Source organism: Lonchura striata, chromosome 1 (genome assembly GCF_046129695.1).
Source record: "Lonchura striata isolate bLonStr1 chromosome 1, bLonStr1.mat, whole genome shotgun sequence".
NCBI lineage: Eukaryota > Metazoa > Chordata > Aves > Passeriformes > Estrildidae > Lonchura > Lonchura striata.
Window position 1 is genome coordinate 29166773 of NC_134603.1, and position 144179 is coordinate 29310951.

The 144179-nt window shown below is 40.7% G+C and overlaps 1 protein-coding gene across 1 annotated transcript; it reads left to right on the forward strand.

The window, feature by feature from the left end:
* Positions 1–1959: 1959 nt before the first annotated feature.
* On the forward strand, positions 1960–107201 carry ZNF704 (zinc finger protein 704). Its single transcript, XM_021550571.2, has 9 exons — positions 1960–2264; positions 27175–27422; positions 68203–68306; positions 72411–72643; positions 76149–76249; positions 78554–78815; positions 83515–83619; positions 89274–89368; positions 90889–107201. Exons 1-9 carry the CDS (start codon positions 1989–1991, stop codon positions 90998–91000), a joined length of 1536 nt encoding a protein of 511 aa, XP_021406246.1. The 5' UTR covers positions 1960–1988; the 3' UTR covers positions 91001–107201.
* Positions 107202–144179: the final 36978 nt, after the last annotated feature.

Consider the following 144179-nt stretch of genomic DNA (forward strand, 5'->3'; position numbering starts at 1 on the left):
ATGGGCTGAGCGGACATTGCAATGCAGCTGGTCAGAGCACAGGCAAAATATCTGGAAAAGACACTTTTGGAAGGGTGGGTTGATGCTGCTGGAAGCCCTGATATGCCAGAATTTGGCAGCAACTTTGTTGCAGATCTTGAGCCAGATCTGTGGGAACCTTGAAATAATGAATGCAAACCACTGGTTTGTGGGTTGGGTTGAGAGAATCCAAACAACTTATAGAGTTTGACATGAAAAGTAACTTCAGTATTTCTTTAAGAAGGGGTACTGTATTATGTATAATTTCTTGCCTAAAAAATGCTGTATGCTATATTCCCGAATAAAAAACCACATTACTTTCTGAAAGGGATGAATTAACCTAGGCTGAAGCTTGGCCCCATGCTGATAATATGTGTACATTTGGCCTGTTGGCAGGTCTCTAGAACAGAATGTGCAGGGAGAAAAGTACTGAGCACTGAGAAGGGAATGACTGTAATTCACTTGTAGATGGAAAAGAATATATATATTGCTCAAAAATAACATGTAAATACAGACTTAGGACTTATAGAGGAAGAGTTTAGGAAAAACATGTGACAACCTTAAGTATAATTCAGTCTCAGGAGGCATTAATGAATGCCATAGAAGCCTGTAGCAAATTTAAATGCTGGTCACAGTAACTTCAGAATGTTTGGAAACTATTTAATTTTTTTTTAAAAAAAAAAAGCTTTTCAGGAAGGTATTTTAACACTTTAAGCACATAATTTAAACCAGAAATTATTCCCCTAACTGTCCCAGATAATTTTCTTCTCAACAGGGCATATATACCACTGCTTCAACTATTGATCTTGAATAAACCAAATTTCTTCATTTCGTTTTTTTTTTTTCTTCAAAAGTTCCATTTCCCCCCATTTATCTTTTTCAGGGGGGGACAGGTGAAATAATTTTATTTTACTGAGGCCTGAGAAATCTGGCAGCCTGTCCTGCAGATGGAGGTTGTCACAGAATCCATTAGGTTGGAAAAGACCTCTGAGATCATCGAATCCGATTTATGACTGAACACCACCGTGTCAACTAAATTACAGTATCAAGTGCCATTTCCAGTCTTTCCTTAAGCACCTCCAGGGACACGGACTCCCTCCACCACATCCCCTGGGCGCCTCAGTCCCTTGTCTAAACACCCTTTCAATGAAGGAATTCCTCCCGATGTCCAACCCAAACCTCCCCTGGCGTAGCTTAAGACTTTATCCTCTCATCCTGTCACTGCTTATCTGAGAGAGAAAGCCATCCTCTACCCGGCTACTACCTCCTGCCAGGGACTTGTAGAGAACACTAAGGTCCCTCCTGAGCCTCCTTTTCTCCAGGCTAAACAACTCCAGCTCCCTCAGCGCCTCCGCACAGGACTTGTGCTCCAGACCCTTCTCCAGCTTTGTTGCGCTTCTCTGGACACGCTGCAGCCCCGCAATGTGCTGCCGGGCGCCCCTGGCCCTCCTGCCGTGCGAGCACGGCCCGGGCGGGCCGCGCCGCTGCCCCGGCAGGGCGGCCGGGCGCGGCGGGTGGGCGGCGGGGGCCGGCCCGCCCGGCAGCGAAATCCGCCCGCGGCTCCCGGCGAAGCCAGCGCGGCCCCAGCGCCCCGCGCCTGGCGGAGCCGCGGCCGGAGGGAATCCAGTCCGGGTTTTGGCGCCGGGGACCGGCGGCGGCGAGGAAGGGCGAGCGGGAGGGGACCGCGCGCTGCGCCCGACAGCCGGGCCGGGCCGGGCCGGGCGGGCAGCCGGCGGAGAAGGAGCGCACCGGAGCAGGTGGGCGAGCGGCGGGCCGGCCACGCCGGCTGCGGGCCCGCCTGGCCGCGGTCGCGGGCCCCCATGGCCGCGGCGCGCCCGCCGCACACACCCACCGCCGCCCCCCGGTGAGCGCCGCCGCCGCCCCTTGGGCACCTCGGCGGGGCCGCTGCCCGCGGCCGCGGCTGAGCGCGGCGGGAGGCGGCCGGGCCGGGCCGGCCGGGCGGAGGCACCATGCAGGCACGGCGCTTGGCCAAGCGCTCCAGCATGGGCAGCCGGCGGCTGAGCGCGGCGGCGCCGCAGGTGGACGCGGTCCGGCCCCCCAAACCCGAGAGCGCCTGGAGGCCGCCCCGGCGGGAAGGCTCCGCTGCGGCGCTGGAAGAAGAGGACGAAGACGAGGACGTGGTGGTTGAGGTGGAGGAGGAAGAGGAGGAGGAGGAGGGCGGCCTGGGGAGCGCCCCCCCCGCGCTGGCCGGCCACGGCAAGGGCCCCCTCCGGGGGAGCCTTAAGGTGCGTCCCGGGAGGGAGCGGGCGGCGGCGGCTGAGGGCCCGGGCCGGGGCGCGGGGCCGGCCGGGAGCCTGGGGGCGGCCTGGGGCCGGCGGCGGCAGGCTGCGCGGGACTCGGGCGCCGGGCCGGCCCTCAGCGAGTCCCAGGCGGAGCGGGCGGCGGGGGCAGCTGGCTAAAAGCGGGCGGGGGGCGTGGGGAGCCACCGGCGTCTGGAGGAGTTTGAGCACTGGGAGCGGAGACTTGGCCGGGTGGAGCGCGGCTGGCGGGGGGTGAAGGATGTGAGCACGGCCGTGTGCGCAGAGGTGTTCGCAGAATTGTGCCTGCGGGGCGTGCGAACTGCCGGGGCTGGGCAGGCTCCTGTGAGCGCGGTGGCCGTGGTCAGGAGGCCCGGGTGGGCGACCTGTGGAAAGTTTGGGAATGCAGCCCTTCTGTGCAGAGGCCCGAATCAAATCCCATCGAAGCGTGCGCGGTCAGCGCGCTGAAATCGCTGCGGTTTGGAACAACCTGGTGAACACACCCACTGGCTGAGATCCCCTAGATTTAGGCTTAATGATTTTATTATGAAGCGTTTTCTGTAATTATTTTTCTCTTGGGATATACAGGGTAGTAGGATTAAGTCTATGTATAGTACTATAGAGGATTTGTGTAATAGATGTGCACTAATTATGGAAAATAAATGTGTATGAAAGTTTAAAGGGTACCCATTTGAATGGATTTTTTCCAATCTAGATAATAATTCTTACTTAATAATAATTCAGGATTGGATAATTAGGAGTGCTGTATTACCACTGGGATCTTTCCTGTATCCACAGATGGGGGGAAAAAGAAGGAAACAAATCCAAAACAAAAAACACATAAAGGAAAATAGCAGCATAAATGCAAGTTATCTGCATATTGCTTCAGAGCAGTTTTGTTACAGCACCGAGAGACTCAAGTCTGACACAGCTGGGCCATCAGACTGTAGCTCTTCACTGAGTCTATCAAATGCCATGAGTTGTGGTTATGGTGTCTGGGTCAGACCATCCATGTTGTTTCAGGCCTGACAGGCTGAAACAACTTTGTTGCTACAGAACCAGTGCTTGACACTTGAGTGGTAGCATTAGGATGAAGAGCACTATAACGGGCTTCTGGTCCAATAATTCTGCCCTTAGTAATGAAGGTTTTAAGTGGTAGAGGAGGCTTAGAGGAGCTTCCTGTGTGTACCTATAACATGGGAGTGTACTGTCCTCTTTGTCAACCCTCAACATGCTTTCAAGCAGTAGGACTGTTAGTGGTTGCTGGTATTTCTGCCTTACATCTAGGAGTACCCATACATACAAAAATATTGTGCATGTGTATTTACTTCCTTGAACAGTAAACCTACCTCATAGGCGAGATGAGTGTAGTAATGCCTGTTAGGCTACATTTAGTGTACATAGTAAACTGTCAAGTCGCCGTTGATAACCAGGTGCACATATTTACCTTCTGGAGGAATGTTTCTAACTGTCATTACCTGCTCTGTTTCTGCTTTTTCTGTTTATACTTTTGAGTATTATAAACTAGGAGGACTTAAAATTTAACATTGTAAATAAATTACCTTTGGTTTCTGTGCATTTCTTTAGAGATTGTTAGCGTGGGAGTTCTCAAAGCGTAATGGGAGGATTCTTCCAAGTAATTTTAAAGCAACAGATTAAACTTCTCTGCCTTTGGCATTGTGTTTCTGGGTGCTTTTAAGCCTGAAGTGACTGAACTGCAAGTGTGTTTCTCAAAAGTATCTCTGGCTATGTGTCCCTGAGTGTGTTGGAAGATTGTATTTCTATTAATGAGAGAAGCAGGCATAAAATGAATTCTGAGGTCCAACTGCAAAGCACTGGGAGGGTAATAGGACTGGCATGATCTGGTTGTGGTTTGTCAGCTGGAATTCCTTCCAAATGGAGAAGTGGCATGGAGTCAGCAGCATTTGACTCCCAGACATGGACTTCTGAATTGGAGACTGGGAGCCAAGTATATTGAAGGGGTGTTCACTCCTGAGAGATAGCATAAATTGTTGCATTGACCAAAACCTTCATAGTAAGAGAAATCCTAAAGAGCTTCAGAATTTATGTCGACTTTAAAGCAAAGTGGGTTTTGCAGTGTATGCTATCTGGATAATGCAATTAAGAAGCATCATATGGTGTTCTGGTGTGTATTCACATGTATACCTGATGTCTGTACCCTTGAGTGGAATGTTAGAGGTTTCAGAGGCTTGTGACAAAGTCACTTCTATGGGCTGCCTGTGATACATGGATGAAAGCATCATAGGGTCAGCAGTGGAATTAATATTTTTAAGAGGTGCCTGAGACTTTGGTCCACTAGTCAAAATCAAAGTACTGGCACTGTCAGGTCTTACAGCCAAATTCTCTGCTCCAGAAAGGAGTCCACTGTGTGGCTTCATGTTTGATAGTCTAGTTTTGACCCTCACTCTTAAGCATAGAGATAGAGAGGATGAAGTACTGTATAAAGATAAATATTATTTCTCCAGTTTCTAAAGTCGTAGAAAGAGAGAACATCTATGACAAAAAAGAGAGACTTGTGTTCATGGGGAAGATACAAAAATTGTGGTTTTATGTTGCTGTAGATGTGTAGCTGTCCAGGAGGAGAACACTGGAGAATGTTTTGGTTGCTTGTTCTTCCCTGCTATGCTACTATGCTGGAAGAGGCATGAGTATGCTGTGTGCTACTGGTGGGTAATGGCAGAATAGCCAGAGAATCTTGGAGAGCCTGTAAAGCCTTGTTGAGAAGTGCTGTGATTTCTTACTTTGTCAGACTAGTTCATTAATCTCTATATGGAAACAAATTACACCAAGGTGCTGATTATGCAGACTCATTTTGCACATGAAACCCTTTTTATGCAGCCCATATTTGCTTTGGCTGCATTTGGATTTTCAGCCATTTAAAATGAGATGAAAAAGTATTAATAGTGTAATTGCTAGTACTTTGTCTTGAAGCGTGGGTTAATTTGCAGTCCTGTTTAATTAATCTTTTGTATGCAGCCTGGTTGAGATATCACAGCCATGTTAGTACCATGCTGGGGTTAATGCAGTCTGTGGAAACTGCTGAGTTTGTTGATGAGGAAAGGAGTTTTGAAGTAGTGTCCATCAGCAGTCTCCAATGCTGACTTTATCAGATACTTAGAAGAAAACCCCACTACAAGTAGCAGAATTATGCTAATTTGTCTGTAAACCATCAGAGTGCTATGGTTGAGAATGTGGGCTAGTAGTGAACATGAGCTTGTGATAACATGCCAGCATGCTGCAATGTTTTCTCTTCTGTTATGAATAGTAAAGGTGTTGGTGCTTTATTCTGTTCAGCCCAGTTGAATTGCCAGTTTATTTCCAGCCCAATTTCTGTCACCAGGCTGAGAGTATGGCCACAGGTCATTCTTAATCCAGCTGACTATGGATGCTGTGTCTATTCCTCACCCATGGAACGACCCGTTCCAGATACAGGCTTGTTTGTGAGCACCTCTTTGTAGTTCAGAAGGATGAATTTCCCACAAGTGGATTCGATCCTGCAAATACATAGCTCCAAAATGACGGAAAATGATCAGATGAAGAGTCTGAAAACTAAAGGCCCAGAAAGCTGCACAGTAATGGCAGAGGAATACAAAAGCCCAAGCAATGTAAGCAAGACTTTAACTTCATGCTTACACTTTAACATCGGGCTCAGTTTCACCCATCTTGTGAGGTGAAATTTATGACAGGTGCAAAATAAGGAGCATGTACAAGTCTGATCCAGTGGTTTTGGAGTGAAGATGGCAGACATTGGTAGGAGTTCATGAAAACCACAGTTTTTGTGGTTTGTTATGTTTTGGGTTGATTTTTTCACCCCTTTTTTTTTTTGTTTGTTTGTGTTTTAAAGATAAAGACATCTGTGTGATATATGGGATGGGAGAAGAATCTTTAGAGCTTGTGTGGAAGAAATCAGTTGCCTTTTAGTTATATGTTGTTCAGCTGCATTGAATTCACTCACTTCTCTTTTGCTCCTTCTTTCTGAAGCCAGGTGTGAATTCATTGCTGTCCTTTAAATCAGACTTACAGCTTTGCTCTTTGAATGGGCTATATATTCATTGTGGACAAAAAAAGTGTCTTTCCTTGCTTGATTAGCAAGTGTTATTTAATTTCGCTTTCATGTGTGTGTGCAAATGTATTTTCAGAGGCAATTTGCAAAGTACAATCTTTAAATACCAGATTTGCTTAGTGGAGGAGAGACCTTGCAAGAGACATTAGGAACTTAGGAGGAAAATAAAATGTTCCCTTTCAGACTACTAATAATAATGTTATTTTTATAAATATTGCTGGTTATTAGAACACCAGAACTCATGTCCTGAACTTGGAGCCTGTTAGGCTAGGCTGTGTACAAACTCACAACAAGCATGGTCCTGGTCTACCCAATTGTACAAAGAGTAACACAAGATATGAATAGACACTGATGAACTGTGAGGAACAGCTAAAGGGTGATATGAGAGAGGCAGATAAACACCATCAGCTTAGCCATATTTTGTAAGTAGCTAAAGTTAATTAATTTTTAAATTTCAAACTTTGTTCAGCTTCTTGTTGTTCTTGAGTGAAAACCTGTTTAGTGAAGTTGGTGTGGAAAATTCATAGCTAGACTTGGGATTTTTTCTTTCCTTCCTTTTGAAAAATTGTAAAAGTTTATACATAATACAGATTACTGGAGGCAGAGCTGGGGGTGGTGAGAAAATAAGCTAGTATTTTTTGTCCACTCTCCCCTAATAAAGAATGAATGGAACTAAATTGCTGGGGACTTTGTCATGTAATTTTGTTGTTGTTTGGACACAGACCAAGGAATTGTATTAGAACACCATAACTATGTGAAAGTGAAGCCATTAACAGTTCTGATTTCCTATATTCTTTTTGGTCTAGAATGAGGTCATTTGAGAGGGATCAGTTGACAGCCTTCAGGTATTCAGTACATACGGTGGATAGAGATGCGCTGCTCAGTCTCTGTCACAAAATGTTTGAGTTGGGAGGGGACCCTTGGAGATCACCTGGCTCAATCCCCCAGCTCCAGTAGGGTCACACAGAGCTGATTGCCCAGGACCATGTCCAGATGCGTTTTGAATATCTTCAAGGAGGGAAACTCCACAGCCTGTTTTGGCAACCTGTGCCATTGCTGTGTCACCCTCACAATGAAGTGCTTCCTGATGTTCAGAGGGAACCTCTTGTATTTCAGTGTGTGACCATTGCCTCTGGTCCTGCCACTGGGCACCACTGAGAAGAGTCTGGCTCTGTGTTCCCTCCATTCAGGTGTTTCTTGACATTACTAAGATTCCCCTAAGCCCTCTCTTCTGGCTGAAGAGTCTCAGCTCTCCTCATAGGAGAGATAATCCAATCTCTTAATCACAGAATCATAGAACAGTTTGGAATGGAAAGCACCTTAAAGATCTTTTAGTTACAAGCCTCTTGTCATGGGCAGGGATGTCACTCACTCACTAGACCAGGTTGGTCAGAGCTCCATCCAACCTGGCCTTGAACACTTCAGGGATGGGGCATCCACCACTTCTCTGGGCACCTGTTCCAGTGCTTCACCACCCTCTGAGTAAAGAATTTCTTCTTAACAGTTACTCTAAACATGCCCTCTTTTCATTTTAAAATCATCGCTCTTTGTCCTGTCACTGTCTGCCCATATAAAAAGTCCCTCTCTGTCATTTGTACCTTGGAGGTACTGGAAGGCTGTAATGAGGTTTCTCCAAAGCCTCATTCTCCATGTTGGCCTTTTGCTGCACTTTCTTTGGTATGTCCATGTCTTTCCTGTATTTGGGATCCCAGAACTGAACCTGTCATTCCAGGTGTGGCCTCTCCAGTGCCTTAGTAGAGGGGGCAGGATCACCTCGTCCCCCCCTGCTGTCAGTACTTTCTCTAATGCAGTGCAGGACATGGTTCAGCTTTTTGCCACAGGGACTCACTGCTGGCTTATGTTCAATTTTGTGTCCACTGGGAACCCAGGGCCTTTTTTGCAAAGCTGTTTTCCAGCTGGGTGGCCTCCAGCACAACCTAGTGCTTGGGATTGTCCCTCCCCAGGTCCAGAACTTCACATTTTCACCTGGTTGGGTTTCTTGAGGTTCTTGTTGGCTCATTTCTTTAACCTGTCAAGGTTTCTCTGGGTGGCAACATGACTGTCAGGTGTGTCACCCACTCCTCCCAGTCTTGTGATCCCTTCCCAGGGATCAAGGTGGGGATGACCAGCCAGCCTGTAGTTCTCTGGTTCTTCCTTGGAGATAGAAGTGACATTTTTTTTCAACTGAAACCTAAGTATTGAGAAAGTGCTTTTCATGGGCTGGTAATTAACATTTGTAATGTGTCCTGTGACAAGTGCAAATACACAGACCATCTGTGCCTTTGTTGATCCTGTGCTCTTCCAAGCTTTCTTCAGACCCAAGGTTACAGAGAAGTCTAAGAATCCTGTAAATCAGCTTTGAACCCTCAAGTCCTACTCTGTTTTTCCAGCTGCTAGATTAGAAATTCCAGTGTTACAAGAGCACTGGGGAGCTCTTACTAGACTGTGGGATAAATCAGTGCCTCAAAGATGAGAGTTTGGCTGCTTGGCCAGCCAGGAGATGCTGGTCCTTGATGTGGATTTTGTAAATACTGTGTGGATTGAGCAATGATGCTTTTTTTTTTTTTTTTTTTTAATTCTCTCAGAATGAGTCCACATTGGCTTTATAATACTTTCAAGTGATTTATTGAATTGCTTATTTCTAAAAATAGTGAGCAGCTTGACTAATACTGCAGCTTAAGGCCAGCCCAAGGACTACAGAAGGACAATAGGTCAAAAGAGAAACTCTTAAGTGTTTTTGTTTATTTTCAGAAATTGAACAGGAAATAGAAGGTGAATGAAAAGAATGTTCATTAGCTCCTCTGGGAATCAGCTTTAATTTCATGAACTTGTGTTCATGGTTTTCATTGTAGCATGTTGCTGAGCAGAGCACACAGGAATTTAATGTTACCACTGCTGCTGCTGAACAATCTGTGATAGGATCACTTTCACTACTCTGGCACCTTGCCAAACTTTCCAATCTCAAATGATTATTACAGTGACATTTGTGGTATTGTATTAAAAAGTACATGTGTGGGTGGTGTTTGTTGTTTGACAACAAAACTAATGAAGACAGGAAACTGAACAACTTCTGTTGCTTGAACTTTGAATAAAAATACAGATCTTTTTACTTATGTTTTTCAAAACACACAGAGTCTAATTTCCATAAAATCCTAACCCAGCTGAAGTTGATGGAAAAGTCCTGCTACTTTAAGCATATTTGGGATTTCAGTCCAATTAATTGAACACAAGTATAAATCTACTAGTAGACTAAAACCATTTCATAATGGTCCTAATAATTGTAAAAGACTGTTATGATCACTAAACACAAAATCAGAGGGAAAGTAAAATGCCTCAGTGATCAGATACTGATGTGTGAAATTACAGTGTTTTACCATCTTTCATGTATTGTTTTAAATGGTAGAGGAAAGATTATTTGAACTTTAGATGGGCAGTGCTCTTAAAACAAGCAGTCAAGATTGGATGGTTACTTAAATTTTATTTTGTGCTTCAGCAGATAAGGTGGCTGATGCCTACATCATACTGACATAGAGAGCAAATTGTACAATCACTTTCTATAAACTGGACTTTGTAAAGCTGGCAAGATAAACATTTGAGCCAGCCTGATATTTTATGTATATATGCATATCCCTTTTAAGTGGTATAAAAAAACTCTAACTGGATCCAAAATGCTTTTTACCTCGTATTTCTCAACAATTTTCTTTCTATGATGCAGTGATGAGGAATGTGAGTACCTCCAGAAGAAAAAAATCTGATTTTTCTACTTTAAAATACTTTAAAGACAGCACTGTGATGCAGTCCTTGCTGCCTTTAGGTCTAGGTCAGTGGTAGGCCATGGAAAGCTGTTCACATTTGATTTACAGAGCTATACAAAAAAAGCAGTGAAATAAATAAGGGTGAATTGGTGGTTGCAAAGGATTTACAGTAATATTTTCCTTCAACATGTGTGACCAACACTGTTTCAGACAATTGTCCCTACTTTCTCAGAGCAGGAGAGAAATGCTTGGTCTTGCAGGAGTTTCTTTCTCCATGCTGGTAGGTTCATCTGCCGGAGCAGCAACATGGGTAGCATAGAGCACTTTGTGCCTGGGCACTGGATGTGCCACAAACTGGAGTTTATGTTTCATCAGTTCCAAAAAGGATAAAGTATTTCTTTCCTCCAGCTCCTAGTTACTCACAGGCAGTTTTGTGCTTGTGCCAGAATTTATTATGTGCTTTTGTGGGTTACTGAAACAGTGGAAAACACATGCAGCAGTGTCTGTAGACTCTATGGTGTCCTTTAGTTATGGTGGATCAAGGAAGGGCTTGCCAAGCATCTTAATAGGATAGAGGAAAAGATGGGATATCACAGCTAGGACAGGCATATGGAGGAAAGAGAAGGTTAGAAATGGAGCAAGCCTTCATCCTTTAGAAGACAGAAGCCATGTGGCAGTTGGACTGCGCTTTACTTTGGGCCTGGTGGTCCTTCAGGTTCTTTGTTGTTGCAGTGTGATTTCATGGTTTCCCGAGAACTTCAGGTTTCTCCCCTGAAGTTGTCCTACCAGGTTTGTCAATCACTCCTCCTTTCCCCACCCTGACCCCTGCCAGCACTGTCTGTCACTCCTGGCATTCCAGAAGTGCAGTCAAGTGATTGGGCAGGTTCAAAAGATGCCCTCCACTCCCGTGGGCACTGGGCCATCCTTTGTCCTTTGTCTCCTGAGACCTCCTCTCCCATACCTGGTTGGTGGCTCCCTGTCCCTTCCCCCATCCCCTCCCCCAGGTAAAAGAGAGGGGAACCACGCGGTCAGGGCAGTTCTGATGGAGCAGTGATGGGATTCAGAGTTCTGCTTGGAGCTGCTACTACACTCAGAGGCCTGTGGGCCAGAATAAAGCTCTGGATTAAACCCTCCATCAGAACCAACTCCTTTCCTTCACCGTAGCCTTAAAGTCTTCTCTAGCAAACCTGAGGAGCGGGACCTCTGCGAGGGAAGCTCCATTCCACCGCCACGTGAGCTCCGTCTGGCCTGGACTTGTTGTCCTCATGCTCCCAGCTGCAACATCCAGCCAGCCAAAGGTGTCTCTGGGGTGAAACACCACGGTTGCTGCCATTTGGTTCAGCAGCAGGGGCCAGACAAGCCAGGGTGCATCTGTTACAAATATTGGTAACTGCAATGTATTGGCACCCAATGTGGGGCTCTCGGAAGATCACAAGGCCACGGAGAGACTTTAAGGCAGCTTGGCATCCACTAGCAGAGCTTTGAAGACTGAGCTCTCCAGGAGAGACTTGGGAATTTATCCCACAGAAGGCTCACGGATGTCCTGCACCTCTGGAAAATTCAGCTCCTTTTTGATGAGCCAGACCTTCTGAGAGGAGAAAAGGGGAGTTCCTCCTGCCCCGAGGAGTCCTATTCAGGTGAAGAGAAGACCTCACTGGACCGGGACAGACTGGCCCTGATTTAGGTGAGTATCCCCACTCCACAGGGGGGTGGGAAGCTCAAAAACAGTGCCTGACGAGGGACTTGTTCTTTTTTGCTCTTATTAGAGCACAGAAAGGCTGCGCAGCCCCGCGGAGCGGGGAGTGAGCGCTCTAGGTGCGGCCACAGACCGCGTGGCTCTGCTGTGTTGAGAGCCCGCGCGGCAGCAGCAGAGGTGGCGGCGCCGGCTCAGAGGAAGCGGGGGTGCTCTGCTGGCCCCTCCCCTTCGCGTGGCGTGGCTTTTGGGTTTTCTCACAGTGCAGCGTGGGAGCAGCTCCTGAGCGTGGTGGGAAGGGACAGGCGGGAGGGTAGAGCTGCGACTCCGTCTTTGCTGCCCGCGAATGGTGCTGATCCGCGGCTCGACCACAGGCGGCAGTTTTAAGGGCAGCACAGGCTGCTGCGCTGTGCAGTGCTGAAATTTGGGTGTTTTCACTTCTTAACCACAGTTTTTGGAAATTGGTAGCGAATTCATTTTGTTTTTGGTTGTGTGAGGTCCTGCTGCGCCTTTTACATCTAAAATGGGGGCAAAGCTAAGCATGACACAAAGGAGTGTATTATCAGATTATAGGAATTTTAGTTAGTGGAAAGGTCTTGTTTTCTAAGGTAAAATTGAAACAGTTTATAAGGTGGCTTTTTCTACACTTCCCGCAAGTTTCTCCTGAGCAAGTCCAAAATACCCACTTCTGGGACAGGGTGGGTCACAAATTGGTAACATTGGGATGGTCTGGGGACACAACTTCAGCCAAATTTGTGTTTTGGAGTTTACAAGTTTGATCAGCTTTACTTAAGCAAAGGGAAGTCAAGGAAAAGCCAAATAACAAGGAATGTACCTTTGCTCTTTCTTTTTCTCCCCACCCCAGTCCTGAACCCTCTACCCCAAAACTTGGTATTTTAAGGAGAGCAGACTCTGGTCAAGCCCAGGGAAGCTGGCTCCCTGAGCATCTTAAAGTGTCCAAGTCCCACTGTCCACAAAGTCCTGGCTAGACCATGTGGAATTCTCCCCAGTCCCCTGTCTCCCCAGCTAACAAACCCCATTTCTCCCCATTGGGTCATTAGGTATCTCCCCAACAAGGGCTCTGGATAATCTAACACAAACAGGCGTAGATTTGCCAATTGTCCATTTGGCCCCTCAATTTGGACAATACTCTCTCCAACCTGGTATGCCATCCCCAGCGATGCTCCCCCAAAATTGGAATTTGGCTGTCATTGATATAAAGGATTTTTCTTTCAAATTCCCGTACACCCTGACGATGCACCACGTTTCGCATTTTGGTCCCTACTATCAACAGGGGAGCCCCGAGGAAGAGGTACCATTGGAAAGTTCTTCTTCAAGGACTGAAAGTCTTGCCATCGATCTGCCAGCGGTATGTCTCTTCTTACTGTTCCTGGTGCATGCAGCCGCAGAAAAGGCCATCACCTATCATTATATGAATGATATCCCTGTGTGTCCCCCAGTGATGATTTACTCACCCATGTGCTTGACCTAACAATCGATGCATTGATTGTTGCCAGGTTCGAGCTCCAGGAAAAGAAAATTCAAAACATGCCACCTTGGAAGTACTTGGGCTAAGAAATTGGAAAGAGGACCATTGTTCCTCAAAAATTTGAAATCAAAACAAAGATCAAGACCCTTGTGGATGTCCACAAGTTGTGTGGGTCTTTAAATTGGGTAAGGCCCTGGCTAGGTCTGACTAATGAAGATCTTGCCCCTCTTTTCAATTTATTGAAAGGAGGAGAGGACCCGAGTTCTCCTAGGGCTATTACCCCAGAGGCAAAGAAAGCTCTAGAAAAAGTTCAGGCAGCAATGTCCAGAACACAGGCCAACCAATGTTGGTCTGGCCTGCCATTCAAATTTATCATCTCAGGTAAGTTGCCACACCTCCATGAAATGATTTTCCGGTGGGAGCAGAAACAAACACCTAAGGCAAAGGAAACAGCTAAAAAGGGCCAGAGCCAGAGGGACCCTCTCTTGATCATAGAGTGAGTCTTCTTCAGTCACCAAAGGGCCAAGAGAATGACAAAACCCCAGCAGAACTGATCCAGAAAGCTAAGACAAGGATCAAGGAGCTGGCAGGATGTGACTTTGAGTGCATTCACATTCCAATTGGATTAAAATCAGGCCAAATTACTAAGGCAATGTTGGAACATTTGCTTCAGGAAAATGAAGCATTGCAGTTTGCTCTGGATTCCTACTCAGGACAAATTTCTATCCATCAGCCTGCCCACAAAATTTTCAAACAAGAAGTTCAATTCACCCTGAAATTGGGAAGTGTTCAAAGTAGGAGACCTTTAAAAAAGGTTCTGACCGTGTTTACAGACATGTCCAGGAGATCCCACAAGTCCATTATGACTTGGAAGCATCCTCAAATTTAGCAGTGGGAGACAGACTTTGCTGAGGTGGAAGGTTCACCTCAGCTTGCTGAGTTGGCTGCAGTTATTAGGGCCTTCGAGAAGTTCTCAGAACCATCCAATTTGATTACAGACTGCCTACATGGCAGGAGTAGTATCCAGGGCAGATCAAGCAATATTGCAAGAAGTGTCTATCATTGCACTTTTCTAATTGCTCTCAAAACTTGTTAAGTTAGTCTCCCACAGAGAGCAACCATTTTATGTTATGCACCAACCAACCTGCCAGGTTTTACCACTGAAGGCAACAGAAGGGCAGATGCTCTTGCTGCGCCTGCAGAGATGACCCCTCTCCCAAATGTTTTTGAACAGGCAAAAATCAGCCACGAGCTTTTCCACCAAAATACACCTGGTCTAGTTCATCAGTTTCACATCACTCAAGAACAGGCCGGAGTGATTGTGGCCACATGCCCCAATTGCCAACAACATGCACTCCCTACGATAAGTGCAGGAGCAAAGCAGAGGGGGTTGAACAGTTGTGAACTGTGGCAATTTATGTAACACACATACAATCATTCAGATGGCAGAAATATGTTCATGTCAGTGTAGATACCTTTTCTGGAGCGGTCTATGCCTCTGCCCACACGGGCAAATCATCCTCTGATGCCATAATGTACCTCCTACAGGCTTTCACTTTCATGGGCATCCCTAAGGAGTTGAAAACTGATAATGGCCAACTTACAAATCCAAGGAATTCAGTAGTTTCCTGCAGCAAACAGGAGCAGAGCACAAAAAAGGCATCCCCTACTCCCCTACAGGTCAAGCTGTAGTGGAAAGGACTCACCGTGATATCAAGAGCGTCCTGGACCAGCAGCATCAGGTCCTGAAAATGGAACCTCCCCACATCTAGTTGTCCAGAGTACTGTTCACAATTAATTTTCTGAACTGTTCTTTTGACAACCTGAGTCTGCCCGTCGTATGCCACTTTGGGGGGAGCAGTCAGATGTCCGTGAAAGAAAAGCCTCCAGTCTTAGTAAAGGACCCTGAGACTTGGAAGACAGTGGGACTTTACAAATTGGTTACATGGGGATGTGGATATGCCTGCATGTCCACCCCCTCTGGTTTAAAGTGGGTTCCATCCAAATGGTAAGGCCCTATGTCCCCAAGGTCTCAGGGAGGTCTACAGAAGCGCCCTAGGTCACTAATGGTGCCTGGAGGAGGAGACACCGCACATGTTCCCTGGAAGAAATTCCATTTACACCTCCTATCTGGAATAGTTTGTAATATATTTCTGACTTGGGTTTCCTTTTACCGGTTTAGATCCCACTGTTTGTGTGCAGTTTCAAGTCACCATGAGACCAAGCCTGCACCTCATCCTACTCATGATCATTCCACCAGCGATCCCCTGCATAGGCCCTCAGCCCAAAGCAAACATATGGAGCCATGGGCAGGTTCCCCCCTTGTCTGCTTGGAAGTCCATGCACCTTTGGCAAGCTCAGCCTGTTTACCCCAAATCGAACAAATCTAATGCATTGGCAGATAAAAAACAATGCACATAAATTTGCCATCCAAAAAGGGACCTAAGACAATTAGACCCAGACTGTAATTTGGAAGTTGTTCACTGGTCCAGATTTAAGGCCACTGCAATTAAGAGTCCTTCTGCTGTGGATCTCGGCAGAAAAAAGCATGGGAGAATTTGGCCAATTGGAATAATGGGTTGCAAAACAGGCAAACCTCACTTCTACTGCCCCGAGTGACCTCTTATCAGATGAGGAAATTACCAGGCAAGCCACCATTCAAAACAGGGCAGCCATAGACTATACACTCCTCCTGCACAACCATCACTTTGAAAAATTTGAAGGTCTCTGCTGCCTCAACCTGTCATCGAAAGCAGAGAATGCCCATGCTGTGATCAACAGCATGAAAATCATGGCGAACGACATCGAGAGAAACAGACGACTGGCTGAGTGGACTGTTCAAGGGCTGGGGACTCTTGGGCTAGTTGGGATCTATTCTAAAAACTGTGTTTTTAGTACTGTTTATTCTAGTTATTGTTATTGTAGTTGTTAGCATTGGTTTTGGGCTGATCAAGCACATGGTTTACAAGCTAATTTCAAGCTCATCTTCCCTCCTTCCAGTCTACCATTTGGAAGCCCCTTGTGCTCCAGTGGATGACCTCGAAGCCTCAGTTGAAGATAGGGATCCTCCTGAAGGAGGGGAACCAATTCACCAACCATGGTTTGGCAAGCATTCTGCCCCCCAAACCCAGTCCTCTTCATTTTAAACAAAACTAGGTGGGGGTTGCAGTGTGATTTCATGGTTTCCCCAGAACCCCAGGTTTCTACCCTGTAGTTGTCCTACCAGGTGTGTCAATCACTCCTCCTTTCCCCACCCTGACCCCTGCCAGCACTGTCTGTCACTCCTGGCATTCCAGAAGTGCAGTCAAGTGATTGGGCAGGTTCAAAAGATGCTCTCCAGCCTCGGGGGCATTGGGCCATCCTTTGTCCTTTGTCTCCTGAGACCTCCTCTCCCATACCTGGTTGGTGGCTCCCTGTCCCTTCCCCCATCCCCTCCCCCAGGTAAAAGAGAGGGGAACCACGCGGTCAGGGCAGTTCTGATGGAGCAGTGATGGGATTCAGAGTTCTGCTTGGAGCTGCTCCTACACTCAGAGGCCTGTGGGCCAGAATAAAGCTCTGGATTAAACCCTCCATCAGAACCAACTCCTTTCCTTCACCATAGCCTTAAAGTCTTCTCTAGCAAACCTGAGGAGCGGGACCTCTGCGAGGGAAGCTCCATTCCACCGCCACGTGAGCTCCGGCTGGCCTGGACTTGTCCTCATGCTCCCAGCTGCAACATCCAGCCAGCCAAAGGTGTCTCTGGGGTGAAACACCACAGTTGCCGCCATTTGGTTCAGCAGCAGGGGCCAGACAAGCCAGGGCAAGTCCAGTTCCCCATATTGGAAACTGCAATACTTTATGAAGGCTTTTCTCCCATGAGGTACTATTCCATCCCTGTAGTGGTTTGGTAGAGGGCTGTTTCCTGGAGCAGCTGGAGAAGGCCGCCTTTCGCCTCTGCATATTTTTACTGATGTTATTTTGTTGCTTTCAAGGGTAATGAGTTGTAACTCTGTGATACTGTTTATTGTGTAGTCAGACACAAAAATAAACTCCTTTTTTGGCACCTCTCCTAATCTGAACAGAAAAACTGCTACATGTTTTTATCTCAAACTCAACTCTGATTTGAGAGAATCTTCTGCTGGAGGCAGTGCTTCTTGCTTGTTCTCCTCCACTGAGGGATAGTGCTTTCTACTTCCAGCCTCAAGATCTGTTAGAGATAAGGATTTGTGCTTAATTTTTGTCTTGTAATATCTCCTCCAGGCTTTCAGCATGAGGGATCAGCACTGGCTCTTTCATTCACAGCACCTATTTCATTCAGAAGTTAAAACAGTTGCATACATCTGTGAACTCCCTTGGTTTAATTTCAATTAAATGCCATAATTTAAACCAACAAATAAAAAAGCAGAGTTCTAGGATGTAAAGTCAAATGGATTATATTTCCATACCCTCTTAAGTGATCTAACATCTGCAGTATCTCCTCTAAGCTGGCCTCTTTTAAAGTCAGACAATAACTTTTGACCTCAGAAATCTCACATCTCTATATTAATTGTAAGAGATCTTGAAAATAAAGCCAATCTGGTTTTCTTTTCACTAAAAATATCCTACTTGTTCCAGTCAAGAGGAGGAGGGTTTTCAAATGCAGATGTGACCCCCAATCAAGGGGTTTTTTTTGCTGAGGAGCAAGTGAAGCAGCATTTCCAAAACCTTCTGCTAAGTGTGGTGCCTCTGTAGTGCCTCTATAGTTTAATTTTTGTGAGCTCTTACTTACTTGATCCTGAATAAGATTATAGAAGTGGTAGTACTTCTTTGAGCTGCTGCCATCCTTACTGATCCCAGATCACCAGCAGATGAAGAGAGAAACAGGTGGAGTGTCTTGTACATCTTCAGCAATGGTCTTCATTATGTTATTTTGGATAATTTGTGCTTATAAGAAATAGATGTATAAAATATGTTACGTTGGTGAGAAATATAAGGTTTCTTAAGCACACAAGCTGGAGCTGAGAAGATTGCTTCATGGTATTTCAAAACCACAGCTGGCAGCAGAGAGAAGGACCTAATTTGCAAGCGAATGAATGTGGCTTGCACAGAGATGGGTCTTTCTCCAAGGTGATCTGAGGAACACCCAGGGGATGAATACTCAATAAATATCTGAGATTGAGATAGCCAGAGCCATCAGGAAGACACACCTCAGTGCGAGTTCCAGTAACTGGATGATGGGCATACATCGATTCTGGACATGGTTTTGTTCCGCTGGAAGCAGAGAAAAGAAACTACATGAATATGTGAGCCTCTGAAAAGAAGAAAAGAAACCCTGCCTTAGGCAGAATAGATGGAATAAGAACTGCTCGGTATAAGAACTGCTCAGACAGAACAGTTGGTGTGAACATAGGAGATCCGATGCCACAGAGGTCGGACCTGCATCTCACCCAGCACAGATCCTGGGCTTGGCACTGTTCTTTTGATTGTGGCTGTCTAAGACTGAAATAAAAAAATCTATTTTATTAATTGTTAAATTCGGCTTGATCATTTTTACTTGTAACAGTCTTGAAATAGTTCAACTAGTAAATGCCATATTGATATATCAGTAAGACAGTCCATATACAAGGCTGTATTAAGCTATATGGGCTGTTGTGTACAACTTTTTAATCTAGAAAATCAAAATTAGGGGCAGCAAAGACAGTAGATACTTTACCACTGGGTTCTAAGACCCTTTTTGCATCTCTTGCAAGTAAAATCACCATTTCATAGAAAATAGATATTCATAGGCATATCATAAAAATATACCGTGACATAAGGTTTCAGAACTCAAGTCAGTGCAGTGGGAACACCTGGTTTGATGTTGTTCACTACTTGCAGCTTATAAGTACATCTAGTAATGCAACAGAAATAAGAACAGAATTCCCACATTGGTTTTGTCTCCAGTTCTAGGGTTTTTAGCTTCCCCAGAGATGACCAGCAAGACCTGAGTGTATCCACCTCTTTTCTCTTTCTGTTCTCTTTGGCCAGCCCAAAGCACACATTTCCAGGCCCGCATCTGTTCTCTTTGTGGCCACAGGTTGCTCTGATGGCATTGGGCATTGCTTACACTGCTATCGCTGCAGGAGAGGTGAGGTGAACCTGCTGCCTGGCACTTGCTTCCTTCCCACTTCCAGGGTCAGGCACGTAGGTCCTTGTGAGAAAAAATATGTGATAATTGGTTTAGTTAATTTTAAATTCACTTTCTGTGCAACCATCAATTGGGAAGGTAATTATGACTGCCCATTCCTGGCCTGCAAGTCCTGCTTTTAGCATGGTGGAGTACCAAGTGGTGAGCATGCTTGGCAAAGATTGAAGCAACAGAATTCCTAAATAAAAAATGAACCTGTTTTTTGCAACTATGACTCTCCACTTTCCTCCTGTTTAAGACTTTCCAAGGTACTGTCAATATTTTTAGATGTTTAGAGGCAGTGTCTTAGGCACTTGTTTTATTTAAGAAAAGGAAAGCAGGGCTGGAATAGCTCTGCTGAGATCCTGCCAGTGATGATTGGCCTGGGGGCCAATGTCTAGCTGGAACCCAGGTAGTTGGGTTTGCAGGGTAGTCACTGCAGGTCACACCCCTCTGTGTACAGCATAGCCAGGACACAGAACACACAGTTATTTCTTTGAGACTTAAACATTGCAAGCAAATTTTGAAGAGGCACACTTTCAGTAATTAGTATTAAAATTTGGTAACTTACTTATTGGTGTCTGATAATGTTAGAAGTTATGCCATGTACTTTTCTGTGAGGAACTTACTATACCTGCATATGGGATGGGAAAGAAAGCTACCATACTTCCACATCTTCATTCATTTGTTGATGTGGAGGAGAGAAAAAGGCATAAATATCTCTGAATAATTTTTGTTCAGACCTGAAAATGGTGTATGGGAGGGACCATGAATTCTCAGCGTTCCTTACCGTCTTCAGTAAGACCTTTTTGTCCAGTTTTAATAACATTTATGCTTCATGTGCCAGTTAGTGCAGTAGTTCAGATGTCAGAAGTTGGTGGTAGTTTTATTTGGGGTACAACAAGTACCTGGCTGGGTACTGGATTTCAAAAGTGGGAGTGAAAGTTTCTTTCATTCATCTGGGTAGATTCTCTAGAACTCAGAAACACCTTAAACTGGTGCTGGGATATGTGGGTTTTGTAGATGAGTTATGTTTAGCCAGGTAAGTGCTGACATACACGTGATGATGGTGGGAGGGTAGAAACTTCTTGCTTACTGCAGTTCTTGCTGCATAACACTGTATTGTGAATCCAGGCAACTTAACATACTTAGAATTGTGTTTTAATACATAGAAAATAAATTCTTTGGATGGTTTTCTATGTTTGGTCAAATGAAGATAGGGATTTTTTCCTAGCCTGGTTGAAGATGAATAGTGCATTACTGTACATTAATGTGTACTGTATATTGTAAAGAACATTTACAGTGACCTTAAAATGCATTATGTTCTATATTGTTAGAGACCAACAATTTATAAATGCTTAGAGTGATTAGATTGATGTGATTTATGTGTAATGAGCAACTGCTGGTGAAGCGAGTAATTAAATGCAAAGTATACTCAAAAATATAATAATACATTGAAATTCAGGGCAGATTATTTCCAAGCATCATTACGAGAATCTGTCTTATCTCTTTGTGTTGCAGTATGAATAGGGATTTCTGGCAAAATGGAAATCTGATGCATTCTTTCCTTCCAGTGAGGACACTGTTTTTGAATGTCAAAAATTAGAGCCTTTTAACATGGAAAAAAAAACCTCTTTGTAACAGAAACCTGAAGTAGAAATATTGTATGAAGCAATTAAATGAACTAAAATTTTTGTCCTTCCAGGGATTTAATTTAAATATTTTTTTACTTGCATTTAATTTTGGTAGCAGGTTTGGTGTTTCTCATTTTTGCTTTTTGTGTTTTGTTGTGAACTTAATTCCTGGTTTCTTTCTTGTTGAGAAAAGTGGCTTATCCCTATCCCTAGAGCATTGCCTGGCTGTTCAGGGCCTGAATAGGGCCTTGCAGTTCTTGAGCTCTTGTTATTGATCTCTTATTTGGCTGAACATTTTAAATGTATGTCATCTTACATATACACATTTCATTCTTGTTTCCCATTAACATGCTAGGCTGAAATATATTGATTCCTTCTTTCACTTCCCCATTGAGCTGCCTATTTGTTTTTTAATGGATCAAAAATGTTGCTAAAGCCTTGTTTAATTAAAAAAAAATTCTGGAACTTTTGTTTTCTTGCCAGTTGGGAGTTTTATTGGCAGTCCCAAATACTTAGAATGATTACATCTATTTCAGAAAATGGAAAGAGGTGGTCAGAAAGCCAGAATCAAAAAACTGTTTATGAAAAACAGCAGTGTTATGCAGAAGGTTGGCTGGTGCTAAACCATCTCATAGCTAATCTGTCTAATCTGGTGGTTTTTTAATTGGTGTTTAATCTAAAGAGTTTTTTGATGGAATTAGATCAGTTGATTACATCGTAAATCTGATGGAAATCAAAAATCCACATCCAAAACTGTGTCTTCTTTATCACTATGTAGTGTTAATATTGTGCATAGGCCTAGGACTCGCTGTTAAAACTATTTCTCTATTAACAATGCAAGTAGCCAGAATTGGAGCAGTGAGTTGGGTGATTGCTGGTGGGGTGGGTTTTTTTGATACGTGTTTTTCAATTAGCATGTTACACCCTCCCTGATTTATCACTACCCCTCAACCCTGCCTCTCCCACTCTAGGAAACAGCCTAGTGTGGCTAGTGAGGGATCTTGTTGCTTTTGGAATGAAGTGACGCTGGAGTTGAGTCCAGTTAGAGTGGTCTGTAAGTGAGGTAAAGGAAATACAGCTTTATGGGTTGAGGGGAAAAAAAAAAGTTTGTACAAAAATGGATACAGGCAGTGCTCTGTTGAGCTGGGCAGCTGCCATGTGGAAATCAGCCCTTGAGATGTTTATAAAACTGTCAGCAAAGTAGGTATGGTATGTGGTGTGGCAATTCTTCCAATAGTTTATTTCCATCTGTCCGTGTCATCTATTACAAAGCCTGTTAAAAATTACATTTCTATTCCTGCTGTGCCCACCTGAATCCACAGGTTGTGCACCAAAAAAAAAAAAAAAAAAAAAAAAAAAAAGGAAATTTGAAAGAACGTGGGAAGGAGTCAGTTTTCACATTTGAAGATACATTTCCATACAGTTGGGTCACTAGAGGCAAATAATGCTAATATTCTTGGGAGTTTAATGCCTTCTATTGTATAGGAAACACAGACATCTTAATGCCTGTTACATGCTACTGGGTTATTTGTAAATAAATAACTCCAGTTTTTAAGCAGCAGTGTACTGTAAGCAAGGGAAGATGATAAAGTTCGATCAGGTTGTGCTAAAGGAGTGACATACATAATCTGTCAAATCCGACTCTGTTTCCATATAAATGTGATGAATCTATTTATTCTAGTTTTCGCTGATCCTTTGAATAGGCAATTCAGTGCTTGAGTTGTCTTTTTGATCAATAATTTTTTTTGCTGTTCAGGGTAAAATGCAAGCTGAAATTTAACTGAAATTGGAGGAGACTGAAGTTTGACTGCAATGTCAGCGTCTTATCAGGATGTGCTCTTGGATAGGGCAAAAATTGACTGCGCATAAGTTAAGGCCTAAACTACTGAAAAATTGCAGCCTGCACATCATTTGTAAAGGAATAGGGAAGCACTTCTTTAAATTCCTGTTTGTGTCAGTGTCAAACATGCTCATCATTTTGGACAGGACTTACATTGCAACACGTGGTCTTGATATGGAGTTCAGGACTAGCAATTTGGTTATGACAAAATACCACCAATAAAAGTTTCTATTGCCAAGTTAAGATAGGTTTTGCAATGAAAAATTAATATACTGCTGAAAATAGTAACTATGCTAATCATTTAGCTGTCACATGGATTATTAAACTTTGTCGTTTAATAATAATGAATCAAGCTTTAAAGTAAAACCCTTAACTTAAAAGTAAAACCCTCGATCTAAATATATATTATAGTCTTCATAACTTTGAAACAGAAGTTGAAAGTCTTTCTTAATAAAGTTTTTACTTAGAAACCAAAGTAAGAAATGGTTTTTAGTTTTTGCAGGATGATTACTGAAGGAGTAATGCCACATCATACCTCATCTCTGGCACTGCCCCATGCTTGCACTCCAGTGGGGAGGCTTGGGTAGTATGGTTGTTTCCAAGGAGCACAGTATCAAAAGTCTCCCTTGCCGAATAGTGATGGGAGGGAAATTGGCAAAGGCAAGTAGAGGTAACTGCAGAGAGAAACAAAACTAGTTTTTTTAATTTACAGGTGGTTTATAGCTCCTGTTTCTGTGACTGAACATCCAAGAAATGTTGGTTGCCTGAGGCCAGGTTGTAAAGAACTGTTGAAAGTAAGCTGAAGGTTTCTAATGGCTTAAGGGTGAAAATATACAGTGAACTGCATAGAAAAACAGTCTATTATCAAGTGGCTTGTATGAGCTAAAATTCATCAAGTGCATGAAGAGGACAGAAATTTTACCAGAAGTTGATACTGGAGGCAATAAGATGGCAAATTTGAAGGACAAGAAAAGCTGAACCATTTGAGAACAGCAAAGGATGGAGAAATGTGAAGTATAGGAAGTACACCAAAATAAAATGGTGTCAAAGTCTTCCATTCTAGCTGTCTGTTAGACAGGACTATACAGGTTGGACTAGATCTTCCACAGAATTTGTGCTGAAACATTCTGGACTTGAAGGACCACCACAAGACTCAAGTAGATAAAAGAATATTAAGGATATATGAAAAAAAAAATAAAGTTACTGACAATATATGGCAGAGCAGTTAACTATCTGGAAAGATATACTGGAAATTTTCTTTGTTATCTCTGAACTATGAGTGCTAGTGAAGCAGAGCTTGAAATCAGAGGCATCCTGGTCATTAATCAATGTTTGCCAGGAAGTGAGGAACCTGATAGTTCAAATGACTATGGCCCTGAGCACTCCTCACATCAATGGCTGCTTGTGTAGGTGGCTGGATTTCCAGCAAAAGACACCATCTACTTCCAGACAGGGCAGATGTCTTAAAGGGAAATGGCTTCCAGAGACGTGGACAAATTAAAGTGGAAAAACTCCATGTGGAGTAGGAGAAAGCTACTGGAGAAAGCCCACCAAGGAAAACTCTTGACTTTCTCTCATGATCACCTGCTTCTAAAGCAGAAAAGATTCTTTACATGTAGTCACTCTCAAGGGAAAGTTTAGAAAGAAGTTAGTATTTCCAAGCATCTGTTGAAAACTGAAGATGAGGAAGAGAATTAGTCTAAGCGTTGGATTTGGGCTTCTGCTTTTTCTGGCCATTGGCTGAAGAACCTGAGCTGCTTCTGTAACCTGAGTGTTTGCTCTATGATTTTTGTCTTTCCTCACTTCCATTTGCATGCATGGGGCTGACAATTAATTGGCATATTGACATATGAACTGTGTTTGAACTGGATGTGGATAAATTTGATGTGTAAGAATAGATTATCTGGTATCACAGTAAAAGTATTCTGCTATTTTTGGTTTTGGCTTTATATTACAGCTGTAGTCTGAGCTTGCAACCTTCTGTTGTCACTACATAGGTCTGTAAAGAAAACTCAGCAATGTATGGCACATTACATTTGCTGAAACTGAGTAAAATCCTACAATTTCATAAATAGAAGACAAAGATACCGTTTTTCCTTTGGTACAGACATGCACTTAGTCCATTAAAAGATTATTTAAAACCTTAATGATGAAAACTGAGTTCAGTCTGGCATTGGAGAGTAGGGAATGAGGGAGGATGTCCCTCTCCTGTGCTCTCAGCATTTTCCACACCAAAGGTTGTAGAGGGTAAGGAGGCAGCTGCTGGTGCTGCCCAGTACTTGTGCATATCAGCACCCCTGCCAGCAGAGCGTGTGGAGCTGCTCCTGCCCTGCACAGAGCCCTCCTCTGCAGCGGCTGAGCAGGGAGGAAGGGAGGTGTGGTCATGCAAGGGAAGACCATGCAGCAGTGGAGGGGATGGAAATCAAATCTTAACGTAAACCCTTATTTGATGTTACATATTTCTAGGGGCTGGATATTGGAGCTTGGGTATTTTCAGGCTTTTTTGTTACTTCAGTGCATTACTTATAAGTCAGTTTTAATGAAAATTGAAGGTAACAGCATTTCAGTGATTCTCAGGCACTCAAAAAAAGGCTAATTGTAAATCTAAGAAGTTTTTTTTTAAAAAAATCATTAAATCAGAATTCAATTTGTGTTGTTTATATGTCTTCTCCTAATTCTGTATGATCACATGCTGACTGTTTTGTCTTCCAGGCAGATTTTCTTGGTAATGTGTCATCTGTTTGTGTGTGAAGAAGTGTAAAGTTTCTAATTCTTTCTACTGTTTACGTTCATAGAATAGTAACTCTTGTTTTGTTCTTGAAGCAACTGCTAAAAGCCCCTCAGTGGAAGCACTAGAAACAATTAAATCATCAGTCCTAAATATGCATTAATGATGTGATACACTTTACAGAATACAGCAAAATTACTGTGGCAAGTATATTTCCTGTGAACTTAAAATTGCTTGCACCATTTTCGTAACTGCCAAAGTTTGACATCTACAAACAGAGATCTGTGGAGAGAGGAATATATTTTACTACATAAATATATCTATGTATAATATATTTATATATAATAAATATATCAATTAATTTTTTGGATTATGAAAAGGAGGAATAAGTTGGAAGAGTTGACATAGGAATTTCAGTTTATTGGTGCTGTTACTATCTAGGTACAATACAGCTTGGATATCTCCAATGTCAGATCAGCAATAATTTACAAGTATTTTAAAATCCAGTTTGCCAGCTCAAGAAGGCAGCTGTATTTCTCTGAGCAAGTGCATGTGATGTGGAAGTACCTGTGCTCAAGGCAGGAGAAGCTGCCACTTTGTTGGGCTGTTATTTTACTTGGCGGTTTGGGTTGTTGGATGGGTCACCTCACAAGTAGGTCTGCCCCTGTGAAACTGTAGCTGCCCAGGGAAGTGTAGCTGCCCAGAGAATGGATTTCACAAGAAAATCTAGGTCCTGTGCTTTGTTTTGCTTGCTGGGAAGGTGGAGTGGCTTGGTTCTGATGAGTGTTTGGGGTCTTCCCTCCAACCTTGCAATAGTTTGTTTAAAAAACATCAGCACATTGTATTCCAGAGTGGCAGTGTCTTTGTTAAGACACCTGTTTGCTTGGGAAGTCTTTGCTTGTGAGAAGAGGCAGACCAGAAGATATGGGAAGTGCTGGCAGAGACAACCTGGAGTTGCTCCTGGGTGTGTGTCCCTGCTCACTACTGCTGGATGGTCTCCTCGCAGAGATCCTGCTGCCATCACTTGCTCCCCTTTGCCTTCTGGCAGATGAGTTGGATCATAGCAAATTATTTTTATACTCCTGAAAAAAACGTCATTTACAAATACAGCTTTTAAAGAATCCAGCATGTGGCTGTAAGGAAGTGCTTTAGTTTTTTGGTTATGTTTAATTTGGAAAAATTCTGAATTTTTTCCCTGAAAATTTAGGAGGAAGGCAGCTAGGATTTCTTTTGCATAGCTGTGCGACACAGATGTGTGTGCATTAAAGATATGTTGTTTATAATCTGGTTTATGACATTCTAATTCAAATACCTTTTTGAATTAACATAAAGAGGTTGATAGCTTTATCAAATGGACAAAAATTGCTTATTTTCCTGGCTGGTCTTCAACATCTTCGAGAAATTAATGGCAGTTTCAGAATTTATGAAGGACAAAGAAATGGTATTCACTAATTCAAATAATTAATTAGAAGCAAATGCCTGTGTGTAGTGGGTTGTTTCCCATTTTAGGTGAATTAAAGGAAAATTTAATAATTGCTTTCAATTTTTCAGGCAGCTAACATCAAGCGTGAAATGACCTTCCATGCATTTCAACAGGAGGATGTAAAAAGTGACATCAGTCGAAAACTGCCAGACCAACAATTTCTCCTGTTCACCACAAAGGAGGAAGATTTAAAAACAGCAGAGACCAAAAAACTTAACAGAGCTCATGAGTATGAAAAAGAAAACACTCGTTCTGTTTGTCTTCTGGAACAGAAGCGCAAGGTTGTTTCTTCAAATATTGATGTGCCTCCAGCAAGGTGAGTTTGATTTTTTGGTTGTGTTTTGTTTTAAGCTTTATTTCTTTTTCTTCCCTGCCACTTTTTTTAATGGGACATTAGATTTTAAATGGACATTAGATGCAAGTTTGGTAAACAGCACTATGAACTGCTAAGACTAGAGTTTGTGCCCAGGCAGTCCGAAGTCAATCACAACCTTCCTATTTCAGGGATCTGCTAGGAAATTAAAACAGTAGTAGCAGAAAATGAGAGCATCTGCACAGTAGGGCTTGCTATTGCTTTTGCATTGTTTTTGCTTTTAAAATGTGCTGCAGCTGAGGTACTTGGAGAAGAGGATGTGTCTTAAGAGGAAGAGATTGTTGACTCAGCTTCACCCTGAGAAGTAATCTTCTAAATTAGTCACAGAATCATTTTACCTGCTAGCAATTTATTTTTCAAATTTTTTACTGTCATACTTGTAGACACTTTATACTCATTGGGTATTCTGTGTTGCAAGATGACAAGTGCTTTTTCTTTTTCTTGTTCATGTTAGCATCAGTCTGTCTGTAAATATTTCTGCTTAATCTGCCTGGTAAATTTACTTGCACATAATTCAGTAAAAGGCCTTTCAAGTTTATGATACTACTTAAAAAAATTGTAGTCAAAACAGATGTTTAGTTTTTCAGTTTGCTGGCTTTCTGAAAACCAACATTACCAGCAGGTTCTACTATATCATCCAGAACAAGATGACTTGATGTTTTTCTCTGGCTGTCATAGATGTCATTTGCACTGAGTCCATGAGCATTTTTACAGGATTTTACCCCCATATATATGTAGTAAAAAGCTATATATAATAACCTTGAAATGTTAGGATACTTATATGAGATTTTCACTAGTAATCAACCTTGTAATGTCTGAGTGCCCTTCTCATTCATCCTCTGTGTCTCAAAGCAAATAGGATCACAAGAACATATAGGTCAGGAGGGAACTCAGGAAGTCACCTAGTCTAACCTTCTGCTCAAACCATATGTTAGCACTTCCATTTAACAACTCAGGCTGCTAAGGTACAGGGTTTAAGTGCATTTTTGTGTGACTTCATGCAGATAATCTACTTGAAGAAGTAGTCAAGCCCCCATTTTCTATAGCTTCAGGATCCTCCTTCCTTGGAGGGATGGATATTTTTTCCCCAATGAGCTGGAAAAGAGGATGAATAAACATCTTTATTGCCTTCTTAAGGCTAATTATGACACTAGTTGTGAGAACAGAATACTTAAGATGATAGGAAATAAGTTCATTTACAAAGGTGTCATCTAAAGTTGTTCTTTCCATCTGCATGTATTTTATTAGGAGCATAAAAATTACTGTGTTATGTTGTTGTGTGTTTTCAGACATGCAGGTTGAGCTCCGGCATTAGCAGAATTAAAGAATGGATCAGGAAAGAAACCTGGAATTTATGTTCAGTAGCGTAATAAATATTTTGGTCATTCTTGATACATATTTCCAGTCAAATTCAAGTTTTACTTTGAAGCCGAGGTGAATTATTAGGCCATTTGTCTGCAGCTGACGGGAAGAACACTAAAACCTTTGCTTGGAGACCTTACAAAATATTTGCTGTTATAATTGAATGTTGTAATGAACCCAGCCTCTCCTCCTAGGCAGCACAGTTTCATCTCTAAGTCATGTTCTCCAAGACTCCATGCATTTCTTGCCTCTTTCTAGGCCCCTTTCCAGCTTCTGTCTTGGACTGTGCTGAGAGAGCTGCATGTTCCTCAGAGGTGAATTCCTCATTCCTTTGCCTCCTGGCAGGACTCGTTGGGTCGACTGTCCTCTCTTCTGATGAGAAAATTCACCTGCCTTTGCAGATTTGTTATACCCAGCTGTGGAATGTTGTCTTGAATTAATCAGATAATGTTTGCAATTATGTGGGACAAATAAGGGATTTAATATGGTCTTAATTTCTTATTGCTACATATACCCTCTTTACAAATAAACTCCAATTTTTTTATTTTGTAAAGAGGGTATATATAGTAATAAGTGAAAGTGAAGCTTGTTATTTATTTTGTTTTGAAACCTTAGTGGAACTGAGTGGAGCCCATTTCACTTCAGATGCTGAAGTGAAAGATAACATTACATTTTGCAGTATCCAACTAAACCCATTACAATATTTAAGTGATTTTGAGTCATTACAATATTTAAAATATTTTGAAATCAAAGCTTTGGATTCGTTATTAGCCAGGGGCATATGAGTATGTCCAAAGGAGCTCTGAAAAAGTGTTTGCAAAAGAGATATTAAGAGGTGGGTAAATTTACTTCACTTTTTCCACAAAATGAAACAAAGGCCATCCCTTCTTAGTTGTTTTAAGGATCTCATAGAATAAGAATGGAAATCTTTGTGAGGCACTGTATCTAAAATAACTAACAGTTCAGCAAAACACCAGAATAATATTTCTTGGAGGCATTCAGCTTCAGGGCTTTCATTATTGCTTATGGACTCTGAAATTTTAGAAATGTTAAAATATCTTAACTGAGTCCTAGTGTTCTGTGTGCCTGGTAGTCAGATGCATGGAAATTATAGTAAAATAAATATTTCATTGGATGCAGAATTTTTAAGTTCATTGTTTACATTTTTATTTAATCTTGTGAAAAATACTACAGACATTTCTCCCTATGTTATGTCCTGTACTAGAAGTGTCTTTTGGATTAAGACAGGAAGAGATCATGACTTTTTCATACTGATTTTTATTTTTGGAATGCAAGAAATTAAATGACAGTTAACAACATTAATTCTTTCCCTTTTCAGATTTCTTCAGCTGGTCATTTTGAACAAAAATTATCTGAGCTAAATTGTGTTCCTTCTAATGAAATGCAGATAAGCATAAATGAAACTGTTCAGCTGGAGCAAATGAATTATTTGATATAATGAGGAAATTTGAATTCTTTATTTCTTCCTTTGAATATTGAATTTATTGTCAGTTTGATGCATAAAGAACTGCAGTATTGGAAAAAGTGGTCTGGCTTTGAACTGCAGTTATCTCTGAGAATTGAGATGTTATCTGTAGAAGAGAGGAAAATACACTTTCAGTTGATCTCCAGTTCAAGCAGCAGCAATCAAACACAGCCAGATACACGGATCTGAGTAGTGAAAGGCCATTTTGTAAAAAGAGAGTGGTATCACTGTGGGACTAATCCCCTTGTCTGGTGGGCAGAAGCAAGCCCAGGTTTGCCAGTATTTCAGACATCTATGTCTGTAGAGGTCAAATGTAATCAGAGGTGATGTTCCCAGTAGACAGAGGTGCGGAAGTTAACAGGACCTTCTTGCTCATTTGTATTTTCTTCAGATACTTACGAAAGGATAGTTCCAAAGCATGTCAATAATAAAGACATGAAAGAACCTGGACTGCTGATACAGTGGGTGTGAGGATGTGAGGAGAGACCCAGTGCAGGCCACATACATAGGGAATGGCTTCTACCTTTTGGAAGAAGGGTGGGTGGTGGAGAGCAGTGGATGAAGTTTCTTTTCTTTGAGTAAAATGTGAGAATAAATGTCTGAAAATGATGGTGATGTTAAAGGCCTTTTTAGACTGAAGTGTTTTGACCAATGGTAGCTGGAATCCCTTCAGAACTTTAATGCAGTAGTGTCCGAGGAGGTCCTTTCAGGCGTTCTGAAAGGCACCAGGCATGCATCACTTCTACCCCTCTGATAGGTAGGTTGATTTGAATAAATCAGCATATTTTCTTTTGTTAGTCTTCTGCTAGATGACCTCAAAATATTGTGAAATTTGTATTATCCTCTTGATGCATCATCCTCCTTTTCCCCAGCCCACTTGTACTCTGTTATCTCTGAAGAAAAGAACAAAAGATAAATTTTCTAACTGCCTATCTTTTTCTACATAGTTTATGCTGCTAAAGGACAAGCCACTGCTAAACATCAGCTGCTTAAACACTTCCTTATAGTGTTAAAATAGTTATTGTGCAATAAACCCTAGCTGCTGTGCACTTAGGTTTCACTGCTGTTAAGCAGTGACATTTACCATGACAATAATATATTGGATTTTGCTATCTTCTGATGCTTTTATATTAAAAAAGCTGTTCTATTACTGTGAAATTAATTTTTATTCCTGTACCTATATTTTATCTACTAATTAGTTTATAATTTAATGGAAAAATATATTAAATAATTGAAATAAAGTAATTAAATATCTCTAGGAATTCTCTCCAACATTGTCTCTTTAGGTCTTTGTAGAATAGCTACAGAAAGCTGGGGCAAAATGAATTTCAGCCATGTTTCCTGACCATCATTATAAAGAAATAGTACAGATGGTGATGTATTTTCATGCAGAAATTATTTTCTTGCCTGGCCTCTCCAGGAACATAGCTCTGGGCAGCCTTCTGATTAGAGAGTGTTGTTGATCTCTAAGGCCTGCTGGGCATGATTGATTATGCACCATGCATTCCATGGAAACATTTGCATATTTTCATAGCCAAAACTCTCCAGGAGCCTGACTTAAAGATCAAAAGCAGTATCTGCTTAACTATGATAACCTCACCGGAAGGACTTCCCAATCTGCTTGTAGAGGGAAGAACCTGCTGATCAAATTGTGCTTTTCTGTTTATCTAGAGGTGGTGTTTATTCAGAGATTGTCTTCTATTATTTTTCTTCATCTGTTTTAAACTAGTCCTCAGTTTTCTTGGGGGAGTTTCTTTCCTGTATATCTCACAATTTTTGTTGAGGGGATTGATGGGGCAGCCTCAGAGGGTATCAACTATTTGTTGGCTGCTGAGGATTTTCAGCTTAATTGAGTGAAAACAAAAGGCCAAGAAATCAGGCTGTGCTTCGGAGCTACTGTGAGCTTTCGAGCCCTCTAAATTTCTATGCTACTTAGAAACTTTGATAACAGTTGTTTTTATAACTAAAACTATTCCCCGCGTCATTCCCGTATTTCAGAGCTTCTGTAAAAAAATCTGATAGTTGGCAATACCATGCATTTAAAAGCAGCTTCTCCAAACATATACACCAGTGAATTATTGAAGTAGTAATTGTTGCTTTGTTTACTACAATTGTTTAGTTAAATATGTGTGCAGCTTGATTGAATTTTACCCAACCAGTCAGTAAAACTTGATTATATTTAATATTGATGGTAGTAAACTGCTAGTCATGGTCTGCTACAAAATGGTGTGGTGCCTTCTAGGATCAAACTGATGACAGAAAAAAGTCTTATCCAAAGAGCAATCAGAGGAAGGGTCTGTGAGCATATTTTGAAATATAAACCTATGTATTTCTTGATGCTGTTTTCTGGTGCTACATTTCCTTTGCATTCTAGAAGGACTGTAGATGTCTTTTGAGCTCTGGATGCCTTTCATTTGCCTGCATTATGCAAAAGCAGGGCAGCAGAAACTTCTTTGAAAATGGTAGATTAAACTGCTAATAAAAACTAAGCACATAGTTTGACAGAGCCAAACCACAGTTCCAGAAGTCACCTTGCATATCTGGAAGGCCATCTTCAGGGCCAGTTCAATTTATTTTCATCACTTGTCTTGGATGTACTGGATGGCCTATCCAGCAGGATTTTGCCAGCATAATTTTCTAGTTAAAGCACAGATCTTGGATTAGTTAACATTTCTCTTGAGGTCTTTTTTCCAGTAATGTTTAAAGCAGAAGGGATATTAATCTCCTGAATAAAGAAACATGCTCTTGCATGTTCCTTACTTGTAATGTTTCATATTTGATAATGATTCTCACACAAAAGGGCATAATGGCAACTATGTGTGATTGTGGGTTTTGAGCCTGGCTTACCATAATTGATTCAGTGAGAGCAGGATGTGATTTAACAGGGATAGACCTAATAAGGATACAGCTGAAGCTTACTTCTCTTGGAAGAGTGACTCTCTCTTTGGTGGGACCTTTTGTATCACTTGGTCATCATTTCTGAGTTCATTGTTCCCAGATTTCCATTTTATTAATGTTAGAAGAGGGAACTTTAACACCAGCTGATGACTTTGGCCATCTAGATTTTTAGCCAGTGTTAGTTTCCATTTTTTTCCATTCACTTGCTACCCAGTGAAAAATATAATGTGTGAAAATTTGATGGTACAATTAAGTGTGGTAAAGTGAAGTTGTTCTACAGCCTGACTTGGAGTCAGTATTATTTTAAGTTAACTATTATTTTCAGATGAAGGCTTTGCTTGTGCATGTGTGTATATATATATATATATATATATATATATATATATATATATATATATGTATGTGTATAAGTAACTTTCCCATTTCTCTAGGAAATCCTATATTCAAAGCACTGCTTTGAAGATCTGTCTTCATTTGTTGAAGTATACCTACATCTCTTAAAAATCTTCTTATACTGGTAGCCAGTACCAAAGGCTAGGTAATTTTATATGTGTGATGGCAGTTGCCAACAGACAGTGATCTCATTACGAAGCAAATTTCAATGAATTCCTCAAAAGTGGCACAGAGGAAAAATGTGTCCCTAATCTGCAGCGACTGTTAGGCGCTAGTTCATGAAGAGCTGCATTCAGTCAGCACTGCTGCTCTCTGTGTTAGCCATTGATGTGAATGCACGGCTTGTTCTCAGCTCTTCAGTTCCCTTAAAAAATGGAGTGTAATTTCAAAACACTCCTCAACAGCAGGCAATATTCAATAAGAGTAATTTCTTTGTGGCTTGTGTTAGCTGTGGCACAAAAAAATTCCTCTTGAAATGCCATCTGTGCTGAGAAAAAGAAAAAAGTCAATGAGTACATGGTTTATAACTTGTGTATCTGTGAAAAACGTGCAAGAACGGGCTACTGTATATATGGTTACGCAGATTACACACATCATAGCTATGTTCATAGCTATAATTTTATTTAAATGCTGTAAAATTAAAATATTCTAGTTTCTTAAGTGGTATTTGATGTTGTATCATTGAGGTCATCAAATACACAAAGCCTCTCATTCTGAGAGTCATAGTTATTTGTAAAATATATTTTGAAGTTTTTGTCTTAACTCAATTAGCATCATATGCATAAAAACATCCATTTTACATCTTTTGAAAAAAGGAGATAGAAAGTGTTATTCTCCATTTATAGTAATATGCTTGCATTGTGTGTATGAGGAGTTATAAATATTTTGTTTATATCTCTAAGACAAATACACTACAGTGAAACTCCTATGACTCTTATATGTGGTGTGTTACCTGTATAAGTGGTTTGTATCAAGAAAGGCTATTTTAAGATCTTTTATTAATAACTATAAGAAATATTTATATTATTATTTATATGCATCAGATACCTGTTTTGCCTATTACGACTTCAGGTTTTGTGACAATAAGGGTGTTGTCAAAGAAGGGAGCACTTAGTCATTTAAAAATATCAGTATCTAAAATCAGATACGTATGTAAATTAGTTTTTTCTAAAGACCTGTTTTTATTTGAAGCAGAACACCATCTTCTTGTGGTTTTGCTAATCTGCATCATAATATAGTCTATAACTCTTTCTTCTCAAATCCCCAATCATTTTGAGAACATGGTGAAACAGAAGTGATGCTAAATACACAAGGTCTGTATAAAGCCTCTACGAGTTTTGATCTGCCGTTAGTCTTTCAAAAAAGACGCAGTCTGATCTTGTTACTGAAGCAACACTCAGTAACATGGTATTGCACCACACCTGTACTATGTGTGGAAAGCCTAGCTCCATACCTGGATAAATAGCTGCTCTTTGGAAGCTTGCAAAAGTTTAACCTGATCACAGATTTCTTAAGCCAACAATAAAAAATAGTTTCCATTCTTCAAGTATGATAGTCAAGATCAATACAAAAACAGCTTTGCAATTTTGCATGGGTCTCTATTTGAAATTCTGCCATAAGAATTCCTGCAGGTGATCTGATACTGTGACCTCAGCCCATCTATGCTTGGTACCCAGTGATAAGAACAGAGGTAGTAGCATCTTCAGAGGACTGGGGGAAACTGCTTAGAATATGAACTGCTATACTACTAGTTATCCCAGCAGAGAAGGTTCATCCCAAAGTACTTTGCTTCTTTGCTCTTCCATCAAATGAGTACAATGAAATTAGGTTAGAAATCTTGCTAAAATTATTTCACATTCCCAAGCAAATTTTTTTTTTTACACTCTGCATAAAACCAATGCATAAAACCAATGTTTAGAAACATTTGTTTGTTCTCATTTTGGGATAAAACATTTTCTCTTAGTGGCTGCCTATGTGATAGCCTCCTTGGGAAACTGAGGGGAAAAATATAGAATAAAATTGCCAAAATACAGTAGCAGAGTTTCCTTAATTATACATTATACTAAATTCTAGGTATCTGAGTGTTGTCCTTCCTTCTTTCCAGGGGGCCTACCAGAAGTCCACTTATGGCTGGACAACTGAGCTGTGTTATCCTATGGAAATAGTTGTCCTCTGCAGTATCAACACCAGCATACTGAACTGAGGCTGCTGCTCTGTTGACATATGCATTTTTTATAGTAATGGCAATATTCCAGATGGTAAATGGAGTCAACAGCCAATTGATGCTTTTAGTAAATTATTCTTATATTATAAGTTGTTGTAACTGCTGCTCCTAATTTGATTTGGTTTGTTACCCAAAACTTAATGCCATGGCTGTTTGTTTGAGGAAGAACAGAGGGTGATATTTCCTGAGTAGCAGATGTACTGTCATTATCATCAGCTTTATAATGCAGTGTAGAGCATGTGTTTAGGTAATGCTTTCCCCAGGAAAACCTCTGTTAAATACTTTGTAGTCTTAATCTTGTATGTGAAGGACATTTTTCATCCCATCCTGTGTTCCCAAGCTTACACTCCCTGCTGTGTATGTTAATTTGGACCATGTCTTTTGTTTTCGTTGTGTATGTCCAATTGGTTCCTCCCTTGAAGGCAGGCAGTGATATAAGGTGTTAAAAAAGGCACTTAGTACTTTCTTATACACACACACAGTGCCACATACTGTGCTGTTACCTGATGGCTTGGTGTGAGGAGATTCCTCACTTGGCTGGATGAGGAGGGAGATGATGATGAATAGGGTATGCTGGGCTTATTTTGAAATTTCTTTGTAATGAAAAGTGTCTGTGAAAAAAGGTTTGATGTCACTTCCTTATAAGCCTGTGCTGACACTTTAGAGAATGTTTTGGCTGCTCTTTCCTAGCTTAACTCCTCATAACTGCATGCTGAAGTCACAGACTGTTGTCAGTGCCCTCCTGGATTAAATGATTTGTTATTTTCTCTCTAATAGAAAGGCTATTAGTATGGGGAATATTTGCGTTATCTCTTGCTTTTTAGTGTTGCTTAATTTATCTTATATAATGGTAGTTGTTTTCATGGGTCCTTGGCTCCAAGATTACAGATGAGTAGTCACAGTAAGTGCAGAGTAGCTATTAAATAATACGTTTATGGATGTGTATACACACACACATTTTTTTTTTTAATTGGGGGTAAGCATTTGTTTGGTGATATACTTGTGTGCTCATCTCTAGTATCCAGAGAAATGTCTTCCTGATATTTAATCTTTTTAAATTAATGTTTCTACTTCAAGTACCTATCTAGAGTACTTTTAGATCACAGGAATAATAACAGCAGTAGTAAATATCTAATCAATGCTGAAAGCCCTTTAAAATATGTCCCATAAAAAGGCTTGTGGTTACACTTACTGTATTTTGTGGTGTATATTTGATGATAACGTTGACAGAAATCCAGGGTATTACAAAGGAAGATACACTACTCTCATGCTAATCTCTGAATAGCAGGGGAATGCACAATTGTGTCATTTTATTATGTTCTGATCTCAGTAAAAAGCTTGAAGAGAAAATCTGTGTTGAATGTGTAGTATGGGTCTTACCAAACTAGATACGTATTGCATGTATAATAAATCATTAACATTAAAGCAGTTCAAAACCAAGCTTTCACATCTTGATTTAAGACACAATAAACATGTCTTTTATTGGTCCTACAGATAGAAGCTTTGAATTACATTATGCAACAAATGTTCTTAGTTATCTTTGGTTGGGTTTTTTTTCCCCCTTTGGATTTTTTTTTGGCAACCTGTTGTGCAGACATCCAAACTGCTCACACTGTTAATTGAGTTTGCCTGTCATTATTATAGCAGAGGAATATGGGAGACAACATTTCTGCAGTGAGGAGTTGGATTTGAGAGCCAGGGAAAAATACAGTTGCTGTGAAAGAAACCATGACAACTCAGTAAATGTCCCACCTAGCAGTGCTCCCCATCTGTCTGTGGATTCCTTCTACGGGACAAGGATTGAGGTCTCAGCAGCTGCTGCCCCTCAGTCATGGTTGTAGCTTAGCCTCCAGAGCATTTGGAGCTGTTGGCCTCATTTCACCAGGGAAATGAGTTCACCTCATTTCAGCCCCCCCAAGATGGAGGGGCTGCCTGGGTACAGCTGAGGAGACTCTGGCTCCTAGGTAGTTTTTAGTATATACACCCAGTAAAATACAGCCCTTATAACAGGGCTGCAGTTCATCACAGTACTTCAGTGTCATTAGTACCCTTTAAAGTACTGTTGACCCTTGTTACTTGCCTCTCAGTGGTCTTAGAAGGATGACTTGCTTACTTACTACAAATGTATCAGAAACAGGAAATATGGAAGATAAAATCTTCAGTTGGACTTCAAAATCGAGAACAAGCTGTCCTTCAGTTCATTCCTATACTGGGGTCAAATACTTAGCCATTCTCTGTGTTTCTGCCTTTCTTACCTACTTTCTGAAATTAAAGCTTGTCTGAGCTAAATGCATCCCTTGATATCATGGGAGTTCAGAAAGCATCTGGCCTAGAGTGCCCTCTTGCTTTGTAAGATGTGGCTCACTGTGCTCTGTAGCCTCCCACCTTTTGCTGTGTATTCATTCTCCTCCTCCCACTTGCTCTGCCCAGGTTCCATCTGTGGGTATGCCTCTTCTCTAGCAATCCCTTAAGATCACCACTGACTCTGCAAACCTCACCTTCTTTGAAATACTTGACATTTTTCATGGTCACTCTTCTAAAGCATTCTCTTCAGTTCCAGTGATGAAAAAAAATTTTCTTCCACTACAAAAGATAAATTTCAAATCATCTTATGCTTTTCTGATGTATTCTATAAACCATGTATGGAAAATGTTGTATTATCCTTATTAAGGAATTAAAAAGTTCCCATATTTTGCACTAACTGTATATTTGTGTGCCTGGAAAAATATCCAAGCAACCTTCCCTTGCCTCACCACATTGTGAAGGAAGGCTTCTGAGTGCTGTGCAAGCTCATAGAGAGAAGGAAGTAGCTGGGAAAAAGCAAATCTGGCTAACTACATACATGAACCCAGTTGTAGTTTTTTTGCTACTATTTTCATGAAATAATTAACATTTGGTATATGATTATACCCAGTTTTTATTTGGGAGAGAGCAGTGAACAACAGACAAAAGTTCAAAATCTGCTTTGGTTGGTGGGAAGTGTCTTCATGTCTGTGAGCTAGCCAAAACTAACAGATTTTAATAAGCAAGGGCAGATGTGTATACATGCTAGGATATGTTTTTACACAACACTAAATCACCAACAGGATAATTAAAATTTGCTGAGTAACTCCTGTGGTGAGGCCACAAACAACATGCACATTATTTTCTTTATGTAAGCAGTGAGGCACAAATTGTTTCCCATTTCTGTAAACAGTACAACCTAAAGAAAACATTTGACTTTGAAAAAGCTTATCTTTCTAACTACAAACAAACACAACAAATATAAAAAACCAACAAACTAAAAAATGCCAAACACAAAATCCCAAAGCAAGCCCCACAAGCCAAGTGAAGGATAGACAGCCAAAACCCTGGAGAAAACCATTATGAACACATGGATAATTTCCTCTGTTCCTAAACCAGTTTTGTCAGTATATATTGCTAAGTCTAATGAGTTGGGTTTATTTACACTATACTTGAGACAAAACACACACAGTTATCTCTAGACAATGACAGGAACCTGCCAGTTCTGCACAAATGTGAGTGCATATCTGTTATGGAAATTACGTTTTATGGGCTTAAGGGTACCTTGCTTCCTCCCAGCACATAAAACTGGGTCCTTTTTGGGCTATTGGGAAATGTTGTTCATTGTAACTCACTAGGCCAGCTACCAGTGGAAGACAGGCTGGAGATGGGAATGAGCAGTGCCACGGTGTACACAAAGTGGGCTGCTCTTGCTCTGCTGAAGCAAAAGGACGCTGCTGCTGTGCAGCCTCCTTAGTTGATTTCAGTGAAAGCAAGCTGTGACTATCATCTGCAGTACTCAACTTGCAGAGAAAGGTTATGGAATTGATAAAAGACTTTACAGAAATCTAGGTGGTAATTGATAAAGATTTCCCTTGGAACATATCCATGTATATATGCATAGAGTAAACTCTTTATGCTAGAGTTTATCTTGATGGCAAAATGGATATGCTGTCGTTGCTGCAGAGCCTTGCCTTGTTGATACAGAGAATTGATGTTGTTTTAATGGAGAATATTTGAACAGATTTTAACAACCTTAAAATCATACCATGTTCTGTTTAAAAAATATGCCCAAACTCTATTGCTTAGGATATGCATGACTGCATATTTTATTTCTGGTATATTGCCATATTTCCTGTATCATCAGCTATGACAAATAATTGCTCACTTACTACACTGGTAGCTTAAATACTGTTGCCTCAGAGATGTGTTTAAAAGATATGAAAGATACTGGCATAATATAATTTATAGCATTGGAATAGAATAACCATAGGTTAAAAACCCTCCATGGGGCATATAGATCATGCAAGATAAGTTGTATTTGCCCCTTTTGATAACTGTTTTGTTAATCTGTTCTTCAAAGTCTGTACCTGTTGGTAGGTCATCATTTGGAAGGGCAGTCAGTTCCAGGATTTAAATATTTTTTGTGCTGTAATTTTTTTCTAATAACAGATAAAATCTTCATTATTTTTGCATGCATTGCCTCTTCCCCATGCCCCAGTGGGCATGGAAACAATATAACCTTCTTTATTTATTTATTTTCTCTGCCATTGTTTCACATATTGGAACTGACACCATATATCCAATTGCTATTTAATATAGATTGCATGAATAAACTTGAAAATGAGCATCCCATGAGTGATCATCCCATTTCATGGTGTCATAGACGTTCAGGCTTTGGTCTTTTGCCAAAGGCAAGGGATTGAAGTACCCTCTGGAGCACCCTCTGGGAAGCTGGGGTTCAGATTTGGGATGGGGACGAGACTGACACCAACCAGCACAGACACACAGTGGCAGAAACCCTTGAGCACAAACAGGAACCAAAGATGCCTGTGGTTGTTCACAAGGAATTTTGTTGGTCATGCCTTTTAAGCCTCTGTATTTTCTGTGGTTTCATTATTCTTTTTTCCCCCTCTGCCTCTTTTCTCCTGTTTTAACACAAAGGTAAAATAGTGGTAGAGAGGATTAGAGGAGCGCCAGCACTAGTTCAGTACCTGTGTGAGGTTAGTGAGTAGAATAACCAGGTGAGATTGATGGCATTTTAGTGTGCTGATACTAGTAACCTGTTTTGAAAACTGAATCCAGCACTTGTTTTTCCACATTGATGCATTGTATGGGCACAGCTTGGACCTGACCCAATCTGCTGTAGTTCATGTATGGTTGGAAGCCAAGAAAAGCACTTCTATCCACCAAAGAATGACATGAGAACCTAGTTTAGAGAAAGCATATTTGTTGTTCACTTGCAAAGCAGTAGTCTTATTGCTACTGCTAGCTCTGCAATTTAAACTGAAAGGTCTCATTTTTTTATAATGCTTATTATGCTTCAGCTGCGCTTTCTGCCCCCACCTCCTTGTTTCTGTGTCCCCCAAAATGTATGTAGGCCCCCAACAGCAGAGTGCTGCTGGAGTGAGGGAGGCTTGCTTTGGGGATTCAGTGCTTTGAACACAGTTTGTTTACAGCAGGTATAAAACAGAAGTATTATTTTACACTCTGGAGGAACAGGGAAGTTGGCAACCATCCATCTGTGCAGCTTTGAAACTTGATTACTATTTGTTTGAATAGTGATGCACTAGATAGGTTTTGACAAACTCCAGATTGCAGTGTTGATGAAGTATACGTTTATGTAAGCATGTATATGTGTATATAGAACTGATCAATATATATGCATACCCGTAAAGCCTTGTGAACATGAATTCAAAAAGTCCCTGATTTAGATGAGTCTCGAGGGTCACTTCTATTTTCCCTTCCCCCCATCCAAAAATACTTAGATTGTCTTCTGTGGGAATTGCATTGTAGTTAGACCTGGGAATGGTTGAGCAGATGACCCAGTGTTAAAAGTGAAGGACCATTACCCAGGTATTTTCAAGTGCATCACACAGTTGAAACTCATGTCCTCCAGGAATTAATTGCTCTGAGAATGGCTGCTTTACTAACTACATTTGCTGCAAATTGTTTCCCATTTATTTTCCCTTGTCTGTACCTGCACACAGTTATGTACTTATGTACTGCAGCACAGCTAATTCATGTGCTGTGTAATTTAGGAGAGATGATTTTTTGCTTTTTAACTGAACTTCAGACATGCATAGAGAAATGACTGTTTTAGGGAAAAAGGTCTGCTTCAGTCTGTATAGGATAGCAAGGCAGGGGCTTAAAAGTGGAGACTTCTGACAGCCAGCCCTGCTCTTGTCCTCCTCTCAACAGCCAGCCTCTCTTTCTGAATTTTATGCCCCATTTACCCTTCATTTTTAAAGTCCATTGTTCAAAATTCTGCCTCAAAGTTGACTTGAAAAATAGGGGAAAACCTCTGATCTAAACACAAAGCAAAATACCTTCTACTCCATATAAGGTCTTACATTCTTATTAAAAAAATCTGTGTCATTCTTGCCTTTATGCCAAATGACCTTGGAAAAGTCCTTGGTTTCTCTTACATGTTAAATTACTTTTTATTTTCTTGTATTTGGATTCAAATTGATGGTCAAAAGCATGTATTCTGAAAATGTCATTTATTTATTTAAAACCTTTTATCTTTGGGTGTTTAACACAAATTATGTAGTGTGGTTTTAAAGCAGCTGAACATCCAAACTTGTAGTTGTCCCAGGCATTTTGTGGTGAGACTTGTACATGAGTTTATCAAACTGAATCATCCACTTTCTGAAAATGATGGGCTAAGTGAATTATCTAGGTTTGACACAAGGGAGTTGCTAGCCTTGGCAGTACATTGTGACTGTCCTGCTGCAATTTTAGGTTATTGCCAGTCTCTCTGATCAGTCCAGACAAGGTGTTAAATAGCAAATTTTAACAGTGTCCTTGCAATGAAGAACTGAGATTTTTATGTTTTTATCTGGTTTAAAGCCCATTTGGGAGTCATACTGGTCTTCAAACAGCAGAGTAAAATTCATAGCGGTTCAAATGCAAAGAAGAATACAAGTATTCATTCTTTCATTGTAGCTTACTTTATGAAGAGCTTAGTATCTGTGACACCAACCCTTGCACCTCACTGAAATATAAAAGTAAATAGAAGAGTGTACATTTTTTGTGGAAGAAAATACATGTTCATACGTTTGATATTCTCCACAGCTCAAGCCACAGGAATGAGCTGGATGATTCCTCTGCCTCTATGAGATGGGGGGGTTCAAAGTATGTGTACTGTTCTCAGCAGTTATGCACTTACCACCTAAGATACACAAAGAATTACTAGAAGTGAGAAAGTTAAAATGGGGTGCAGAGTGTGTACGCATATTTTATAAGTATATATAAATACAGATTTCCTATATAAATAAAGAGTAGTACAGAAGAATACATGTCAGTCACAGTCACAGTGGCAGAAGTGGCTTTGTTACATCATCAGTGCTTCCTACACTGTATGTTGCTGGTCTCTTGTAGTGTTTTGCTTTTGTTCAGCAAGACTCCAAATTAAGCATCCCATCATAAGGATTGACTAGCATGAAAATACTTAAAAGACTCTTAATCTCATTAGATAAACTCATCATTTTTAGTCCACATAATGGAAGCTTCTGAGACAAAGAAAACAAAATTGTGTTTGAAATATGACTGTCTACAGTTATAGAAGAAGAAAGAAACAGGGATAAATCAGCCAAAGAAAACGTGGTAAATGACTGATGTGATGGTCTGAAGTAGTGTATTAGTGTCCTGCAGATTATCTAGCAGCAGATATTATATTAAGTTTGGAGTAATGGTGATCCCACAGAGTATTGCCTTATCTTATTGAAACTGGAAAAGCTGCATTTAACAAATAAGAACCTTCTCTTCCAGCTGTTAGGGACATGCAGAGCTTAGAAGAGCAGAGAAAGCTTTCTCCTGATTATGGTGGTGCTATTTAACTTGAGAGTAAGCATATTTAGAGCCAACAGTAACTTGAGTAACTTAAGTGTTTTACACTGAGTAGAGCTGTGCTTTGGTGAACTGGTGATTTTCCCTGTTAAACCGGGCCAGCACAAGAACTGAGCTGATTGTCTCTTTGCTCTTTTATTAGTAATATTTAATAGTGCTTCACTAGCACATTGAAGAGAAACTGTAAAGGCAGAAAAATGAAATGTCTGGTGAGAAGATGCAATTTTGGCTTTTCTGATGGTTTCTGAAATCCTACACTAGCCAGGGAGCCCTTCTGCTCTGCCCATTGGCATTTCAGCACCTCTGGTAGAGCCGGCATGTCTCTTAGAGCTTTGTCCTATAGATTGCATGTTTTTTTCCTGGGGATCTGGTCATTCCCATTTTCACATTCCTAATCCACAAGGACCTACACTAGGGTGAAAATTCTGTTCTCAGCCATGATTTTACTTCCACCTGGCACATAGCCCTTTCTCTGCTCATTATCCTTCTTTGTTGTCCACTTCTGCTTCTTTCTGGTTATTTCATCCACTAATCCTTTTCTTGCATATTCTGTATATATTTCCCTTGTACCCAGCTGTGTGTTTTCCGTGGCTTGCACAACTAGATCTTTCCAGAGATCTTTAGATATTCCTTGAAATGCCACTTCTGCCTGATGTTACACCACAGCTTTCCCTCTTCTGGTTTTGGGCATGCCTCTTTTTTGCAGCTGGTATTGATGCACCTGCCCATCTTGCATCTTAAGGATTAGATCCCTGCCTGGGAGAAACTGAAAGCAGTCCTTGGTTCTGAGCTTGTGTTATGCAGATCAAAGAAATGTAAATTAACACATCTCATTATTAAAAAAGCCACATAAGCAAGTTTTGCATGCAATTATGGTACTCTGAAAGGTTTTTTTTAAACCATCTTTTAAACCATTGTAAGTTGCATTTGCCTGTACACACTCCCCAGAAAAGATGTTTTATATTCCACAGATTTTCAGAATAACTTTTACAGAATTAGACTACTTTTAAAAGATTAATAACACGTAATGAAAGTGCAGCTATCATTTTGACTGTCCAAGTGGGTGTCATTCTGCATATCCTTTGAAAACTACAGAAATAAAAAGTCTTCTATGTCAACAGATTTTTTCCATATTGTAATTCTTCATGTATATATTTTCTACTTGAAGAGGCTTATCAAGCACTAAGGGCTAAAACTTTTTGCCATTAGTCACTAGATTGCATTAAATACTTGCTTTGTGCAGATGGGAACAAAATGCGGAAGAGCTTAGGTTAAACGTTTTTTTTCTGAATTACAAATCTAAAATTTCTTTTTTTAAGCAGAGGCATTACTGGCACATTTTGTTACTGTCTTCTGGGGCAAAGTGGTAGCACAAAGAGATCAAACAATTTGTTGTTTCATTTAAACTTTCTGAAGTTTCTCTTTAGACTTTGTCCAGGTTCCAAATGGGAGCTGAAGGCAGGGGGGAAGCTTGGAGAAAGGAGAGGTACAAGCTGTTTGACATTATGAGTAAATACAGAAGGAAAAGTATGTTTCCTCAAATGGAGGTAGAATGAAGCTACAGAATTTGGATCTGGGGGTTAACAGCCCAAGACTTTGATGCTAACATGGGAGATTGCCAATTCTTCATAATTCAGAGTCTGCTTACAAGATTCAAAATCTTCACTTGGATCAGAAGGCATGTTTTGGCTTTTTTTTCCTCTGCTGAAATATCATTTTCTGAAATCTTGAGCATATCAATGTGCAGCTGTTTACATAGGAATGCTAAGCAGGATTCTTTGGAATAGAGATGGAAGGAAGATCCTAAGCATTTGTGCAGGCACTGTTTTATGGCATTCTGTGTTTGAACATGTCCCAAAGTCTATAGCTAAAGTATGGGTTCATTAATTCATTATTATTTACTGGGTGTATGTATTTTGGGTTTCTTAATCTTGTATCTGAAAATATAATTGGGACTTGTATTAATTTGGAATAACAAGGTGGTCTGCTTGTTAATGGAAGAATTAGTTCACAATTTATTGAGCAAAGAACCTCTTCAGTTTTGTTTCTCTTGGTATCTGAAAAAGGTCCTAGTCCAGAATGACACCACTGTATTTGACACTAAAAATGCTATGCAAAGTTGCAGTACTAAAGTTCTCTAAGCTAAAAAAGTCCTCTAACCTTAGAGTTAGACCTTTTTCCTCCTCTGTTTTCACACCAGGCAGGTTGTGTCAATCTGTAATGGTCCTTTGTCCTTCTACAACTCCTCTCCAAACCTCCTCTAACCAATTTTTTGGTTTTTTTTCAAGTGCTTCTCAAGCATTTCTATCACTTTGCAGATATCACAGTTGTGTTCCCCAGGGAGCAGCCATGATTCCTGCATGGCTGGGAGACCTCTCGTGTTCTTGCACATCTTTTGTCTTGGTTTAGGCCATGTGGTAATGACATCTGGGTGCATCCTCCTGCCTTGCATCCTTCATCACTGTCAAGTGTGCGGCTTCTGCAGCTTGTCTGTGTTTGATTTCTTCTCATTCTCTATTTTTACTGTGCATTTAAGAAGCTATACTCTTTTCCTTCAGAGACCTGTTTCAATTCTTCTCAGTACTGCTGTTTGCAAAGCTCTTCAGACATCACTGAGAATCACTGTGGGCCTGGTTTCTTTCCTCAAACTATGGATATTAGAGAGCCTAGTTCAACAGGCAACACAAGGCACAGAAAATCCAGTTTGGAAATATAACTAGCAAACCTGTAAACCTCCTGCAGACACATTTTGTCATTTTCACAGGAAGCTGAAACTTGGTTTTGGTCTGGATTAAAAGGTGATACTGCTTGTTAAAACTAAATTACTTTGCTTTGGGTATGTTGACTTCAGCTGTTTCTTACAAGGACTTTTATAAAGAGAAAAAAAAAAAAGTAAGATTTCAAAATTACAGAAAGCATACTTTTAATATGTTTTCTGAGGAAGATGTGATGATAGGGTTTAAAAAATTCCCTAGATTATATTTGTTCCCCATTATATTCTCATATGGGAGTTTATATAGTGTCTCCTTAGTGAGAAGAAAGAAACCTGATCTTGGCATGGGCTGCTTACCAGACCAGTGGATGCTATGAGACTGAGAGGTGTTCCCAATTTAGTTTCATTGAGTGGTATGCTGGCTTCATCAATCAGCTGAGCTGGGCTTTCTACTGCAATCAGTAATTTTATAAACTTCTCCAGTAAATAATAACTTTAATTATTGAAGATTATGAAATAGACCTAAATGAGCTTGTTAATATTAATGCTTATTTTACTTTCTGAAGTTACTAAGCTTGTTATGGACCTCGGCTAACATACTCATAAAAGTAATCAGCTGGCCCTTCTGTTTATGGACAAATAGGAAAACACCTTGGATTTCTGCAGGTTTGTATCAAAATTGTTCCTGGACTATTTATTTCCCATGCATTATTTCTGTGGGCTTTTTATTAACTGTTTAGTTTATCTGTTATCCACTATTAATAGATTCTGATTATTCTGTGTTGTATATTTTTATATCCATGCCTTAAGGGTCTGATGACTAATTGAACCAGAGTAAGAGAAATGAGAGAATCCAACAGCATGGCTATATGAACATTTTCTTTTAGAAATACATCTCTTTGAGACCTAGTCTTAAGAGTGTTTTTGTGATCCAAAGGTCATCTAATTGCATGCTCTATAAGAAAGCAAATAGAAGTGGTACTCTGTGAAGTACCTGTAGGTATTATTCAAAGGCATGTCTCTAATGTTTTTTAAGTGTTTTTTCAGCTGGACTGATAAATAGCAGTTTCATTCTTCTCTAAATAGAAAGATGTATCTTTCTTGTTTGTGCTGGACCCGTGACAGAAATAAAAGAACAAACCCCAGGATTTTAATGCAGGTTCTCCAGCTTCTGTTCCTTCTACGTACTTATATCACTATAATGATCTTTCAGGGGAAAAAAGCTGCAGGAAAAAGTAGGAGAAATCCTGTGCGGGAGGAGGAGACAGGGAGCAGTGTGAGTGCACCCGCAGTTTGCAAGCATGATGTCATTCTAATTTGCACTGCTAGGGGATGAGCTCATCGGGGAGGGGCCTTGCAGATTTACAGCTGTGCCAATTCATCTCTGGTTTGATTAACATTCTCCAGGCTCCCTCCGTGAAGTGAACAACAGGCACTGCATTATGAATTATTTAAAGACCTAGGAGAGCTTCTACTAAATAAAAACAAGCATCAGTGCAAAACAAAAGAGTGAACTCTCTATTTTGCTTCCACAATGTTTTTAAAGAATGGCATGTCTGCCATTCGCAAAAGGATAAGCAGGGAGTTTTTTTCTGCCCCCATTCCTGCTCCTTAACATTTTGCACTACTAGTTTTCAGCAGCAGTCTGAGTTACCTTTTTGTGGAAGGTGGATATGTAGACCTAATGTGTGTATGTATGTATATTTTGCAGTGTAGCTCTGGCAAAACTGTATTATTCCCCTAAATAACTGAATTTTAATTTCTAATAGAAGTTTAAAAGTTTAAATCTAAAACTTGGGCTGTTAGAAAAGAACAAGCATGTTAAGACTAATTATTTATTTAACTTTTTTTTTTAACAACCCAGAAGAAAGTACCTGAGAACAAAATAAATTTGCCTTTCACTATTTTAAGGAATTTGGCAGTGTTTAATATAAAATAGGGTAAGCTCTTCTGTACACAAATTAAAAAAAAATCTAAATCCTAAAATGTCTCACAATCCTTGGCTTCCTTGTAGTCAGCTTTATCTGTGATAGACAAATTGTATACTATGCCAGCTTGTATATTTTCAAAATAGTAATCTTTTAATTTCACACCATGAATGGGAGCAGTGCCAAAATACACTTACTCAGAGGTGAACTCAAAATTACTTCATCACTAACAACGCAGCATGTCCCTCTGTAAAAAACCCATAATCTTCAATAAACTTTTTAGTTTCCAGTATTTTGCAGCATGTTTTGTACAGCTGTGGTCTATCAAAGATGAACTTAATCTTCCCATTCAGAGACAAAAGCAAAAACAAGCCTGCTACCCTGATGTAGAAGTTTTGAGACAAGGCCACACCTTGATTTTGTGGAAGTAAATTAATTAATTAATTGTTTTGCTATGAAATGCTGTTGGGGATGCTGTTAGTTCCAGGAGTAATGAGGGAGGGGGATCTGCTCTGGGTTTCACAACTGAATTGGTAGCACCAGCTGATTTTGGTGATGTAGCTGATGCTGAGCAAACTCCTTTGCTCTTTTCCCTTTCCATAAGTAAAGTTAGGACTATTTTGCTACACTCCAAAAACTAATTAAGAATGGAATCTTCCTTTCAGAGGATTGAATGTAAGTCTTGTGTAAGCTGTTGTGGTCAGTATATCTCCTCAGTAGAGATGCCAGTTTACTTTGAGTTCCGTTCATCTTACCTTAAGGAAGCAGGAAGTGGGAGATGAAATTGGCACAAACATCCAGTGCCACGTTAGGTGCCATCAGGTGTTTGAGATGCCTTTGTGGAGCTCTGTATGTGACTCATGCAGCAGCGAGTGACTGTGGTGGACAGGGGAGAATATGCTAGAGCATCTCAAAGATGCTGGATACCTAGATTTAGGCAAGCTCAAGCTTAATCCTGCTGGTAGCATCTAGTCTTGTGTTTTGCTAATTATTGTGACTGGGTTTCTGTTGACAGTAAAAGCAGTGCAGGCATACAGCACCTGAATCCCACCCTGTGTCAGACAGCTTTGCATGTGTTTCTAACACATCCTTTAACTGAAGCTGCATGTCATATGTCCCATACATTTTGGTTTTAAAAATCCTCAAAAGGACTATTTTAAAAACATACTTTGCTTATGACAGTAGATTCTTAAACATACTGATGCATTAAAGACATTTTGTTTCCAAATGTGAAAAGGTTTCTGTGAGAGAAGAATTTCTTGAGAGAAACCAAGACTTCCAGTGCAGATCCTACAGTTGGAGCACCCTTGGGTGCTGTACCAACAAGTGCACAGTTCTAAGCACTGGGGATAAAATGTGGAGCTTTCAACAGGGAGGTGCAGAGGGACAGGTAGTGCTGCTTTCCTGCTAGCCTTGATAAAGATACAAATTGTTTTCAGAACTGTGACTAAAAAGCATCCTTCAATTACAGTAGTTAAGCATATGGAAACTACAAATCAAGTGTCACTGCATGTGGCTTGCGGGAGAGTGAGAATACTCAGTGCTCTCAATTGTACCCTTTTTGTACCCAGGAAGCTAAATAATCGAGCTGGAGGCAATATTTTACTATATTTAAAACCTTAAACACAGACATGGATGTCCTAGATTTGTTACCAAAGCCATCTGAGTATTTTTTCAGGGATTTGCTGTATTTTTTAAGATACTGCTGTGTATAGGTATAATGGGAGGAGATGGGTTTGAGGGTGGAAGGAGGGAAACCACCACCACTGGTTTCATCTATTAACAAACTCAACAGGGTGCAGATCTTCAATTCATGGCTGGGTTTTGATTTCCTGAGATTCAGCTGAGGTTTCCAGATTCCTACATTTGTAAGGTCTTTGTCTGGAAGATAGGGAGTGTGAGTTTGAACTTTATCTGCTGGCACTATGCCCAGTGGTCCCTTGCCTGAGCTGTCATGTTAATGGAAAGCAGCAGTGTTGTGCTGCCTTCTACTCAGCACCAAACATCTTACTTAGGGGGACTTCAGCTTGCTAACTTGGAGCTGACTTGTATATCTGAGTGTGTTTTAATAAATAAATAAATGAATAAATAAATAAATACTGTTGTGCAGATGTATTTTAATTTGTGTTCCTGTTTAGTTATTCTTTCAGGAGCTCACATTTTGAAAATTACGATTTCAGAGTGACTGGACGTGCACATTTGCATGTGGCCATTTCTAGTACTCAGTTTGCAGAATGGTGTTTTAAATTAATTGGAGTATTTTCTCCTGGTTTAGAAATGTGTGGCAATTTATCCATTCAGCTGTTGCTTAATTCTGCATTTTGTTTACCTAAATAGATAAATAAATAAATAAATTTGAAGTAGTTCATCCAACTTCCTTTTGTAGGGCTTAAGTCATAATACCAGTACATTTTAATACTATAATAAATGCCAGACAGGCATTTTTGGGGTTGATAGAGGTTTTATTTTAGACGGGGAAAATTAAGATTAATTTTGGTAGAATTTCTGGTATGAACTAAATTTTACAGGATTAAATCCTTGATATTTATGATAACTTGAAGAAAATACATTGTTTTTATTAGCTGACCATTTGATTTTTTTAATTTGGAAACTTCTTGAAGCATTTCCTGCAGTGCACCACTGGTGCTCTGTGTTTTGGTTGTTTCCACAAAGCTTGGAATAACCAGTCATGTGCAAAAACATTGATTTTAGCACATTTAGCTTACAAACAGCACAGGAAAAAGGATTGCTTGGGTAAAGGAGTCAAATATTTGTAGAAACTTCTTGCTGAATCTTTTGTGTTCCCTTCTGCGAGTTTCTCCAGTGGAAAATTTATGAAAATTAAATCAAGTAGCAGGTCACCAGGACTGTCACCTGATTTCTCTGTGGAGCAGGTATTTATTTTCACTTTCCCGCTATAAATGGATTCTAAAAAGCATTATGCAATCAATTACTATTCCACATTAGCAAGCTGAGGTTCACCTTGTTAAACTTCCCTTGTCAAATTATATTCTAAGAGAAGAAAAAGGCATCATATAACTTAATGAAATTTCTTGAGTGCAAGTGTGGGGGCCAAAAAGGGTGCCCCTTTTATCATGTCTGTTTTTTCTTCAATATAGAGGACTGTAGGCTATTGAAATAAAATTTCAGCTACTGATTTCTCCCAGCAGTCTAAAGTGGAAGAATGCAATTAGTAAATATGCTGAAATCCTCTGGACTATGTGTGTAACTGTTCAGTGTCATCTTCTAAGACGCATGATTTTCATCTGACAAAAACTTCCATGGGAAAAAAAAGTTGGGAAAATGTATAATCCAGAGCTGGATTTTAAAGTACAGTTAAAATTCTGGCTGCAAAAAAGCTTCTCTTAATGTTTATTTTTTACATGTTTCTGTTCATACAAGTTGAAGCTGAAGTGAGGCTCAAGTTAACAAAAATAAATATTGACCCCACAGATTTTGTCCCTGTGATTTAGCTTTGGGAACAGACGTTATACAGATCCTTGCCAGAAATCATTAGATAAAGTCTCTCTCTTTAACAGCAGTTTCTGTTTTACCACTTCTTGAAGCAAATGCTATTTTTTCTTGACTGATATTGTAATAACCCCCAACCCACTCATAGAGACTCAGAAATACTGGATATTACTTCTGCAAACATTTTGCAGTGTTAGAGAATGTATTGCACACATTAAGGAAGTATGGTTCTACGTTATATATAGATGTTCCATGGTATTGAGAATACAGCCTTTACTTGCTGTATTTTACTCTAAACTTAAGTTACTTATAAATGTTTATGTGAAGGCAACTTCTGAAGTCACATATCCTTTGATTCTAGTGAATCTTCTTTGATTCTTTCAATAATAGTGTTTTTTAAAAAATCAACTGAGTAAGAAACTGCTTATTCTTGAATAAAAAATTAGGAGATTAGTCAAAAAATGAAGGCTGTGATTACTTTTTTGATTACTGCATTCAATTGATCTGACATTTAGGCTGTTCGCCATGACAATAATGCCACAGCAGAATTGTGCAAGACATTTGGGCTTTCCTGAATAACTCAAGCTGAAATGTGAAACAGTTCTGCACTTCTCTGATTTAAAAGTGATGCACAAAGCTGTGTTGATCACATTGATTGCAACAACTGATTGCGATGGTGTTTTGTTTTTGCTTTTAACTTTTTTTGGGAAAGTTTTCACCTGAAGACTTTTCTGAAAGTCTGGTCCTTACAATGTTGTGCTGGGTTGTGTGTCCCAAATTACTGGTTATTCTTGACAAAGCATGAGTGTGGTCACATATGCAACAGCACAGTTCTATTTTGCTTTAGATTTTCATTAGGTATTTTGAAAAGATAATATTTTTAATAGAACATCCACCATCAAGTGATTAAGGTGGTTTAGACATGGTCCTCTTGAGTGGATGCCAAAATAACCTTTGTCTGCTGATGTTGACATCACATGAATATATTTAAACAGCCCAACACATGTAGCTTTATGGTGCACTTGTGTCTTCTCACATTTTAGATGTTTAAATTTGTCTCAGGTATGTTGCTTGGGAATGAGGTGTGCTGAAGGAGGGTGTGAATTACAGAAGTTGGACAAAGCTTTTTTGTTGGTTTTTTTTTTTTTTTTTTTTTTTTTTTTTTTTTTTTTTTTTTTTTTTGACTGTGTGTTAGCACCCAGCACTATCCAGTTGAAAATCTTCAGTTTTTAATTATTCACCTTTGGCTAAAGTGTAGGGTTACTTAGGAGCATGCTTATCTAAACACCATTAAACTGGGGACAAATCTTTGCGGTTACCAGCAGTTCTGTTATCTGGGCAGAAATACAGAAACTGTGGGAGTCTTACACCTTCTCATGCTGGCATGCTTGGGCCATTGACAGAGCAGTGGGAGCGGAAGGGAGCAGCTTTCTCTTTCTCCCCCTGGTCTGGATCTGTGCTCAGCCAGAAACATGCTTGGTCATCAGATGTCAGCCTGAAGAGTCAGGTGAAATAAAATGCTCAGGGATGAAGCTGTTGCATGTTCAAACCTCCTGTTCTGTTGGGTGTTGTGGGTTTTTTGCTGGGTTTCTGCTTTGGAAAGGTAGGATTTTCCCGTTCCCAGTGCTGCAGTCCCAGGGGCAATGCAATTGGTGTTGTACTGCCAGGAGTCCATGCACTGCTCTTCATGAGCCAGGTATGGCAGCGAGGAGTCACACAAACGTCATCCTTGGAGTTATTTAAAGAACAAGGAGTCTTTACAAAGCAAGGCTGCTGACACTCTTGGCTTTCCTGAGGCGAGCAGTCGATGCCAGCAGAGGAGCCGCAGATGGACGCGTTGCATAACAGCCTTGCTGGTCGGCTGGTTGATGGATCCCTTGTGACAGAGCATCCCTTCAGCGCAGCAGTGAGCAGGGAGGGCAGGCAGCAGAGCAGGCGTACGGGAACTGTCACAAGCTGCGTCTGCCCTTCAGTTTATCTTCACATCTTCAAAACAAGTCCCTGCTTGCAAACTAAGACCAAGAGAAATCAGTCTGAAAGCATGTGTTATTGTTTTAATAATACTTTCGTTTGTGAAGTGTTCTTTGGAGGCTATGTTACTACAGATGCTTGCTTCTAAGTGATTTATCATGCTCTGTATATTGCTGTTTATAGCCTGTGAATATCTTTTGTTAGGAAATCCATTTCTGGATCATGTACAGATACAAACACATGACTATGATTTTTCTTCCAGCTTTGTAAGTTAGTGCTTAGCTTTCTAAGATATTCCATTAAAGTGAAGGACAAATATACATTGGGGTCATGATGCTTTATCTTATTTTATATATAATCAGTGAACAAAAAAATTATTGCACAAGAGGATGGAATATGAAATGTAGAACAACAACAACAAAAAAGAATTTGAGTCATAAAATAGTATTCTTTTAGTTTTATGTGCACAAGCAAGTGTTGTCTTTTTTTTTATTCTCATTTTGCCCCAATTTGATAATGTACATTATCTTTTACATTGTTCCAACATGAGTAGAAATGTCCAGCTGTTGTAGTCAGTGGCTCTGCTGTGTATTTCTTCATGGTTAGCAGTCATCCCTGAAGCACAGAAATGCCAGTATTTTTTTTTTTTTTTTTTGCCAAAACTGTTTGTTACAAATAAGGTTTTAATCTCTTTTAGTTTGCCAGCTGAGAGACCCATGGTTCTCAAAGTTTTCAAGCAGTTTTAATAATTTTGTTTGTATGGAGCAGTGTCTGAAGCATACAGATATTCTGAGAAGGGATCTGTGTGTGCTGTCTGAGATTAATACCTTTGTGACAATGCAGACCAAGGGATAAGTTGAATCTATTGCTGAAGCTGCAGCCACAGTAATCAGGGATTTAGGAGTATCATCGTCTTTATTTGAAAGAAGGAAACATCCTACTAAGATACACTTGGTTTCACTTGGGCTTCCTTACTCCCAGTATGCTCTAAAGAAAGATGCTGGCCTAAATTTCCTCATCTGCTTAGATCTGCAGTGCAAAACAGAAAAATCCTGTCACAAAGAGAGCAATTCCCTCTGACCAGGCGAGGAGGCCTTTACTGTGCAAGTTGTCAGCCACTTCTCCACAGTGACTCATGTCAGGTAGATCATACTGGGGATCCAGGAGTACTTTCCTACCTACATCTTTTCCTTAATGGCAGGTTATATAAGGACTTTTTGCTGGAGAGGAAATAAGGCAAAAATTACCTTGGGCTAGCCAGGGGAATTAGTAACCTACTGAGTTGTGCTTGGTAAGTTAGTTGTGCTTGTTAGGGGAAGAGTCAAGGTTGTGTGTGTATAAGAAAAGATTGTTGAAGGGAAGTAAGAGAGAAATAATATGGTTTATCTATTTTTAAAAGCCAAAGGGTGATAGTAGAGATGAGGCTGGTATCAGCTTCACTGGAGAGTTGCAGCTGCATTGTGGTTTTTACAGGTGTATTGATATGTGCAACGGAGAAAGCATAAATTCAGTCACCTTCATTTTTCAGTGGGGAAAAACAATCAGAAATTATTCTTTAAATAAAACTGGTAGATTTTCAAAATGCTGTAGTGTTCATCAAAGATAGTGTATAGCTGCAGTGCTCCAGCTTGCAGAAAATACAGTGTATCTGCAGGATATTGATCTCCCTGTGGAAGTGCTCATGTTTGTATTGTATTAAAACCTGCTGTCAGGTGAATGCTGTTTTGAAGAAATAACTCATGCTCCATGAAAGGTGTATCTCTTTTGTCCAAAGTAGCTAACACTAACTGGGGGCTCCCCAGAGAGCAGCAAGGAGGAGGCTGTGGCTGTCCAGGACTGCAGAGAGGACTTGATGAAAGCAGATGTTAAGCAGGCACCTGCCAGCTGCTCACAGGCTAAAGCTTCTCCTTTTCATCTGTTTTGTGAAAATATTTATTTATTTGTTAATGTCTTTATTTGCCTTAACTTTAGAATTATCTTTAAATTGTAGGGGTTTTTTCTCCCTGAAATTCTTTGATGGTTGTTGGAAAAGACAGGCATACTAGGGGAAGTCTGGTGTCAGGAAGAAAATGGATTGTGGAAAGACTGGAGCAGAGGATCACAGAGGGACTAAGATGAGGGGCAAGGATGTTTGAATTTATGAAAACTGTGGGCAGTCTGCCTTGAGAGTGTGCAGAATGGGATGTGGTTGCATTTACTGTTTTCCCAGCTTTCCAAGTCTATGTTTCTAGTGGGTATAATTTTAAGAGTAAACTAATAACAGTGTTCCTCTGAGACTCTATTCTGAGGAAAGAGGTGCTGTTGTTGTTTATGGAGAGAATTTCTTAAATAATCTTAGCTAAATGTTTAAATGTCAATGCCTCTCTGACTATGAATACTCTTAATTCATTAGTGTGGAACATTCCACATGCTTAGCTACTTCTACATTTGTGACCTGAAGACAAAGAAACTAGACCATTAGGCCGTTGAAAATTGTAAGAGAATAGAAAAAAAAAGATGGAAAATGTTGTACTTTGTTGACTAATAGTGGAAAAGAGTGCACTTCTGAGAGGAAGAAGATAATTGAATTCTATAATGGAAAACAATACCTTCTTGTCTTTAAAGTCTCTTTGTCTTTGATAGATGGAAACAGAAATAAGGTTTGTAGTATCAACTGTAACATGGACATTTCAGTAAGACTTTGGTACATTTTTACAATAGGCATCTGTAGTTTAATACAGAACACTGCTTGCATAGGACAGTATGGGAAGTGGTGAAGATGTTAATGAAAACCATGTTTTGTGTGATTTCTTTTGGTGACCATTAAATTATTGTTGTACTTCTCTCATCAGCAGGAGTAATTGTACAGAAGTCTGAAAATGGATAACATGAGCATAATGCCAGACACACAATAAGTGACTGGTTGTTTTATATAATGGTAATTATTACTTGCAATGTTTGTGAGAGCAGTGTTTTTTTAGACAAAAATAATAATGAAAATAATGGTAGTGAGCAGTTTTGCTACCTGATTTGAAAACTTCAAGAACATATTCAGCAACTGAATCTGTACTGCACTGTTGTAGTTTGGCTTTATAAATAGCTTCTTACACAAATGCATACATTACCAAGGAAGCATTTCTGTCTAGCAGACCAAATTGGGGAACAAGCTGGACCTAGTACTAACCAGAGGCTGGGTGCTGTATTCTCAATTTCCCTTTGATACCTGCAGGCCACAATTTTTATAGTTTATTGTAATGAAAAAAAAGGTTGAATTCAGAGCAAGAACACTAAAGATGACAGCAGAGTTAAGCCAGATGTATTCTTCAGCTACCACATATTATGTCAGTAGATTCATTCTTTTCAATACAAAGTATTCAAGTAATTAAAAGGCAAAAAGCCCTGGACTCAGAGCAAACATATTTTATAGCACAATGAATGTTTAATGTTAAAAGCATCTTGGAAAAGCACTCATATCAAGGGTTCTTATAAATATTCCTGACACCTCCCTTCAGTTTTATTCCATCTAAATTGACCATCTTGTATGCTTACAATGCTTTATCAAAAATAAGTTTCATAGGACTTCTTCATCCATGTTTGTTTTTGTATCTCCAGATCATTTATGATGCTCTGCCTTTATTTCACTCTAAAAGTAAATATGTATTTTGGTTATTTCCTATAATTATATTACAGATCATAGGTAAATTGCTTGGAAACAAATGACAGGGAAGGCAATAATTTGCAGACTAGTTTTGCCCAAGTCTCCTACCATCCCAGGAGACCATATGTGGTAATTGCTGCCTCCAGTTTTTTCTGCATCCTCTACCACTTCAGAAGGTGTTTTTGTATTGCACATTATTGAATATCAGCCTTCCTCTGGTCTGAAATTGTGTGTTGTCCATCCTCTGCTTGACTTGCAGCCTTTAACTGTTGATGATTTGGTATTTTTGTGTTGCAGTTGTCTCAGTTACAGGGTTAGATTCTAACTTCAGATCCAATTTGTTCCACCAGGAGTGTTGAACGTGTTTTGAAAACATAACCAACGTAGCTCTGAGCAACCTGGTCTAGTTAAAGATGTCCCTGCCCATGGCAATGGTGCTGGAACTGGATGATCTTTAGGGTCCCTTCCAACCCAGGCCATTCTATTATAGGCTTTTTCTTCGGTTGGTTGGTTTGATTTTTGTTTTTGTTTTTCACTGACATCTCTCTCTAAAAGGATAATGTTTTCACTTCCCTCGAAGAAGGGAATCAAAGGTGAGAAACCAGAGCTCAGAAATTTTGTGAGGGACTAAGTGACTTCCCAGTAGCTTTAAAGAGAAGCCACTGTGTATCCATAATTGTCAGGAATCATCACTCATACTGGTTTTTGGGTGCTACAACTGTTTATAAGTAAATAAGTCTACTTTCAATGGTAGTGGTGGGGTAAAAGGTGAAACGCTTGTTTAATTTAAGGTAGATCTGAAGGTCTGATATAGATACTGTAATGTCACATAGTTTAAGTGAACTGTGGCATCTTGCTTGATGGCCTTAACGCAGCGTAATGCAAAGTAGTGGTGCATGGTAGTGTTTTTCCTGCCATGACAAACGTTTTCAGTTCATGCTATTACAGCAAGAATGATCATTCCCAGCTGCAACATCACCAGATCCATGTGTGAAACATCCCTTTTCACACTGGGACTCATACCCATGGTATAGATTAAAAGCAAAGCTCTAGGTCTAGTGTTGGGGTTTTTAACTCTCATTATTTGGGATGCTGGACACCTAATACTACATGAATGAAAAAAAAAAAAATTATGACTAATCTGCTACCACTTCTCCTTGAAAACATCTATCAGTTAGAAAATTGTACCCTAGGAGAATATCCTGAGATGGGAAACACAGAACAATCTTAATTGTTTACAGACTCAGGAGGGGCCTTGTACATGAGATTATTTTAAACTCATCTTCAGTGGGGTTGTTAAGGAGGAGCATCTTCAGTACAGTAGGTTAGTGTTGAGTGGTGAAGTAATAGATATGGTCATGGAGCCTAATACCTATCAGTGAACACTGGCTGCTGTCTAGAATAGATAATCTAGATGGTCTCATATTTTCTCATTACTCTGCTGTACATAAATACATAAATTCTAGTGCAGTTATTCCTGCCTGGGATTTCTTTGACAGTCACATGCAGTCACATGCACATGTGTACATGCTCTTTGAAAGCCCTGACTGTGCAGATGGCTTGCTCAGCCACAGAAAGCTGGCAACCATTATGATACTTTAACATGGATGTGTAGGTAGTGTCAGGCACCTTTTGCTCATGCCTGAAAGGTCCTACTCTGCCCAGAAGCTTCAATGGTATTTCCTTACTGTCCATTCATCTACTCAAATCTTGTTGTTTTGTAGTGTCTGTTCTCATATCCATCATTTTTAACATATCTTTAATTCTTACCTGTTCAGCAAAAATTTAACTCGTGGGATGAGGAGATGGCTATTTAAGAGGTTTTGCTTGAATTCTTTGGAAGAAATTAAGTTGCTTTGAACCTTTGAAAAGTTTGAAGAGCTGTTTAAAAAGCAAGAAGAAAGATGGATGTTTGATTTAATGTATTTTTTTCTTTATAAGAGATGGTTCAGTGAAAAGATGGCTTAGTGCCCTAATTGTTTCAAAGTCAGATGCCCGTGTTAAAAACACTGTGTTGGTTAGGCTTGGAGATTATCTGGTGGTGATACTTCACAGTTCAAAATGTCCAGTTGAAATGTCAAGTGCAAAGGAAACAACAGAAATCTCTCACCTCTAATTGTGAGATTTTTTTTTTTTTTTTAAAAAGCAACCTATCTGAAAAATCTGAAAGACCTAGTGGTAAACTATGTGTCACCCAAAACAAGTTTATATGGTGTAGACTGTGTACAAGATGGTGATGCTTACCACACAATGTATTTTTAATGTGATTAAATTTATTTCGGTCTGTAATCTAGCACTCTCTTTCCTAAAACAGAAGGACTCAGGTCTTCTTTAGCTCTGCAACACATTGCCAGTGTGTTGTCAGAACATCAGCTTGTCTCTTGAGTCATCATGGCATAAAATTCATGAAGGCAGTTTCTTGACACTGGAATAGCCTCGGGGGCTTCACTTTGTATCTTGTGTGTAATTCGGAGAAACTGTGGGTTGCTATAAGGTACATCATTCACATCTCTGGCTGACTGAGACATTTTCATTCTGGAACTTCTTCACATCTCAGCATTAGGGTATGTCCTGAACTGTGGCTTGATAAACATGGAAGCAGCTTGATATAAAGGAATGATGAAGTTCCTAGATATGCTCACATCAAAAAGGCAATTGTTAGGAGGTGATGTCATAACAAATGAAGTAATGATGAGCTCGGAGCTTCTGCTTTCCATGTCTGGTAGCTTGAAAACAACAGAATCATTGCAGAAGTAACTAATTCAAACCTGCTACAAGGTACTGTTTGTCTCCTGAATAATGTCACTAGATTTCTCTGCTCCCTGCCATGGAGTGTGACTGAAGCCCAGACATGAGAACAATGTATAGGGGAGGGAGAAAACAAGGAAGAGTATAGCTGATAAAAGAAGAGCCGTAGTTGATAGAAGAGATATTGAAATATCTAGAATGTTCTTGTATTTGTTCTAGAATGTGCTTTTTTAATCTGGTCACAGAGTGTAAGGAAATTTGTAGATCACAGGGATAGGATGATACATTAGTTGTGGGAATGTCCCTATTGCATCTTCTTTTGACACAGTCCATGCTGGCTGCAGAGTACCGCAAGTGGTCTGTAGAGTGCCACATATAAAGTATGAGAGTTTGTTTGTTATTGGTATTTGTACCATGCACCCTACTGCTCTACCTGAAAACTATCTTGAAGTGCTGCTATCTCAAGAATGATCTTCGCTGAGAAAATGAAAACCAAGAAAGGAAAAACATTAAAATCTGGCCTGTAATTAGACTGGCTGTAAAGATAAACGTCAGTTGTGTATGTTACTATATTTAGAAGGAAACATTTTCATCACCTATTCAAAACAAAAAAGTTCATTAGCACCAAATAATTCCAACTTCATTAGCTGTAAACAAGTAATGAAGAGAACATCAGTGGGGTTCTACTGTTCCTTATAGGTGACTGAGCTATCCTTGTGAGTCAAATCACAGATTTCAACAGGAACGGGAAAATAAGTGTTCTTGTAGACGATGTTGACATGACCATGTTAACAACACTTGGAGCAGCTTTGCTCATGATGGAAGTACTCTTATTGACAAGAGATGAACACAGATTTGTAAGATGGTCAGGGAATGGAAAGAGAGCCCATCTGAGAGGTGCACCTGGATGTTCTCCATGAATGTATGCATAGACAAAATAGCTTGGAATTGACTATCACAGATACTGCAGTCCATGTAGCTGTGCAGAACTGGCCCAAGGACAGGAAGTGAAGGGAAGTCAGGACTGGAGGCAGCAAGGTGTGCTAACTCTGTGTCTTCCCTGTTCTGAAGCAGGTTTCTGGTGGATGGAGGACAGAAATACAGCCAGTTGTGAGGTGGACTATAGTGTGTGTCTCCTGAATGCCTGCAATAGCAAAGAAACTCCTGGAAGGTAGTTTACGGTCCTGTGACCATTTGGCTTGTGCATGCCAATGCACAAGAAACAATGGTTAACGTTAATGGTTCCACTCTTTGGGATATACAATTTCACTTTGGCAGGGAGCAGAGGATCCTCTCAGAGGTGTTTCTTGCCTGGACTCTCCAGATCTCTCTGCTGGCAGCTTTGGCCAGCATTGTCCACAGTCAGTGGCTTTTTATTTACAATTCTCTTTGCTTCTTGCTTGACCAAAAAAAAAAATTATTTCCAAATAATTGGAAATCACAGAAAGAATGGCATGTAAATATTAACAATAAACAGAAACTGACCCTTGGGTCATTTTTTCAGACTGGCTTGATTTCAGGAAAATGTTTATATTAGTAACAGAACAACTTGCCTGTGCTCTTTGATTTGGTGAGATGAGGACTTGAAGGTTTTATCAAGTGTTTCATCAATGTATATTTTATTAGAAAAAAATTATACTTTAATGAGTAGCAGAAAAAACATTAAATATTACTTTGAACTTGACTTACAGCAACTGTTGAGAGACAAGTTGTCGTAGGCAAATTACCCATGTATGTGCATTAGGACTGTATATATGCAGTAATACTATAAAACATATTTTGGGAATATTAGACATTCAAACAGTATAAGAATCATGCTGTTTGCAAAAGGTAAGTGGGAAAGAAGGAAAAGCAAAATATTTTTGATTTTGCATTTTCTCTAACTTTGGGAAAAACAAAGTTCCTCTAGCATCTGCTGTAAGGATATCTTCAGCTAATAATTCTTCTCAAAAATGAAGGAAGATTTATGGACTTCTTGTTTTGTTTCTTTTTCATCTTTTTTCATGTTCAGTGTGGTAATTTGTATTGCATTGAGCAAGTGGTCCAGCCCTTTTCCCTGAGAAAAGCATCAGAAGTGTGAAGTTTTCTTTCTGTAAACAGTACCCTGTCAAAATGATCTCATTTTTGAGTGGGGATGTACCTGTGAACAAACTAGAACAGTAGCATAAGGCACAGGCAGGAAAGGGATGGAACATGAATATTTTGAATAAATTTGGAATAACTGGTCTGTTGCTTCAGGGCACTATTGAGGTTTGGTTTGCAGACAGAATTATTTGTTGCATCAGCAAATGCCCTTTAAAATAGAAAAAATGGAACAGAAAATCTTCCCCAAAAATCCTCAAGATTTGTGGATCACCATAAGGGATAACCTCTCAATGCAGGGTTCTGTTACTCCTTTCTTAGTTTAATTTTTGCTTTGCACTCATAATTTATCAAGAGATTACCCTTTATTTGATTGCTCTGTTTCGAAGCAGACAGTTTCTGTGTCATACTTCTACCTCAGCTTCAGTCTTTGCCCTAAGGGCTCTTCACCAGATAAGTTTTCCTGATAGATTGCAGCTGTTTGAAAAGTAAAAATTATTCATAGAATAGATCTTTTCAATATATAGAATAAATTGTTCCTGTAAACAATATATAGAATAAAATTGTTCTTGCAGCTTATCTCCCAGTGTGGAACTTGGCTTGCCTCACTGTTCCTGTTTATACAGAACATTTAAAACTGGAGATGGTATCACCAGCCAATAATGAGAGCAGTGTTTTACCACCCATCCTCTCCCTCCCCACTCCCAGCACACTGTTTCCCATATTTTGTAAATCAGACAGCAAGATCTAGGAGTTCAATCCTGTTTCCATATGGATAGGTTTGAAATTTCAGTTATCTTTGAGGAAGTCGGACAAGCTGCTCAAAAAGCATTAATAAAAAGGCTTATATAAAAAAGGCATTTCCTATCTGTTTTGCAAAGGTAAGCAAACTTTTCTGGGGAACCTTAGGGGGCAAAGCAGCTATTCCTGCCACTGGACTGCAGAGGGGGCAGCAGGAGCAGAGCATGTCCATGGGATGTGTTTACATCAGAAATCACAGTAAATTTGACTTCCTTTTTAATGCTGGTGCAGCTTTGACAGCACTTGTGGAGAGGCCTGGTGTGGTGATAGCTCCATGGCAGCCTGGGTATCATCACTGGATTGTACCTCCACAGGGAGGAGAGGGCACTGGGAAAGGTGCTCCAGGTGCTCCTGGGGACACACCTAGCTTGGGAAGCCATCTAACTTGAGGAGGTGGCTGGAGCAGCAGAGGGAGAGACAAGGGAGAGCCCTGCTTGTGGGAGAGTACATCCAGTACAGCCAAGCTGTGGAACCAAATACTGCAATTTCTTGGATATCTACATCTACAAAATGGTTCTAAAAATGAATGGATTCTCTTCTGTCAAGTTTTAGTGGTTTTAGTGAAAATGGAGACCATATAGAAATAGGTGTTTGTAAAAACAGGTCCATTCTTTGTGGAGCAGTGCTAGATGAAAGTTCCAATAAAACACTTTGAGAAACCTGCTTGTATAACCACTGTCTCTTCAGTTTTGTTAAACTGTATTTTCTACTCCAGGATGCTGAGAACCACTCTGTGAATGTCTTCCATCTCTTAGGAATGAGATGCAGGGATTTTTTAATTGCCTTTAAGCCATTACAGTCAAAATAGAAAGTCAGTGTCTCAGTTACTGGGAACTCTGTCAAGTGCTCTCAGGCTCTAACACACCAGCCAGACTTCCAAAGGCTCTTTGAATAACTGAATCACAAAATCTATTAGCTTGGCCAGGAGGAGGTGGAAAGCTTTGAGGTGGTCTTTGATGCATTATTCTTTTTTTCATTGAGAAGTTCAGGTATATATGTTTTTTAGAATAAAAGTTCCTATACTTGTATTTTCATCTGAATTAATTCTAGTCACTGTCAGAATAAAAAAAAATTGTTTGTGTGTAACAAGGACAGCAAAAACAAAAGCCCTTCATTCTGCACATGAATTAGTCTGCAAATATAAAGTTAGTGTGGAAAATGTTCATTTTATGTTTGACAACAATGAGCAAAGGCAGAAATCCCTAACTTCTAATTAGTGCGTTATTATTGTATCTCTCTTTTAAATATCAAACACCAGTTCTCTTTTTAAATGTGTAAATAGTAACACTCAATGTTCTGAGATATATCATTCTAGTACTGTGCTGATTTAATGTAATATTTGGAAATACTTTCCTTTGCCTTTTGCTTTATTGTTTTTATTGCTTTTTACCTAAAGAATGCTGAGGACCTTGGACTGTTTCTATGGATCTTTCTCTCTGTAATTTTTGGTTTTGTGTTTGGCAAGTGTGTAATTTTTAATCTTCATAATCAGCAACCAAACACAAGAGCAAGAAGTAAGATAATTTATCTGTACTTTCAGTATTTTGACTTCTTACATGGTAAACAAGTATTATGGTAAATGCAAAGTATCATATGGACTAAGATTTGAAACACTTGCATAGCCTCGGACTTTGTCTTGGACCCTCTTTTTCTCATCTCTTGGAACTTAAACCCAGCCTTTCCTGTAGAGAGCTTTTAATTGTCAGGCTGGCTAGATCAGTGTATTGCAGGGATCCATGAAACCAGTCTCCCTGCTGATGAAGCAGGGAAACATGAAACAATGAGACCTGGGGTGGTGGTACAAGGTCTGCCTCCAAGGACCTGTAACTTCTACTGCTGATATCTCAGCTGATTCATTGTAATTTGGCTATTTTGTGTGTTTAGATTTACAAACACTTGGAAGGAAAGGATCCAGAACTGCTTGGTTCTCAAATGCAGACTGAGCTGACAGAAATGCATCCATCCAGAAGTTGGGAGATTGAATGTAGAGACTGGGATGTAAGGTTAGAGAAAAGAATAAATCTTCACAGTTCATGTAGTAGATGATCTTACAACTGATTTAAATTTCATTACACCTAATAACAGTAACATCAGGGCTTATGATTTCAGTCCACAGAAAATTACCTTAGCAATGGTTAGATAAATGTTTTGGGAACAACTGATGCATAACAAACAAGTTATTCTCCCGTCTGAGTCCAAATAGTGTTGAACAGCTGTGTGCAGGTTCAGCTTTCCAGTAGAGAAAGCTGGAAAATACTAGGGACGTCTTAAGGCATCAACTCACATGTGGTGCTGACTAAATGCAGATGGCTTTAGTGGTTGCTGTCTTCAGTTTTATGCCTTGCCTGTATCTCAAAGGCTGCTGCTGCAGTACTGGCTGAGTTATATATGAAATATGTGTGTTTACATTTATGAGCCAAACTGTAAAAATGGAGCAGAGTCACATAAGCCAACACTTGTAGCTGCTAAAATTCTTGTGGCTGGGAAATATGAGTGGAGTGTTCCTGCTTGCTGGATGCAGTAGAGGAGCAGTAAATAGTAAAAATTATTGTCATTCAAAATGGGCAGAGAGAAAATCCAAAGTTCATTTTATTTGGTCTGTTTTCCTGTTAAATAGTATCAGGAAGAGAAAAAGATTCCAGTAATTGCAAAAGTGTGGTTTAGCATGGCTAGAAATGGCAAGGATTCTCGTGACTATTCCTATTCTTTGCCTGCTTGTGAAAACTTTCACCTTAAGCACAGATGGCCAGTGCTGACAACTTTGAGACATAGTTAAATTATTTGGAGCAAGGGCTAGATTTTCAGAACAGCAGTGCTTATCATTGTAGAGGGGAGAAAAAAAAATCAAAACAACTAGAAGAAGTTAGTTATAAACTGCTTGGGGAAACTTTGTGATTAGCTTCGGGTCTAGACTGACATATTGACACCAACTTGGCAGGCACTTGCAACAACTGCTGTAGTGAGATTTTGCAATTCTGGAGAGGCCTGGATGGGAACATGTTAGTCCTGTTGCCACACAGACAGAAGAGCCTTGTTGGAAGGCTGATTGCAAACACTAGAGATCAGTTTCTCCATTTTATCAGGAACTTTTGCTCATTTTGTCCTCATATGTTGCAGAAATGCAGATTGTAATGGTTCATTCACAACTGGATAGTCACAGGGACAGTTGGTCTAGTCTGGCAGGAATGGGCTACAGAGCAGGTGAAGCCTTCTCAGAAACTAGATTTTCATACTGGGATATTAGGTAATTGGAAAATCATCTGGCAGTGTTGAGAAAGTGTAGCATCTCCATGTCAACGGCGAGGAAGGGTCTTCTGAGCCCAGAGGAATTTGGCATTCTGAACGAAACACTCCTCTGCAGGCATGAGGAGCTAATGGGTGACAGATTAAGAATTCAGCTGATTATAGCAGCCATCCAAGACCTTTCCAATACTTGATGATGACCATATGGCTGCTGTGCTCTTTGCAGAAGCCTTGGCTGGAGGAAAGAGGGTTTCTACAGATATAATCAGAATGCAGCATGAGCCATCATCAGTGTTTCATTTCCAGGCACTAATGTGTTGCAAAAGACAGTTGTGAGAGTTAAGCTGTTGTGTGGTGTGGGAGAGTGTTCATCAGCATCTGTGTGGGTCCTTGCATAAGCCAGAAAGCAGCTGTGAACCATTTCATGGGCAAGTTCAAGGTTTTCTCACTAAAATATCAAGAGCCTTTGACTGTAGTACAGTTTCCAGTTAATGAACCTTCCACCTGATGTGTGAGATAGGATTCCAGAAAAGGGAGTGCACCCAGCACATCCTGTTCCTCTTGGTGACTTACTGACCAACAGTTGATGGGAAACAGCAGGTAGCTGACCACTTCTTATCTTGGGCTTTAAATTAGACTCAATCTGATCTGTTCAGGAGAGCTCCTGACAAGGCACAGAGATAACTCCAGAGACCCAGAAAACAGAATACAGTGCGGGGGAAGTATCCTTTTGTAAGAACTAAATTAACTTGATCTCTAGGAATTGAGAAGATGATTTTGGATGATCAGTCATATGTTTGAAAGGAAAGTTTTCAAAAAATTTCCTGTTTAGATTCCACCCACAAGGCGGAAATCCCATAAGGATTTCCAGCCCACAAGGGTGGAAAGCAAAAGTCTGCTAAATGTAGTGGATTTGGTAGTTTTATTTTGGTGCATTGATTCTTCAGAAATTTTACATTTTGAGTTACTCTTGGGTAGAAAAGACAGAATATAATTTTTACAGAAAAAAAAAAAATTCCTTCATTGCCTAAAAAACCCCCCATTACTCCTTGAGCAATGGATCACTGTTCCTGGTGGCATTCGCCATTTTCCAAATCTTCTCTTCCTTTTCCTGGCAATCTGGCTACTCTCCTTTCCCTTTTTACCCCTTCTCCATGTCCTCTCCTCTGACTTTCACAGGTTCCCAGCAAGACCTGGATGAGGCAGCAATGGGACCCCTGTGCCATCATGTTGGTTCAGGCACCCATCGCACCTGCAAAACACCCTCCTCTCCCTCCCTCTCTCCCTTTCCCTCCCCTACCCTCCTACCCCACAATTTTTATGCCAGTTTCCTAATTACTTAAAATATTTGGTTTTTAATCTGACCAGGAAAAATTTAGGATCAATCTTTTGGAGAGTGTGTGGGAATGCTAATCGTTCCAGTTCACGGTTTTTCTTTACCCTATAGAGACTAATGTGTGTTGTTAATGTTGCTGGTAATCTCACCCAATTTTGCATCTCTGTCTTCATCCAAGAAAACCACCTTAAGACTTAGCTTTAAGATAAATAACTAAAAATTCTGAAAAATAATAAAGGAACAAAGTCAAAGTTATAGAGAGTCACAGTAATCCTGAAAATTTTATATGAAGATGTATTCTCTTTTCCCACTTCTTTTCCTATTTACACTGAGTTAGTTTGCTTATAGAAGCCTCTTGATATGCTCAGGTTGCCAGAAGACCAATGCTTGGAGAACTCTGTGCAGCAGCTTGTTGTTGTTACTGTGCTGTGCTGGTTTAGGATTTGGGCTGGAATTAAAAAAAAAAAAAAAAAACAAAAAACCAAACCAAACCAAAACAAAACAAACAAAAAAAAACACTAAAAAAAGTTAAGCCTTTGTTTATGTGTTTCCTGCCTCCCACTCACTGTGTTTCAGGAAATCTTTGGAAGAACTGGACATGGATAAAGTAACAGCAGCCATGGTACTCACCAGTTTGTCCACCAGCCCTTTGGTCCGCAGCCCTCCTGTCCGACCCAACGGTAAGTCTTTGGAGCCAGGGGCTGTGGGAAGGGGTGCCAGGGCCCTTTATCAGGGGGATTGTTTCCAGGAGTTGTGGCCAGGGTGGAGAACAAATGGTGAGTGGTTGTTTTCTGTTATGTTGGGGATCATAATGAGCTTTGCTCCAACCTAGTAAAAGTCTTTGGTGCAGCACTGGCAGAAATTAAAAGAAACATTTTCTTTAACTGAATGGTAGCTCTAGTTTATGAAATGGGAGATCCCCATTCCATATATGGGATATGAGCACTTTAAAAAGTCTCTTGACATCCCTGAAACACTTAATTTTTCAAAGAGTTTGTTCGCAATTGCACACATACAGTCCTAGAATTGTAGAATGGTTAGGATTGGCAAAGTCCTCTAAAATCACCAAGTCCAGCCATCAACCTGGCACCACCACCAGGTTCACCTCTAAACCATGGCCTGAGTGCCATATCCAGGAAACATGATAGCAGTTGTTCTTGTCATCCACTCCATGGAAATGAGATCAGATTTTACCCAAAGACAATAAGGCAAAGCCCTTCCAGATCACAGCCCTTGGCTGAGAGGCCGTGCAGCAGAAACCTGCACAGCAAGCAGTCTGCTTCTCTCTGCACCTCCAGTTCCTGTGCTGTGTGTAACTCTCTGCTGGTCTTCCATCAAATCCATAAATTCATTTAAAGACTACTATATTCATGGCATAGCAGACAACACACAAATAAAAACAAATATAAAAAGTTTGAGGTAATGAAGAGATCAGTTATGAAATATAATTGATCTATGCAAGATTGACTAGAGTTACAATAGATTTTTAGGAATATTTTATTTTAAGGAATGATTTAAATTAGGACACCCGTATTAGGGTACCTCAGCATTGTTTGTATGACTGACTTTTCTTAATCACTTGTTGCTGCTAAAAAAAACACTAGATGCTCTCCTACTGTCAGTAATTGGAAGATTGAGAAATACTTGCTTTTCTTCTCATAGAAAAAGGCATGATCCACTGTATGATGTTCTTAAAGGAATTAATAACAAATGTCAATGCTGTGGTTTTTCCATTTATTTTAAGAAAATGTTAGTTTTATCCATTTAGTTGGAATTCTGGCCATGAACACTCATGGCCTTTGTTCATGTGCTTTCCAGTGTTGAAAGCCAGAAGTGCTCTGGCTCTGAGGGGCCCTGGGAAACCTCAGGCACTGACATTCCTGGTGACTGTCACACCTCAGGACAGGATACTACCAGCCCCTGGGAAAGGCCAGCAGAAGGGTAAAAGCACACCTGCTCTCCAGCTGTTCAGCTCACAGACTAAACCACAGCTGAAGATGGATCTGTGCTGATGTGGCAGGCAGGGATTTGGTGTGGCCAAGGAATACACACGTCCCCTGTTGCATCCCTGTCCCAGGGAGCTGCTCTGCTGTGGGTGAAGCAGTATCTGCCACCTTAGTCTGAGCAAGTGACACTTATCAGAAGCAGCAGTGCACATTAGCTGCAGCTGTCAATTGGAAAGATCTTCCAAACAAGCTCTTTTGAATTGCTAATAGGCAAATGGTGGCTGTTTAACTGCCTTTGATATTTCTCAGCATAGTCTGAGTGCTCTTTGATATTTCTTTATATAACTTGTCTGCTTGTTTCCCAAAATATGGGAGAATTAGCCTGAAAATGTAATTCACATGTTTTCAATAGTCACAGACAAGATTTTGAAGCTGGTTTTGGGCACCTTCTCCCTGAGTATCTTAGTTTTGCTTTAGTCAAGGCTTACTAAAGACTTAAATAGAAGTATAAAGACTTGATAATTTAAAGTTTATTTGGTGTTGCAAGGCTAGGCTCTGATCCTAGTAATACAAGCAACAAATATATTAGTGATTAGTTTTTTTCTACATGCTTTTCCAAAAAAAGGGCAATAAGTAGCAGTATAATTAAAGGACCATTTGTTAAAACAAAAGGAATTTTGCCTAGAAGTAAAAAATTTAACATTAGCATTAATATTAAAGTCAGATCCATGCTGGAATTCCTGGGAATGTGGATCAGAGTTTGGCCCTTGTTTCTCTGCAGTTGAATAATATTTGGTCTGGTTCTCTTTCACGCAACTCCAGCAATGTGAAAAGAGCCCCAAAATAAGAGTAAGTTGCATTTATTTATATATTGAACTTCTTTACATTGACAGATTTGTTAGTATGAATGAGAACCAGTGTTTGATTTTTTTCCTGTTGTTAACCTCATTCAGTCTTTTCCATGCTACTTTAAAAAAAGTTCTTGATTTACATCTCTTTCTCAGCAAGGTGAGGAGAAGCTCACACTGAGATTACAAAGTACCACCATAACTTTCAGAAAATAGTAATTGAAAGAGTATTCCTTTGTTTTTCTGAAGACATGGACATTTAAGCTATGTAAGGTCACAAGTTGATACCAGATGTAATTTTTTGCTTTGGCATAAGACTGAAGCACCAAATATTTAAAAGAATCAAATCTCACCTTCATTATAGTCACATGAAGGTTGTATCATGAGACAAAACATGACATTTTCATATGTTAACTGCAGAACTACCAGAATGTGTATGTGTGTCCTTTTCCAAAGAGGAATTGGGCAGGGTGGAGGGAGAGGATCAATTCCATTTATGCTGTGTGGTCCTGATCAGTAAATGAGTACTACTGTAGCAGCTGCCTACTCAAGGGGGCACTGTGTTCTCTTTTTTTGAACAGCTGATGTTAGTCATTAAGGATTTTGTCCAAAACCAACTGAATTAGGAGAAAAAAACTCAAAAAATCACTGGTGTAGGGGTAAGCTTTTGATAGCTCACTTTCTTGCCAATATAATTTGTTAAATTTAGTTGTAAGAAATTGAGAAGGAAACAAGGAGTGACTTCTGCAGATCTTTTAAAGACAGGCACTGGCTTGAAAGTACTTGTCTCACACTTAAATACTTTTCATTAACAGATAAGATGTTATTTGCTTGCCAGCTCCAAAGTCAGGTGTTGCACAATACTCAGGCACCTACAGTGTCTTTGGGAAAAGCTTCCAGTGCCTGAGTTAGGGAGAAGCCACACCGAAACCTTTCCTGCGCGTTTGCCCAAGCCCTGTGAGATCCTGAGGGCCCTGCAGAGCTGCTTGTGGCTGTGCCCTGGATGTGCTGGGGCCATGGCTCCCCTGAGCTGATGGCCTGCATGCTCCTCTGCTGCCAGAGGCCCTTCAGGGACTGGCAGGAGTGACATGCCAGTGTCTAAAGCCCAAGGACTTCTGCATGTGACACATGGCTCAGGCTGTGCCTCAGACCACACAGCAGTGCTGTTACTCCCTGCCATGGTGCTGCAGAGTGTGAGCTGTTAGTGCATGTGTCTCCTTAGCACGTAATGGATGGGGAACTGCTGCACTGAGCAGGCAGTTCCTCCAGCGAGTAGGTGTGGAGGTGATCCAGTGTCTGTGTGTTCCACTTCTGAAACAAGATGCCTGTGCACCTGCATATCCCAGGGCATACATACCACCTCATGGAGAGAGTCAAATTAGGCAGAGGCGGGTGTATTGAGAGACTGTAAGAACACAGAGTGTAACTATGGTTTCCTTTGGTGTTTTAGTGCTGGAAAGATAGTCATGTTTTTGTGGATCTGCTCCGTATTTTGGGGCTCAGAGTGTGTGTCCCCTTCCCAGGGGATCTCCTGTTGGCCATCTGGTGGCTCGGAGCTTGCTTTGGTGCCACACCAAGGTTGTGTTCCCATTGAAAGTTGAGGATGTATTTGGAATCATAGAATAGTTTGGGTTTGCAGGGACCTTTAAGGGTCAATTCAAATGTTTTCCTTAAATCATGCATGCAATATATGACCATTTATTGATGTTTATGCTTCAGAACAAGTTATCTTTTCAAATGCAACATTTCTTTTTAGAAAAATACTTTGCTGCTTTTGTTTGTTTTAAATTAAGTAAAAATCAAGTGTGGATTATGTAATTTGTGTGCAGTGGGTTAGATATAGTTGTCCTCTCTTACATCCAGTGCTTTCATATTTCTTTACTGAATGTGCAGTTAATTACCCACATGGCATCTAAACCTTAGAAAAAAGAGCTCCTTAGCCCTCTCACAATGATACTGTTGTAATAATAGTGTTTGTTGTTCTTGACAGAATCCCTGAATGGATCTTGGAAAGAAGGAGGATTTGTGCCTTCTAGTACCAGCAGCAGTGGATACTGGAGCTGGAATGCTCCCAGTGACCAGTCCAACCCATCCACCCCATCTCCACCTCTGTCAGCTGATAGCTTCAAAGCTTTTCGGACACCTTCCCAGCCAGATGATGGTATTGATGAAGGTGAAACAAGCAACCTTCTCTTTGATGAACCCATTCCTAGGAAGAGAAAGGTTAGTCTCATGTTAAATTCCATACCCACAGGTAGATAGGATGTTGGTAGGCTTATTTTGTTGTGAGAAAGGAACAGGTCACCCAAATGCCTCTGCCTGTGTATCCTTCCTTGGCATCCATTTAACATAGGGACTTCACCTAGTCACTGTGTCTCATTCAGCATGGTCACCTCCTGCACACACATGCTGCCATCAGCACCACATATTTCCTGCCAGATGGTGAGGTGCTATAAAGCCTCCTGCTCAGAAAACACTCGAGGGATTTCCAGAAGGTGTTGCCTCTGGACGTCCAAGGGTTTTCTGTCCTACTTTGACAAATTCTCTGTGCGCAGGATGCAACAGGCAGCCTTTACATGTCATCACAAAAACTGACTATGGCCTTAATACTCCTTGTTCCCTGAAAGTGCTGTTTATCTGACAGCATGTCAGATACCTTAATACTGTGAAGGTTTTTCTGCACAAACATATGGAGTGAAAATGGAGAGAGAGAGCTCAAACCCAATGGCTTTTGATATAGTATTAGCATTAGCCAAATTTATCCTCAGTTGGAGTGCAAAAGCAGGCAAAATAAAACATGACGTAAAAAAAAGAAGGTCTAAAACTAACCCCAAAAAAGCACCATTTCTAGCCAGCAAGCTTCTCTGGAAGAAAAAGAAAGCAAAGAAATGGCACTAGTCCATGTTCCCTTCCCCTCCAACACAACAGGACACATTTTACATAGCAAGATGTAAAAGGACTTTTTGTAAGTAGAAAAAACAGAGAATTTATTCCCTTAGTGAATTTGTTTCTGGCTCAGTCTGAGACAATTAATTGCTTCATCACCAGCAGGAAGAAGTTTTAACGATTGTTTAAACCTGTTCAGATTTATCCTCTTGCTCCAGAAGCTGCTTATTTGCTGACCCATGCAGTTGTTCCTTTGTTCATGGGAAAGGGCTGAAAATGTTTGTGCATCTTGCTAAGATGGAAAAAAGTATTTTGGAGGTTACAATAAATTGTTGCAATAAATTAGAAGTTGGAGCTGAGTGTTGCACTAAACAGAGAGACAAATTGGGGGTGTGTGGGACAGGAGGAGTAGTAGTGTAGAAGTGTCCTGCCTGCCTTACCTTTTACTTCTCAGCCTTCATCTTATTAGCACCACTCTAACTGATCAGCTGTGATGAAACAGCTGGGTTTGCACTGCCATCTTTATTGTTTTCTAAGTTGCTTTCAAATATTTCTATTTATGTACCCACTATAGGTCTATTACACTATCTGCTCTGATTCACAGGGATTTTGCTTTGTATGGCAAATGTTTTATTTAGATAAACAGTAACATTCCATGCCAAACTTGTTTCTATAAAATAACTTGCTTTCCTGCAGGTTTTTTTCTGTATTCTGGCTCCAGCATGGTACTTGATCTGAGTACAAGTTAGCATCTTTAGAAGCTGAAACAAAATCATTCAGGTTACTCATTCTTCAGGGCTGCAAAAGACAGGAGTAAACTTGGAGATAGAGTGATTGGTAACCTTACTATTTGCTTAAAAGTTTCCTCTAAGGTAGTTATTCCTCACCAAACCAATTATGTTCTATTATTTTATTAAATAAAACATTAAACTGAATAGGTAATTTTGGAAAGGAAATGGAAGAAATATAAGCATGTTCTTTATTTCTACTGAGTGAGCTTTCAGTTGATTATATTAAAAGTGCATGGGTTTTTGCAAACTCCTACCAGTGACAATAAATTCAAAACCACAGTGGAGCTAGGAGACTGATTTTACTATAAAACTGGGGATGGATGTTAAACCATTCTGTGCTCATAAAGATGCATATGGTGTTTATGATATCATATTGGAATTCCTAGGATGTCAGTTATAAACATAGCCTTCATCTTGTTGACATAGTTGGTGGTTAGTTGTGTGGTTTTGAGCTGATAATAGTATTTAGTATTATATTATGGAAGTAAGAAAAGTATGAATCAGAATTGCTAGATGGATTATATTTAATTTGAGAAAAGAAAGAGCTCTGTATCTGTTTGACTGATAGTTGTGTTATCAAATAAAAAGTAGGCAATTTATGTGCAATTTATTCCTAACAGAAGTTTTTCATACAACCAGTATGATCAAGTACCTCAAAGCATTCATACTTTAAAACAGGAGATATTAGACTGCAAGGAACTATGAGAACATTCTGCTACAATCAACTTGTATTTTAAAAGCCCATCCGCTGAGATTCTTTTTTAAGTTATATTCTAATCATCATTTTCTAGTAAATGCTAAAACCATCTCCTGGCATGCAGTTCCAAAGGGTTCAAATTGAAGAAAGCACCAAGTCAGCTTTTATTCAAGGCACAGTGAAATGTACTTAACCCTAAGAATGTGCTTGTTCCATCTCCTTTTTTAAATTGAGTTTTATATTAATATATTAATTTAATCTTATATGTAACTAAAATTATAGAACAAAAATACATTATATTGATGCTCTTCCTCATGTTAATAATGTGTTCTGTAATAATAGAAAAAATTATTTTTAAGAATTACAAGTTATTTAGTATTCTTTTTTTATTTAAACTGTACAAAATTAGTTTCATTTTGAGGTAAAATTAGCTTGTAAATAACTCCACAGTTCGTAATATCTGTGTTGTTTTAAGACTACTTTTCTCCAGAGTCTTTAAAATGTTGAAGATTGGCCTTGTAATAGCCTTGTTGTCTGTGCACTAAATCAGTGATAACTCTATGGGGATCAATGAAGTTATATTAAAGAATATAAAAAGAGTATTTAAATTAGATTATATCTGTATTTTTAAAATATTGAACACAGACTGATAACTTCTCATTCTCTTATCTGATTAAGGTCCACAGCAGCTTCTGAGTGAAACAAAAGCAGGTTGTGCCAGCTCATGGTAAATATGGACATAATAGAAGCTATGTTTTTCTGGCACAATATTTTTTGTGCTGCAAATATCATAAGCAGAAACATTCATAAGATCTTGCTTTGGAAAGACCTTCATTTAAGAAGATACCTTGGATTAAGTAAGAAGTCCTCATCAGGGCTTTTTGAAATAAGTGTAGGAAGGTTTTGTATCATATACCTCCCTTAGTGGAGGAACTGAAACTTAAAAATGGAAAAGTTTTGCCAATGAACAAAGAGAGGTAAAGCTGCTTCTGTAGCTTTTTATTGGATTCTCTTGAATTCAGTAGGGTGACACATTTGACAAGAGAATATTAGATCACTACAAATTTGGAGTCGAAGGCTCTGAGTATTCACAGTCTTCGTTGTAACTGTTTATTTGGTAGCGTGGGGTTTTTTCTACCTTCACAGAATTACAGAGTCACAGAAATGTTCAGTCCTTCACCCAGCACTGCCAAGTCCAGCCCTAAACCATGTCCCCAGGCAGCACATCTACAAGTCCTTTAAATACCTTCAGGGTTGGTGACTCAGTCATTTCCCTGGGCAGCCTGTTCCAATGCTTGACAACCCTTTCAGGGAAGAAATTTCTCCTAATATCTTTACAACTTCCAATTTTCAGAACTCCATGAAGGTGATGTTCAAATGCCTCTGGAAGAACTGTGGGAAGGTACTGAGCACAGCTGCAGGGATTCAGAAACACATACGGACCATTCACCTTGGGTAAGAGAGCAATCTTTTTGGGTCTGAAGGAGCAATTGCCCTTGGCTGGAGACATGAACTGGGTTGTCCTTGGCTTCTCTGTCTCATAATCTCTCTCTTTTTAAGGAAATTGTGGAATAGTGCATCAAGGTGAATGAGCACTTATTCCAACAGCAAGGCACTTTCTTTCCTGAAATTCTGTCAGCTTTGCTAGAAGGTCAAATAGAGCTTGAGGTTACACTGCACTTCCCTGTCAGCTGCACAGCTCAGTGCCATTACATCATATGTGTTGTGTGCACATCATGTCTGGGATGACACTCTGTAGTAGACAGGTTCAGGGTCTTGCATGAATACTTTTCAGCTTTGTTTCACATCAGGTCAGGTGCTTGTGCCAGTTCTGAGTTGAATTAATGCCAAAAAAAAACGAATGCAAAAAACCCCACCAAAAACCACAAACCACATAAGAAACCTAAAAATAGAAGGAAACTGAGATGCATGTTGTCATGGTTTAAAGTACCACAAAGCTGTTCACTCACTATTCCCTTCCTTCCCTGGAAGAATCAAAGGAATAAAGAGTAAACCTCATGGGTTCAGACAAGAACAGTTTAATGGCTTAAACAAAATAAAACACTGATGATAATAATAACAGTAATACTGGTGACTCTAATACTTTAAAGGAAAGGGGAGAGAGAGAGAAACTAAACTGAAGAGAAACGAGTGATGCACAGTACAGTTTCTCACCACCTGCTGACCAATGCCCAGCCTATCCCCAAGTAGTGATCAGCATCTCCCAGCTAGCTCCCTGCAGTGTATTTACAGAACATGATATCCTATAGTATAGGCTGTTGTCCTGGCTGTGCTTCCTCCCAGCTTCTGGTGCCCCTGCTCACTGGCAGAGCATGTGAAACAGAAAAGTTCTTGATGTAGAGTAAGCACTGCTCAGCATCAACTAAAACATCAGTGTGTTATCAACAGTCCTCTCATCCTAAATCCAAAAGACATCTCTGTGCTAGCTACTTGGAAGAAAATTAACTCCAGCCCAGGCAAAACCAGAACACACACGTATGTTACTTGGACTAGAAGCAAAAGCAAATTATTCTTTTAGGAGACGAGTTTGTTTCAGAGCTTTAGTTTGCAACTGAACTCTCCCATGCAATTCACTGAGTGGTGTACCTGTCTTATTTATAATTACAGTTGAGACTCGCAATCTTCATCTGTTAGGTGAAAATACATCTCTCTGTAGGTCTCTGTTGCCCACAGCTTAAAATCACCACAAGAAAGATCTGGAGCTCAGGATGGTCTTAAAGGGGTCAGCAATTACCATTGGGTTTAAGAGTAAGGCTGTGGGAAACAGAGAAAATCTCTCTTAAAATGCAGTTAGGAATATTGATTTGTGCTTTATATTTTGGGGACATGTGGTGTGGCAGAGGCAGAAATAAACAGCAAAACCTTTCTGGAATTTGCTGGAGCTAGAAACTTTTCTGGAAAGAGTAATTTTGGCGAATGACTGGCTACATTCTGATGGATGGTACTTCTGGTAGAGCCTTTCAAACCTGCTGGACATATGTTCTCTCAACAAGTTCTGGTTTGGACTTCAAGATAATGTGTAGTCTGCTAGGAGCTACTGCTTTGACTGGGTTGCTTCACTGTTAGCACTTGTGCTCAAATGGACATCAGATGGAACTTTAAAGCAATTAAACCTCCTACATGCCCTCCTTCAGTAAGTCTGCCTCTGGAGAGCAGAACCAGAAAGTCCTGGCCGTGGCAAGCCAGCCCATATGACTGCTTTCTCTGTGTCTGAGTGAGTTGCATGGGGAGACTGTTTTCTAGCAAATTCTTCTTTTATGTTACAGAAAATTACAGTGAATGGCAGCCATAAGTATATTTGGTATAATTAAGTAACTTCTGATAAGATTGCATATTGTTTGCTGTAACATGAGTGAAGTATATCTTGCCTGTGTCTATTATCTTTGCTGTGACTTTCAAAGACAGAGTGCATTGAGGTTCTTGTTAACTTTACAATAGTTACAAATGAGAAGCTGATACTTGATCTCAGGGAGTCAAACATCTACTCCAAGGTGAAAGAATTGGTCAAGAATAACACAGAGAGGGGAAAAAAGAATTTTCTACCTTTTTTTCCCTGCAGATTAGATGATTTTCCTCTTCCCCTTACCTGCAGTCAGAATGCAGATAAAGTAGGAAGGTTTGAAACTGCAAATATTAATTTATTGGCAATATGAATATGTTCACTCATGCATCTAGAAGTTAAAATTTACCTTAGGGTTCTTGCTTTCAATCAATTCTTACTTCTTTCTCTTGATACAGACGAGTAGGAGAGTCTGACTACAGTGATGGAGAGGAGGATTTTTACTATACAGAAATCAGGCTCAACACGGACTCAGTAGCTGATGGCTTAAGCAGTCTTTCTCCAGTCTCTCCATCTTTAGCATCTCCTCCTTCCCTTCCCACCCAAGAAGCAATCCGTCCTGAAACTTCCTGTGCCAAAACTGAGACTAAAGTGATGACACCTCTGAGCCGCTCAGCTCCTACCAACCTCTACCTCGTACACACGGACCATGCTTACCAGGTAACACCAGTGGGAGGAGCTCCAGTCATTACTAATCTCACTAATGTGTAAACGAATGGCACATCACAATGTTTGGTTTTTAATGGGCTGAAAGGTTTTCAGAGCACTCAAAGGCATTTTTTTGATTTAAACTGAGATGTATTCTTCTGAGCTCATTGTTTGTTTATGTGCCCACAACAGCCAGTGGATTTTGGGGTGCTCTTTATCCAGCCATAGGCGCATACTTGAGGTTGAGAAGAGTTGATCAGTGTATCCACTGCCTACATCAGTTCAATTTTCACTGACCGTAAGGAGAACCCAAGGTGTGATGTGCTCAGATGGGGTTTCCTGCATGGTAAAAATTCCCATCCAGTCAGCTGAATCCCTCCCAGAGTCTTCATTTCAGCTTTGCTTTTATTGAACAAGTACAAGCTCTGCTTGAAGTGTCAACAAGTACCCAAAGGATGCCAGGAACAATTCATTTCCTTTTTGTACAGTGTGAGTTGTCAGTTTTAGTTGTGAAGTAGAGCAGGAAGAATGAAAAAATAAATACGGTATCTTCCTATTTTTGGAGGCGATGCTTTTCAAATGACAAAAATTGCTGTCCTAAAACATTCCAGCTAAGTTTCAACAGAAGACATTAATTATAAAACTGCACTAAAGCCTGACAAGTTTTGGTCTGGATACTGTATGATAAAAGAGAAGTAGAGGCTTTGAAGTAGTGTGGTCCATGACCTGTGTATGCACCAGAGAACTGAATTCTGTTAAATTTATCAGATTCAATAGCTATCATATATAGCATTGTGCAGATAAAACTTTTGTGTTGTGTTTGGAGCACACCTACTAAAACATCAGAGGGAGCTAAAGAGAATTCACAGGCTTGTTTTAGACTTTTGTGCATGTTGAAAAGCATGGGTGGAAGCTTGGCATCGCAGGTGGAAGCTGCATCATGTAGCATGCCAACCATGGGTACTGATGAAACCAGCTAGGAGAAAGATTTGCTTCTCAGTGTAGCTTAAACCTTGCCTCAAAGAGTGAGGCAACAAGTCTAGGCTAATGACAAGTTTTGCTTCATTTGGGATTTGCATGACAGTTTGCCCTGCTGTTTGGAGACCTACTCAGCCCTTTTTTACAAGCAGCCTCTGAGTAAAGCACTTGTCTAAGGAAATCCTAATTCAAGTGTTTAAAGTCCTTGAATTGGATTTTAATTGATGTATTCCATGACACAAGATTACAAGTGCCTGAGGCCCATGGGCTTTTCAGGTTGCTGTGGTTTCAGTGCTTAATTTCATCAGTGAGGAGTGACACAGTCCACACTGTTCACAGCTTGCCAATTGGAAGCAGGAGGCAGGGTCCCTGCTCAAACATTCAGGCTGTCCTGGCAAAGGAAGCAGCTTCTGTAGAGAAGGTCAGTGGCATCCTCTGCCAAGATCCCTTCAGGCCTGAAAGAAGGGTCAGGAGTCAGGGTGGAGATTCAGATCTCACCTACCAGAGAAGAAAGTGAAGATTACTTCATTTGGAGCAGCTCAAGAAACTTGCATAAGAGAGGCTGGATATTGTTCATCACAGAATTCCAGTTTAAAAAAAAAAAAAAAAGGAGAAAATACAGAACATAAAGTTCAGTCACAAGAATCCTTAAAGAGATTGGTTAATTGCCATTTCCTCTATGACTGGAAAATGTCAAATAGACTACTTGTAGTGAGGTGTAGTGAGGAAGATAGGAGGAAACTGAGGAAAGTCCTGATGCTCTTCTCTGACCCCATCCTATAGGTGAGGAATCATTTAGAAGAATAATTGAATAAATTCTGGAATGTACAGCAGTTGAGGAAAACTGCACTAGGGGAGCCCCAGAGAAAGATGATGCTAGAACAATACAGGAAACAAAAGAATAAATCCCTCTGGATTCAAAGAGAGCATTTGATCTTAAAACATATAGGCAGTATTTGTTAAGTAAGAGATTAAATTTAGTGTAGGAGAAGGAGCTGGAAAGTCACAAAGAACAGTGAGCTATTTTGAAAGGGCCTTTGAATGTCATTAGTGGAGTTAAATGAAAAGCTGTTCTTGGCCCTGATCTCACTTTCATTAAATCATTTTGGTAATACACAAATACTATAATAAACTTCACTGATAACAAATTTGGGAGACATCAGCAGATCAGGCTTATGTGACTGAGTGATCTTAAAAGTAAGATTTTGGATCCTTAAAAATAAGGTTTTGGATGCAGTTTAATGTCAGAACATGCAAAGTCCTGCATCTAAGGAACTAATGAGATTTTTCTGCTATAAACTAGGATAGTTAGAAAATTATGTAAGAAGGAAACCTATATATTCATTAATCAAACACAGAATGACTGTGAGCCAACAACAACAGAGCCATGAAAGGGAAAAAAAAATAGTTGTCAGCTCTCTTGGATAAGAAATACCTAGGAGAGAGGGGGGTTTTTAATGCCATTATACTAGACCCCCACATAACTTCTGCTGAAATCCTGAGTTAGAGTTCTGGTCAGCCAAATTTGATGTGATGGGCTCCAACTAGAAAAAGTAGAAAGAGGGCAGAGAGGACATGCACAGCCTCTCCACCATTGGGTCTGATACCTCAGGCAAAGCAAGGAATGAGAAAAGGATGGAATTGCTGCCTGGGAAGAAAGTGAACGGACAAGCATGAGAGGGGAAGAGGATGAGCACAGGCTATTTCAGATATAAGGGTAATGTTGGCACAAATAAATAAAAATTATTCATTAATATATCTTGATTGGCAATTAGATGGAGATATCTAAGGAAATTAAAGTTGGGGTATAGAAATTCTTCAGTTGGTTGTAATGTTGTAGTTGCTTACCTTATGGAAGAGATTGACTAAAATGCTAGCTGAAAAAGCATACTGTTCTTGATGAACAAAGATGCACATCTGGGAAACAAGTGAACAATGTGATTGACTAAGTCTGATCATGTCTGAGGTAGATATTCAGGCACTGAGAAAAAGGAATTGAGCACTATGGTGTTTTAAGCAACTGCCAATTGCATAATTTTTAAACTTCATGTTTCTTTATGAAACTAATGCCTATACCTGTTCAATTTAACTACAGAGGAGCTACAGACGGGCTCTTTCAGCACCTAGGATTTCCCTTTCAGGTCTTATTCAAATACCTGAGGAAGTTGTTGTGCTGACCCTGGGTTTGAGCTGCCATCCTTGTGGGATGCTGAACAGAGGCAGTGCTGCCTCAGTGCTCATCCAGTTCTCTCCTGTTCTTTCTGTCTGGAGCTCGGTGGTCATTCACTCCTTCAGTCCTTCTCATTTGAACAGGGTTATGATGAAGAACTACTGGTACCATCTGAAGTTGCCAAATCGTTCTTGACACCTTTCAGAGAGGTTTTTATATTTTATGGAGCTCAGTGGATGTTTGCTGTGCATGTCTGTGTGGATTTTCTTGGAGCTGTCAGCAGCTTGGCAGCCCACAGAGCATCACTGTCATACACAGAGGCATATGGTGGTCTCACCTTCCCTTTCCTGAAAAGGCTGTAGGGGGTTGCTTCAGCCCTTGTTTACTTGTAAGATTATCTTTAATGGGAACTATCAGGTTGTAGTTTGTCATCACTCCTCTCTGCCTGGTGGTGCAAGGAAGCACTCTCTTCCTGGATCAGTGAGACAATTTCAGCAGCCCCAAACAAAAAATCTGCTTAAATGAGTGTATTGTGTTATTGTCATGTACCATCAACTGAAAGGCAGAAGTGAAAACTCATTTTAGCAAAATCGTTGTAAGTTTAAACCAAGGAGAGTTTTTGTTTTTGTTTTTGTTTTTTTTTTTTGTTTTTTTTTTTTTTTTTTGTGGTGACAGCTTGAATTTCAAGGGTCAAAGTGAGCCTTTGTTCATGCTGGCTGCTCACACTCCTGCTAGGCAGGGTGGCTACACAACTATGAATTTCATGATTTTGAAAATTAAATGGGGTTAAAAAAAAGGCAGGGAAGAATTCATGGAAATTCATAACCCAGTGAGAAAACCAAAGGAAAGGCAAAAGATGAAAAATGCTCAACAGTCTAAGCTCAGGTTATTGCTCTTGTGCCCCAGGGCAGCACTGCATATTACAGCCTGGATGGGAAGAACGTAGGAGTTCAGTGAGCCCAAATACTTGCTTCAGTTTAGTATTTCAAGAGCTAGTTTTTGAATCCAAAGGATGATTTACAGGTCCTTGTTCTTAATAGGAAAAACTGTTTTAATTGGGATGACCCTAAAAATTTTTCTGATAAATGAGAAATGGCCAACACTTACTGTTAATCGCTTCCATCCAAGAAGCCTTGCTATCCACACTAAAATTGTGTAAAACAATGGCCATGAGTTTAAGTATGGCTTTGTTCATCACTGGGGAAGAGGTGATCATCTGGTTTTGCTTCTTGCCGGCATTATTTTAAAAGTTATTTGTATGTGACGTTTGATTTTGTCTGTTTTTTTTAACAGATCTAGCTCTTAAAAGTTTTCTGTGGATTCTTTTGAGAGCAATCATCTTTCTCTAAACAAGGTTCAGGAACAGTGGTATAAATATTTATAGCTCTGTCCCTTCCTAACTAGCTTATCCATGATTATCCCTCTCACAAAGGTAAAATGCTTGTCACCATGGAGTTTTTTTGTGCCGTGGAAAATCTCACATATTTATCATTTCAAGGAATGAAAGATCCTTTGGAAGAGGAATGGTTCTTCTTGCTGGAGTAATACTTTCTTTTCACACAGGCCACTCCTCCGGTGAACATTCCAGGGTCAGCAAAATTCACTCCCAATGGCAGTAGCTTTAGCATCTCTTGGCAGTCGCCTCCAGTTACCTTCACCGGCATTCCAGTAAGTGCACACCAAAAAAGGAAAGAAGGGGCTAAAAAGATTTTTTTAGATCTTTTTGCTTTGTTTCACAGTGTGTAATCATGGAAGTAAATGTGACATAGCATATACCAAAAGGAAACAAATTAAACATGTGCTGGAGTTTGCCAGCATGGCCGTTTTTAACATTTTCGTAACTGTCTTTATCAGTGCAGTTAGGTTCTTTTTTCATCAGTGTCTACAAGCAGACAATTGAATCTATAGTATCTATAGTATCTACATTTTTTAAACTATATCTTTACAAAAGAACATTCTGGTAGGTGCAGAGCTTGGCACTATGTGCTTCTTTTTTGTGCCACTAAGAGATTTCTTAAAAAACTAGATGGAAAATCAGCCTGGTGATTATTTTGCTAACAGGCCAGTTGGATTCAGGCAGTGGGGCTGTTGCCTAAATGAACTCTGAAGATGAAGCATTTTTGAAAGGCAACTGAAAGAAACAATTAAATGAAATGCAAAGTTCCATTTTAGGAGGCTACAAGTATGTTGCCCCTACTAATAGCAGGAAAATGTTGTTTTATACAGAAAATATGTTCAGTATCTATTGCATTTTGTTATTAATACATATTGCAGTTTGATAGCTTTTTAATGAGGATGTATTCAATGGAAATTCAACACTGACCTTTCTTCAAAAAGCTGGCATACAAGGCCTAATTCTATCAATAGAGATGCTAAAATCGTAAGCCATCAACAAGACTGCGGAAATGTGATATTTGCTTAAACACAGAATTGCAATGATTGTAAACGTGTAGAACACCACAGTGTAGGTGTGGTACTCTGGGGAAGTGCAAAACCTTCATGAAGAGTTGCAAGGGATTCAGCTTGTAGTGTCTGATGTGGGGACTGCTGAAAGTAAATGCAAATCACTGTTTATGAGTAATGGGAAATCTTCTCCATTATGAATATAAATATTGATGTAAATATAATATACAAATTAATATAAGTAAATATTAATGTAAAGTATCCTCATTTTATTGGGAAACACTGCTTTCATTATAAACTGATATTCTCTAATCATAAACCTTTTTTGATATCATAACATCTCATTTAATATTACACTTTATGAATTTATGAATTTTTAAGGTGTGTTATATAAGGCACATTGCTCATCCAAAGAGCCATATAGCTTTTTTTCTCCTGACAGTGAATATTAGACAAGGCAATAAGAGATACTATTTCCCTCCCTTCTCCTCACCAAGTGAATCTCCAAAGCTTCTTACTGTCAACCTTTGGCAAATCTTGGAGATTTTCTGCAAAGGCTGTGGCACCCAGCAGAGCTGATAAAAATGAAAGTGACTGAATCAATTACACTGCACTCTGCCAAATGAATATTTATTAAATTCCATCAAGGAACAACTAACAGTGAAAGGCATCATGCTGGCAGCAATTTCAACAAGAGTGCCTTGACAGAGTGTGCTATCCACAAAGTTCCCTGAGAATTTGATTTCCCAACAATGGGGTTGATACGGAGTAATTATGAAACTCGATCCTTTTGTGAAGTAGAAGAAACTGGTGCCAGGAGCATTGGGAATCTAAAAATGCAATTAGTCACATTGTAAATCAGACACTTAAGAGGGCAGGATTAGACACGTATGTGTCAAGTTTACTTGTTCAGACAACAACGCTGATCTGTGGCTGTAGAGTGGAGAGTTCTCAATAGAATTTAAGAAATGCTAAATCACTTTCTGAGAATTCGATGGAGATGGCAATGATTTAAGTACAATTTGAAAGTAATCCCAATACAAAAACCTGGGGAAGCAGTGATGCAGAATTATAAACTGCTCAGGGAACCGTTTGAATTGCCATTATAGCTCTAACAACATTTATAAGACTGTTTAACAAAGAAAAGAATAATAATAAGAAAAAATATTCCAGGTTTACACACATTTGACTACTTTGTCATCAGTGTGATCATTTATGAATTACAAAGTTTTGCCTGCAGTGAAAAATTATCTGCAGTAAGTGAGGGTGCAAATGCAAATTTGTGTTAAATACCTGTATATTAAATTAAAGTTTTATTTCTGCTTCAAAGTAAATTAGATATTGCTTTACAAAATCAGGGGTCTGGCAATTCCCACCCTTATAAACTGACTGTAGGTACTTCACCTACATTCAGATTTCCTTCTTCTCTGATGGAATTTATTTATGGCCAGACTATGTGACAGAGCCAGTATAACTCATAAACTCACACAATTGTCCCTGAGATGCGACACAAATTTGTAGCACCCAAGAGAACCTCAGAGAGTAAGTCCAAACCATTACTTTTTGCCTCACCCTTAATACTTAAGCAAGCAATTTTCTAAAAAGGCTTTGGAATACTTTTCTTGCCTGGACAAATCACTGAACAGGAAAAGATTAGGTACGGATTTGAAAATGTGCATAGGTCTACATATTTTCAGTATAGTTTCCTTTCATGTTTATTTTTTGACACATACTGTTTCCCCCTTTCACTCCTGTGGACATTGAATTTCAATTACATTGAGCACTTCCTGGTTTCTGTCCTGGGAACTGGGGTGTTCAAACACCAGGAGTTGCATTAAGTCCTTATTTTCAGAAAGTCTTTAGCCGAGCAGCACTGAAAGGTCTTTGTGAATATGGGTGTATTTACCAGCAAGTAACTGAGCACTTCAAAACAACCTATTCATGCTGCTGGATCAGTTGGGCTCAGTATGTGGCTGCTCTAGGCTCAGGGGTATTCACAACATCTAAACACAGGCATTTATTTAGATGTCTTGTAGTCATAAGGGAGGAGAAGTGGCCTCTTGGTCTGTTCATCCTGGAGGAGACTAAGTGGGAGGCCTCATTGCAGTCTACAGCTTCCTTGTGAGGGGAAGAGGAGGGGCAGGTACTGATCTCTACTTTGTGGTGACCAAGGACAGGACCCAAGGGAATGGGCTGAAGTTGTGTCAGAGGAGGTTTAGGTTGGATATTAGAAAAAGATTCTTCCCCCAAAGGGTGTTTGGGCACTGGAACAGGCTCCCCAGGGAAGTGGTCACAGCACCAGCTGGCAGAGTTCCAGAAGTGTTTGGACAGTGCTGACAGGTACATGGTGTGACTCTTGGGGATGTTCTGTGCAGGGCCAGGAGTTGGACTCGATGATCCTTGTGGGTCCCCTCCAACTCAGGTTATTCTGTGGTTCTGTAATTAGGGGAGCCTCCAAAGCCATTTGTGCTCTGAATCTTGCATAAGCTAGATTCCAAGGCAGATAGGAAATACACTTTTTCATACAATTTTTCTAAAATAATTTTGCAGGTAAAAGGTTGAATGTTGGAACAGTTATGAGCCATTGTGAGGTTTTCTTTGCATGAAGCAAAAATGACAGACTGATTGTTCTACCAGTTGAGGCTGAATTAGGAGAATAAAGCAGCCACACCCCAGGGGTGCATGAGGAGAGTGAGTTAAATGATGCAAATGGGATGAGCCATGGTGAAGTCCATATGTCTTGGTACTGGAGGACTTAACATAATGACTGTGTACTTCCACTTCTACGTAATGTATGGTAAAAGTCTTCCTGAATGTCAGTATGATCTCCACTGTCTGATACTAACTTATATCTGCCTGCTATAAGACTCAAAAAATTGAACAGGCAAGATCTTTGATAATCTGGTGTTTACAGATGGCAAATCTTCTCTCAAACCACAGTTCCCCCCCAGGAGTTGTAACTGGAAACTCCAGGTCCTTGTTTCAAACAGTGTTATTTCACTCTGCATTAGGCAGCTCTTCAGACATGAAAAGCCTCCAAGGGCAAGGATTGCCTTCTCAGGGCTTGCTCTTAATCTGCTCTTACTGTTTCCTATAGAAAGCAGCTGACTGCTATTGTTTAGACCTGCTACAAAGCCTATCAAAATACACTAAAGCTCAGCTTCAGTGCTGTGTAGCTCCCTTGGTGTGCCAGTCTGTGGAACCATCGTGCAGAGACCCTCCCAGGAGAATGAGAGGGAGGAGTCTGCATGCTGCAGTTAATGCTCCAGCCTGATCTCTGTTTGGAAGTAAGCAAGATAATTGCTTATAACATAGGGGGCCATTTGAGTACTCTTCTGTTCAATGACAAGCAGCTGATATATTGAGTGTCACTTACTAGTGGTAGACATTGAATAATTTCTGGTTTTTAAAATGTTTCTGAGCCCTATCACAATGACTGGAGATCTCTGGTTACTGGTAATGACTGGAAGACAGTACAGTGTCTGGTAAATGCCAAATACTACAAAAGTGCTATTGCTTTGCATTTTATCTCCAGTGTTTCAATCATTCTTTAAAACAAGGGAAGTGGTTGATAAAAATTTGGAAAAAAATAGCAGAGAACAAGCTGCCCTTAGTATTCTGGAGCGATAGAACAAAAGGAGCTAATGTGATCTTTGGATGTACAAAACATGGTAAGGCTGGCAGAGAGAGAAGAAATTTCTTCCCAGATTTGCGAGTATATTTTGTATATCAGTAATGGTCTAAGTTTGTTCAGCATGTGAGCCACATACGCAGTTAAATCAAACATTTCTCTTGCTACTAGCCAAGAGTAAAATTTGAAAGAGTGTCTGCACTCAATTACATGCATTAGTTTTTTGCTACTATGGAGTAGCTTTCAAATAGACTTTGTATCAAAAATCAAAGCACATACAGTAATTCTCTTCAATTGAGGTCAGTCAGTTCCCTCTCTTCCAGATATTGTAAAACTTGAAAAGGGCAGGAGGGAAAAGTCATAACAGTGCAGAGAACTATGACCATATCTGCAGTACCTGGCAGCAGGAGGCTGACTGTGCGCTAGATGCTACATTCAATGTACAAGAAAAAAAAGAGTGTTCAGAATTTTTTTTTCTGGTATTTTAGATATAAAGTGGTTGTGGCCTTCACACAGGAGCAAAATAAGACCACAGTAAAATAATTTAGGTATTATTTAAGGCCAAGCTTTATGCCATGTGATCACTTGAATGATGTTGCCAAGCCCTATGTTCATGCAGGAGACTTCTTTGGAAAGTCTTAGAAGACCAAACAACACCCTTCCCTTGGAAATGTTCACAAAGAAGACACTGAGAAGGTTTACTGTGTGGAGTAAGGAGATACATCTTGTTAGCAGCTTTGGTCAGAAGAGCTGCATTGGGCTCCCTGCCTGTTAAACCTCGAGGGGCCCCACTGTGAGTGCTCTTCAAAACATACCCTCTTCTCCAAGGGTGTCTCTCCACAAAGAGTGCCAAGTGACAGACAGGAGCAACAAGTGAAATCCTTTTATTTCATGGGAGATTATTGGTATTGATCTCAGCACAAGACAGATATTATTTTTCCAGTTACTTTCTTTGGTTAAATAGGAGAAGGTTTTCATAAGAGCTATTCAGAGTTTATAAATGCGAATGAATGTGTTTCTTCTTGTTTCCAAAACCTGCAGTGATGCTCATCTGTATTTTGGATTGCTCTAGGAGGATGACTGGAAATACAGGAAAACAAAGAAGCTAATGTAATATACCTTATGCTAAATAAACTTTTCATTTAATTACATTTGTATGTTATATAGTCACCTTTCCTGGGTATCCTTGCCACCGTGCAGCATAATTTGCATTTTCTTGGGAAAAGTATTTATACTGCATTCACATGTGTATGTTCTTCATAAGCAGCTTTTTTGTCTGTATTGACAGGTCTCACCAACCCATAATCGTCCTGCAGGGAGTGGAGAGCAGAAACAGTCCCACACAGTTCTTTCATCACCGCCTAGAGTAGCATTTGGCTTGAGGTATGGGACCATTAGCTCCTGCTGACACTACAGCCTCACAACCAGGAGAGTATTTAGTGATTAAGTTGTCAGTGGCCAGAGAATCAGAAAAAGCCCACTGCCAACCCTGATTGCATTTGTCAGGCAGTCTTGCTAGAGCTCTTCAAAGTAAATGTTCAGAAGCTATTTTTCTTTTCACTACCATCAAAGGTAAAGTTCAGCTGCACTGTCTGACTCTGCACTTTTCCCTGAAAGGCTGGACTGTCTTATGTGTTTATCACCATTCAGTCAGAATGGCATTTGGCTTCAATTGAACTATAAGAAATGCTGTCTTAAAATAAATTAGATTAAGGCAGAGCTTTTTATGCCTTGTCTTCCTAGGCATAAGCTGAATTCATTACCACTAAATTTAATTGATATTTGACCAGAATCTACTTTAAAGTGTTCAAAAATCAGACTGTAATGCTACATTTCTTACAGTAAAGAAACTCATTATTTCTCATAGTCCTAAAGGTGACTGTACTCTAAAATGAGGCAAAAAGAAGATTCCATTCTTTTAATTTTCTTCATGACTCTCATATCATTGCATATGCTACAAACCAAACTTGGGATCTTCCCAATTTATGGATTCTGCCCATTCATTAATGTTCAGTAACCAGAAAATATGTGGGTATACAAGAAAGGAATCACATGTGTGCCATGCAACATGTAAAACAGGTATTAAACATTTCTGTTGGTACAGTTACTTTATTTAAAGATTCTGGGACAGATGGCATTGCAATAGTTAACATTGGATTGCTTGGTGAACCACTGCTCCTCAGATTTGCTGTCTTGCTGTGTGTTGAATATAAAAAAATCCATTTTAACAGTTATTTGAATAATTTTCTAAACTTATGATGTTTCAAGTGTGGTTGAAAGATAGCAAAACAGGACAATTATTACAGCTTTAAAAGCAACTGCTGTCCACCTTGCTGACTTTGGGGGCCACAGAGAAGGTGCTGTGAGTGAGAGCAATGGTTAAAACTTCCCACTCACACAGCAAGGTTAGGAGCTGGTAGCTTTTCTCCGCTTTGGCATGGCTGATGCCTGTTCATGGTCAAGGTCTGCTGCTCTGATCTATTCCAAATATTTTACCACAGCTCTGCAGCACTTCAGCCTGACATGGCCTAGCCTGTATTGTGGAGCAGCTATGACTGCCCGTTACAGCTTGGCACTTCATGTGGCTAAAGTCTCAAGTCAGGGCAGTGTGTTCCTGGGATCATCCTAGGAGCAGAGGAGCAGGCTCAGCAGCTGCTGCAGAAGCTGAGAAGCTGTGGAAGCCAGGTGAGGAGAAGGCCTGGTCCCTGAGAGTGATGCAGTCATGGCCATACATGTGTCTGTCACTTCATCAGCTCCCAGCTGAAAAGAAAACAACCCAAATCCCATGAAAGGCCAAGGGCTCTCTGCCTCCTGCACACAATTGAGTTTGTTGTCCTGGTCTTAGGGTGAAAAGCTAAACTACTAAAGCATCTCATTAATGAGCCTCCCTTTCTCTCTGACAGGAAGCCTAGAGGGGAGGGGAAAAAGTGTCGTAAAGTCTATGGGATGGAGAACAGAGACATGTGGTGCACTGCCTGCCGATGGAAGAAGGCCTGCCAAAGGTTCATCGACTAACGATTGAAATTATGCAGAGGATTTGAGGGGGGGAGGACAACAGCAGAAGCAGATTGCTGCAGCTGCACTGTATCACTTCCCATTTTCCCCTCCACTGATGTGGTTTTGGGAGTTTTGGTTTTTTGGGGTGGTTTTTCTTTGGGATTTTGGTTTTTTTTTTAAGAGCTTTGTATTTCAAAATGAAGCACTTGTAGCCAAGGAGAAGCACTAATTAAAACCTGTGTGGAGCAATAGAGCAAAAAAAAAAAAAAAAAAGGCAAAACAAAGACCACACAAATTCTGTCTCAGTAAGTGTGGAAACCAGAGCAGCTATTAGTGTTCTTCTGTAAAAGAAAGGAAAGTGTTAATTATTTTGCTAACTCTGTGAGCTGCTTGCTCCCTAGGATCATTTTTAACCATTTCAGTCTTTCTGCTGTGAACATCTGTATTTGCTAAACTGAACAATTTTTCTTTTCCTGAAACGAAGATCTCTTTTTGAAAGCTTTCTAATAAACACTTCACAGTTGTATAAGCTACAGTTTTCTCAACAAAAGCTGTACTAAGACTGGAGACTGCTAAATAATTCTCCTGATACAAATGATCATGATTATATTTTTGAAAAGGGCATGTGGGAAAGCATTGGGATTTTCATTTGATTGTTTATAGGAGAAAAGCAAAGCTGATTTTGCCAGAAGGACAAGCAGCACTCCTGGAAGTTTTTTAAAAGAGGCACAGACCAGTGGAGTGGAACAAAGTAATTTAAGTACCAAATTGGATTTTGATCCTCTAGAGGAAGAAAAGCAGCAATGGCAACTCACCAGCAGATACTGTCACGAGAAGTCTGAGGGAAGAAATACAGTGATGCTTGATTGAAACCCACAAGGATATAAGGGGGCTCCAGTAGCTTTTCTTATTACTCTCTCCTTTCTGAGGGGGGATGAACAGTTGGACCAGCACAGCTGTTGCTGCAGGAGGCCTGTGAAGAACTGGTAAATGCAGCCACTAGGATTAACTGTAATATCTAATTCAGGGAAATGATCCAGCCCAGCAGTTCTGCTTTTGCTTCCTTTTCTCTTATTTCAGAGATTGTTGTTAAGATAATGGTTCATTCAGTTTTTCTTTTAAAGTTACTAAGATTTCTTTGATACAAAAAATTGGTAGAAAAAAGAAAATACTCTCTTTACACAACATCATCTCAGAAAAAGTACAACAGCAAAGGAGCAACATATTTGTGGTAAAAGACCATTTCTTAACTCATTTTGATACATGAATTAATGAGTTTCTCTATTTGCAGTACTTGGATTGTTTTGGGTATTTCAGTTTCTCTGTCCATTAGGAAGTATACACTGGAATGTGGCAGGCTGGTGTTCTGTGTCCACTTATATCAAATTACTGTTAATTAATGATTATTTCAATGCAAAAATAAAGGAAGGATTTACTAGGAAATGAATGTATATGGCGAAATTATACTTGCCTGTTAAAGAAAACGAAACACTTAAAAAAATCAAAGGCACAGAAGCAAAACTTTGTCTATTAATAGAGGCTGAAGGGCCACAAATGCCTGTGTTATTTTTTTCAGAACATTTGAACCAATTGAAATTAGACCAAATCTTTTTCTATTTTTTTTAATTGTCTAAGCTGGCTCATTCTCATAAGAGGACTTTTAAGTATCTAACCAGCTTTCTAAAATCTGGTCCAAAGTTCACATGATAGCTTTATTAAGTGTGCAGCACTGCTTGTGTCTGTGTAAAAGCACAAAATAACAATGCAGTTGTTTGGATACACTGTGGATTCCATACGTTAGCAGTGAAAAGAAGAATCCATAATAGGAGTTACTGAAGGTTATCATCTGATTTTCTGTGAACAAGTTAATTGGGCAATCAGGTGCCTAATTTGAGCATGCTATTTCTGCAGTTATTTACAAAATGTGTAATTTACATGCACAAGAGGCAAGATACGCTTGCATGCATGCAGTTACTTGATTTTTTGCCCAACTGTGTTCTCTGAGTCACAAAAAAAAAAAAAAATACTCTGAAATCCATTAAGACCGTGAGATATATACACATATGAGTGTGTATGAGTATTTTTGTATTTGTGTGTGTATATACATGTAAAGCTATATATATTATATAGTTTTATATGTGTATATAAAATCTGAAATTAACAGGGAAGAGAAAGATTGTTTTCTTTACAAATAGGAAAAAAAGACACTAAGGGTTAGTGGACATACTGACCTGTATTATCTTCTTTCCTCTTAGTAAAACATGGATTTTCTTTACAAGTTGTATTTTTTTTCAATTTCCACAGTTAAATACCTCATAGTAATTCACAGACATTTCATCTTCAAACACTGGGCTTGCTGATGGTGTACTTAGATAAAACTTTAAAAATTTGGGATTTTCCCAAGATATTCCTGCAAATTTATTCCCCGCATTTTAAAAGCTCTCCAAGAATATAAAGCATTCCATAATTCAACTGTTGTTGGACTAACAGTTTTTTCCTATATATTTGTTGTTCACCTCCTTTTTGCTTTGGAGGATTTTTTGAAAATAATGTATCAGATTGTATATTGTTTCTATAACGTCATGGCATTGTGAGCAATTTTCCCAAGGGCACTTTATGAATTATTATAATAAGATTATTCTTTAAAAACTTCTGCACAGAAGAATGGTTTTGTTGCCAGACCAGATTGCCCTCTGGTACAAATTGAATATGGATAAAAGACTAAAGCCACAAACCATCAAAACTGGAGGTTTTGATAAACAGAAGGTATTGATAAATCCTGCCAGGACCAAGCTAAATTACCAGTATTTTTACTCAACCTTTAATCAGTGTTTTATATTAAATCAGCTTTGGATCTTACAGCTATGGCATTTAATTCATAGTAGGCACTTGTGGAGGTGCCGTGTGTGAAGCAAGGCCGGCGATAGCGCGACAGCCCAGAGCGTTCTGCAGTCACTCTGTGCTGTGAGCTCTGATCAACTCTTGTTGCACGAGCAGTTCAGCACCTGCCAAGATCCCCTTTGTGACCCCTCACACAGCCAGCAAGAGCAGAAGTGCCAGCTAAGCCTTCCTTCTGCTGGCAGTACTGATCGTTCAGTCTCTTGATTCTGTGTTGCATTAGGCAGTGTCGTTGTCCTCCTGACACCTCATTTATCTGACACTTCTGCACTGACCAGTCCAAAATAGTCAGATTTCTTTGTTCTCCTGAGGAGGAGCTAGCCTGAGTGCTGTGGCATTTATTGTCATCACTACCTGCCAGTTCCAGGTTTTGGTTTCTCTGTGGGAGGTAGGTCATTGTCTCAGACCCCCCCAGAGAAGTCAGAAGGAATGTCTTAAACACATCATGCAGTGTCTGTGTGCTACAGGGAATTGGATGGGGGTTCATCTATGTCAAGAATCAGAACTTGATATAAAAATGTAAGGATCTGTTTTATTGTTAATAGTATTGACATTGGTAACAGAAATTGCCAGCATCAGTATCAGAGTGGAGATCAACCATGCTCATGCCAAATATTTTTATTTAGGAGTTTCATTGTTAAAACAAAACTATTTCCCATTTCCCTATTCACCCCATCCCCCAAAAGATCTGGAAAACGAGATAATTTTAGAAGTGGGAAATTTTAACGGCAATTTTTAATACTGACTGTGCTGCAGCTGCTCCTCTATGAAGCTATTGAACATTAAAACTCAAATCATCTTAGTTGATAAAAGAGTTTCCACACAAAACAATGTGCCTGATTCTCTAGTGCCTTGCACAAACACAACAGGATATACAAGATGCAAAGTGAGTAAAACTTCTATTCCAGTTTGCAAGTTTACACTTTTAACCAATACCAGTCATCACCTAACACATACCTGTTGGCAGGTCAGCCCTGCTTGTGTGAGTAAGCTGAGCAGAATGCCTGTCTGTCAGATAAGTTTTCCCAAATCCTTGGCTTGGTATGAATGTTAGCTATCTAATTATCTACAAGTTCCTTGCAGCCATTGGCTATCTTTATTGCTTCTCCCTTTTTTTTTTCACAATAATGACTAGATAGGCAGCACAACAGGCAGCTTTAGCCAAAAGCTCTTATAGAACCTGCACGATACATTCCAGCACCATGCAATGTCCCAGATGTTCTTGGCAATAATTTCATTTTGTCATTCATTCTGATCCAGTACATTGGGATGGCTCTTATTGCTTGTTGTGGCCTGGGATCAGCTAAAATGGCCCTGTTGAGAATCCAGGACAATCGCTCTAAGTGTCGCACTTCAAAGTGATTTATTTCTTGTGCTGCCTGTAAATGTGTTGGAACATGATCTCGGAAGCAGGACATGGAATTAGAGGCTTGCTAGCCATTTGCAGAGAAGTTGGAAGTTGCCAGTGAGGCTTGCTTCCTTCTATTGATTCAAAGTTAGAGGCATCTGCTGGAGAAAGTTGTGCTGCGCCTTTTCTTAGAAATATTTTGATACAGAAACATTTGTAAAGCCTCATCTTGATCCTCTATTTATATTTTATTCAATCTTCCTGTGAGGTGGTAGCACTGGAACTGAGAGCAGTATGGAGTTTGGGCTTTAATCTGCATTTGTCAGGTTTTTCTAGTACATAACCAGGCAGGTATAAGGTATCATAGTGTAGATTTTTTTCTAATACAAGTTCAGCAGAGATTTATGGCACCTTTGTGAAATACCCAGATGGAAGTCATGGACAGAAATTAAGCTGAGCATTTAAATACACTCTCTGTCTTCTAGATGGGAGCTCCATATGGAGCTGGAAAATCTTGACAGCCAGTGTACACTGCCCACTTGAACTGCTCTTTCCATCTCGGGCTACAGTGCTTTCACATTGACCCTGCTCTCAGTTCTACCCAAATGTGGGATTTAAGGACATGTGTGTCTCCACTTGCAAATTTTTGAGCTTATTCCTTAATACAGAAAGCACTCATCATGTTCTTTGTGCTTCACACAGACCATTTGTAACAGCAATGCAGAAGGACTCTGGGAACAGGGAAATCAGCCTGTTTCAGGTGGCAGCAGCCAGAAGAAAGTACAGGCTGCTCTGGTGTTGGCTCAGCTTCACAGCAAGAATTTGTTCAGCTGATTAAATAGAAGAGAATAGAGAAATTTAGTAACGAGCTGGTGTTTTGCTGGTTTTTGACGCATCTTAACACCTAGAATTTACTCCTTCTGTATTTGAATCTGAATGTGAGATCTCTCATACATCCTTGAGGGAAATTAATTTAGCAATATAAATGCTCTTTCAGCATTAAATCTGGATTCTTTATGTAACTAAAATCTAAAGATGGGTTTGAACTTTATAAAATGTTTGATTGTTGGTATTTACTGCTTGCTAATCCTCTTAGAGATTCAGGTTTGATTCTGGAGTCCTTAACATAATATTTGATACCCAGCATCAATTAATAGATGATTTAATGACAATGGCCAGATAAACAAAAGTTACTAAAATATTTGTAAAAAGCAGTTTCTGGAAGATATGGAAAAAGAAAACAGTTGAAACAGATTTCCTCAGGGAACGTGAGAGGGCTGTGAAAGCAGAATGCAAGTTTGTTTGAATGGAAGATGTCTAAGAAAAATATTTTTTTTTCTATTTTTAGGCAAAATGAAAGGAGCAATATGTCACTACTTGAATTATTAAAATTAGAACGAAGTACTAATTGATGAACATGATCTTACTTAATGCTGTAGCTTAGGAAGTTCCAAATACAAAAAAAAAAAAGTTACATAAAAATACAAAAAATTAGCTTAAATCATAGCCTAATTATAATGTAAATTTATATATTTGTGTAAATCTTTTCAGGTTCTAGTGTAAATATAAGGGCTTCTTGTCTACAAAGTTGCTTGGTCAAAACATGCTTTGTCTGTAATTGAATTACTTCTTACCAAATTATTGCAGCAAGCAAAAAAGCAGTATGTCAGCATGATATCCTGGGGAGTTGTGTACTGCACTTTGCAAAGGGCTAGTTCTATATGAAATTAAAAGAAAACATGTCATCACATATTTTTTGTCATGTCTGCAAAGGTATCAGCTTCAGTAAACCCAAGGTTTTGAATTGGGCTGTCTAGGATTTTTGCAAATTCTCAATTTTGCTTTATTTTAACACAGAAAAATCCTATTTGATCCATAATAATATTTTCCTATCAATTATTTTTCCTGTGTCCAGGCACTCTGTCTTGCAACTTCCCAAATGTGTACAGTGAAGTGAATAAAAATCATCATCTTCAGTATTAGGAGCCACAAATGTAAATAGCATTTACATGGTATCAGAATTTTTAGTATCAGTGTTTAAGTGTAGTAATTAATTCTTAAAGTGATGCCAACAATCTTTCAGGGAAGGGGAGCACATAGTCTGTAAATTAAGAAGTGCAACTGCACAGACATAGAACTGCTGGTATTGCAAGAATAATATGTAGGCTTAGGTTTATCAGAGCACTCGAGTATGTGTTTACCTCCACCTGTGGAGTTTGTTGATGAGACTCCTCGTGCTCCTAAAGTTTGGCACACATTTTTGAGCTCTTCTGAAATCAGGTCTTGGCAAGAGCAGATACTCCTATAGCTTTGTCTGAAATATGCACTTTGTGGGACAATCTACCTTTTCCTGGTTTTATGCAATTTATCTTGTGTTTAGAAGACCAGACAAATTTACAGAATTTTTTTATTATGGCATTTTGTATTGCATAAGGGAAGGTGAAAAAGAGACAAGTTCAGCTGTACATTTCAGCACATGAAAGCATTGGTTAAGTTTGTAAAAGGTGTGTGTTTGACATCAAGCTCAAAGAAACCTACTTGAGCTCACTGAAAAAAAAATACATGATAAGCAAGTCACATTAAATAAATTTCTCATGTTCCATCTGTATTTCCTGTACACTCAACACTCCTCTGGGCAACAGGTGGCATGGGAGCTATGAGTATGCAAGGAAATAAATGAGTTTACCTAAAAACTTTGGGAATACTATGTTTTTAAGCCACAAATTATGTTGCCTATATGTAATTTTTAGTGTTAGAAGAAAATAGACAGTAGCCTTATTAACCAGGTGCAATACTTAAAAAGGGCTAAATTAGGGAAACAAGTGATGTGTTTGTACATCACTGCAAGCATGCGCTCTCTGAAAATGAACTTTTATAGCACGGGGATCTTAATACCTCTCTGAAATTATTATGTTGGTATAATTTTATAACTGCTTATTATACATTATGAAACAGGATTGGGAATTCCTAAAAACCAAAAGGAGGAGGAAGAAATTGTAAATCACATAGACTAGTGGTATGTTGTTTTCCATGACAAAAGTATACTAAAACACCTTTACAAAGCCATACAAATTCTGGATTATTGAAAGAAAAAAACAACCTAATCCCCTTGGTTTCAGAGGTAGTTTAGTCTGAAATTTCCTGTGATTTGTCTGTTGCATTTTCTTAAAGTTTTGTGGGTTTTTTGTATTCTGATGGTGAAAACATTCCTAAATTTACCAGTATTTGGCTTGAATGGTATCATTTTAAAAAAAGCTTTTAAAATTGAGTTCTTCGTGATACTGTGCAGTCTGAATGAGATCATGCAACATGATCTGCTCCAGCTTAAGTAGAGAGTTCATATAAGCAGAAGAATACAGGAAAATACTGCATTGAGCATTCATTGTTCAGTCATGAGAAAGATCTGAACAATCAAACTAAAAGCTGCACTCACATATTTCTTCTCTCCATCTGCACACTGCAGGGTTGATGGAATACAGGCTGCCACGTGTATCTGGCTATCTCACCCCTGTTCAGGGATTTTTTTTTTTTTGCTGATAAATAATGAAATACATATCAAAGAGATCTTCCCATCTCTCTTACTGTTTTTGTCTTGTGCTCTGAGTCCAGAATTAACTGAAAGACAGAAATAATCAGGTCTGTTGAACAGAGACTAGTTTGATTCTTTCCCTGTTTGACAGACTTCTAACAAGGGGCCAAAGTACTAATGCAGAGACATTTGTCAATAGGGGCTTGAGCCAGTCAGACAAGACCTGAAAAAAATTGCTCGCAATTGGATCCCAGCAGGAGGAAACTAGTCTTAAGCAATCAATTACAGAAATTCTGTGGTTGATTTTTGGTGTTTTGGGTCTTTTTTTTGTGAATTCCAAGTCTGGTAAAATGCAGATCACATTGTAAGAAGCTGAGCCCTCAAAACAATACAGGTTTTCTCAGAAGAGTTCAGTTATTCCCATGAATAGCTTCATTGGCCAGGGCTGTTCACACAGGTAATGGTTGTAGAACAAGGGCAGGTGGGTTTTCCTCTGTGTACTTCCCACTGGGATTGGGAGTGTGAAATTGTGAATCTCCCTTTCTGAGGGCTTGAGAATTGTGCATTCAGCTTTGTGAGAGGGATGGATACAGTGGATACCTCTGCACATATGCAGGGCTCTTGGAAGAGTTTCTAGTAATACCAAAGTTGCAGTACTCTGGATGTGTTACCTAGTGACAGATTAAAGAGCTGTTAGGCTGGAGGTATTCAGCCTGTAATCTGTTCTACTGATGCCAGCCCCAGGGAGAAGAAGGTTTCTCAGTATGGGATCCAGGATAGCCAGCCCAATTTGAAAGGGGTCCACACCACCATAGTCCCTGTGCTGTTGGCTCAAGTGCTGCCTTTGCTGTGTCCAGCTAGAGGGAGGTTGCTTATCCACGTGCATTCATTACATGTTCATAGTACAGAACACATTTTTGAAGAGAAAGAATCTCTTTTACAGCTATAGTTTTGAAGTTCCAGAAAGTTGCTGAATGAGTCACAGCATTGTCAGACTTTGAACCAGGCATGGTGGTTTCCCTCCTTCCAGAGCCATGCTGCAGCTCCTGTGGCAGGTCTCACAAAGCCCTGGAACCTCAACCGAGTTTATCCCAAACATTTGCTGGGACCCAGCACTGAGCCCTAAACCAAGTTGGACCCCCAAGTAAAGGAGGCTCTTTCCAGCTCTTTCCCAACTCTTGGACTACCTAAGTTAGTGTTTAATTAGTAGGCCTTTGTAAGGGAACATTGCCCCATCGCTTGCCTCTGGCGTTTCAAATCCACTGCTGCATTTGCAAGGAGCCAGACATTATCTTGCTCAGTCATGGAGTTTGGGAATATTATTTTAGATTTAGACTTCTGCATCCTGCCTCAGGCTGCAGTTCTACAGCAGGTTAAGGTGACATAAGCTTGTGCTGCTATTGAAAAAGCTTTCCCTACGCTCAGCAGAGGCATTTCTAGAGAGAAGTTTCCTGAGTTATGCTGGCTCGAGCCAGTCATGTTAGTGTAGGTCTGTATAAAATGCTAGATAGCTTATGGCCTGCTGGGTCTGTGCCCCTGCTCTTCCATGGGGCAGGCATGGTAATGCTGCCTTTATCCCACCCTGTATTGTCTGGAGCCTCATTAAGGATCTCAACTTGCACATACCCCTACAGCATTAAACTCAGGAGAGCTCCACCTATGGCTGGTGGCATTGATTTTGGTATGAAATTAAATATAGGGGGGAAAAGAGAGGAATTAGATCAATATCTGTACATGCAATGAGTCTTAAGACTTCACTGTGCCATGATTTTGCTAAGCAGATATTGGAGGAATTAAGGGATGTGAAAAACAACCTTAACTGGATCTTGTTCCTCCCTGGAGCCAGTCTGGAATTATTCACAAATAATAAATAATCTTAGGCCCTACGAGGTTCATTAAGGGTCTGGGAAGTCATGACCTCTGCAAATCTCTGGGCTACAGAGAACCAGGGTATACTTCTTACCCAGACATGGTAACAACTAGGAACGATCCTCAGCTGCTTTGCTAGTGCAGATTTTTTGCCTCTTTTTATTACAGCTTCAGTTTAGTAGCGATGAGAATGCTGGGCAAGATGTAAAGGATCATCAGGTAACTTCTTCAAAGAGGACCATCAGCATCAGTTGCACTGTGGGTTTTTTTAACTGTCTGAAAAAGCAGCTCTTGTCACTTGCTATTCATATTGTGTCATATGTCTACTTCTATCATAGAAGGGGGTGAATTTAGCACAGGGTAAGCAGCTGTAGGAAACTAAAAACCCAATTGCCTAGTTTTTATGAGTAGAGGATTTCTAAAACATTCTGCTTGCAGAAGACTGCAGTATTTATATCCACACATGCTTTTTTTCTTGCTTCAGTCACAAAAGTGAAATACCTGCCTGCATACATTGTTCTTCCTTTGTTTCTTATCAAATCTTTTTTCAGATAGTATAAAGTTTAAGGGTTTTTTTAAAAAAACATTTTTTCTGAATGATGATTTTTAGAACCAGAGCATTTCCTCTTTCACTTCAGTGTAAAATTACGGAGCTTTAATTTGTTATGCATCGCACTTTATATATTTTTTTCACTTTTTGGGCCACGTATTTTTGATACACAGAACAGTAAAGATTTTATTAATCTAGTTTTAACTTGAAATTAACCATTAAACTAAGATGTTTTTATACAAATGGAAGTTCCCTAAAATACAGAAAATAATCTGTTTGGGTCAGAGACATTTTTAATGATACATTGAGAAATATTATAGCTTCTGAAATTATTTATCATTTGGTAAATTCAATACATTAAAGGATATCATGGTTTAAAGTGGGATGTGAATGAGAAGACAAAAAGTTCTAGACAGTAGATTTCCTTATATGCAAAGCCTGCATTAGTTTAATTGATAAGGGTTTAAAAAAATAGCCTAATCTAGTTTGAATAAGTGCAAACCTGATTAATAAGCAAGTTTAAAATGCCAGGAGCTCATAGAAATGTGGAAATTCTTTTAAGTAAAGCACCCAGGAGCCGTTTCTCGCCATGCTGTGCAGTGCTGTGCAGTGGGCAGCCTGCAAAGCCCTTGGGCTCTGCAGGCAGAGAACTGTGCTGGTACAAGACAGCAGCAGAAGCTGTAGGAAAGTACAAATTTTCCTGCTTTAAACAGCTGTACTCCCAACTTGCATCATCTTCCCTTTGGTTTTGGTGTTAAGCTTACAGCACTCACAGTATTGCACATAGTTTGTCATAACTTGTAGATACCAGTTTCATCATTTTGAACAAAGAACAGCTACTCTGCCCCAGCACAGAATCCTTTTAATCTTATGGAGCATGCTGCAAAATAAAGACCTTTTTGACTTTTACTTTGTCCAAATCTTTATTCCAAATCACACAAAGAAAAGTGGGGAAAATAAGGCACATGGCAGTAAAGAGGAAAGAGAGAGACAGCGATGCTCATTTCCTTCCCAGGGGGAATCATTGCTGGGCTCCCCTCTCCCAGGCTGAGCATGTGTGTGCATGGACCATGCACAGCTTGGAAGTCATGTAAAATCCATCCTTGCAAAAGCTCTTATTTGGCCACCTCCCAGAGACCCCAGTTCCTTTTCAGAGGGTTCCAAATATTCTGCTCATTTCTACATCCATAAGTAAAAGCTACCTGCTGCTCCAATAGCCTGGGTGTAGTTTCCCATTGGACTGCAAATGTATCACCTTGCCATTTTTAATCAAGCTGCAGTTCTTCCTGCAAAAGATGGGCATGGTCCAGGTATTTGTGCATGCTGCAAAGCTGTTGTGTCCTTCCAGGAACCACCAGGAGTTCCTGGAGCGAGGTGAGCACACTGCCAGTGGTGTGCAAGCCTTGTGCTTAACATCAGTGGTACCTGTGCTGAAGAGATGTCACCTGTCCATCCCACCACAGAAATGAGGGCTGTACAGCATAGCTCAGCTCTTGGAATTATGGGGCAAAGCTTAAGCTTAAAAATTTATGGTAAGCACAGGGTGTCTGAAAACTCAGTCCATGTTGGGCTGAGAACAAGAGCAGTGACAAGCCCTGTCCAAGGTCATGTTTTGTCAGGCAACACAAATAGCAGCTCTGTGGCCCAACTGGTTGCTGTAATTCCATGCATGTTTGAAGGAAGGCTTATAAGAGAAGACTTGCAGGTGCTATTCCGTAGCAGTCTGGTTTGATTCTGCCCTCTGGGGGCAGCCTATGGGCTGGCACAGCACATTTAGATAAAGGGTTTCCACTAACAGTGACTTAGGCATGGCAAAAAACTGTTTCTTGTAAGAAGCAGGTACTTTTCTCATTCTTACAACATTAAAAACACATAACAAAATGCCACCGTACAGAACTTTGTCAAATTCTCACAGTCCCTTGTAGTACCAGCAGCTGGGGAGAACTCAAGAATTCAGAGGACCTTGGCCATAACTCATCAAAAGCTTCTGCAGTCTGTTGCCACTGAAAATCATTTAGTGCTGGATCAAAGCCCTCCATATTTGGGCCCTGCAAAATTCCTCTGAGAATTTTGCTGTTATTTCATTTAAAAAAAAAAAAAAAAAAAAAGTTAAAATCTTTGTGTCAGCATATGAGTCAATTCTGCCTGCTGAATCAAGAGTACTTCCAATGGACTTCAGATATCTTGGGAATTACTCTCAGTACAAGTCAGGACACTCCAAACATTTAAGTTGTCTTTCTTAAATTAAAAACACTTGCAAAAATAGCAATATGCATATTAATGCCTAAAAGTGGATGAAAGTAATTGAGTTAAGGTACTGAGAAGTATCTGCTTGCACCTGAAACTTTAAAGAAAGACTACTGAATTTGTGATTTGTAAACATGAGCTCCTGAGTTTTATCAACACACTAAACCAGCTTTGTACAGAGTAATTTTATAAAAATCGAGAACGTTTGTTTTTTGCTCAAATTGCTCAAGTAGTTCAGGTAATGAATAATTTGTTTCTGATCAATGCATTTTAGAATGAGCAAATCTTATCCTCTTGCACTTCTAATATTGATTGTTTGTATGGAAAAAAAAACTTTACTACTTTTCCATTTCCCAGTGAATCATCAGTTCACTAAGCAATAGGCAGTGTTTCTTGACTTAAGACTGCAAAATATGCTTAGATAATTTTGCTCTCCTCCATATGAATCTGGTTATATGAGATTCTTACCCTTTTCTAGTTTCAGAAATGCTTTTTGCAATTTCCATAGATACAGTTGAATAAAAGTTGCAAGGAAGAATCTTAAGTCAAATGCTAAGTAAAAATACACTACATGAAACAAACATGAAGATAAAGTATCATGAGAAAAGTCAACCTATTGCTGAATTAAATATTTATAGAACACATTGATTAGCAGAGAGTACCGATCTATGTTAAAATTACATTTAGGAACAGACCACTGTGTTTTAGTGTCACAAGTGACAAAGGAATTTTTCTTCAGAAAAAGTGCAAACCAAAAAAATCCATTAAATTAGATCATTTAGACCAAGATTTTCTCAATTTGAGCCCATCCTGCCTGTTACATTACTGTTGTATGTTCAGGAATGCTCAGGACAACAGACATTCTTCATGGGAAGCAGCTAGGTTCCAAAGTGTCAACTAAATAAAAGGAAAATGAGCAAACTCATAGGATTTTCTCAATACTAGCTCAGCTATTGCAAAAAATGGACCAAAAAAAAAAAAAAAAAACCCAAACCAGCAAAAAAGCGCTACTCACTACTGAACTAGAATTTCAGCAGTTTAAAAAAAACATGTTTTGATCTAGTTCACACACCATAGCTAAACCCAGGTTTCTGTTGGTTTGCTTGTTTGTCTTTAGGGGTTTTTACTTCTTAACAACCCTGAAAGCAGGGTCTGTCATTACTGAGATGACCATGGTTGAATAGGAATCTCTTGAAATTTTAAAATACATTATTAGAGAAACAGCAGACTTAAAATGAAAAACTACTTAAAATTATCTCAAAAAAGCAAAAAGAGTTAAATCTCTATTTGGGAAATGCCATTCAGCTCCCATTAACTCCCAAGCTGTGTGTTTAACTGAGACTCTGTAGCTTTGTAAACTCACATTTTTGTTAAAGGCAGATGATGATTAAACTACATAGCAAAGGACCTCCCTTTGGTCTTTGCAAATGAATGTATACATACAAGCTATGCATTTTCCCACAGCTGCATACTGTATCTTGAATCACTTCAACCTTTCCCCGAGCTTAGAAACCCCCAAACTTCAGGAGCTGAAGGTGTTCCCACCTCCTTTGGCAGATATTTGTCTCCTGTCTTGTTTTTGCTCTCCAAAAACCGTGGTGCAGGACAAAGCAATGCTGAGCTGCACAGCCCCAGGAGCAGAGTGCTGGGGGCCTGTGGCCGGGTCAAGGGCCTGGCATGCTCCAGTCTGGGCTCCCAGCGTGGCCAAACCGAGCTGCGGTGGCTGAGCTGCCTCTGCCAGAGCCGCTCAGCATCCCGGCCCCCGGCTCAGCATCCCGGGCGCCGGGCGGGCGAGCGGGGCCGGCAGCTGCTCTGCCGCACGCAGGACACAGCCAGCTGTGCCAACGAGAGCCGCTGCCTTGGGCTTGCAGAGGCCATCCTCCCCTCGGGACAGCCTTTCCAGCCATCCCGGGTTCCTTCTGCCCATCCCTTCCCCACAGTGGCTCCGCAGGGGCTGTTCTCGCTGCCGAGACCTGCTGCCCCAGGTGATGCTGCGCCCAAAGCGCTCAGCCCTTCCTCCTGATCACTGCGGGATTCAGAGCTGGGGTGTGCAAGGGACAGAGGATCAGAGCTCGGGTTTAGTGGAGCTGCTGCTGGAAGGGGGCAGGAAAGCTGGAAAAGGGATGTCTTGTTCTTGTAGCTGGTGTAATTAAATATGGGAAGAAGTTATTACATGCAACATTTCTTACTTAAATTTTGAGTTGTCGCTGTAATATACATCAGCCCAGTCTACTCAATGAAGTGTGTTTCTTATGCTTTATCCTACAGGAAGAAAGACCAAAAAAGTAGAAGTAATAAGAATATCCTTGCTTTAGACTAAAGCAAGCATGGACTTAACAACAAAGATTTTGTTTATATGCAAACTGTTTAGATATTTCATACCAGTACGAAGGCAGTCATAGTCTTATGTATCCAGAGATTTGCATTCATCTAGGTTATGTTAATTAAAACCATTTTTTGTGGTATATATTTGTATTTGAGGGGCCAAGTCTTTAATTTTATATTCTTTACAAGAATTAGTGTGGCAATTACGTTTTTCCATTTACTGAGCTACCTGCCCATGCTATTTGTTCATTTGTATAAAGAATATTTCCAATACTTCAGAGGTTTTTGGGTGGTTGTTTTCAAAGGGAACCTGCCCCAGAGGGTTCCACAGGATTGTCCAGCATGAGTGGGAGGCTCTCTGGAGCAGCAGATCACCCTTACCAGGACATGGCCGGTCACTGCAACAAATACACATGGATTCACTTCCCTGCAATCTGCAACTGCCCTGTGGGCCTGGGGTAGCTCCAGCTGCAGTCCCTCAAATCAAAGCTCTGACTGACCCTGACAGTCCTTTGCTGTCACTTACTATCACAAAGTTAACTTTTTACAACGAGGAAGCGCTTCCAACTCTGGCACTGATGGAAATACTGAATACTTTTAATATATATATATATATATATATATATTTGGAAAGTATTTGAACAGTGTTTTGTCTTTTTTTTATACAACTTTTAGCCAAATAGAAAAATTCTGATTATTACTTCTGTGGATACCTGTCCACCTGTAAATAAACTTATATATTCAGGTACATGAACCTGAAGAAAAAAATAATAAAGACTGTTCAGGGGCTATGCGCTTTGCTAGCTCCTGCTTCCTTTGTACATAAGAGGTAACTGTTTAAATGTTGGGTGGGTTTTTTTTTTTTAATTTACTTGTTCCTCTAAAGAAAGAAGAAGAAAAAAACTTTTGACTTTGTTTTCTCTTTTCTGAGTTAATACAAAGATTTTCTAACTTTTTACTGCAGAAATGGATAAATACCTGGTGCTAAGTGAATGTGAGTCAAACTGGCCATAGCAGACACACCAGTTAGAATGCACTTTTCCTGTGGCACACAATGTATTTTCTCAGAAGGGACCTTCAAAGAACTGTCAGATGTTTACATTTCTTCTTGTTGCCCCAAATAGTTTTGAATATTCAAATAACTTCCAAAAATAAAATCATGGTCCATTACTGATGTGACAAATCCTTACATTTAAGTATCTACAACAGCTTTGTACAAATACCATTTTAGAGATAGTTGAAATATTGGGCTTTCATACTTCGTAATGCTTTGATGTGACAATAAATATGCTGTTGCTATCTAGTCTAACCTCATTGTAGACCTGTAACTCCCTGTTTCTGGTTATGTCATGAATTGCACTGGCTTGAATTCAGCCAAATACCGACTGTTCAGCTGAAATATTCCGACTGTTATGATGTCCACAAAACATTAATTAAATGCACTTGTATCTGACTACCATGGAGTATGTCAAATTATTCATGTAATAAATCCCTTGTGTATAACTTTCGTTAGTTGTTTATGTGAACTTCAGTTCTTTCACAGCCATGAATGCCTGTGCATCAACCAAGGACCAGCTGGAGTCAGTCAGTGATAACCTTTGCATCGACTTTGTTACAACCAGGGCTGGTTTCCTTCCCTTTCATCAGAGGGATGATGTTTACACACTGTGAGCTAAGACACACAGGATAGGGATGTTGAATTCTAAGTTTTGCCGCTGTCAATTTGAAGTTCAGCCTTTAGCTGGTGACTGTGCTTTCCCACTTCCAGGCTCACGCTGCTCCTCCCGATGCATTCTGCAACAAACACTTCCCCTGTCCTGCTCCTGCCTGGCAGCCTCCCTGTGCACAGCAAGGAGCAATCCTGATAGCAAAGGGTTGTTTGGCCAGGATATGCCTTCGCCATGGTAAAGCTGATGAAGCTACTGCTTGAAACTTGCAAGCTGGAGAGGCATCCCTGAAAAAAGGAGTAGTTTCTTGAAAAAGAGAGTAGTTTCTTGGAGAAAGAAAAAAAAAAAAAAAAAAAAGGTATAAACTAATACAATTTCTGTCCAAATTCTTGACTCTCCTTCCAGCTTTGTTAGGTTATATTTAGATTTTTCCTTTGGCTAATGCGTTCCTACCTACTGCTGCAATGCCAAGTCCAATATAAATAGCAAGGCTATTAAACTTAATGAGTGGTTTAATCACTCTTCTTATGCTCGCATTTTCCTCCCTTCAAGCAGCACCCCCTCACCACACACGTGCGCGCTCGGTCACCTCCAGCAAAGGAAACCCTGAACAAACCTGTTCTCCGAGCCAGAGGCGGAGCGGCTCTGGCCAAAGGGCCCCGCCCCGCTGCCCGACGAGAGGCCCCGGGGCCGGTCCCGGTGCCGGTCCCGGGGCCGGTCCCGGTGCCGGTGCCGGTGCCGGTCCCGGTGCCGGTGCCGCTCCCGGTGCCGGGGCCGGTCCCACCGTCCCTCGCACTGATCCCGCCCTGATCCCGCCCATCCCGGCTCCTGCCGCTGCTGAGCAGCAGCAGCTGCCTGCACGGCCCCGCTCCTGCCCGCAGGCACTCAGAGCTGTCGGACGTGGAGCATTAGAGTGGGGAATCCCGTGGCTGATTCCTGTAGGTATAAAAAGGAGAGGATTTGAAGTCGTATAATTACCAAAGAAGCATTTAAGTGATATTTCAGACTAAAATCCACTAATTAAATACCACTTTAAGAGATAAAAATCTCTGCTGTAATTGATTTTTCTGAAGACAGATGGGCTGTCTTCAGAATTAGAGTTCTCATCATATTTTCTACATTAAAGGGATTCAATTTCAGACCAAAATTCAATACCTATGCATCCCTCTCTCCACTCCTGCACAGGTTTCTTCTCTTTTTGATCCAGTTCTGCACTAGCTTAGGTGCATTTGGTTCACAAATACTTTCACAACCTCATGTACTTCCCAGAGAAAATTTTGAGACAGAATGGTTCAGTCTCTACCTGCACCAGTAACTTCCTCTAACCTAATTTCTTGTCATAAAATAATTCACTAGATTCAAATTTAGACTTCTAATAATCTTAGCTGCAAGAAAACAATTTCTGTTTCAGTGACCTGTGCATTTTGTACTTTGCATGCTGCCATCATCCTGCTTTATGCTACTACATTTGAGACCTGTTCTCCAAGTGTGGCCTTACAGAATCATTATGTTATAGTATTACTTCTGATGTGAGGTCTCAATGGAAATCTGCTGCACCAGAAGCAACTTTTTAGCAATGCAAATATTGCTTAGAGAACAATAATATTATTTTGGTGCCCTTAACTGAACATATTATTTTCCAGTATATTTGCTTAAACTGCCAACTTTTTTCTCCCTCTCCCACACACCCATTTCTATAATGCCAAGAAAAATATTTATGTTATAAAAATTGTTTGAAGACTAAGCTACACTTCTCTTTTTGGCTTACAAAATAATAAGCAAACATTATACTAAGATTTATGTTGTAAAATTAACTTTGGAGAGGAAAAAGAATTTGCACCTTCCTGAGTTATATTTTGCCTGCTTATCCCCAGAAGATACCACTATGAACAGACACAGCTCTTCTCTTTTTTTTTTTTTTTTTTTTTTTTTTTAATTTCTGGGGAAGGAGAGAAGAGTTTTCAGACGCATTTATTTCAATGCAAGGCAAAGGACAAGCAAATTTCTCATTACTCTGTCTCAGCTTTGCCTTGTGATACCTATTGCAAAGTGTTGCTCTGAGACAAGACTTCATTGTTTGCTTTTTTTCCAAGTTGTAAAAAGCTAAAAGTTATGGGTGGTGAGAAAGGGAGGAACCACTACCAAAGACTGGATTAAACTACCAAGGTTGTTTTTAATTGAGCAAGGGCCATAGCTCTGTCTTGTCTGACTCTGACAATCACTAGTCCACCAAACATTCATTTCAGTATTTTTCAGTAATATGTGAACATTCCCCTTTGGCTATTGGCTAAAAGCAAACTTACCCACCTTTCCCAGGTTTTTAAAGTGTTAGCTTTGTAGGCTTTTTAGCTTTCCTTCTAAATACTATTAGCAGTATATATATATAAGATACATGTGATACTATGTGTGTGTATATATATTTCAGAGATGCTTTTCACAAATTAGTTTTCATAGTGACAACATACAGAAAAAGTTGGGAAAGGCTATAAACTAGCCCTTAGAAAAGATAAGAATAAAAATACGTGCAGCCTAAAACTATATTACATACAACTGATACCAAAACAACACCACGTTTGTTGAAGCAGGTGCCAACTGCAGTCTCGAGATCGAGACACATTTTTTCCACGCATTCAGTGGAAGTAAAATCTTATCCCGTGCTGACCTCCTGTGGTACGTAAGGAATTTGCAGTCGCCAAAAATAGCCAGAAGTCGAGAGGACCGCGAGGTCGGATAGAAACCGGGGTCCTCCAGTCCCAGGCTGGGAATGAGCGCGTCCCAAAGGACACACATCCCACACGCCTGTCAGCTTTGGTGTTTAACTCTCATGCACACAAACTCCTACATCTTACCCAATACTTAAACATGGTGAGCAGATCAGGTAGAAACAGTTCCTAAATTTGAGAAGGGTTGATCTAAATTCCTTGCAAAGAAATACAAGAAGCTTTAGCTTGGACTCTTGTCCTTCATCCTTGCAGGTTAGAGCTGTGTTTGTGTCATCATCAACAATGAGTTATCTCACTGTGTACAAGGCTTGGAGCATCCCTCTCTCATTACTTGTGGTTGAGAACAGTTGACTGATTCATCTGTGGAAGGCCAGGTCTTTTGTTTCACTTCTGATACCTTTGCTGTTGTTCCATTGCCCACCAGCACGGTGCACACCGCACTGTCCAAGGGAGGTGATTCGCAGACTCTACATCTCAATATTCACTCCTCTAAGGGCTTGCCCACATCATACAAATCACTCATTCCATTTAGGCTCCAGAGGGTCAGAAAATGAGTCAGTAAATGGGAACTCAAATATATTTAACACCATCCCTCAGTGGTGAGTCCATTTAAGGACACAGGAAGCAGACACTACAAGCTCTGCCAGGAGTGGACTGTCAAAGTCTGAAGGCTGCGACAAAACAGGGTTATCACATTCTTACCCCACCCTGAAATCCACTTGCACTAGATACCCTTTCATTTTGGTACACCTATACCTATTCCACTAGGCCTGCTTCCTCGTGCCTGGCATACACCTCACCTACTCTTTTGTCACCGGCAGAAGCAGCAGTGCTTCCCAGTGCACCCCCAGTGCAGAGCACACCGAGGATGCCTTCATCTTACCACGCAGCTGGAACTGCTATTCAAACACAAACACAAAATCCTTCTAGCTGCAGATCCTGTGCTTTCAAGTCCCACCCCCACACAGTGAGCAAGCCACCCCCAGAAATCACTGCCAGATATGCTTTTAAGTCTTTTTCAGGCCATCAACACACGTCTAGCCATTGTAGAGGAGAAACTGGCACTTTATTTTTGTTTCTCATTATTTCTCCCCTATTCCATGCTCTGGTGTCTATCAGCATCACTGCGGTTGCTTCCCGTCGTGCCTGCAGTATGAGGTCAGTGAAGTGGTGACTCACGTAACCAAGTTTAGCCTGAGTTTTTAGCCAGGGCTGACCAGGCTTTCTACAGTGCTGTAGGGCAGAGATTTCTGTTTGGAGACTTAAATGACATCCTCTTTAGAAAAGGGCTGGTTCCTTCCTTCTGGTCACAGACCTCTTGACCTATGAAACTAAACAGGATACAGAAAAACAGGAGGAAGCAGGAAGGAAAATGTTTTTTACTTCCGCAGCTTTATTAAAAAAACAGAAATTTTCAAAAATATTTGTGAAATCCCACTCCCAGGCTGCTTCTTTCTTGGGTTCTCTTTTCTTTAAATATTTGTGTTTTCCCCCAGAATGGTGGTGAGGGATTTTGGCATTTCAGGCTGAACTTAGACTATTTGGCTCACTACATGTGCTCATTTTCTGCATTCCTCTCCCTGTCAGCTTTGTTGCTTCCCAAAGACAGCAGCAAAAGGAGAAGTACAATCCCTCACTGAAGATGTTTCATATTTAGAACTGGCACTTTATGATAAAGACATATCCTGCACTGCACTGCTACCAGACATGTGGAGACGCAGAGCGGGTATGGTGTCAGGGCAGGGGAACTAGAAAGCTATCAGAGGAAAGCAAGATGAAAGTGGAAGGGAAATGAAGTGGGTGATAAAATAATTCTGTTATATAGGAGCAAGCCAGAAGGATCAAAGGATCTCTTATATTTGCATTTTATCCTCATTTCTGTTCCTTGCCATTTCCTTCCTCTGCTGTATATTATTATCACCTCTATTATAAAACTTTCTGGTCGCTTGCAATTATCCCCCCTTTAATCTCATGCTAGGCTCTTCTTCTTTGATCCATGCCTTCTTGCCATATGAGTGATTGTGTGACTGCTGCGTATATATGTAAAAACATACATTTACTTAATTTCCCCATTGTGCCTCCAGTTAAGTTGTGTTACCTTCCACAGTCCTTTCTGCTTACCTCAGTCAGGCTTGATTCTGCTCCTGATGCCTAAAGAGGCTGCCTAGAACAGAGGCTAGACAGAGTTAAAGGAATAAAGTAGGTATTTATTAAAAGGCTTTCAAAGGATACACATTGGGCGGTACAAGAGCCTGGCTGTGGCTCCACCCAAGATGGATGCTGGGTCTCGAGTTTTCACACTTTTGTAAGTTTTGGTCCATTTATATATTTGGATTAATTGTCTCATCACAGCTTCAGGTTATGAAGTCCTATCTTCCTAGAATGCTCTCCTCAATTCACTGTTGTTTATACTTTTTGGGCATAAATCTGCAATGGTGTCCTTGGTTCTCAGGCTGGGAAAGGATTGTTTTGTCTAACTAAACTGTGAAGAGAACTTGATAACACTTGAAGTTCAGAGTTACATACTAATGCAGTACAGAACCTGAAAAATATGAAAGCTAAAACTTAAGGCATCACTCCCAGTAAAAATGTTGCAAATGGAAAGCTCCTTGTAATGGCTTCATTTTATTTTTGTACAAGTTACTGTTACAATTTTATACAATAAAAGACAATTTTATACAATAAAAGAACACAATCTACAGAGAAGAATGCCTAAGTATGCTCTTCGTGGCAAGGCTAAGCAGAGTTCAATAAAGAAACAAACCTGTAGCTGGCAGCCCCTTGATTCTTTCTTTTTTTGTAACTTCTGCAAAAAAACCCACCTCCTTTTTCTGTTCATCCCCTTGCCTCCCTTCTGCCAGCCTCTCCTGGGACCCCTGCTTCCCCTGTCCCTGCAGACTGGGCTTGCTGGCAGGGCTGGATAGTCTGAAGTAGTCAACTGTGTGTGTGTATTCTACACTTATGAATGTGATAAGGAGTGTCAGAAAATACCAAATTCCACAAAATATTTAAGAAGCTTGTAGCATAAATATTGTTAATTAAACCTCTTGATTTTAAAAGAAACATAGAACATGATGGAAAAATTCTTCCTTCCCTTGATCACTGAATTCCTGACAAGCACCTACAAATAAGCACCCCAAGAGCTCAGGGAAAAAAAAAAAAAAAGAGCCACTGAAAGGAACTTGGAGAGCACCTAAACTGTAATTTTCATCCTGACCTACATTAATCTTCTATGAAGCAAGACATTTTCTAGAAAATTCAAGCTTGTATTCTCCATGGCTTCATGTCCTTCAGAGTACAAGACCCATGCTGTCCTCACTATCCCTGTTCTTGTGAAGAAGAGAGTTATTTGAGATTCTAGAAGAGCAACAAGTGATTTCATTTTGTTTTCCTTCATGTGAGTTTTGTGCTAACAAGCACTGAACAAAGCATCTGCAGAGATGACAGTGACAAAAAAGGTTTTTTTATCTTTAAGCTCTTGCACAAACAGCATTGTCTCTCTGGAATTAAATGGGACCATGGTTGTTTCTTATACTGCTCTGTATTCAAATAAGTTCATTAGTAAGATGGCTTTATTTGCATACACAGCAGTATAAGATGCGACACCTCATTGTTTTGTATTCTTAGATCACAATATAACTTTGAACATATTTCTTCTGCCCCCCTTACAGGCTACACTGCAGACACAAAAATTATTTGTATGTTATTGCATTAGAAGAGAGACCTCAGAATGTTGCTACCTCACATCCTCACCTGCACTACTCTCCCCAACACACATCACGTCTCATGTGATGTAGCTCAGCCTTCTCTTTTTTTTTTAAATCTTTAACAACAGCAAGTTAATTGATGCCCCCTGTGTTCCCTGCTGATCAGTTACAATTAATCACAAAAGCCCCACTCTCCAGCCCCAGTGATTAATTATATTTCCTTCTCAGGATATATAATGCTCTCCATATATTGCTGAAGATTCTAAGATTGAGAGCAAGAAATTGGATCTTGCTCTGAAGAACTGTAAAGCCTTGCACTAAAACACCTTTTGCAGCTGTGAGTATCAACACCCACTCACCACGTTGTGTTTTCAACCTTCTCTTTAGTAAGGTGCATTAGTCAGACTTCTGAAATAAGCACCTTCAGGGCTTATTTTCTGTTCTTGCGGTTCTCCTTTGAACTCAAGCCAGCCAGTGCCTTCCCAAACATTAACAACTGTGGTAATAAATACATCTGATAAGAGTTCACAGAACATTAGCATCAGCAAGCCAACAAATGGCTACCAAGTGTTGGAGAGCGTTATGTGCTGGGGATATATCACAGACTGGGGAGGCTCTTTGAGACCTCCAAAGGGCAGCTGCCCTCCTAGGGGGTGTGGATGGGCACAGCTGACATGAATTGACTCTCAGAGCTGCATGTCCCACCCTAAAAGACTTCAAAAGCTTCTCGTTTTGGAGAGGAATATATAGTTTGTCTTGGTGATACAAGTTTTTTATGATTCACAAGAGAGAAAGCAAGCCTGATTGACTCTGGTTTGGTTGGGGTTTTTTATGTTTTTTGTTTGTTTATTTGTTTTTGGTGGTTTTTGTTTGTTTTTGGGGGGGTGTTTGTTTTTGTTTTTTTTTTTTTTTTTCTGGGTTGTGGGGTTCTGATTTCCTAGGCTTTAAGAAAGAAAGGGTGTTTTGTGTGTATGGCTACTGAAGTAACAGTGGTAAAAGTTATCTCAGTGGGCTGGTGAGAGATGTGTTGAGTGGTCAGTCTGCTAGTTCACAGCATGAACAAGGAGATGTGGACAGATGGTGGAGCTGGACCCAGAATTTGCAGAGCACTGATGAAATGTGTGTGCAAATGTGCTCTTTGTCTGACGTGGTGATGTTCTTGACACCCACAGAGGAGAGGCAGACAGGTTAGGGGTACTTTCTGCTTCTGTTCCCATGAGAAGTGGGCTCTGGGGTTCTCTGCTTAGCCTGCACTGTGTTACCAGTACAAAGCAGAAGGGCTCTCTCTCTCTCAAGGCATTTCTGGCAGCTCGAATCTCCTGGGGTGTCAGAACTTCCTGGCACCAGGAGCCCCAAGTTGTGAACCATTAGCTGCAGAGGTCTGACTTGGGTTTTGATGTTTTTCTCCTCTGATCTTAAGGTGTGATCCAGAGTGTGTGGTGTATGTTTCATCAGGAATCAGGTTTCAGAAGCAGATATAAGGGCTTTTCTTTTTTCATGGACTAAAGACTCAAGGCTGTGCTCAGTCTATTCAGATGCTGTTTATCTTTCATCAGACACAAAAAGGCTATCCACTATCTTCTTGCTGAACTGTATCTTAATCACTCAACAAGTTACATGGCAAGCTCTAGTGGGAAGTGAGTTGTGCACTGTGTCTAGTTAAATCTGCAGAGGACATACAGACAAATCCAGTGTAATTATCCAAAGTGGAAGCTGGACAGAGCTGGAGTCCCTGAGTCCTCCTTATTAGTCCAGGTTTCATCGAAGGCAAGGGGAGAGTGTGCAGACAATAGCAACCCCTCAATCCAGAAAGGAGGCTCTGCAGTGTGTACCGACTTCAAGCACTGTGTCAGAGCACAGGCACAAAGCTATGGAGGAGAAGGATGCACGTGGACTTCAGAGGAACACTTGGCTACAACAACTCTTCAGACAGATGGACGGGAAGAATTTTTGAATTCTCATTGTAGGGGTCTTAACTGCAGGTGTCACTGGGAAATTTAGTGCAGCTATCCTAAGGTACAGGCAAAGACAAATCAAACTAGAAAAGTGATACCTCCAAGTGATACTAAGATACAGTCAGCAGTGAGGTTCTCTGAACAGGAAATGACATTTCTAATGACTTGTGACAGAAAATGAAAATACAGGTTTTATGTAGTGAAAGCCACAGTATTGAGGACTTCTGCTTCAATTTCACACAATATTTCCCTGCCATTTGGTCTATTTTTGACTAATGTGGCTTCTTGCATCTTCTGAATGGTGTCCTTCAACCTCAGCCCTTCTTCTGGGACTTTATTTTTATTCTGAGTTGACTATTTGTGGCCAAGCTGATTTTACTCTTTCACAACAGAGCTCTTTTGCTTGTACTGCAAACAGTACTCACTGACTGGAGAGGATTATCAACACTGGGGGAGAATCAAGTTGGAAGTGGCATTTCCACCTTGGAAACCTATGGCAGAGATTAATCCAATGTATAGTAGTAGTGTTCAGTAAATATTTGAATACTTTCTTTCCTAATTTAAACTTTGAAGAGTTTAATCTGGGTGTCTTTAGTCTACATTAAGGTGCATAAATAAGAGGATAATTGTCAAAATATCACATTTTACAACTGCTTTAAAACTTGCACCAAAACAAATTTTTATAGGAAAACACAACTGTGAAGAAGTTGACTTTTTTTTTCCTAGAAGAATGAATTATTTGATCAATGACTCTATAATCTTAATTCAAACAAGTCTTGTTGGAACACACAAGTAACAAGTTTGGGATGGTTTCTTATCAAGGTGGGTTTTTTTCCCTCACTGCATTCTATTTTGTGGCTGGAGTGGAGCATGAGGAGAACTGTGACAATGTTGAGTGGATATCGATCCCAAGGACTGAAAACCAGTAAAACCACCTGTAAGGATACATCTTCATGTGAAACAATGCCAAAATGAACTAGTTTGAATTGGAAGATTTCAAAATAAAACTTTCCACGTGAAAACATTTCTGGGGTAGGGGTCATTTTTTTCCATTTTCATCCTGAACATGAGATAAAAACATTATGTTGAAATACTAGAATTGAAAGTGTTCCAACTACTTGTTCAGCACAGCAAAGGCCAGCGTGCATGTAATTTCTGAGGATATCAAAATCCTGGCCCAGCAGGTTACAGCAAGCAGAGAATTTTGTGTTTTAAACTGAGCAAACTACTATCTCTGAAGACAAGCCACCAGACATTTTAAGTTTCTGTTTTAAATCAAAAGTAGGTATTTTTAAAATCTGTCAAAGATGTCTGATGACAACTTCTTTGATCTGTCCCTGATCAAACGCAATTCAAAGTGTTGAATTAAGTCTAGATGGGAGGCGATGTATGGTGTTAGGGAGAAAATGGTGGTGCAGATAAAGAGGACCAGAGTTACATGTCCAAGGTGCCTATCTTGTTTGTTCAAGTAATCACAATCATTACTCTGAGAACACTTCTCTTCATTACTCGTGACATTCCTATGAATGTAATTCACATCTTAGTACAATTTACTATTCTCAGTTTGCTTTGGAGGAGAAGATTTGGAGCACCCTTTTGCTGGCCCTGCCTTTTGAAAGGCTGGTGCTTGCTGGACTGCTGTAAGGATAAACTTCCGAGTCCTTCTAATGCACTTCATAATACCTTAATAGCTGGATCCTGGTTTTGGCACAAGATGAGGAAGAAAATTTAAAAATGGGTTTGTAGTGACAGCAGCCACGGGGAAGGAACAGAAAAATGATAGGACAGTCTGTGCTCATCAAGAGCTGTGCTTAGATGCAGCAGAGATGTTTTAAGCTGGCAACAATTTCTTCTTTGATCTGCCAATGTACAATTGAGGGAAATGTAAGAGAGGCTTCAAAACTGGAGGCATTCTAATGCAGTAGTTTCTAAAATATCTTAAAATTATCTGAGAGATATGGTCAGACTCAGAAGGGTAAAGGGCTAGAAGGTAGTGGACAGCTAACAAGGACCTTGTGTGGAAGAGAGGAGGAACTTTCTAAGGGTGTGGCAGGTGAAGGAGGGAAAGACTGTGAAATCTTTGGCTTAGATGGCAATGTCAGTGAGTAGGGTGGAAGCCAAGATTTTTTAAGGGTCTGGCTGACAAAATCTGTAAAGCACTGCCACAAAACCCAGCATGGTAAAGTAGACACACAAGTGCTTTTCTGAAATGGTCTTAAAGTAGTTTTCTGTTTGTTTGGGTTTTTTCTCTCTTCAGCCATTCTCTACCATCTTTATATGTTATACCATCTATATATGTTGGCTATGTAGTGTACTGTAGTTTATCCCTTTACCATGTTCAGGCCTTCTGTCCTTCACACTCCCTTTCACATGTCATGAGACTCCACAGAAAGAATTTAACAAGTTCAGTCCACTGGCCATTAAAAAGAGGGATGGGAGAAGTTGTTACTGCCCAAAATGTGGGCTGTTCCAAGGGGCTGGTGGCCCAGCCACACGATGTAAAGGAGTGTTATTTCTGTAAAGGACAGAAGGAATTGACTCAGGTCTGAAAGAAGTCAGCAGATAAACAAGATAAACAAAGCACAAGTATCATTTGGTTTCTTTCAATTCAGTGCCTAATACACTAATTTCACCACACACAATACAGGCTGTTGCAATTACCCCAGGAATTAAGAAAAAGGAGAAACAGGGTGCTTTCTTTTAGAAGTGAAGTTACAAAGATGAAGTGCATTTCTAGCTACTGATTAGCTTTAAAACTATGCTATTCAAAAATCCACTCAAATTTTCTGTAAGATATTCTTTAATTTCATATACAGATTTTTCTACTGTTTTCATATTTGATTACTAGAACTGCTTGGGGAAATTGAACCATATTTCTGTACTCTGAACTTCTGAAAAAAGATTGAAATAAAAAGGAGAACAGAGAGTTATGTGGCTGTAAGACTTCAGGCTGGAGGCTTTTGACACTTATAAGGCCAAGCATAAAAAGTATTCCACTTAAGAGCAATGCAAAAGCAGTGACAACTCATTTCTGAAGCACTGAAAGTTTCTTTGGGTCAAGCCAAGGGTGGCCCTGCTTGTAAGATAAAGAATAGTATCAACAAATATTTCAGGGTGCTTTTCCTCCTCCATGCTGATAAGGAAAACCTAGTACCTTTAAATCCAATTTACAACACAGTGGCTGGAGTTGTTCAAGAATCATAGAATGGTTTGGGTTGGAAGGGACCTTAAAGGCTATTTAATTCCAACCCTACTGCTTCACAGGGACACCTTCCAGTAGACCAGGTTGCTCGAAAACCCATCCAAACTGGCCTTGAACACTCCCACGGATGTGGCATTACACCATTCTTGCTGAAATGGTGCACAACTATGGGAGCTGGGACACACACTGGCATTGTTTTGAGCCATAGAATTATTACTCAGAATCTCTTAGCTCTTCTCTTTGTGCCTTAACAGTAAATCTGTACTTCTAATTACCGCTTTTAAGCACCCTGTTACACTGCAAATTGAATACCTCAATCCAAGAGGCACCTTTGGCCATTTGAAACTCCCAAGAAAAAGATGTATGTGAATTCAGCATGTTATCTGTGCAAAGCTGGACTGCTACATCCTGATTCCACACACATCCAATTTTGTGCTGGAAGCTCTCCTTCACTATTGTATGCATAGAGTCATAGAGTATCCTGAGTTGGAAGGCACTCACAGGGACCATCAAGCCCAGTTCCTAGCCCTGCACAGAACATCCCCTAGAGTCACACCATGTGCCTGAGAGCACTGTCCACACACTTCTTGAATTCTGTCAAGCTTGGTGCTGTGACCACTTCCCTGGGGAGCCTGTTCCAGTGCCCAGCCAACCTCTGGGGGAAGAATATTTTTCTGATATCCAACCTAAACCTCCCCTGACACAGCCTCAGGCCATTCCCTCATGTCCTGTCACTGGTCACCACAGGGAACAGATCAGTGCCCAACCCTTCTCTTCCCCTCATAATGAAGCTCTAAACTGCAGTGAGGTCTCCCCTCAGTCTCCTCTTCTCCAGGCTGAACAGACCAAGTGCCCTCAGCCACACGCGGCTTCCCCTCAGAGCCCTTCACCATCATCATAGCCCTCCTCAGGATGCTCTGGAGCAGCTTCTTTATATTGTGGTACTTCATGCCTATTACCTTTTCCTTAATGTTTGTATTTTCCCTGCCTTAAAAAAAAACCCCTATCTTAAGTATGTAGCAGGTGAGCTTGTTACTTGATTTTAAAGGCTTAACTGCACAACCCACCTGGTCTTCTACAGACAGCTGCTGTAGGGTATAAGGATATTGTTCTGATGAAGCTTCAGGCCACCAATTCAGTTATCTGGGGAAATTCTGTGATCTAAAGGCCTCAGGTATTCATACAGCCTAATAGGAGGAGCGAGGAGCAAAACCTCAGGGATTTTAAGGCACAATTATTTTACAAGAGCTTGCATTCCCCTTCTTGTTTTTAAGGCAGTTTTAAAGGTACATATGGGTCCTCATGCTCTGTTTCCCAGTTCAACTGGAGTTTACTGTTTTCAGATGTGATAACCCATGAAACAGACTAACTAAAAGTCTTGAAGTTGACTTTATGCCTGAACAAACATATTCAATCCTAAATGTGATCTTAGCCCTGTGAAAATGTCAGTAATTGCTTTCAGTCTTAAGTGATGTGATAGCTCAGGATGAAGTACTGCCTGGCTTTTCCCCAACACTCTGCTTAGGCTACTTAGTAATAGGGCAGTTCTAGGTGAGGCCTCTACTTTCCTCTGTTCTTTTTTTCCATTCCCTATTTCTATTCTTATTATCACAAAACACTGAAGGAACACAGTCATTCCTATGAAATTACTGCGGTAAGTGGAAACTTTGCAAATAACCTAAATGGGTGACCACAGACATTATTTAGGGAGAACCCAGGGGGCTTGGGGAGGGAGAGGAAGGGAAGCTGGAATTTATTTTGTTGTTTTACAGCTAAACCCCTAAGTTTAGTGGCTGAATAGCTGAATTGACATGCTGAAGGAGACATCTCCTTTCTCCTTCCAATTGGTCTCTCACAGAGAAATGCTTAGCAGTAGTGTCTGAGGCATGAAAGTGCCAAGCTGACACGACATTCACTGCCAGAGGTTACAGACTTGTAGCAGGAGAAGAACACACAAGTTACACCCATCTTATTTCTCCCTTTATTGTTGTGGCACGGCATGCGCTCCTCTCGCCGCGGCACTCCGAGCCGTGCCGGGCTGGGCGGTGAGGGAAGAGAAACGGGCGGCCGCTTCCCCCTGCAAGCTCTGCAGTTTAGTTCATGGCGCGCGGGGACAGACGAAGGTGACACGGGACTTGGGGGTGAACGGGATGGTTTTATTCAGTGAGCCCCAAGACCCCCTCGGGGGCGGGAGCAGAGGTTTTATACAGAACTCAGGAGGAGGGGTGTAGGAACAGTAACCACTAAGGGAATAGCAGGGGAGGAGTTTAGGGAAGAACTAACATATCACAAACCTATCAGGGGAAACAGGGGAGTGGAATAGTACAAATGGATCAATAGAGTGTTGTGCCTCACTAAATAGACAGGGAATGGTCTGGAAGCTGAGGAGGGGGCTAGGATGAATGACAGGGAAGGTTCCAGGGAAAGGGGCAGGGAAAGGGAGGATTGGCAACTTGGAGATGAGGGGGTTAGGGGAGAGCTAGGGAAGACTGACACTGGGGAGAGGAGGAGATTAGGGATGGGGGGGGGAAACAGATATTAAACAAATATCAAATTAAAGACACACCACCGCATCTCCCTCTTTTCTTTTACAAAAGGAAGGAGAATTCTGTGGTTTAAGCAAATTAATACAACATAAAATTATATGATAACTTTGTAAATTACTTAAAGGACATGAAAGACACATTATTGCATTTATAGGGCAGGAAAAGTAGTAACATCTTAAATCAGACATAAGACTGTACAAAACTTGCTGTTTTGCTGCTCTGAGTAACAATCTAGAATAATGCAAATAATTGAAATAATTGAAATAGAATTGAAATCAGATAAAGACTAGGTGATTGAAATAGAATGAAATAATTGACAGAAATTAAACTAAAAAATTTAATTAGAATGATTAAAATTACAACTATCTAATTTAAATAAAATAATTTAATGGAATTATTGGAATTAAATATAATAAAAGATCAACTAAATATAACTAATAATTTTTTAAACTTCGCAGCAATGCAGCAAGCCTGAATTGATACACTAGCTACGTGATTCCTGTAGCAATGATGGTCATAAACACAGCCTTTAAGTTAAAAAATATCAGAAAAGACTGAATTAATTATAATTACAACAAAACAACTTAATATAATCAAAAGAAAGATTTTTTGATATGTTTTCCTACTCAAATAATAACATTACACATTACAAAAAAGGCGTAAATCGAAAGACATTAAAAAAGGATAAACTAATTGTGATTACAACATATGAAACATATAAAAACTTCATCTGGAATATATAGAATTGTCCTAAACGAAAGTCCAAATTAAGGGTACAAAGCACAGCAGGATTTGTGACTTCATCTGATTTAAAACTTGATTTGTCACGGCGCTTGCGATGTTCAGCTTCTTAAAATTCCCAGAGCAGAGTCAGGTCAGCGAACAGTGACGTGGTTTGTCCAATTTGAATGTTTGTTTGAGAGGTGGGCATAATATCTTGAGTATTAATTAAATGAGACGATTTTTTTTTTCTATAAAATATAACTCAACAAACAGATTATTCAAAAAATAATCAAAAGCAAAAAGAGGAATTTGTGGTTAAATAAAAAGGAACATTGGGTAGGGTACATTAAGGAATAGGATAGGGGAATCAGACGATCACTTAATTAGTGATTGCCATGATTAACAGGGGGTATCGGTAAGGGGTGGACCGGGGCGCCGCCATTTCAGGGGGAAGACAAAATGACGGATCCTCAGTCCCGGGTTTCGGCTCCATTTCCTCGGGAGAAGATCCCTCCCGACCTTCCCCCCGGAGGACGAGCCCGAAGAAGGATGGGGGAATATCCAACCCCGCCTCCTCACAATAGGGACTAGCCTCGTGCAGGGACGGTGCAGGGCTATTGGGGGAGAGATGGGACTGGCGGGAAGCCAGGGGCGGAAAAGAAGGGTCAAGGCGGGAAATGGGTCCCGAGCGGCGTGGCCAGCGCCATCTTGAGAGGGGGTGCCGGGCACACTGCACTTGGCCTGAGCAGTGTCCGGCAGGGCACTTGGGGCGGCTCGGCCACAGCAATCCCCAAGGGAGGATAGGAAAGGGTTTTAGGAAAGTCCGAGGGGATGGGGATATAGGGAGCTTCACAGAAGCAAAAAGGGGAAATTTATAGGGGGGGGGGGGGGGGCCCAACGCAGCTGGATGTCGGCGCAATGCATGGGTGTAAAGGGCCCCGTTTTAACAACTCTCCTATAGCTAACGTGTCACCCTCTTAGCTGATCCCTACTGGTGTCTTTTCTACCCCCTCCGTCCAGCCCAGAATGGGGAGGGGAGGATAGAGAAGACAACTTTTTCGAGGAGAAGAAAAAGCGATCCAATCTAGGTCCCCACAGAAGACTAGGCGAAGAATAGCACTCAGTGCTAGCTTCCCCCAGAAAAAGAAAACCCACCCGCTTGCCAGGGACATGCACGGCTACAGCCCCAGTCTGGGCGCAGACGGGGGTTAAAACGCAAAAAAAAAAAAGTGGCAGACCCAGCCGCCCGTCGGGGCAATCCCCACCCCGTGTAGCCCACCTTACCTTGCAGGCTCGGACGGAGATGGCTTGGATCTTCTCTTCGACTCGATGGAAAAGTCGCGCTGAAAACTGGGGATGTTCCTTCTCTTTCGGTTTGGCCCTTCCGGAGGCCTGGGTGTTCCCGTTAAACCAAGACTCGTCCCCGAAGCCTTGGTTTCGGCCACTATCAGCCTCCGGTGGTCTCGCTGCAGATGCTGACCGAGGAACGAACCTCTTCTCGGTCAGTCCCTCTTCAGGCTCCCCCGAGCCGCTGCCAAAACCGCCCTCTGTGTTCTCGGGTAAGTCTGCCCGCCAAAAAGCTCTGCAGCCCAGCTGCCCGTGCAGCGCGGCTGCTCCAGGGCGGGTAGATGGCGAGAACAAAGAGGTCCCGGAGCCTCAATCTTTTTCGCTCGGCGCTCAGCTCCTCATAGCATCCGTCAGAGCTTTTACGGCCGTAGATGTTCCTCTTCCCTCCTTCTTCTTCTGTGAGGCGGGCGCCCCCATGAATTTGCCCGTTTTTTCTACAAGACGAAGGAGGGAACCATCCTCTGCTACCATATGTTGTAGCGCGGTACGCGCTCCTCTCGCCGTGGCACTCCGAGCCGTGCCGGGCTGGGCGGTGAGGGAAGAGAACGGGCAGCCGCTTCCCCCTGCAAGCTCTGCAGTTCAGTTCGTGGCGCGCGGGGACAGACGAAGGTGACACGGGACTTGGGGGTGAACAGGATGGTTTTATTCAGTGAGCCCCAAGACCCCCTCGAGAGCGGGAGCAGAGGTTTTATACAGAACTCAGGAGGACGGGTGTAGGAACAGTAACCACTAAGGGAATAGCAGGGGAGGAGTTTAGGGCAGAACTAACATATCACAAACCTATCAGGGGAAACAGGGGAGTTGAATAGTACAAATGGATCAATAGAGTGTTGAGCCTCACTAAATAGACAGGGAATGGTCTGGAAGCTGAGGAGGGGGCTAGGATGAATGACAGGGAAGGTTCCAGGGAAAGGGGCAGGGAAAGGGAGGATTGGCAACTTGGAGATGAGGGGGTTAGGGGAGAGCTAGGGAAGACTGACACTGGGGAGAGGAGGAGATTAGGGATGGGGGGGGGGAAACAGATATTAAACAAATATCAAATTAAAGACACACCACCGCACTTTATCTTGTAGTTTATACTTCACACCCTAGAAGAAACACACATGTTTTGATAAGAAGATTCTTCAGATATATCTGGTGCTGCTGAATCTGCATTTTTTAACTTAAATCACTATATACTCTATAAAGAATACAATCAAGCAGCTCCATGCACCCTACATGCTCTACCAGCTTGAGATCCTCCTAGCAGATTCTGCAGAGGACCAGGATCATTACACAGGACAGCTAAGTACTTAATGAAGCTGAAATCGGTGTTGGTTTTTCTTTTAGTTACCTGATCACAGTTACATCTGTATTACACTGAACAGTTTTAGTGCCTGTCCTCTGACTCTAAAGGCCAGTGGCAATGCCCAGCTTGTGTCCATGTGGCAGTATTTTCCTTGTCTCCTAAAACAAGTCTCCATGATGTCTCCCAGGAACAGTTTCAGGCTTGTGTCTGGGCACTGACTGAGAAGTATGGGCTGCATGGACCAAAGCCATCCCAAGAAGCATGCTGTCAGCATGAACTCACCAGTCACCATTTGTGCCCTATTTAGCTCCTTATTTTTATATTGTAGTTATTAAAAAAGGGAAGTGCTTCTCAGAAGATAACAAAGTAATTATGAAAACAATTCATTTGAATACAGACTTGCAGGCAACTATGCAATAGGGAAGCAGAGTATGGGGTGCTATGGGGAGACAATGACCCAGTCCTTCCAAAACCAAACAGCAGTTCAATCTGCATTTTAGGAGTTTTTAGACCATGATTTTAGGAGCAACTGAAAAAAGAAAGAAAGGAAAAAAAAAAACCAAAACAAAGTAACCCTGCCTGGCAGCCTCATTCTTACTGTGAACTGTAAAATAAACTGTGGAGGCAATGTTATGTTCTTAAGGAGTCACTGTCAAATTAAAAACAATAGAAAACACACTTGCATTTCAAATCTATTTGTCTCTTGGTATTGTATGTCACACAAACTTCAAAACAGATGCTATTAGTAGTATTTTATTCTTTCGCCTGGTGTGTTGGCAATCTTCAGAGCTATTTTGGTGGATCTTCCACACAGCAATAGGAATGAGAAAACATTTTTCAAAGTGTGATTGTAAAACCACAAAATACTGACTTGGGAACTTGGTCACTTGTCCCTGAAGCTGGCCTTATTTCAAACCAAAAAGAACCCAACAGACACACACTAAACTCTCTAGATTCTCCACCCTTACTAGTCACCATTTCCTCAGCTATACACATACTTAAAACTGTTTGGTTTAAAACTGTCACTGCTGGATGGGTTGTGCTACTCTGTAAATAAGGAGGTTTTCTCCTTCTCTGTATCCACAGTCCTTAAGCCTATTTGCTTGTCTATTTTTTCCACAAGACAAACAGAACAAAGGAAACTTCTGGCTTTGCCAGTGCCTGCTCCCTGGTTTGCTGAAGCATATTGATCTCTGGCTGGGCAAGCCATCCTCTCACAGGGCCCAGCTGCCCTCCAGCAAGAGTCTCCCCCAGCAAATCAATAACATATCCCAGAGCTGAAGGCCACTTCCCGGGGAATGCAGACAGCTTCTCTCCACCCTACAGCTCAAGGGAAGGAAATGAAGACAGGAGCTGGGGCTGGCTGAAGTGATGGGCTGGGCTGGGTTGCCCCAGCAACAGATAGGACCTGGAATGCCAAATCAGCTCACGGTCACTCCTCGGGCTCCAGGATACTTCTCACAGCCTGCAGCACCCTCCCAGGTGCCTCAGTCCGACAGGCTGAAATGGAAAAACAGCCACCCTGACCAAGTCTAAATGGGAAGAGAGGTATTTTTAGACAAACAGAGTATCTCAAAGGATACTACTATTTTAGTCAAATGCTGGTTTAGAACTGTGCCTCTTGCACAACTGTGTGAAGATGCAGTCTGTAATTACATGAGATGTTCTAAGGTGTTTTTTTTTCCTGTGGGATTCTAGCATCATTGGTGAGCAGAACAGCCAGTGACCACTTGGTGAGTGCCTGCTCAGTAATTTGATTTCTCTTCTGTTTTGCCTGTGTTGGTGCATCTCCTAAGCCAAATGTTACCCCAGCTGTGTTCTGCATAGAGGATTATTCATTGGTGCTCCTCAGGGGCTCAGAGAGCACGGCCCCTCGCCAACACTAATGTAGATGTTGTTAGACACCTTCAGGAGCAGAGGGGCAAGTTTTCACACCAGTGTTACTACTTGAGTGATGATGGACTCACGATATGGTTACTGTAGCACTGACACAATCATTTACAAGGCTGGCCTGTAAATCATCTGCACTGCAAGCCCAGACAGTTTCACTAGTATATTTGTGAGCTGCCACACAGAGCAGGGAACAGCGTAAGGGCAGATGTGACGTGAAGGAACTGAACTTCAATAGAAAATCTTCATTTAACTAAACCTTATGGTTGATAGAAAACACGAACAAGGGACATGGTACTTTGGATTCTCAGTCTGAGACATCTCCAACTTTTTTTTTTCTTACTTTTTCAAAGTATTTAGCTTTTTTTTGAGGGGGGACTAGAAGTCTGGTGATGCAGGTTGGATATCTGAGAATGGGGCATATACCTGCTGTGGCCGGCAAGCTGGAGTTTAAGCTGCTGCCCAGAGTTGTATAAGCAGCTCTGTCATGCATACTAAGTGGCATTTTACCTATTTTGCTCTGGAGACCATCCCATCTCCATCATGCCTCTCCCACATCACTTACTGTACATGGTCCAGTTTTTGCAAAACAAGAATAGGAGCAACCCAGATAACATCCCTCTTAGTGCCCAGCTACAATTCATCTCCAGAGCACCATCCACCTCAAGTCCTGAGCAGAGGCACCCTGTGGAAAACAACACACAATCTACCATTATAACCTGCAACATGCTGAATACATGCAGGAGGAGGATAAATTAAGAACAAGCCCTGAAGCATAATCTTTCAGATCATATTTAAAGCAAAGAGAGGACACCCATCATCAGAATTCATGTATGTCACCACAAGATCATTAGCAGGCTTGATGAATGCTGTAACTCCACAACATGGCCTTCTGTCATTTGAGCTGGAGCATTAACCTCTGTCAGTGGCAAATTGCCATCTTTTACACAGATGAGCAGTGCAAGAGCTCGATGGTTTCTCACTGTTATTTGTTGACAGCAGAGGAATAGAAAACTGTGGGCGCAGCTCCACGTTTCCAGCCCAGCTGTTCCATCAGCAGAGGACATCCCACTCCCCTCAGCCCTGCAGCAGTGACGAACCCCTCCACCTTCTGCTCTGCTTCCTTGCCCTGTTTGTGGCAGGATTAGCAGAGGCCGTGCACGAATGAAGAGGATGGAGGCAGAGGTGTGCGCAGCTGTCCCTGGCCCACACCGGCTGTGGGCATCGGCCCCCGAGGGGTAGTGGGCGCTCCAAGCTCGGGAGGAGCCGATGGAGAGCGCTCCTGCTGCCTCTGTACTTCCCAGGCACACTTTAACCCCTCCCCTTCAACCCACTGGCTATCTCTGCCTTGCTCAGAAACCCTGTTTTGACACTCCGGCCTCCGTGCCTGCCACGCCAGGCACACCAGGTCCCTCCACGCAGCTGCAGCCGCCTCACTCCGCTCTATACAAACACTGACGGGGGAGACTCGCAGCGCCATCGCCGCGCCGGGCTCCGCCCGCCCTTCCAGTTCCTCGGCCCGGCCCAGACCCGGCCCAGACCCGGCCCAGACCCGGCCCCGTCCCGCCCCAGACCCGGCCCAGACCCGGCCCAGACCCGGCCCCGTCCCGCCCCAGACCCGGCCCAGACCCGCCCCAGACCCGCCCCAGATCCGGCCCAGACCCGCCCCAGACCCGCCCCAGACCCGCCCCAGACCCGGCCCAGACCCGGCCCAGACCCGGCCCAGACCCGCCCCAGACCCGGCCCCGTCCCGCCCCAGACCCGGCCCAGACCCGGCCCAGACCCGCCCCAGACCCGGCCCCGTCCCGCCCGCCCCGGCGCTGCCGTCCCCGCCCATTCCCTTTTCACCAGGGGAGCAGCCCGCCAGCGCGGCGCGCTGCCGCTTCTCTGTGTTAATTAAATTCAATATAACAAATGGTGTCTAAATGCCGACTACATTTGGACGATTCCTCCCCACCCCGAAAAAACCCCAAAACAAGCAAACAAAAATAAACTCCAGACGAAACATTAAGAGCCCGGCAAGCAAACACGCCCCGCCGGCAGGCCGGCGCTGCGCGGCGCGGCTCTCTTGGGTCCGGGCTGAGTTCTCCTCCGCTCCCCGGCCCGGCCCTGCTGGGCGGGAGGAGAGCGGGAACCGCCCTGGCATCCCCCCGGAGGCCTCTCCGGAGAGCCGCGAGGGAAAACTTAAGATAAACGGAGAGATGATGAGGGCAAATCTTTGTTTTCCATCCCGGAGGATTACGCAAGTTCAGGGGAATGGGCTGTGCGAGGGGCTGAGCGCCTCAGTGCAGCCCTTTCCAAGCTAGCAGTTTTCCCGTCTCTGGTGGACTAGCAACAACAGCTTGTTTTTCCAGGAGGAGACTGGTTTATCCCTAGGATAATTCTGTGTCCCTGTGGAAAGGACACTGGTGGCTTCCCAGGGCTGGGCATGCAAAGTCGTGTCCAGCACACAAGCGTGCGCTGTGCCAGGGAAGGGTCTGTGGCCTGTTCCCGAGCCTCTGGGAATGTGCGTTTCCAGGACGGCTCTTTTCCAAGTGCACTTCAATACTGCACTCTCAACCATTCAAGATTCTACTAAAGTAAGATATTCAATGGAAAAGTCACTGCTTAATTTCTCCTCAAAGGTCCCACTGCTGATTAGTGGGGGGATGACATTGTAGTCAAATTGGTCTGAAACAAAAATCATTATTCATTCAAGTGTATCTCCATTTTTCTACACATAAGCAACATTTCAGTCACAAGAAAGACCAGAAACCACAGCATTACAGTTAATTACTTTCATTTTGTTTGCAATTTTGATACTGACATTTTCCATGAAAATGGAGAACAAAATGTTTTTACAAACACCAGGGTTATTGAAATAATTTAACTTTTAAAAAATCAAGAGCATTAAATATAAGCATCAACAGGGTATTACTAGTGCTATGTAGCTGCATGCATTATGTCATGTCTTATTCTAGGAAACTCAAGGAAATCCATTGCTTCCAACTGATTTACTCCTCCAACCTGGCACCCAATTTCAAGTGAGTAGTACAGAAGAGTAACACATCCTACGCATTCCCTACAAACTTTGTTTAAATGTCAACTTGAGGAATCCGGGATGGGCAATGCTCTGCCACAGCCAAGCTATATACAGATATTGCCTTGTGCAGAAGCCTACTTGGCTATGTAAGTGTATAAACTTGTTTGATATTTTGATTATTATATTGCTGCTAAGAACTCTCACCCAAATTAAATAGTTTCAGAGAGTTGCTTTCCAAGCACATGTGAAAATTAGAAGCCCCTTAAGGTTCTATTTATGGGCTATTAATTATTATTATTATTATTTATGTAATTCTCTTCTGTGCTAAGTACTTGTGACACCATGTGCTTAAGGAGCTTACTGGAGGGATTCCAAAGGAAGGATGTTGCAAAGGAGGAGAGGGAAGAAAAAGCCTGCTGCTTCTTAGAGGAAAACAGCGTGTTGTGTAGGCCTCATGGAAGAAGTTGTTGTATTGAAGCATATAAAAGGAGGAAAGCGTAAGAAGGAACAGTAGAAGGGTTTCAGGTGTGTGCAAAGACAGTAGATACGAGCAGGTAAATTTACACTGCGGATTTAAAAGTCACCAGCACCCCTTTCAATCACCTTAGCTTTTAAGGTATAGCAACCAGAGATGCAAAATAAGCCCTGTTCCCTCCTGAAATCCCAAACGTCAGCAAATTGAACAGGGATCTCTCCAAAATAGCTGTAGGAAATGCTAAGGAGAGAGCCACAAGTTAACCCCAAGGGGCTAAGGGGCTTAGGCTCAGATTCTTAAAGGTAATTAGGTGCCTTTAAATACAAGTTAGACATCTAAATCTTTGAGGCTCAGCATCTTACTTAACTAACTCTGGACTGATGGAAGTCTCCTTAATGGATTCACAGCCATGGACCCTTTCCTGGATTTGGATCTTGTTTTGTCTTGCAGAAACTGAACAGGGCATAGTTTTATGATCACAATTAGGTCGGCATGATGGGGACAAATAATCTCAAGGAAACAAGAGATAGAAACGTAGGGTGGTTAGGAAATGTATAATCACTGGTCTCTTGTGGGGAGAAAAGACTACATGGCTTTGGTCAGCAATGAGATTTTTTTAGTATAAGAAAGCCAGTAAAAGTAAGGAGTAAAGGCCCAGTTTATCATGCCATGGAGCAGAATCTCAGAATTCTCATAGGCCGTTTATTTTGATGGACGTTGCTCATTTCACAGCTATATTCCTATATTCGGGGAACATAGCAAACTTGTTTTTATTTATCTCAGGCATAAAGAGCCTTGAAATTGCAGTAACAATAATTTACACTACACACAGGAATCTTACAGTATTTACAATTAATTCCTTGAAGTATTTGTATGCGTTCTTTGGTTTGGGCCTCTGGCATATATTGCATTCCACACACAGTTCTTAAGGGATTCAAAAGGATTCTGAGAGCTACATTATTAGAAACTTAGTCATATATTTGCTTCTGTGTAATGTTCAGCTTTTAATAAATTACCTTCTCTCTTTGCCTCTCTCTTCTGTCCCTCTTGCCTACTGTCATAAACCTAGTTTTTCTCTTTAAGAATCTCAACATTCCTTGTTTTGACATTATTTGTGGTGTAATATTCAGTATTTATGAACCCTTTACTGTTGTTATGAGGTAAATAAAGAAGAGTTAAATCTAAAAGCGTCAAAGCTCGTTTTTGTACCATGTGAGAAATTCATAGCAATAGAAAGGTTTCTGTGATTTAAAATCCAATAGAAATACTTTTCTTTCAAGTTCCCTGAAGCATTTACAGCCCAAACATTACAGTGTTGCAACATTAAATTATATACCTGCTAGAAATAGAGTGTGAAAATATTTGTTTCCTTTCAACCGCTGATGGAGTGAGTCTGGAAAATTGATTTCATTTTTCACATTTCCATTTTTAATAACTTGGAATACAGCAAACAGAACAAATCACCTCCTGAATAACGATGCACTGAACTAATGCACTGCTTTTTTCACAAAATAGATGTCAAGGAGTCAGAAGAACACTCCTCTTTCTTGCTGAACTTCCTATGCAACCTCTCCTCCGAAAGGACTGCAGCCTTTTGCATCTCCTTTCCTGGTCTCCACACAGCTATGCAGCTCACCTCTTTCTTCTCCTTCTCCCAGCTTCTGTCTTACACGCCTTTGCAGCCTCCACAGCTGGCTGGAGTAGAGCTGTGTATTTATTCTCATGCTCCGCACCAGGGAACAGCACAGGAGCCCTGCCAGTGACTAAGGATCACATCAAGGCCAGGCCACAGCAGCTGAAGAATTGTGAAGGATCACAGCGGGAGCAGAGAACTGTCGCATCATGAGCGCTGTATAGCACAGTCATAAACAGTCTGAAGCTGTTGTGCAGGGAGTGTTCACTGTGGTGACTCTTACGTACTATTGGGGCTGCTGAAATGAATCAAAGGAATTCCAGGGCTGCTGAAACAGGTTCAGTTCTTGATGTGTGCTGATCTCCTAGAACCCAAAAAGAAAAAGAGCTGCCTTGGTACATTACACCACTTCTGCATCCCATACCCCATCTGTGCCTTTGAGAGATGATACAGCTCAGCATTTGGTGTCTCGTTATCCAAGCAAGCAGATGTGCTATAAAGCTAAAAGGTTTCATGGCAGGAAGTGGTAGGAGGAGATATCCTAAGGCTGGAGCAAGGCTAAGACAGCTGCCAGGGAAACTCGGGTGGGTGAGTGGGTGGGAGGAGGCAAGAACATCCTGGCAGTAGAGCACCTTCCCAGCGATGAACACAACTGAGAGAAAGTTATTGAGAGACTGTAACTGTGCAGCAGGGATGGGTTTTGTCCAGCACTCACTTTAAGACCAAATGTGGAATGCAACTCCTTTCATTGCATTGTAGAGAAGTGAAATAGGAGAAGTGTCAATCTCCTGCCTTACCTCTCCACCTTTCTGCTCTCTCCAAATAGAAGAGGAAGCCCTATAGAATGAGGGCATTATTTCTTTAAATCAAAAAACAACCTTTTCACTCCTTCCAGTATTCTTTTAACATTGTTAAATGATTATGCTGTTGTTACCAGCAAAAAAAAAGTCTGAGGAACACCAGTCTGGAATTCAGCTAGAGCTGAAAAATGTTTTGGTTGAGACTTGGCCCTCAAGTTTAGAAATGACAGTGAACATCACATGATATTCATGGAAATTCCAGTTGTGTTCCCTTTTTTATAGGACCTAAGCCTATTTGTTCTTGAAGGCAACTCTGAGGAAGCATCACTAGGAGGCTGCTTGCACCTTCCAAGGACTGAGTGGGCTGGAGCACCTAGAAGTCACTGCTGTCTTGGAGGGTATCAGAAGGATATTTAAGATGTAGGCTGGTCAGAGGCCATGCTCTGGCTAAATCTGATTGTTTACCAACTTCTCCAAGGGAAAAAAAAATCACTAATAATTTGGTCCTGATTTTATTGGGAGATCTCGCAACAGTAATCGAGAGGTCTGCCTGTGGGCGAAAACAGCTCTTAGAAAGTTGCAAGTAAGAACTTGATACAAAGCACTTCTATAGGTGAAAAATTCTAACTCCAGGTGGGAACTGTAGACTTGCACATTGTCAGCTGTGTCCAGGTGCTCACAAGCTGGCATTACGAGTAACATAGAGGTAGAAGTACTTTGCTGGAACTGGAATGCAAGAGCATATCAGCTACGGGGTCTAAGGCATTTTTTGTCATTCATCTGAGTGTAACAATCTTTAACTTTGGTTGTAGGTTTGCAAAGCCTGTTACTCAGCAAAAGGCTAATATAGCAAAAGCAGATTAGACAGTGGTTAAGACTTTTGTTTTCTCCTTTCCTAAATCAGTTGTACACATCTGGGTTTGGTCCCTTTGTTCTGGGAGCAGTAGCAAATATTTGTCATATGAACATACTCTCTACAAACTTCAGGCAGTTTATATTTTTTAAAAGTGCTTTTCAGCTTGTTGATGCAGACAAAAGGGGTTCTTCCAAATCAGTTGGGGAGACAAATACAAAGAAGCTAGAGAAGCAAGTTTGCCTACTGGGACACTGGGACTTGAGACTTTGTTTCCATATCCTTTTGCAAAAACAAAACTGAAAGCGCAGGTCCTTCAAAATGCTGAAGTGAATATGTTCATCTAGGAAAGTATATTTAAGTCACTTCTTGTGGAAAAATGATTAATTTGACTTACAGTAGGAAAAGCAGACGATTTCCTTTGTTTAAGACTCAGTGGAGAATTCCTTTTCTGGGAACTATGCAGTTCCCCATATTTGGGAGAATCTGTTTGCTGTTTCCTAAGGGCGTGTTTCTAACTGTGAGAACAGCCTAGATTTAAAAAGCAGCGGACTTCCTGCTAGGAATGCAGGCTACCAAGCTGCTTCAGCTGCTTCTCTGTCCAACTGAACAGTTGTCTTTCATCTGAATATTGAATTTAGTTATCTGTTTGGAGAATACAGACTGAATGACTACCTTGTTACAGTGTCCTCTTTGGATTGTAAACTTTAAACAGATAGTAGTTTTAGCCATTTATCTGAAACAACAGGTGGTTTGATTAGGAAAGTACAGAACATAGCAATAGACAAGATATTATGCAGCTGGAATAAATTACGTGTCTCCATGTAGAAGTCTGTATTTACCATGGCTCCAAGAGTGTTTTGCATTCATTCACTAAAGCAACAGCATGAGATTTTGCAGAATGGTGTTTTTATGCATGGCAGAAAACTAGTAAATGTCAGTGTGAGTGGTAAAATTCCTTAGGATTTATGTTTTGACTTAATGCTTAATCAGACTTTGCAAAAGTCAGCCAGTCTGATAGAGTGGTGAGATGGGAGTCAGGTCAGACACAAAATCCCTATTATAACATCAGTAATAACATTATAGCACCATAACTAGTAGCTTTGTTTTCAAGGTATGCTGTAAAATGTGTTCTGAGTTGAAATATAGTGTATGTAATTAGATTTTCCTGAAGAATTGCATTGAATATTTGCCTGTTACTGCTTTGATCACTATATTTTCTCCTTGTGTGGCTGTGGCATTCCTTGGAGGGGATCTACAAGACCGAGAGCTGGGTGATGGGACCTGAGCAAATGCTACAAGTTGCAAAATTAGAGGGAATTCAGGTAGGTAGATAAGTGCAGGGCTTCTCTTTCTTGTACAACAGTCATGGTCAGATGTCTTCTCCAAACATAAACAGCTTGGGGACAGAAGAGAAGTTACTGGTCTTCATCCTATTCTGGAACCATTTTGCCTGCTAAAAGGTAGCCATAGGCCTTATTTTCATGTGCTGTTTGTGGTTGGCAGCTGCATTTAAGAAATACACAGTATGGAGACTGCACGTGGGCTGCACATGCTGCATCCAGAGAAGTTTCTCCTTGCAAAATGAAGAGCTATTCCTGAAACAGCTGGTCTCAGTCCCTGCTGAGGACTGAAGGGGAAATTAGTCATCTACCATGGAGCAATAGGAACAAAAAGATGATAAACAAAAGCAAAGTCACATGAATTGTTTTTTGGTTTTATTTCTAAACCTGTATTTTTTTCTGGTAAGAGGTCAGAAGCCAAGGATTTTGAAGGGAGGAGAGATACAAAATCATCCAGTTTAATTTCTTCACTTATGACCTAGAGGAGGGGATTGAGTGCAGCCTTAGTAAGTTGGCAGAGAACTCCAAGTTGGTTGGGAGTGTAGATCTTCTGGAGGGCAGAAAAGTTCTACACAGGGGTCTGGATAGGCTGGGTTTATGGGTTGAGCTCACCTGTACAAGGCCAAGTGCTGGGTCCTGCACTTGGGTCATGACAACCTCAGGCAGTTCTACAGGCTTGAGAAAGAGTGGCTGGAAAGCAGCCCAGTGGAAAAGGATCTGGGGGTGCTTATGACAGCCCAACAGAACATGAGTGATCATTGAGTGTCCAGGTGGCCAAGAAGGCCAATGGCATCCTAGCTTGTGTCAGCAAAGGTGTGGCCAACAGGATCAGGGCATTGATCATCCCCCAATACTCAGCACTGGTGAGACTGTACTGAACTGTGTCCAGTTTTGGGCTCCTCACTACAAGAAAGACATTGAGATGCTGGAGTGTTTCCAGAGAAGGGCAATGGAGCTGGGGAAGGGCCTGGAACACAAGTCCTATGAGGATCAGCTGAGGAAAAGGGGATTGTTTAGCCTGAAGAACAGGAGGATCATCGAGACCTTATTACCCTCTACAATTACCTGAAAGGATGGTGTAGCCAAGTGGGGGTTGGTCTCTTCTCTGAGGCAACCAGCAACAGGACAAGAGGCCATAATCTCAGTCATACCCGAGAGGTTCAGGTTTGCCATCAGGAGGAATTTCTTCACTAATAGAGTGGTTTAAGCACTGGATAAGGCAACCCAGGGAAGTGGTAGAGTCACCATCCCTGGAAATGTAAAAAGAATGACTGCCACTTAGTGCTGTGGTTTAGTTGGCATGGTGGTGTTTGGCGAAAGTTTGGACTCAACTTGGAGAACTTGTCCATACTGATTCTGTGACTCTGTGATAATTGTAGGTGACCTTGGCTCTTTCTGCTCTCTTCTTCAGTGGAGTATTGCAATTTCTTTCTTCCTTTCAGCACATCAGATCAAGTGAACCAAAGAGTGTCTGTACTGCTGCACAGAAATGTGAAAAATATGCTACAGCCTCACATTACCTGGCTCCCACATCACTTGGCTCCCCTCATCACTTGGCAACCAGGCAGAGCAGGGCTGTACCCACCCATGCTAGGGGCACTGTTTTGCCTTTAGAACTCTGAAGTTAAAATATAAATATGTTTCCTAGATTCCTCCTTATGATAGCATGAAGATACCCGAAACTTTGCAGTATCTAAATGATACTGAAGTATTCTGCTGCTTACACTTGGCAAGTCCCTTCATTACTAGTTCTTCCAATATTTCATGCTTTCACAGAGATTTGGCCCTCTAATCACTTTTGTGTTTCTGCTAGTTTTTCATCACAGCTATTATTTTCCTTTCAAAGAAATTGCATAAACTACTTCAGTGCAAAGATCTCTCAATGTAAATCAGTCTCCTTGTTTTTATGAGTTTGCAGTTTTGGCAGTATTGATGATTTTCTAAGAGATCAGAGACTTTCAAGTCTTTAATATACAACTGTTAATTAGATTCTGCTGCCATTAAATATAAATAAAGATTTTCTAAGATATTTAGCTCTGTTAAGACTGTTCAGGCATCAAATAAGTGTGCTTTGTTCTTATACCCAAACAGCACAGGTCACAAAGATTCAAAAAAGCCTTTAGGACTGTTGTTTCATCTTCACACCTAAGAAAGAAATGTAAAGTTACACTATTCATCAAGTTCTGATCAAATCTACGTGGGCCTGAGCAGACACTACTTCTCACAAAAGAAGGGCTGTATTAGGTTTTTGTGGCAGGTTTTTAGTTGCAGGGAGGCTACAGGGGTGGCTTCTATGAGAAGTTTGTCCAACTGAGCCAATGCCAGCTGGCTCCAAGATAGACTCACCATTGGCCCAAGGCTGAGCCCATCAGCAATGGTAGTAGCACCTCTGGGGTAATGTATTTTAGAAAGTGAAAAAAAGCTAAACCATCAAGTTGGGAGAGAAGAATGAGAATATGTGAGATAAGCATCTTTGCAAACACCAAGGTCAGCACAGAAGGAGGGGCAGGAAGTGCTCTGAGCACTGGAGCTGGGATTCCTTTGCAGCCCATGGTGAAGCAGCTGTGCCCCTGCAGCCCCTGGAGGACCATGGGGATGCAGAGATCCACCCGCAGCCCATGGAGGACCCCAAGCCCGAGCAGGCAGATGCTTGAAGGAGGCCGTGACCCCATGGGAAGCCGGCACTGGAGCGGGCTCCTAGCAGGACCTGTGGTCCCATGGAGAGAAGAGCCCATGCTAAAGCAGGTTTCCTGGAAGGGCTTGTGACCCTGGGGGGCACCCATGCTGGAGCAGCTTCTGAAAAAATGCAGTCAATGGGAAGGACCCATACTGAAGAAGTTGGTGGAGGACTGTCTCCCATGGGAGGGCAGGGGAAGAATGAGAGGAGTCTTCTCACTGAGGAGTAAGTGGCAGAGACAATGTTTGATGGACTTACCTCAACCTCCATTCCCATCTCTCTGCACGGCTGGGAGAGAGGAGGGAGAGGAAACTGGGAGTAAAGTTAAGCCCAGGAAGGGGGGTTGTGAGTGTGTGTGGGCAGTTTAAGGTGTATTAAGATTTAGTTTTTATTTCCCATTATCCTACTCTGATTTGATTGACAAAAAATCAAACAAATGTCCCAAGGTGGGCCTCATCTGCCCATGATGGTAACTGGTGAGTGATCTCCCCCTGTCCTTCTCTCAACCCACAAGCCTTTTGTTATACTTTTTTCTTCTCTGTCCAGCTGAGGAGTGGAGTATTGGAGCAGCCTTGGTGGGCAACTGGCATCCAGCCAGGGTCAACCCACCACATTGTTTTCCAAGTTTAACAGCACTTTAGACAGAAGTAATTTTTTTAGACAGTTGTAATCTGAAGTGAGAAATGAGAGGTGGTGATTAAGGCTGGCGGAACTGTAAGAACAAACTTACTGTCGTAATGTTCCTCAAGCCCTCCGGAAATAGCCCCCGCTCAGTTATTTTCAGAGCGCATATTTGTGTCTCTATTAGGTCGACCCATTTGGTCTAAGTTAGGAGTGTTAATCTTTTGTTGGTTTGAACCAGTCATTCTGACAGCTACTTAACAGTTTGCTCAGTGTTCATATGATCACCTTCTTCAGCCTAATGTACTGTCTTAATACTGAAATGTTACAAGACAGCACTAACCCATGGAACAAATATAAAGAAATAATATGACATCTCCTGACAAATTTTGGCAAAGGTGCTCAAACAGTTGCCATGAGTATGAAAGCATTTAGAAGATGAGCCCATTTACTTGTTACCAGTGTCATTGTTTTATCCTTGGTCTTGCACCATGAGTGGGTTTTTTCCCCATAAAACCACAAACTCTATAGTTGGAGCTAAGATTATGAAGGAATTTAGTCTTTTATTTTCTTTGCCATTGATAATTCCAATGGTTGCAAAGAAAAATAATTGTATTCCATAAAATGCTGGAATTTAGAAGGAAAAAAGCAGTGCTTAAAGTTTTCATGGCTTCTGATTTAGGGAGGCCTGTGACTGTGAGTGAGCACTGCACATGGCTGCACAGGTGCTATGATGGCAGGGAAGCTGTGGAAGGAACTACTAATTATTTTACAATTCTTTGAAGTGCTTATATTTCTCTATATGCATTTTTCATAGTAGCCGTATCTGATTCTTAGATTAAAATAAAGTGGTTGGATAAACAGATTCCCAGGATTTCAGTAGAATGTTTGTTTGGCATTTCAAGTCACTTCTTTAAGGAGCACTCACCTGTGACAGATTACCATGACTTCTAATTTATGTCTCAGCCTGTTTTACATTAGTTGTCCCTTCCTGACTCCAATAACAATTTGTTTGTTTAGTTTGTGGCAGATGTGCCAAGCTTGAGGATTAAAAAAAATGAATAACTTCTCCTCCACATGTCCCCCAGTTAGGTGCCTCCACACTGTGGTTATTTATTTTGGGCAACATTGTTAGGTTCTTTTATTTGCTTTCTGGTTTTTAGTTTGAGAGTGGACTTGACTCACATTTTCCAAGCACTGTGCAAGTGCTAGGAGGGATTGTTTGGTTTGGCTTTTTTTTTTCCTTTAGCAAAGTTCTTTTCTATTGCAGTCTCCTTATTCCTGCAACCCAAATCTTGAGAAAGAAAACCTATTATAAAATGAGGTGCAGCAAACCCACAAAAGCTGGCATCTTACTGTTGAGCATTGCTTAAACAAGATAGAGAGCTCAGAAACATTGCATGGTGGTCTGTTTGCTGCAAGATGAGAACAGTAGCTATCCATATTATTTGCTGTGTCAAAATATTATGTTCTAGCCAGAAGTAAGAAAATTACAGCTGGTATGTGATTCCAGTAATCACGTGATCTTTGGAAAAAACAACCAGTACAGCTTTATGGACAAGCCAACAATTCCTGAACAGTAATTCATGATGAAAGCAGGCCAAAAAGGCTACCAGCATCCAGCCAAAATCTGCCACTCATGCCGAGCAAGACTTGCAGAAGATGAAGGTAATTTTTAAATTCTAAGTACTTACAGCTCCCTGTTGTATTAAATCCTTGAAGTGTGACTCCACAGCTCACTGATAGGGGCCTCTTTCCCCTCGAGATGTTGGTTCTCTGGTGGCTGCCCCTGCTACACTGCACCCTCCTCCCCAGCCACTTTGACAAGGCTGTACAGTCACCTTCAGTCCCTCCAGTCTGACTGGCCTCAAGGAACTGTTACAGTTCTGGCTACAAAGCTATTATTCTGCAAAGAATCTGAGAGTAAAAACTTTCATCCAAGTGTACACAGTGAATTTCCACTCCCTCAGATGAAACAGCCTAGTAGAATGAATCCCTTCCCTTTTCCTGAGATGCAAGTAGGAAAAATATATTGCAATCTATCACATTAAGGAAAATTGCTGGAGGATGTAGAGATTTTCCTTCAGTCTGGTCCCAATTACATTTATTTTCTATTTTAAATGCAACCTAGTGTGCTTATAGCAGTTTCAATGCTAGAGGGCTCTGCTGTGGTCCCAAACAGAGCTTTGTGTATCTCAACTTCATTTTGTGATTCTGTCAGTCACATATATTGGCCTAATTTTTTCTTTATGGCAGACACCGAGAGCCTAAGAGCCTGAAACCAAAGCATTAAACTATTACAAACCCATTAGAAGGGAAAGTTTGGAGATGTAATTGTCACTGCTAAATCAGTTCTTGCTTACAATTTGCTACATAGTTCACAATTTGCTACACTGGTCTAATTCCAGGTAATTTCAGACATTATATGTCCTGCTCCAGCATAAAGCCACCTTAAAGGAAGGAAAAAATCTATATGGACTGGTCTGCATGTAACATACTTATGCTATAGAGCTGTGGCATTAGGCATAGGAGCCCATATGTTACTTTGAATTTAAAGTTGGATTGTCATTCCCTGTGCTCAAGGAAAGCAAATATGTCTTTGTCTGCATGCAGAAACACAAAAACCAGAAATAAAATATTGAGAATCTGACTGCAAAAAAACCCTAGTCTTGATTTGGTCAACCTTCTGGAGCCTCCACACCACAATACTAAAATCTTATTGCAAATCAGCAGTCACAAGAAACATACTGTATTTACTTTGCAATCAGGACAGAGAATGTGCTAGAAATGGCTCATGAGGAGGAAATGAGAGTGCTCAGGAGTCCCATAAATTCGTTGCAGGAGGCGCCAGGCTGGTGCTGCATTTGAGTCTCAGTGCTGTTCTGCAGAGTTAACTAAAACCAGCATGGCTGATTCCCTCCTTCCTGGGCATGTCAATAGGCCCATACACAGAAAATCACAGAGTGTCTGAATTGTTTGGATTGCAAGAGACCTTAAAGATCGTCTCATTCCGAGCCCCCTGCCGTGGGCAGGGACACCTTTCACTAGACTGTGTTACTGTTTGAACTACCTCTGGGGTGAATGGATTAAAGCAGATAAAAGAAGTGTTACCAAAGACACAGGTAAGGGCTTGGATCTCCAAATGCACTTTTGGATCCCTTGCTTGAGAGTTTGGTATTTGTTCTGCAGAGCATGCTGGTACCATTGTCAAAGTACATGATAGACTTCAAGTTCATTCCTTCCAGCAGCTACAGCAAATCCATTCCATCACTGGGAGATGGAAGCTGGTAGGCAAACAATTCAGTTCTGGCTATCTAAAAGCTGAAGGATCAAGACATAAACAATTAAGGCAATTTATGACTTCTCTTGCTTATAAAGGCACTGTTTTCCAAATCTCTCCTCACATCTCCTTTTGATAAAAGACAATCTAAACCTTCTTAAAACCAAATTTTTAACTTCTCAGCAGAAAACCTACTGCCCTTTGGGATGAGGACAACATGGTTAACAGACAATAGAGGTGCATACAAAGGGCAGAGTATTTTAAACTCGCTGTTGTGTTGTCTAATTTAGAAAATTAGTTATAAAATTGAAACTGAAATTCTGATGGAGTTTGCAGTCCTATGACCAGTCTTTTTTAAAGAATCATACATTGGAAGCTCCAATAACTGTACATACCTTTATGCAAATGGTTAACACATGCACTGGGAAAACTGCAACCTTCATCTAGATTTGGTGGTGACCACAGCCCCTTGTCACTGTTGATATATCTTTATAACAACACAGTTAGGAAAAGGAAAACATTTCAGATACCACTATCAGAGCTTATTTTACTTTTTTAAAGGATACTCTACCTAAAATTTAAAGAAAAAAGCTTGCTAGTAAGGTTCAAGCTTTGCTCCAATAATTAAAAAGCCTTGTGAAATGCTGAGAGAGCGAGCCCTGGCTTTTCTTTTACAAGTGCTTGGCAGGTCATAAATAAAGCATGAGAGAAACAAAGGAAGTAAAATTGTGCCAGCCCCCAGAGCACCTTAAGGTTCATTTATTGCCAGAAGTATTTTCCCAGTGAAGGGAAGCTACTTGTATAAAGCAAGATGCAAAGCAATCAATATTGGCAGCATTCAGGTTGCCTATGCCTTACCCATTTTGTTTCATTTTTCTGTATCACAATTTTTTCGGGTATTAGCAGCTGCAAACAGGGTAAGTTCAGGTTAGATTAGTAATGAACATGCCCTTAGAAATTCTACAGGTTTTGCTGCTGTGAGCAGTCAAATGCATTGTGATCAAACATATATTGGATAATTAAGCCCTTTTAATGGCCCAAGCGTGTGGCTGCGGCAACCTACCTCTTCGTGAAAGGGTCTGACTGTTGCAGTATGGACTGTTCAGCAACAGTCTTCACCCCCCAAAAAAACCCACAACTCAAAACTGAGGCAATTTTCTTATCAGTCAGTTCATCCCTTTTTGCATCCATGATTTGTCAGCTTATTTTAATACAGTTTACTTTTACATTAATTCCTCCATTTAGTTTTATTCAATGCTGGAAGGAAATACCCAGCACAAAAGATGTCCATGATAGATTTCTGTCTGTTCTGTATAACTTGTGGTGCCCGATTTCTGGTGAAAAATGTCAGTCAATTGAAACTAAAAGTAATATGTAAAAAATACCTCAACTGAAAAAATGCAGAAAGCTTTTTGAAAGTTAGTTTGCATTTTTTTTAAAGAAACTGGGTCCACTGAACAGATAATTGAAAATTCAGATCTACAGAAAAAAAATTCATCTTCAAGCTACAGATATAAAAGTCCATTAACTTCCAAATACAACTGAGAATTAAACTGATGTTCTAGCTTTAAGCCTGTTCTATAGGCTTTTATTCTGATTATTTTTTTACTATGCATCTGCTGTTGTGCCTTCATTCATTCTCAGCTCCTTTATGTCTGTCATGAGCTGTCTCTGTATTGTCTACAATACTTGGATCTACAAGACCCAGAAGAAAGACCCTGTGCTGGTTCAAATAACATTTCTTTTCCCTATGAAGTCTTAGGATTTATTTTCTGGCAATTGAACAGTACCCAGCAGTTTTAGTTCTCAGTCTAGAGAACCTGCTTAAAAAACTTGACATTTTTGCATAATCTTAGCCAAGTCAGTGGGACTGGCTTCTGGTGGGACTTAAGTGCTCTCCTGCCTTTAAAAGATTAAAGCTGTAAAAACATCTTCAATTTGAAAAGGAATGAAGAGCAAAGAGTTATATATATATATATATATATATATTTACTACTGTGCTTTGGTATTCTAGGGCTGCACTGTTACATACCTCAGTTTCTAGAAGAAATGCATGAAACTGTGCATTTTTAAGCTTCTTTATTAGACATTTTATGAGAAAGTATGACAGACTTGACAACAACTTAATGGCTAAATATAACTTTACAGCTACATGTATCTTTACAGCTTCCTGAAAGCTAAGTTTGTACAGACTTGCTTTAATTACCTAATTATAAAACAATACATAATGCCAAAAAGCTATCAGTTGACATTATCTGTGTATGTCAGCACCAGTTTGTTTCACTGAGCTTTTGCTTAACTCCTGACTCCCTTTAATTTTTATCCTCTATGGATCTATCAAAGGTAAATAATACAGCTTTGCCCACAATAAGATACTATGCTATTTTCTGCCCATCATTGTTAAGAATCTTATCATAAGCACCAGCCACTTCTAAAGAAGTTCTGATCTAAAGAATTGGATTCCAGTCTGAGGATTTCCTTGGCAGATGCAGCAATGGCTAATTTTTGGTGGCACTGTTTGCCATGTCTAACTCATACACATGTCAGAGTTGTTATACCACATTGTTTTTTGAAATGAAGAACAAGGATAAAGGGTAAATCTTACTCTTTGGCACAAGTTGCTAAAGGACCCTGGAGTTCTCTGGGTTTGTGAAGGCAACAGTGGAATGGCTTTTCCTT

Coding starts and splice junctions, on each gene's coding strand:
- ZNF704 (XM_021550571.2), top strand. CDS start 1,989: ATGCAGGCACGGCGCTTGGCCAAGCGCTCCAGCATGGGCAGCCGGCGG. Junction 68,307..72,410: donor CCCTCCTGTCCGACCCAACG/GTAAGTCTTTGG, acceptor TGTTCTTGACAG/AATCCCTGAATGGATCTTGG. Junction 83,620..89,273: donor TTACCTTCACCGGCATTCCA/GTAAGTGCACAC, acceptor CTGTATTGACAG/GTCTCACCAACCCATAATCG.